Source organism: Pararge aegeria, chromosome 11, assembly GCF_905163445.1.
Source record: "Pararge aegeria chromosome 11, ilParAegt1.1, whole genome shotgun sequence".
Lineage (NCBI taxonomy): Eukaryota > Metazoa > Arthropoda > Insecta > Lepidoptera > Nymphalidae > Pararge > Pararge aegeria.
The window spans coordinates 3,814,312-3,922,891 of record NC_053190.1 but is presented as its reverse complement, the minus strand read 5'-3'; the positions used below and the strand labels follow the sequence as shown (position 1 = coordinate 3,922,891).

General features: G+C 35.7%; 5 protein-coding genes across 6 annotated transcripts; 2 read left to right on the top strand and 3 right to left on the bottom strand.

The window, feature by feature from the left end:
• The first annotated feature begins 608 nt into the window (after positions 1-608).
• Positions 609-14,933, top strand: LOC120627651 (equilibrative nucleoside transporter 3). Its single transcript, XM_039895664.1, has 7 exons — positions 609-1,011; positions 2,737-2,891; positions 3,679-3,824; positions 10,883-11,320; positions 11,730-11,815; positions 12,436-12,632; positions 13,808-14,933. Exons 1-7 carry the CDS (start codon positions 784-786, stop codon positions 13,917-13,919), a joined length of 1,362 nt encoding a protein of 453 aa, XP_039751598.1. The 5' UTR covers positions 609-783; the 3' UTR covers positions 13,920-14,933.
• A 2,920-nt stretch (positions 14,934-17,853) lies between these two features.
• Positions 17,854-25,266, bottom strand: LOC120627469 (etoposide-induced protein 2.4 homolog). The gene is made up of 7 exons (XM_039895471.1): positions 25,226-25,266; positions 24,983-25,143; positions 23,938-24,193; positions 22,501-22,620; positions 21,808-22,031; positions 20,745-20,816; positions 17,854-19,910 (listed from the first exon to the last, which is right to left on the bottom strand). The coding sequence occupies exons 1-7, from the start codon at positions 25,238-25,240 to the stop codon at positions 19,814-19,816; spliced, it is 945 nt and encodes a 314-aa protein (XP_039751405.1). The 5' UTR covers positions 25,241-25,266; the 3' UTR covers positions 17,854-19,813.
• Positions 25,267-29,314: 4,048 nt separating this feature from the next.
• LOC120627536 (ATP-binding cassette sub-family G member 4) lies at positions 29,315-96,169 on the top strand. 2 transcript variants are annotated; one of them, XM_039895541.1, is made up of 13 exons: positions 29,315-29,467; positions 32,620-32,747; positions 56,262-56,379; positions 73,673-73,862; positions 75,362-75,686; positions 79,622-79,763; positions 82,003-82,214; positions 84,630-84,784; positions 86,770-86,938; positions 87,464-87,564; positions 88,095-88,250; positions 89,466-89,651; positions 91,844-96,169. In XM_039895541.1, the coding sequence occupies exons 1-13, from the start codon at positions 29,436-29,438 to the stop codon at positions 92,000-92,002; spliced, it is 2,073 nt and encodes a 690-aa protein (XP_039751475.1). In that variant the 5' UTR covers positions 29,315-29,435; the 3' UTR covers positions 92,003-96,169. The 2 variants fall into 2 exon arrangements, with proteins under 2 accessions (XP_039751475.1, XP_039751474.1); XM_039895540.1 differs by lacking the exon at positions 29,315-29,467 and having other exon boundaries at positions 32,424-32,747.
• Positions 61,717-65,269, bottom strand: LOC120627537. Its single transcript, XM_039895542.1, has 3 exons — positions 65,025-65,269; positions 62,691-62,916; positions 61,717-62,344 (listed from the first exon to the last, which is right to left on the bottom strand). The coding sequence occupies exons 1-3, from the start codon at positions 65,267-65,269 to the stop codon at positions 61,766-61,768; spliced, it is 1,050 nt and encodes a 349-aa protein (XP_039751476.1). The 3' UTR covers positions 61,717-61,765.
• A 5,806-nt stretch (positions 96,170-101,975) lies between the features above and the next one.
• LOC120627377 lies at positions 101,976-103,568 on the bottom strand. The gene has a single exon (XM_039895370.1). It carries the CDS (start codon positions 103,566-103,568, stop codon positions 101,976-101,978), a length of 1,593 nt encoding a protein of 530 aa, XP_039751304.1.
• Positions 103,569-108,580: the final 5,012 nt, after the last annotated feature.

Here is a 108,580-nt window from a genome sequence, read left to right as displayed (position 1 = left end):
GTCGAAACACATTCTGCTTTAAGATTGTGACATTCACTGTTTATTCAACGTTATGAAAGCTTCAACTTCAGTTTAGCGGTAACAGAATATCATTCCGGTTCCTTAAACAAACTCTACGTTACAAATATTAAATAAAGAAATTAAATTAAGCATCTGGTAACTCCATTCTACTGTCAAATACAATCTTCGAATAGCCAAATGTCTAGAAAAGGGTCGGGATTTAATTTGTCATACAGTCGTGTGTTGATTTATTGAATCGTAGATTTATGGGATTTTGAAGACGCGCCTTTTCGCTTCAGGTGTTCCCGCCTTTTTTTCATTCACAAACCACCAAAGTTTATCCCGCGCACTATTCAAGAGCTTTAAAGAACACAGAAGCTACCAAAATTATATAATATAGTACATCAACAATTGTAGACCTTTGAACTACTCGAATTAGAAAAAATTCTCTACTCAAGACATGACTTTAAAGCCTTACAATCAAATAAGATAACACTGAAGACATGGCTGTACGCTGATATACCTTTGCCTGTCACTACCGTAAAGAATAAGAAAAAAAAAGCCAAATGTCAAAATTAGACATCAAAAATCAAAATATCGATGGCAAGTTTGCAGCTGGCCGTGTTAGTAAATTACTTCGTGTTTAATAATTTACAATCGGATATTTACATTGTGTTCTGAGTAAAACGGTATGGCGATCACGTCTGCTGATCGCTAAATGTCTTAAAACCCTTTTAATTCGCGAATATCATCATTCGGCGCTATACAGATTGTTTTGAAGAAATGGATGTAACAGGATCGATTAACAATGAAGATCTTGCTGAGGCTATTGAGAACGAGGAGGATGTGGACTATTCGGAGGAGAGGGAGCTAGTAGAGGACTCGTGTTCCACCAAGGTGCTGGACACGTGTGATGAACCACGGGATAGATATCGCATTGTGTACATTTTGTTTTATTTGTTCGGTATTTCGTCCCTTGTGCCTTGGAACTTCTTGATAACTGCAAATGATGTGAGTAATCTTCAATTCTGTGTGTGTGTTAGTGTTTATTTACAACTTTACATATTTGATTAAAATGGAAATTGTTTTAGCATCTGTCCTTTTTGTTTCAAAATATTAAAGACTACAAATAAAATTCTTCAATAATACATCAAATAGTTGGGATTATAACAAAACATAGTAATGCCAACGAATTTAGGAATTTTAAGCAGTGCTATGCTTACAATATCAATCACCTGACTTGTGTATTTGCGAGGGTGAACTAAAGAGGGTATTCGGGAAACCAAGCCTAGTGGAATCTTAGTTTGGATTCTCTAGTCCTAGGGGTCCTTCTCATGCTTAGTATTTTGTTTATCATTAAACTGGTAACAATCAATGACAAGGTATGCTAATGCTTATTGAAATATAAAGTATAGGCATAACATATTTGCTATTTGCTATTTGCTTGAAATTTTGCATTGTATGTGCCCTTAGCTACATCCATCACAGTTATCAAAAAAAAATACATGTATTCGTTGATTCTTAGTTTCTGCTTATGGTTTGTTGAAAGCCTTGCTTAATTAGTGAACTTACTTACTCACTAGGTAGACATTTGATATCATAACAAAAGAATCCTACTATTTCTAGGTTAACTCAATGTAATTTTATCTTTAAAACCTGTGAGAGCAAAAAAAAAAGCTGATTTGTTAATGACAAAGTTAGATGTATAGAATTCCAAAAATGGCTTACAGTGTAAATATGCATTGTTTTCCTATATAGGTTCTTTATAATGCACTCACTCATATCAAGGTCCAGCTAAAAGCACATTGTTTTTGAATTATTGTGAAAATTCACAAAAAAAAACAAAACTTATGTTTTTGTAATTTCTCAAAAATATGTCAAATATATATAATGCACCTAAGTTATAAAAAACAAATTAGATAATATTTTAACAATTCAGCAAGTAAACATTTCATACCATAATGTTTCACTAATGATTCATAATATAATCTTTGTTAGAGATGTTATGCTAACTTCTAATTGCTAAGCAAACTGAAAACGCTTATACATACATATAAAATACTTTTGCATTCATAATACGATCTATTAACTAAACCTTACAAAATATAATATTCAAAGTGAGACTAGTTAGGCATTTTTCCACCAAGCTGGCCAAGTGTGGATTGGTTGACTTCATTAGATTATTATGAAGAATTTATTATGTTTCCCTTCACCATTAAAGCAAGTAATATTGAATTGCTTAAAACTGTGCGTTTTCTTTGCTTTGGAAAATTAGGTGCATGCTGGAAAGTAAACTTTGCCCCTTGAAAGTAAAACCAAAGTCCTTACTACTAGCAAATTTGGTTCATAGGTTAGCACCGCTTCCTAGAAGATTGCACCCCACTTGTACTGACTTTACACATTCAGTTGAATGTGTGTTTGAATTATTATGCTTTTTTTCTGTTCCATAGTAAACTGTATACTATTATTATACTTTAAGTATTCCTTCAAAGATATACCATCTTAATAATTATTTTGTATTTTGTTAGCTTAGGAAAGCTGAAAAGATGTAAGATAACTTCCCTACTAAATCTCAATAAGAGTATAACGTAACACATGCTGTAAATAAAATAAATAAAATAAATATTGTATACTCTATTTTTTATAGCTTGTCTTGAAAGATTGTATACATAAGAAAACATAATTGTGGGTTGTATGAAGAGATGAGAATAATTTCGGTTTTTATTATTGTTTCAGTATTGGATGTACAAATTCCGTGATGTTAAACCCAGCAACCTCACAATGTTTGTACGGAAGACTCAGTTCCAAGCTGAGTTCACTTCCTACCTCAATGTGGCAACCGCAATACCCAACTTGATATTCCTTATATTGAACTCGCTATATGGGCATTGGTAAGTCATTCATATATATGTGAAATAGGTGCGTGATTTGTTTGGTGTTGATGCTGGTGTGGACCTGTGGTCTTATGATTGGAGCTCCCGGGTTTGATCTTCAGCTGGGGAAATAATCTATGAATTTTCTCTGGTCTGGTCTGTTGGAAGGCTTCGGCAATAAAAAGTTACCACACTACTGATAAGACTAGTAATTTAGCTTTCCAGATGATGCGGTCTAGATACCGATTAGTGGTATGGGTTTACTATAACTGCTCCGCTACCATCTTAGTCTGCACCATCACTTAACACCAGGTCAGATTGCAGTCAAGAGGAAACTTGTAGCGGAATCTTAAATATAAGCATAAGTAGGTACTTCCGCAGATGAGCTGTTACAATACCTACTCTAAAAATAACTACTACTACCAAAAAGTAGCTAGATAGTAAACTGGCTAGATAGTAATCTTATGCATAGGTGGCACTTACACGGTAGTGAGATGATGGGGATAGCCATATTCGTAAACTTAAAACTAAAGCTACGAGGGTTCCAAACCCGTCCTGGTCTAAGAAGAAGCGCACAACAAACTTAGCCGGGTATTTTTTTTTGTTATCATCATCTCTCATTGTCATTTAAAATTATTAGAAGAGCAACCTGGTTAGAGTAATAATTCGGACCCAAGCTTTATTATCGATTACGCAGTCCTTTATACTATAATAGGACTTTTCTATAAGCTTACGTTTAATACAAACTTTGAACTTTTTAAGGGAGGGGTCCCGTGAGGTAAATTAAGCATAGATTAATTTCCAGGGTATCTATGAAAAGCAGACTCCAAGGCTCCTTAGTAATTGTGACGCTATCACTTCTAGTCACCACATCATTCGTGCAAGTCGACACAGACGAGTGGCAGAACACGTTCTTCATCATAACCATAGTTACTGTGGTCATTATGACAGGTAAGGTTTTCAATATACTACCTTTTCTGTCATGATATTAGTGGCGTTGTCAGTTCTATTCACTGCAGTCACATATAAGTGGTAGAACAGGCTCTTTATCATGTTAAACTTATAGTACTTATTGCGACATGTGAAGTCTTCAACCAGGTACAGGTGTACTACCCGGGGGGGTCTACTAGTACTATTGTACTAGTGACATTTTATTACTATTCCCTACGCCTTTCGTGAAGCGGTGTAAGCCAAGAGGGTGGCTCGACTTCACTTTCGGGGGACTGTTTTTGAATCCCAGCCCGCACCTTTAACCTCTTAAGTTATGTGCGTTTTGAGTAATTAAATTATCACTCGCTTCAACGGTGAAGGAAAAGATCGTGGGGAAAGCTGCATACCTGTGAGTTCTCCATAATGTTCTCAAAGATGTGTGGAGTCCACCAATCCGCACTGGGCCAGCGTGGTGGATTACTGCCTTAACACTTCTCATTGTGGGAGGAAACAATGAGAACGGGTTAAGGCAGGAGATACGAGTATGATGATGATAACGCTATTCGTGCAAGTTAACACGGACATGTCTTATATATAAATATATATATATATATAATATATATATATATATTTATATATATTATATTTATATATATATATATATATATATTATATATATATATACTACGACAATACACAGATCGTCATCTAGTCCCACAGTAAGCGTAGCTTGTGTTATAGGTACTAAGATAACTGATGAATATTTTTTATGAATAATATACATAAATACTTATAATATATTTGTATGATGAACATGAAACATTCATGTTCATCATACAAATATTGTCCAGTTGTGGGAATCGAACCCACGGCCTTGGACTCAGAAAGCAGGGTCGCTGCCCATTGCGCCAATTGGCCGTCATCAAAATAGTTGCTGTAGCCATTAACATGGTTTCAATCTATTGTTGGTATAAATTTGTAAAATGATTCTGTCCTTTTTGAGGGCTAGTAACAAATTTGCGTGACTTTAATTCATAAGCTATGCGTTTTCTATAGGTATAAAGGAGTGAACCTAAAAGGATTTGATTTAATGAGCTTTATATTCAAATGACAAATAAAAAGCAAAATCCAGTTTACCATTTTTATCAAGCTTATCTTTAATAATGATCGGTCTCTTTTCGCAAAACTTGTTTTAATGACTTTGTTTGTCTCTCCGGGGATATGCAGTTCTCAAAACTCAGATATTCCACAACGTTAAAGAGTCTTCGAACTTAGCTGACGACTCATTGTTCTGAAATATGGTCACAAAGAGCCAATTTTCGAAAGCTTTAAAATTTGACAGACATTGGAAATAGCTAAGCTCAGTGTGTCTCAGAATATGATTGAATCAGAAATGAGATGAGAGATTCTTTTTTAATAATTAGTAGACATGTTAGATTCATTGTTTTTACGTATATAGACTAGCTTTTGACTGTGATCACACCTGATGGTAAGCGATGATGCTGCCTAAGGTGGAAGCACTTGCCAATAAGATGCCTATTCATACATGCACTTCATACATGCACTTCATACATGCACAAAAGCACTGCCTACTCTAAAACTTTTTCCATCTATTCCCATCTTTCTGCTTTATGCCTACCCTGTTTTAAAGCCCTGTGCACGCAACTGTGGGGAATCTTGTGGGTTGTCTTTCTTTTTTATTCCATTAGTGATCATGCAGTCTAAAATGGTAGCGGGCTAACCTACAGGTTAGGTAGTATGGTAACCATACCCCTAATCGGTTACCACGCGACATCGCACCGGAACACTAAATCGCTTAGCGGCACGTCTTTGCCGGTAGGGTAGTAACTAGCCACGGCAAAAGCCTCCACCAGATCAGACCAGAGAAAATTCAGAAATTATTAATTCCCAAATTGCCCTTGTCGGGAATCGAAGTCGGGATCTCCTACTAAAATTCACAGCGCTCACCGTTGCGCCAGAGAGGCTAGCTGGGTCGCGGATGTGTGCGAAAGCGTTCCCGTGGCAAAGCCACCAGTCCAGGTGTCCGTCAAAATCACCGTGCCTCCCCGTGGCGCAGTGGTATCCATGAGGATTTCCTCACGCGAAAAAAAAAAAAAAAAAAAAAAAAAAGGGAGGTTGTTCTAGGAAGCAAGATTAGGGACACCTAGATCTAACAGTCCCTGTCCGAAATATATCTTATAGAATACCGAAAGGCAGGCAACCTTGCGACGATGCTCCAAACTCTGAAGTTTTTTACTGGCCGGGTCACGTACGAGTCTTGTAGCACGGCGATCCATAGAAACATCATTTCCTGAGATGGAACAGTCAACTTTGTTTGGAAATAATTGATATACGATAGAAATGTTAGTGTGATAAATGATAATATAGGTAATTAAATGTAATCATTCCAATTGACCTTTGCATCTGGCAATATAAGTAGGGTATCGGTGCATTATCATAATAACTGCAATTAGCAAGCGTGGAGAAATATAAGTTACCGACACAGAAGAATCGGAGTTACCGACATAGCTTAACGAGTCGCGAAGCTGAAGTGGCTATGGGCGGGGCACATAGTTCAAATTCAAATTCAAAATTCATTTATTTAAAGCAGGCCTTATTTATAAGCACTTTTGAAACGTCAAGTCGGTCTATTTCTAGTGACTCTACCACCGGTTCGGAAGGCTGATTCCACTGAGAAGAGCCGGCAAGAAACTCAGCAGATTGCTCTTTTCCAACATCACTTTATAGTTTAACAATATTTAGAATTTTTCTGTTTTGTGAGAGATGAGAGCAGAGTGGCCTGCTTCACAGCAGCCGTGTAGTTCGAAGGAGGGATGGACGTTGGGGTCCCAAGGTGCTGGAATGGCAGCCGTTGTAAGGTACGGTAAGCGCAGCGTTGGTCAACCCCCGACGAGGTGGACGGGCGACATTAGGCGCGTCGCAGGTAGCCGCTGGATTCAAGCGGCACAAAACCGTGGAATTTGGAACTCCCTACATAAGACCTATGTCCAGCAGTGGACGTCTATCGGTTGATATTATGATGATGAGAGAAATAGAGACTCTATGATACCTAAATAAATAAAATACGACATTATTCACTCTATTTCTGATCAGGCCTTTAACATATGAGTGTACCTATCTGCATAAAGATTATTTAAGCAAACGTAGGTATATTATGGTAATCTGTATAATGCCTCGTGCAGTAGGCAGTTCTGACCCCTTATGCAAATCATGAAAACTTATCGCGGCGCAGCGTCAGGTCAAGCGAGATATGATCTAACATTTCTATTTATTTTGCTACGTTTGACCTTATTTAGTTACGTATTTACTGCAGTCCACTTTGTTAGGCACAAATAATATGCATATAGTTTTATCTTTTATAATTTACATGGCAGTATTTGATGGCAGATTGGCGCAGTGGGCAGCGAGCCTGCTTTCTGAGTCCAAGGGCGTGGGTTCGATTCCCGCAACTGGAAAATGTTTCGTGTTTATGAACATGAATTATTTTCAGTGTTTATATGTATATTATAAGTATTTATGTAAATTATTCATTAGATATCTTAGTACCCATCATAATAACACAAGCTAACGCTTACTGGGGCTAAATTGCAATGTGTGTATTGTCGTAGTATATTTATATTTGTTTTGTTCACTAAAGCAGAAAGGAGTAATTGATAGGAATTGCAAATCATGACGACAAGCGAAATTCACGTGTGTTAATGACTTATCTGTGTATCATACATATTATGTGACTAGCTGTCGCCCGCGATTTCAACCGCGTTTGTTTTTCATTTTAAAGTAACCCGTAGAAAGAGTTTAATTGGGAGGTGTGGCGTTCCATTTTGGTGAAGTTCTACAGATATTTTTAAGAAGTGTATTGATTTAAAAAAGAATTGGGTGTTTTAAAAAGATTTTTTTCAATTTTTATGTATTATCAGTACTTTTCTCAGCGCCCGCAAACTAATGAATTGCATAAGCAACATTTTGCTACTTTGGGTTACATTATTGCAATTCTCATAAGGATCTTGAACTTTGTTAAAAAAAAAATTATAACCTATGTTACTTTGTGATAGTTTAGCTTTCTTTTATCGAAGAAATTGGTTAAAATCGGCCCAGTACTTTCGGAGCTTATTTGGTACAGACAAACAAAAAAATCGTTTCCCTTTATAATATTAGTGATTTTGACGGCCGATTGGCGCAGTGGGCAGCTATACTGCTTTCTGAGTCCAAGGCTGTGGGTTCGATTCATGGACTAGACAACGTTTTTGTGATGTACATGAATGTTTTTCAGTGTCTGGGTGTTTACTGTTTATCTATTTGTTATAAGTATTTATGTTATTCAAAAAATTATTCATCAGTTATCTAGTACCCATAACACAAGCTACTTTGGGACTAGATGGCGATGTGTGTATTATCGTAGTATATTTATTTATTACTATTATTATTAGTATAGGTACCTAGCTTTTTAATTAGCACCGTAGTATTTTTTGTCTTATATCTTTTTCCTTTAAATTTAAATTCGATCGCGTTTGTTTAGACAGTACCTATTAAGAACTATATTTGTTGCCAGCCTAGAAAGTATCCCATCACAAATTGAATCTCCTCGTTTAAGTACCAAACAAATCATTATTTTGTGTTTTTAAAATACTGAAACTGTAACTTAGTAAGTTATTTACTCTGGTGGGAAAATTCGAAGGAAAAGAATTTCCGCCATGTTGTTCGGAATCTAAAAATTAAACCAATCTGCGAAGACAGATATTGTGGTACTGTCGTTATCTTAATCTTTATTAGCGTATAATTATTGTCCCACTTCGGCGCACAGAATGAGTCATTCATAGTACCTACTGTTGTAACCCCAATTATTGTATCTCTTAACGTAAAAGGATAAATAATTAATTAATTTCGATATAACTTATTACTTTTGTCCATTAGAATCTTCCTCATTTTAAAATGGAATTTCAAAAAGAGATTAATCAACCAGTGCTATACATTGGCTTTAAAGTCAACAAATCTTGAACCCAAATGGAATACCTACCTGGTTCGATAAGTGGCAAAAAATTACCTTGTGAAACCAACCAGAAAGGTTTGCTTATCTGAATTGTCGAAAAAATCTGAATAAAAATTCAAGTAATGTACCTAATCATTTTATTATTTCAACGCGTGTTTTGTCTTTGACGACTTTACCTATTAATCTGAACTGATTTTGACGGATATCTTTGTGCTTATTTATGCTTATATGTTATTACTATGGAGGGTAGAGGTAAGGTGGATCATCTGTGTATATGAAAAAGTGTCGTCAAAATGTATTAAATTAGGATGGCGCCACATTTGCATCAATGTAACTCTTAAAAGAAGCGCCAAATATAAATATTGTTAGAGTAGGCTTGAAAAATAAACAAGGAAGTAAGGTTATATTTACCACAATATTTTGTACAACGTAAGTTGTTGAAATTCTCAATAATTAACTACTTTAGTCGATAATGACATTAAATTTTTTAACTCGGCATACTTCAATTCATCTACGATTGCTACATTCATACCATACCCTGTGCATCCACCAGCGCCATTGTGGAGGATTTTTGAACTGTTATTTAGCGCATACAACTGGACACTTTTTCAACTTTTCTCCCATATAAGATGACTCTCCTTACCTCTACCCTCCATAGTTATTACTGTTTAAAAAAAATACTCGTTGTAAAACATTTTTAACAGACATACATACTGACGCTCGTTTTCATCAACGACAAACAAAGCTAGGAGATTCCTAGGCATTCATAATTCGTTCACCGATAGTTATCACCTAGAGTTGGTGAACGTTATTTTTCCATACACATCGCATAAATCAATAGGCATATGCGATTTAGGCGGTGGCTAGGTTTAGTGAAAACGGGCATGAAAGTAGCAACAAGATTGTCGAACAAACTTAAAAAGACTCATAAGGAAGCTTACGATCAAAAATATGATTTTATTGATTGATCTACCTACCTACTTCATTTATGAGTTTAAATTAAAAAAAAAGAAGGAAAAAGGAGTTTAAATAATACAGTAGGCATGAAACTGTATATAACTGACGCCATTAATTATGGAGCTGTATCTAAAACTGCAATTATCTATGCTAGGCACGTGTTCACAGCATCGTACGTTGAACGCTGATGATGCTAGACAATCTAATATTGGAGATAGCGTTTTAATTACTACTAAACTTGTACAGATATTACAAGTGTATAATGATTAGGGCGACGTCTGTAGAAAAGTAAAGTTTCATCAACTCTTAGACTAGACGTTACTTACATTGCCTTATTCGTTAGGGGCCATCCATAAAGTACGTCACACGTTAATGGGGAGGGAGGGTATCACCGAAGTGTGACATCGTGTGACAAGGGGCATGGGGGAGTCAATACTTTTGTGACGTCACATGTTAAAATTTAAAATACTAAAACGCAAAGTTTGGATGTGAATTAAAAATTTTGATTTTATTAGATTATTATTTAATAAAAATAAGTAAAACATGAAAATAGCTGTTTTCTCTCGATTATTTTTAAATACATACATAAATTTAAAAAATGTGTGACGTCACATCAGGAGGGGGGGTTATAAAAATGTGACAACCTGTGACAAGGACGGGGGGAGGGGTTCAAAAGTCCTAAAATTCGTGTGACGTACTTTATGGATGGCCCCTTATCAGTGAAAACGGGCAGAGGTATCCTCAATAGGGCAATCTTTGCAATCTTTGCTGTCAAACGTCTCTTATAACTTTCTTTTATACAAATCTGACGTTTGGCAGCAAAGTTCGTGCGATTTATGCCTGTCGGAGGGGGTTTTTTTTTCTTGGTGTGGTGGAAAAGCTTTATTTGCTTCCTCCGACCCTTGGGCAGGACGGAGGTTATGTGCGACTCCCGTTCTAAATTCCCACTCTTAATTTTGGAGTATACCCAAACTAAAAACCACCACCAAGAGGGACATGCCCCTCTTGTTGACTTTGCTAGACGCCCGGGAACCCGTTGTATACCTCCCGGTCGACGCGTGTCGCAAGCCTGCATCATGTGACGATCTTAAGAGGTATTTCTCTTTTGTTCCAGCCGCCAGCGCCGTATTCATAGGCGGTCTAGTGGGTATCGCGAGCAAATTCTCAGAAGAGTACATGGCTGCTGTGGTCAGCGGACAATCCTTGGGAGGAATCATCGCTGCCGTCGCCCAGATCATATCTCTAGCCTTCAAAATATCGCCATTACACAGTGCAATTATATACTTCTGTATAGCAGACGTGATGGTTATACTGTCACTCATATCGTATGCCCTGTTATATAAAATAGATTTCTTTACGTATCACATTCTAAGGGGGTCAGGTGGTATGGCGGCGAATCGGCATAGGGAGGTGTCCATGTTGGTTATACTCAAGAAGATTTGGGTGTACGCGTTCAGTATCTTCGCGGTGTTCGGGATCTCTATGGCGGTGTACCCAGCTGTCACCGTGCTGGTGGAGTCTCATCCGGTCACTGCTGGGACCGATTGGAATAGTAAGTGGGTTTTGATTGTTTTTTATATGGTTTGACTGTTTTTTTATGGTTTAACTGTTTTTTTAAAGATGTCGTCGGTACCTTATTACTAATTGCAAGCCGTCCATCCCTCTGTTTGTCAGCGGTCTAATGATGTTTGTTAAAAATTTCGTCTTGTCTAGTGGGAGGCTACGGCCGTGGCTAGTTCCCACCTTGAAGACACAGAAGCGCTGCTATTTAGCGTAACGTTGTCGTCATTTTTCGCATGTCTCATAAAGTTGAAGAATTATTCCATTTCATGCCATCTTCCTTCTTTATGTCTGTGTCTAAACAATCTGCACCCTTTACATAAACTATTATTAACTATTTATTAAAGTCCGTTTCTCTTCGCCTATTTAAATATAAGTATTTTTTTATTTATTTGTTTCAGAGATATTCTTCGTGCCGGTCGTGAATTATCTGATATTTAACTGCGGTGATTATTCTGGACGCCTGGTAGCTGGATTTCTGTTGCGGGTAAGTTTGCTTTTTAATAATTAGGTATAAATGTCGTATTGTTTGTATTTACTTCTTCTGCTTTCCGAACCGGTGGTAGAGTCACTACAAACAGATATACTTGATATTTCAAAAATGCTTATAAAGTACATGAAAAAAAAAAAAAAAATTTTAATTTGTTAATTTAATAGAAGCTGCCAAAACATATTTTGAGCAATATTTAGTTGCCATCCTAAAGACGTTCCGCTGAGCGATTTATCGTTCCGGTACGATGACGCGTAGAAATTATGAGTCATCGATTACATATATATATATATATATATTTATTTTTATTGCACTATATATTATTTTTATTGCACAGGGAGTATGGCAGTTATATTTAACCCATTATCGGTTTCAACGCGACATCATGCCGGAACGCTAAATCGCTTAACGGCACGTCTTTGTCGGTAGGGTGGTAACTAGTCACGGCCGAAGCTGGACCAGACAAAATTATGACCAGTTTGGGCTCAATAAAACTGGCACACCCCGAACAGGTTAGCCCGTTACCATCTTAGACCGCATGCTTGCCAACAGGTGATATTACAATCAAGGGCTATCCTGTACGGGATGTAAAAAAAAAAGTTTTGTGTTACTTTCAGCCAAACAACCAGTGGTTCATAGCCGCAGCCAGCGTGCTAAGGATCGCCGGGGTGCCGATGCTGATGCTGTGTAATGCGCAGCCGCGGAAACACCTGCCCGTGGTGTTCCTGTGGGACTACGAGTATATACTCATCATGATCGTGTTCGCGTTCACCAACGGGTACCTCACCAACATCGTGATGATCAACTCCACCAGGTAAAATCTCTCTTTTTTTCTTACCTGTTTTTTAATATAAACAACCTTTTAGTAACCTTTAAGTTTTTTTTTTTTTTTATAAATATAAATAAACTACGACAATACACACATCGCCACCTAGCCCCAAAGTAAGCGAAGCTTATGTTATGGGTACTAAGATGACTGTTGAATATTTTTATGAATATAATACCCATAAATACTTATAATATACAAATGAACTCCCAGACACTGAAAAACATCCATGCTCATCACACAAACAGTTTACAGTTGTGGGAATCGAACCCACGGCTGTCAAGTTGAATGGCCGATTGGCGCAGTGGGCAGCGACCCTGCTTTCTGAGTCCAAGGCTATGTTTTTCAGTGCCTGGGTGTTTATCTGTATATTATAAGTATTTATGTATATTATACATAAAAACACATAGTTCGGAGAAAGGATGGACGTTGGGGTCCCAGGGTTCTGGAATAACAGCCCCGAACTGGTAAGCGCAGCGTTGGTCGACCCCCAACGAGGTGGGCAGATGACATTAAGCAAGTCGCAGGTAGCCGCTGGATCCAAGCGGCACAGAACCGTGGAATTTGGAACTCCCTACAAAAGACCTATGTCGAACTGTGGACGTCTATCGGTTGATATGATGATGATACATAAAAATATTTATGTATCATCATTATCATATCATACAGGCATTTAAGGCATCTTTGACATCAAAATTCCGGATTAAAAACGCTTAAACCAAATTTGTGCTGCTCTCACAGACGCTGCACTAGGTCTTTTTTGTAGTGAAATTTTAAAATGTATCGAATTTCTTCATTAGATTAACTCATCTTCACGGTACGAAAATCAAATAAAAATCACACATCTTCCTAATTTGAATTTGGAATTATCTTCTTTAAAGTTTAACTTTTTATGATACCAAAACCAGCCAGATACAAATAGTATAGCCAAAGAGATTTTATTTTATTTATTTTAAGTTTATACATACTATAATGCGGAAAGACTTTTTCCCCAACCTATTAATAAAATTTGCGTTATCAAACGATATTATTGAAATATATATAACGATAATGCCCAATCCTTTATTATATTTGACGTTTACCTAAAAATAAAGTTTGAAATTTCTCATTAGAAAGCTCCAACGCGGTTTGTCAAGCTAATACAATGAATTTATGTATCCCAGGATGGTGGAGATGCACGAACGAGAAAAGGCGTCTTCAGTGATAGCTACAATGCTCAGCGTTGGGCTAACTGTGGGCGCGGCCGTGGGCATGCTGCTAGTGAGATTACTATAAACTACTGTTAGTTGACAACCTTCTAGAATAGAGCTTATCCAATGATCATATATATTTTACTGGTGCAAGTGCAAAAACAACTTTTAAAAAAATTTTAAATTGGGACTTTTATCGGTTCAGATATTCATCTCTTTTATAAACTGGTATGTCAATCAAAATATTCAAATCCATGTAATTCGTGAAATAGTGTTAAATTACGTCGATAAAAATATACTATACTAATAATAAGCATATCATATGTTGTATAATTTTATTGGTCGTTGTTAATTTGTAAGAGCGATGAATAGTGTTGTAATTCCACATATAACTTAATATTTTTAACCATATAAGCGTAATCTTTACCAGCATACGTATCTTTATATAGTATTTCAAATTTGTGTTTTGCTTGCGCCAGTGTTACGTATAATATCATGTGACTTTAATGTTATGAAATAGCATCCTTTTACGTACAAATCGTATCTAAATACGCGCGAAATGAGTGTTATTAGTTCAGTAATATTCGAAAAAGATGTTGCTTCATTATTATTTTACCTAAATAAAATGACGATTGTATTTTATCCTGTAGGAATGTTATGGGTGTCTGTAATCTGTATATATAAACTATATGTTATAGACAAAACGTTTAAAACACATTTTTATTACTAAGCTTAACGAATAAGTTTTAGTTTTATAATAAATGTTATTAAATAGTAGGTGATAAATAACAGCATTTTTTATGCTTTCAATGTCAGTTTACGCAAATTTTATTTTTATAATTTAGTCCAGTCATTTTGTAGTTTTATGGAAAAGGTTTCGAAGACAAAACGAAATTAAAATTTGATAAAATAAGCACATTGAGGTCTTAATGTTACCTCTCTAACTTGCCGAATGCGTTGTGCCCTTTTTGAGCACCAAATGACTGGGACTGTGTGTAGAATTATGGACAAAAGAGATAAAACTTGCATATAGGTTGTATACTCTTTTTTTTCTTTTGTTTCTTATAATGAAAACTTTTCTTTTTTTAATTTACAAAACATATTTGAAACTTAAAAGTAATGAAAATACCCTTATCCTAAGAAAAATTGAGTGTAGGTACCTGTAATATGAAATGAAGAAACATTCTTACACAATAAGCTTTTATATAATAAATCAGATGGTATATTAATGTTTATATCATTTAAATTTTTACTTTTAAGTAATTTTATTTTTTCATGCTCTTGTTAAATAATTCTAATTTTAATTGCCTACCATGGATTTTATTTTTCAAGCTTTGTCTTGTAGTAAATAAGAAGTAAATTGTGATATTGAAAACGATTGTTTTCGTTTTATTTTTATCGTTTAATTTAAGTGTACTGTTTAACTAAATGTACTTACTTTTTTACTTTTACTTTAATGCGAAGAGTTGGAAATTATAATGGTGCAATGGGCTTTGAATACTTTGGCTTTTTTGCTTGCCCTCCCTTTTTTTTTTAAATAGTAGTCACGCAAAGACCATGTATTGAATTAATAAATGGAATTAACTCAAACACGAATTGTATGTATAGTTAGTATGTATATGGCTATTTTTAAAAAATATTTATAAATAAAAGACAAGATAAACTAAGCTCCATACTAAAATATTCAAACTCCACAAGAACTTATGTGTATGTGAATTTTATTTACATAATTTACAACTATGTACACACATATTATAAAGTAAAAAAATATGGTTCTTCTAACATGTGTGAAATGTATCAAATAAAGGTGTACTAAGCCGAATGGTTGATAATAAAATACTTTTAGAGAAATAACTGTACAAAGTTGACATGGAAAATTACGCAGTGACAACCATAACATCAACTGTGTCAGGTGTACTCCACCTGACACAGTTGATGTTATGGTTGTTTACAGCAATGTCAATTATGTATATTGTCACCTAAAAAACTGGCTGTGTGGACGCCAGATTGTTCGAAACATGGTCCCTAGAGATATGTACGTGGAGTTTCAGTAATTTATTCGAAACATCGTTTGTCAGTGAATACATACAGTACCAATTGATCGTATGTGTCACAAAATTGTTTATTGCTAGCATTTTTTAATTTGGTTTCTTTATTTTGTTATAAGGTTGTGTTATATGTTGTATTCTTATAACCTTGTTCAACATTTTTCATTTCGTTACACAATTCTTTGATTGTTTTCTATACGACTTTTATTTGACTGGCAGTAAATATAGTAAACGAAGTTTAGATTCCGACTAATTCTTCTGCCGCTAGGCGGACTTTTAATTCATTTACTTGTTATTGTATATCTTCGTTTTATTATATTAATGACTCGTAGAAAATCCTATGAATATATAACGTAAACCCATTCCGTCTTAGTGTAGTATTAGTATTGATATGAAGATATAATTAACATAATCACCGTAGATCTCTTGTTATATTAATAACTACAGTTAGGTCAATTGTAAAATTATATTTTATTTAGATAATTTACAACTATGTACACACATATTATAAAGTAAAAAAATATGGTTTTTCTAAGATATTTTATTTATCATTTTGTCAAACTGATAAATGGTGTAAAACTTAATAGATTATTTTTTTACTTTTAGATACTCAAAGTGCAGTTTTTTTGACTCGTTAATTGTACAATAATCAAGAAAATCAAAATTATTTAAATATATGTAGTAGATTAGCTTTTATATGAAAAACAAATAGTTTATGCTTTTGAAATATAACGTTTCAACGTGAAAGTAACTTGCTAATGTTACCATTTATATAATTTAATTTAAGTATTTATAAGGTAAGAAAGTATCGTTATAAAAAAATCAAATTGCATGGATAAAATTGCCATGTATTTCAAAAAGTTATTGGTGTTATAAATAAATTAGTAATTCTAGTTTCGTATACTTTAACAAAACATTCAGTGAGATGTGTGACTTCTAGAGCTCGGTATATTCTGCAAGAGCATTTTAACTAATCCAGTCAGTTGACTCACGGGATACAAACCTGAATCTAGGATGATGAGAAAATACCATTTTAATAAATCGGAACTGTTTTTGTACGACATTGAAGTTACGAAACGCGTAAATGCGTTTTGCATTTGCCCGTTAAATTTGAAATTACATACAATGACCTCAGTAACCAGGGCCCCAAGTCTGTTATTACAAAAATTGAATATTATCGGTCGATCAATGACTAAAAAGTACATATGCAAAAAAAAAAAGATTACACGTTTCCCGTGGTGGTGGATACTTAAGTTGTATTTACTTTTTTATTACTTTGATTGTTCACTGAAACACAATTATATTTCAAGAATAACCCCAGTGTGTGATTTGAGTGTCATACCAAATCAGGACGCAGATGTTAGGGGTCTGTTCCTCTAGAGGTAGCACAGCTCACTGATATTGATGTCCAAATATTAGCGAAAGATAAATTCATGTGCGATGTATTTATATTATAATAATTGACATTTATATACTTACTGTGTAACCACGTAAAATGAATAGTCAATAAAAATGATGTTATTAAATACTTTGATTTTTTATTTAAAAGCCAGTAATACTTACGAAATACTGTTAAAGGGTGCATAAATATATTTCATAAGGAATCACCCTGTAAAAATATTAAACCAAAAGAAGCATATTTATTTTTCCATGCAAACGAATTTAAAACATTTTAAGTGTTTACTTATGACAACCCTATTGAAGATAAAAGACCGACACGCACATAGTACATACGCTACGCGACCCGTACCTAATAAAGAGAAAGGGAGTCAGATTTTAATTTTGCATGCGATGTTGGGCTGTATCTGATTTCTACAATAAGAACACCCTATGGCTGTGGTTTATTTAAAAACTATTAGATTTAATAGAAAAGTCTCTGACAAAGACAGTACATAATACAGGTACCTCTAAAGCCTGTGATGTAATATATTGGTTTTCATATACACGTTGTATAAATAAAACAAAACAAAGTGATCAGTCAATATACTTTAATAAATTATGTCATGTAAAAATAAAATCACAATTTAACGACTATTTTAAAGTGAGAATGATTTTTACATCTGTGGTTAAACCCTATAATATATAGCGATAAGTAAGTAATATATTATTATGATTACAATATTTATTTGTAAAACCGAAAAGTTAAGACACAATAAAATAATTTCTAATCCAGGCACCATTGGTGAAAAATTACTACAAATATTTATAATTGATAACTCAGTGTTGTACCAAACAGAAAGTTTCAGGAAAAGATGGCTACTGCTTACGCAATTTTAATAGTTTTATTTAGCTTTGCCTCTCGCTGCACCTTATTATAATAAGTACCTACCGAATCAGTACACTGTTCGCATTCAATTGTGTTCTATGCGAAGCATTCGGCATTAAATTAAGCCACTAAGAAATAGAGACAGTAGATTTAAAGTCATTATGAAATCGATCCAACAGTCGTGAAAAACGGAGTTTCTCAGGGGTCTGTGTTTGGTACATTTCTATTCCTCATTGTCACTGAGGATCTGATTTACAAAAATCACGAGACAATATCTCTTTCTTATGATAAATCACTCATACTTTAAGTTAATCATAAGTATGCCATTACTAAGAACATTATTGTAATAGTTTCTACTAGGACATTATTGGTAGATTACAAAATTAAAGCAAGCCACGTTTTTAATCCTCTCCCACATTTGAAGCCGGATAAAATATTGATAAGCAATTTTATTTTACAATTTTAGCACACACAACGTATATATAAGACAATAAAAGCTTCACCCTGTCCATTAAAACTTAAAGCAGCAATATCATGTTACGAATGTGTTTTGATTTTGGATGATATGTACCTACAGCATAGTGTTCACGCGGCATAAGTAGATTCTCTAAACACTTAGAGAGATACTCGTAAATGCAATTGCCAATATATTTTAATAGTTATTAAATGAGTTGAACATGATAACTAGCCAAACGCTACGATCTCCATGTCATAGATTTGGGATCAATCTTCGATTAGCTGCACAATTCATTTTCCGAGATGAGCAAGTTTTTTTTTTCACTATGCCATAAAAATAATGATAAAAAAATATATGAGAAAAATCCTTGTTGCAAAATATGACATGCAATTATTGTGCTTACTAAATTTTTACAGAAACTTCCCACCATGCCAATTTAATAATGGTATATGTTGTTTGAACCTCATTTTTGAATCAGCACTTGAGTCGAGACGTTGTTCGTTTGATATTGTGTGCGATAGAATGTAATAAAAAACCATAGGCACAAAACTTGCACACTCGCAAGCGAGGAAGTCGTTAATATCAAACTCTGTATCTCTTCAAAGTAAAATGGACCTGATTGCGCTCGATTTAGAGTCGCAAATCCTGCAGTTCTGAATCTTGTTTCACAAACGTTCTGAGAAGACCCACGAGTTAAATATCGTAGGCAAATTTGAACTTTAATGCATATCAAATAAGATCCATTTTACCCCGATTTTCAAGTATTACAATACTCGAAAACGACTCTTCGATTGCGAGCGATCACATCTTGCACCAAGACTACAGAGCGTAAAGCAAATATGGCTATAGTTCTATACGTAACATGGTTTCGTAAAATGAAATCTATTTTTGACGACCTCCGACGATATAATTAAAAATTTTAGGTCTAAATTTTCTCTGGTCTAGTCTGGTGGAAGGCTTCGGCCGTGCCCGTTACCACCCTACCGAAAAAGATGTGCCGTGCGCTTTAGTTCTCCGGTACGATGTCGCTAGAAACCGATTAGGGGCTTAATGTAACTGCCATCCCTAACATCTTACCACCAGGTGAGATTGCAGTCAAGGGCTAACTTGTAGTAGAATAAAAAAAAATGCTGTACTAAGCTTTCGCTTGAGTTAAGCGTGAACCCTAGATGTAACTACGACCCCTTACGCCGATACCACTATAGGTATCATCTGGTTTTGTCGTCTGCCGCGCTGTGTCTCACGAAGCGGAACATGCCATTGGATATCGCCACCACAGGCGAGAACAGTCTGAGGGGGTAATCACTGGAAATAATAATAAAACATTTGTTGTAGTATCTCTTAACTTTTAGAATGTAGACTAGTCAACAAGTTAAAGACCGTGTAAATTCTTGATCATCATATCAACTGTATGAGTTCATAAAAACGAAAAAAATACAGTTTTGGCTTCAGTATCGGTTATAGAGTTCCCTCTAAAAAATTCATAAAAAATCTTCAGCTTACAGATTTCGTCAAAGAAAACACAGTGCGTTTTTGGTTCCACGTTTTCGCTCTGGAAATTACGACCTGCAGAACAAGCCCCTTGGACGGCCGGAGACAAAAGTTAATAATGAAGAATTGAAGGTTATTGTGGAAGCGGATCCATCGCAAACCACGAGCTAGCATCAGGCTGCGGTGTTATTGATTTTAAATAAAGTATAAATTATTTTTAAATTCACATACGCTAAAAAGCAAAAACAATGTTTGGGTTACATTATTGTTGATTTTTTTATTACAGCTCGACTGATTTCGATAAAATTTAAATGGGACCACCTGGAAAGTATGCCCTTTAATACAAAAAAGAATTTTTCAAATCGGTTTTGGCGTCTTCAAGTAATCGGGTAACATACCTCCTCCTATTTGAAGTAGGTTAAAAAGATGGACATTTCAAGTAATGAGTTTCTATTAGATGTGGGACTTTTTTACTGGAAATTCCCTCTTCAAAATTTCTTAAATATTAATCGGTTTTGAGGATTTAACAAACAACGAAATGCTTTCTTTGTTTCCTCTTAATTTGTTAATAACAATTGTAATTTTTTATATACTTGTGATACATTTTTCTAGTCTGCAGTACTTGAGTATTACTTATGTTTTCCTTACCTTCCTGTGACAGGCGTGGCTTCGTTCCCGCTCAGTATGAACACCGGGAAGAAGATTGAAAACACACAACCACTGTAACAACAATATTACATGATGGTCAAATTTTTTATGTAACTTTCTGAGGAGTGTTTATCTGGATACCCTTAAATCCTATAACATATGTAGGGTCAAGACTTCTCGTTAATGCACCGCGATTTAGTAACATTTCATATTTATTATTCTTACAGGTAAACCACGGAAACGGCTAATTATTAAATACAGTAATTTAAAATTAAAAAACTTTAATAAAGTGTACATTATTCTACTAGTCAAGCAATTATTATGTTGATAACCATATTGTGGGAGTTGTGAAAAATATGTAATCTATTTTGACTCACTACTAATTTACGTTTCAAACAGGCATACACATACACACACACACATATATATACACACAAAAACATATATATACACACACACACACATACACATTATTTAAGCTGATAATGATTTTGTGACAAATATAATTAAGTTTTTCAGACAGAGATACTAGTAGCTCATGAAATACAGGAGTTTAAAACATCAATAGCGAACACGGAACTCAATCATGATAGATAAACTATTATTAATTACAGCAAAATACATCACTTATCTTAATTTAGTAAGTACCTACTATGATAGTGTGTAAATAATTATTCAACTAATAGTACCTAATTATGTAAATGGAATATTTGAGAACGCGATCAAGGTTAAAACGGAATTCGAGTAGTATAAATAATGAAATAAACAAGTTCCTTTATCTTAAATCATGAGATTACTATATCCATTGTTTGTCATAATATAATAAAAACAATGGATATTTGTTTGCATGTCTGTTAAAGTTATAAGTATACAGTTGAACTGCAAAACCGATATTGTAAGAGATTATTGAAAATACCTCATAAGAGTTCATAATCCGAACTCATAAGAGTTCATAATCAAAAGAAATTATGGTTTTGTATCAATACGAAACCTTAAAAAAGTCTTAGTTCTAGATGATTCTAACCTATTTTGGCGCTATATAAATAAAAAAAACTATAGTTACCTTATAATATAAGACTGCGGGATTTGAGTCAGCACGGCCAAAGGCAGACCGAAACCAAGGAAATACGGCCAATTGGTCTCTATGAAGGTCAACCTCTTGTGAAGTTCCCATCCCATGTTGAACCATTTGTACTCGAAAGAGTACAGTGAGTACAGAAGGCACATGTGCACCAGGCATAATAACTCCCCTATGTATGTTATGGGTAACATACTGACTAGCATACTCTGTGGAAGGATATACAAAATAAGATATATAAGGCTCCATTGGAGCATGGTGGTCTAAGCTATGGGTTAGGTGTCTGTTACGGCATTGTATACTGAGCTGTGAGTCAGAAAGATATAGTATGTTAAAATAAACATACAGAAAAGTATTTACATAGTTGCAAAGTGTTTAAACAGTTGTCATAGTAAGTGATGTTACTTAGCAAATGACACTTGTACGATATGCTACATACTTTTACTTGCTCGCAACCGAGGAGTATATTTCGAGTATAGAAATACTTGAACATCAGAGTAAAGTGGATCTCATTTAATTTGTTTTAAAGCTCAAATTTGCCTGCAATTCTTAAGCTAGGGCTTCTTGGGATTTGAAATAAGTTTAACTTTGATGGTATAGAGTTGTTTATGGAATACTAAAAAAATATCGTTAAAAGTGCCGATTAAGGATAAAAAAAATTAATAAAAACTAATATACCTGAACTAGAAATAACGCTTGCACCAATAAACTAAATAATGAGTCGGCAATGATTTTACTGACGCTGGACATGAACTGCGGTCGGCCTCGCCTGTGCCTGTATGCTGAGTCAGCAATATCCTGTAAAATAATATAATTTACTACCACAGAACAGAACAGCAAGAAACAAGAAAAACTAATAATAATGGCTGTACTATTGGAATAGTTATGCAGTGTTTTTTATCCTCTGCAAGGTGCTGTCAGTTGAAGTGTTACAAAACACTGCATTCCGACGTTATGCCTCGTTTATTAAATTTTACAAATGTTTTTAATTTTTTGTATTTTTGTTTTAATTTTTGTCATTTTTGCCATATGGGTATTTGGCCTGAATTAAAAGCATTTATTTTTATTATTATTATTAATAAGGCACTGGGTTCGGTGGTATTGTTATTGATATGCCAGCATGCTCAACACATTTTATATCGACTTTTTTAATACAAGTATCTAAGATGTGGAATCAGAATCTGTGTTTACTGACACATTTCCAGGAACATTAATTTATAGCTTTACTTAGATATAATTGTAATTCTATCTGAGTAAGAAAACTTAACTATCTTTTGTCTAGTATTTTAAAAGAATAAGTGTGGGTGGAGTCAAGTGACCTACTGGACCAAAAGAAAAACAACTCTCTAAATTGGCTGTGTCTTGGTTGGAGACTTGCTGCTGACTACACTAATATATATTACAATAATAAAATATTACACTAATATATGTCCATAAAAATACAAAAAAATGTAATTAGAAAATATGTAATAAGTACCAATATGAATATTAGAAGTAAAAATACTGTTGTTTCAATAATTTATTGATTCATTCAATGTAATATGTTGAACTATGTTAATATTGAATATATTGACATAGTTCAACATATTACATGGAATGAAATATTTAATTTTAATTAAAGGGATATATTTAAGTTTATAACAAATTACCGAAATAGATCTTTGAGGTGTCTGTCAATAAGTTCAAAGTTTATATCCTAACAAATATTATAAATGTGTAAGTGTGTTTGTTTTCTTTACGCCCTAACTAAGCAACCAATCGACTGCATAGAGTTAGTTGAAAGGACGGAGAGTAACACAGGCAAATTTTTATCTCATGAAAACAAATGGTACCCACTGGATTTGCAAAAAACTATATTAAACGCAGACAAATGCAGCTAGCAGCAAGTAAACATAAGCAAAAAAAATTTATTAAGGAATAATATTGCTTGATTTTGAGATGATGATAACAGAAAAAACCCACACAAGTTTGGAACTCTCGTGTCTTTAAGTTTAAGTTGGTGAACTTTACAATTTTCTATTTTTAAGTATCATCATTGTTGGAATAATTGGAAGGTTAAACTTATCATTTAAAAAAATTTCAACTACTACTACAATAATCAAATGTTGTACTTACTTGAAACCACAGACTATTAACCAGCTTACTAAGAAGAAACAGTGGAAGAACCCATATCATCCGGAAGGTCATAGACAAGAAAGGTTGCATCCATCCCCACACACTATGAGCAACTCCTGGATTGTGCCCAAATATGAGTATCACTAAGTACTTTACCGCTGGTAACAGCACATACTCAAATATAAGTATGCTAAGTAAAAATATAAACCCATTCAGAATGCATGATTGTAAAACTCTAGTAAGTACTTTTGATTCCCTGAAAAAAGGTTTGTACAGTTTAAAAGAGTAATTTACATTAGTAATTTTAAATTAGAGGTTTTTTCAATTCAGATTTAGTTGTTTATTATAAAATAGAAATAATTATTTTAAGTCTACAAATAGGCACAGGTGTACTGTCTTATAAATTAAAACTAGTTTTAATAATAAATGAGGGGGATTAGAGCCCAGACCCACCACGTTTCTTCAACGCATGCTTTGATGTTAAGAAAAAAATATCTCAATTAAGTGATAATAAACAGGGACTGACAGCTAAAAGTGCTATTGAAGGTTGAAGTGACAATTAAATAACTCATTATAGGAAATAAACATTTCTTGATAGATCTTGATATATATACATAAAGAACCAAGGTGCCATAAAATGAAAAATCCTTCGCATTTATGAGTTATACAATAATTTTAGAGCAGGCAGTGCTTTTGTGCATGTACGAAGTGCACGCCACTGTTTAGTAGAAACTCAACAGAAGATCCATGTCAAGCTGTAGGTGGAGGGTACTCTAAAGCGGCTGAATTATAAAGAACACTCATCGAACAAAGGATAACCTTTGCAAAGTAAGAATTGGTCACCCATGTTACAAGTGACACAGAAATGTCTATAAATTTGCAAGAATAATTAAAAATGCATGTAAATTAATCATCACTTAAATTGTAGGTAATTTACTTTCAAATAAATAATTAATGTGATATTGCGTAAAAACTTGACGCTTTGCCATAACTACCTACACAACAGTGCAAAGTACAATAGAGTTACAATAAACTTGATACTTACTGTTGAACTTTTGGTTGTTTTTGCTTATGTTTACTATCATCAAAATCGATGGGAGACGTCCGACTGAGAGCACGCTCGTTGATTTCTTTATCTAAATAAAGTAGCACTGTTACACCACGCAAACTGTCTATAAAACCTTTGATAAGCGATACAGAAAAATTCTGAAACAAAGAAGTTATAATTTAACAGCTGTTTTGATAGCTTCTAACTAAAACGAAAATGTTATCTTAAAGGGTAACTCACCGTAACGCTTTCCATATTGATGTCAAGAAACTTTTCACTTCCACATTGTAAATATAATGTTGTAATAATAAAATCAAGATTCACAGTCAAATTGAAATGAACAATTTTGTTTGACGTAACATTTTAAATGGAAATGATTTTGTCTTGTTTTGATGTTTTTGATAACACTTCAAATTTGACAACACTTGACAATGACAAAGGAAAACTGTCAATTGTTAAGAATGTTGCCCATTTCATAAAATTCGAAGGAAATACAAAGGTATTATACAAGGTATTATTACCTGAAGTTACAAAAAGCAGATTCTTTGTTTCAATCGCTAATTTATGAGTACTCAACGTAAATAATAAAAGAACCAAATTGAAGAGCAAGTAAGGTCGCAGCAGAGCGCAGAAAAAGGATAAATCTCAAATATTAATTTAAAATTACTAAATTAAAAAAAAAACATTTTAAAACTCATTTACTACGCTGGGCCAATATGTTTTATACGACATCTTAATTAACAACATTGGAACCATTCCGATACTAGACGTAGTCTTAGTGAATATGGAACAAATAACATATTTAGTTATACTTATTGCTATAATCCGTGCCAAATGAATTGAGACAATAGTACATTGACATGCCATGCCATGGTCGCAATTTTAAAAACAGTATCTTTCTCGGCAAAAAGTTAAGATTTGAAATAATTGGGCAAAATCAAGCAGAATAAAAAAAAATAACCAGCAGCGCCATCAATAATCTTGTTGTTCGCCAGCTCCTCACATATGAAATTTTGGAAATGTCAAAATTCTACCTATATTAACAAATTTGAGCTAGATTAATAAACCCAGTGCTTTGATGACGATTTCAATTGAGATTGTGTTACTTATATTTGTAATTAACAAGAATTAGTTTGGCCATCCAAAGGGGCAATGCCGCCAGCATCTTAGGAACTGTGCCTCGCTGCGGTGGTTTCGAGGACGTTTTAGATTTTATTTAGTTTTAAATAGATTATTTTGGGTTATATTTATATTTTAAAGAAACAATATTTCTATTAACTTTTTATTAATAACTACTTCAGTTTTATTGTTTACTCTTTTTCTAGGATTATTTTCACCGTAAGCGATCATTATGCTGATCTAGAGTCAGTCATAATACCGTTTTTCTAAAGCGCTTTAAAATAATAATAAATATACTAGGACAAGACACCCATCTCCATCTAGCCTTATCTTGTGTTATGGGTACTAAGATGAATGATGAATATTTTTATGAATAATATACATAAATACTTATAATATACATATAAACACCCAGATACTGAAAAACATTCATGTTCATCACACAAACATTTTCTAGTTGTGGAAATGGAACCCACGGCCTTGGACTTAGGAAGCAGGGTCGCTGCCCACTTCGCCAATCAACCGTCTATAAACTATAAAACATTCAGTACAGTTCAGGCAACCTAACTAGCCCGAGCTGAAGTTGAGTATCCAAGATGATCGAGCATACGCACTTACAAAGGTATTTTGTAGAAATATTAGGTGCCTTTGATTAAAATAATTGAAATTCTAAAATGTTTACCTGCGGAGTCACTTTTGACTTTCTTAGGTCACATAAAATTATTATTTATAAATTGTCTGTCAATAATTTATTAAATTCAAATTCAAATTCAAAATTTCTTTATTCATGTAGGCCTATCACAGGCACTTATGAAGCGTTCATACATGATTGTTTACATAATTGTAACGGGATGGTGATAACTTCGTTCGCCAACTTAAATCTAAAGCTACGAGGGTTCCAAACGCGCCCTGGTCTAAGAAGAGCCCACAACAAACTTAGCCGGGTAAATTTATTTTTTTGTTATCACCATCTTCCAGTAAATTTAAATTAAGCTATGAAGCTAGAGCAATTCACACCCAAGCTTTTTTATCGTTTAAATAATCCTTAATGTTATAATAGGATTTTTCTGTAAGCTTACGTTTTATATAAACTTTGAACTTATTGAGAGACAACTCAAAGATTTCATTTGGTAATTTGTTATAAAATAATATACAATTGCCCTTGAATGAATTTGCAATTTTGTGTAGCCTAGTAAACTGCACAACGAGTTTATTTTTGCTTCTAATATTTATATTGTTACAGTGCATTTTCTTTTTAAATTTTGATATATTTTTATGGACATAGATTAAATTTTCATATATGTACTGACTATGCACCGTCATTATTTTAACTTCTTTAAATTTATCCCTTAATGACTCTCTTGGGCCCATTTTATATATCGCACGAACAGCCCTTTTCTGCAGGACGAAAATAGAATCTATATCAGCAGCATTACCCCATAATAAAATGCCATAGGACATAATGCTGTGAAAATAACTAAAATAAACAAGCCTAGCAGTTTCTATGTTTGTCATATGACGAATCTTTTTTACCGCGTATGCTGCAGAACTAAGTCTGTTCGCTAATTTATTTATATGTGTGCCCCATTGAAGCTTAGCATCTAAAGTTATTCCTAAAAAGATTGTCGTATCCACCAAATCCAACTCCTCATTATTAAGTTGTACAATGGTTTTTACTTGTTTAACATTCGGTAGTGTGAATTTAATACTCTTCGTTTTTTTCCGTTAAGAGCTAAGTTATTAGCCTCAAACCATTGTACTACTTTAGCGATACATATGTTTATATCGTCAAGATTTTTTTCACGACGTTTAATTTTAAACATCAATGATGTATCATCAGCAAACAATACTATCCCGTGATTGTCCTCAGCTAGGTAAGGAAGGTCATTCATGTAAATGAGGAATAGGAAGGGTCCTAATATAGATCCCTGGGGGACACCAATTTGCACAAATGACCCGTTAGACCGCTTTCCGTTCACGTCAACTTTTTGAATTCTATCATTAAGATAGGAAATCATTAAATCTAGAGCTATGCCCCGAATTCCATAGTGGTGTAGTTTCCTGATTAATGTTTCATGTTGTACACAATCGAAAGCCTTGGACAAGTCACAGAAGACGCCAAGTGCGTCCCGTGACTTCTCCCAGGCTTCAAATATATTTTTTACTAACTCAACACCAGCATCGGTTGTTGAGCGACCCCGTGTAAAACCAAATTGCTGCCCGTGCAATAAATCGTTCTTATTAAAAAAGTGAAGTAATTGATTTAATATAAGTTTTCAAAGATTTTACTGAGAGTAGGTAGTACAGATATTGGTCTAAAGTTAGAGGGGTCGGTAGTACTACCCGATTTGAACAACGGAACTAGTTTGCTATGTTTCATTAAATCAGGAAACACACCACAGTCAATATTATATTTAATAATACAATTATTAAATATGAATGATAGGTCAGGTGCAATTATATCAATCAAAGACTTTACAACGTTAACGGAAATGCCTCACAAGTCATTTGTTTTCTTATTATTTAATAATTTAAATGCCTTAATAACGTCTGAGCTGCTAACGTGTCTGAACTTAAAAGTATCGTTACATTCAGGCACATTAAACTTCAACAAAGAGAGAGCGGTGTCCGGTGATGATTTCAATGATTTTGTTGTGGAGACAGGAATGTTGGTGAAGAACGTTTCAAAAGCAGTTGCAACCTCGAAAGCTGACGTTATTGACTTGTTATCTACATCAAGTTTGATGTCATTAGTCCGAGGTATTACTCTTCCTGTCTCCTGATTAATTATATTCCAAGTTGTTTTTATAACATTACTGCTATTTTTTATTTTATTCTGTATGAATATAGATTTAGCCAAAATGCATTCACGTTTAAATTGTTTAGAAAACAATTGCACATTTTTTTTGAACTCCTCACCGGTGTTATATTCTCGTATCGCGTACAGATCATATAACCTTTGTCTACTTTTATGCAATTCAGTCGTAGCCCACTCACTGAAAACTAGTGTATCAGTAATCATGACAGACTTACTAGTGAAAATGGAATTAAATATTGTAATAAATTTACTGAAGAAAGTAGTGTACATTGCGTTAGGGCCAATTGTAGATGACTATATACACGAAGATTATATACACGAAACACCAAAACTATGCTCTGTTCTCTGCAGACTATTGGTCTATGCTTTTATTATTAGTCTGTAATCAGCGATTTCACGAAATTCGCGAAACAATTGTTGTGTTTTGTTTTGATAGAGCACAAAACTTAAAATCTTGAAAGTTTCTATAAAAGATATGTGGTAGTGTTATGTGTTTTCGTTTCAACAATCAGAATGGATAACAAATTTCTTATTAACAATTTGGGGTAAGTGAACACAATTTCTAAAACTCTCGTGTTTAAAACTTGATTTCGCGACGTAGTCATATTTCGTTGTGACCTCTTTATCACATTTACTCAGTTGTTTTCTGAACCAACAATAAAAAAAGTATTTTCCCTTTTCAACTGTTAGTTTGAGATGCTTTGTTATTTCGATATTTGTTTATTAATCTACAATTTCTGAAAAGAGAATGGTCTAATGTTCAAAAAATAACGCAAATGGTTATTTTCATTATTCTCCGCTACGAGTCTTGCGCAATAAATTCTTAGTAGGTCTAGTAGTCAGGGGTAACTGGTAACTTGATGGTTTAACACTTTAGGTGAAGGTCCTAGGCATTAAACCATTCTTTGCTCGCTCATCTTTTATAACTGTATTATTCTCATCTTCTCTTATTTGAAATGAGTAAATTTGTTTGCCGTTGTCTGTTTGTATGTAGGGAGTATTCTGTTGAACTCATATATACTATTCCAACTTGAGAGTAATTATTTTTGAGACAATCAAAACAAAACTATAAAAATGTTTGCCTGGCTAGATAATCAAATCCAGGACTGATCTGTCGTCCAACTTTCTAACCAATATACCAATATGGCAATTTTCAGGTTCTAGTGATTTTAAGTAGACTAACCGTATTAGCAAATTATAAAAAAAAACTACTTAAAATTTCATTTTAATTGCTTAAGTAACAAAAATGCAAATTATTTACAAATTGGGAAAATCTAAATGGATTGAAAGTTATAATCAGTGGCGTGCATAGAGGGTATGCAGAGGGTATGCAGATGATATAAAATGAAGAAAATCTTCAATACGAATTATAATAAACTTGAGAATAGGCATTGTAAGAGTTACAAAAAGTCTACCCTTAAGTAAATATAACTCCTAATGGAGTTTTTATTAATTTTGTATCATCTGCATACCCTGTGCATACCCTCTATGCACGCCACTGGTTATAATATTATGATATTGTATAAGACGGCCACTACAAAGAGTATACAGTAAGAACAGAAATTCTGTGAATTTTTTCAATGAGCAGTTAGTAGGCAATACTAAAATGATAACAGAAACTTCTGTTTTCAGAAAGTTGTTGACGTACCTTACTTGATCTGTCATATGCCTCTTTGTATCAATACCCCAGAAAAAAGAAAATAGATTATTCTGACATTAATACAGAGTTAGCTATTCTGTAGAATCCCAAGACAAACAATAGGCAGAACTTTTTTACTTATTTGTGTGGTTTGGCTACAATATTGTTCAAATACTAATAGTGAGAAGTTTTAAAGATTTGACAAGATTTTATTTCACCTTTGTTGGTGGGATTTATAGCCGCACTGTGCTAAGCAAACAGACAAACAGATGGGCAAAATTATAAGGGTTTCTAGTTGACTAACAGAACCCAAAAGAGTTACTGTGAAATCACAGCAGGACACTTCATTATCATTATTTCTGCAAAACATAAGACAAATCCAATGTAGAAAAGTTGTACTTAATATCTTTAACCCTGCTACAAATCACATTGGCTCATACAAAGTCAAATATTTCTTTATTGAAATATGGGCCTATCATAGATGGCACTTTTGATGCGTAGATTACAACAAAAAGGTGCATGTGTACATGATGTGATGATGGTGATAACTAAACTTATAATGGAAGCTATGAAGGTTCTCAAAGGCGATACTCTGGTTTAAATGAAGAAGTCCACAACAAACTTAGCATAGTTAAACATTTAGAATAATATAAAGTCACTATTATAGATTCTTAAATAATTTTAAAAACTGGTTCTCCTTAACAAGTGGTTTCTAAATGTTGATAGATTCAATAATTTTTATATATATATTATTTATTTAGTACCATTACAAGTACGGGAAAGAATGAACAACTTCAATAATTCAACATTCATTCAAAAAGTTATCAAATATTTTTTTTTTCATCAATACTTTCATAATTTGTACTCAATACTTCATAACTTATTTTGCTACATAAAATTATATTAAATGCTGACAATTAAATGCCCAGTTGACATTGATAATACAATAATTAAAATTCTTGTTGTAAAAGCTTTACCATTATTAAGTATAGGTTACTTTAATTGATGCAATGCTAATTCTCTTGTTTTGATATCATTACGGAACCCTGATAAAATAATATCCGACAGCGCAAAGTTCAAAATCTCAAGCGACGTCATACGGATAAAGCTAGGTCTACACTCACTAACTCGGAAGCGACTAGACGGTAAAATCACCGGCGGCCTTTAGCGTTTTATGGTTCCGTACCCGAAGGGTAACGGGAAAATCGACCCCTGGACCACGGAAAGGTTGCAACCCTCGATTTTTTCCCCTTGTCGCATGATTTTTGTACGGCGTTGCGGGATAATGGATTAGAAGCTGTATTAAAACAGTATGAAACTAATGCCGTAGAGAATAAAATTACCAAATTTTCCCTGGAAATTGTCAGAAAATCAAAAAACCGATTACCGACTTTGTGGCGCACCATTTTTTTTACGGCACTGCACGCTTTCTTATTGATTTTCATGAATCTATCGATGGTAAAACTATCGTACAGAAATATCATTGCTCTAACGAGGGTGCTTCTTAAATTTTTTTTTTTTTTTTTATGATAATGTGACGTGGTTATAACAAAAAGAACACCCCGATAAGTTTATGTATGTTTCTCCTTCTCTCTTGTGTAGGTTTCTCCTTAGACTGTAGTTATCGCTATCATCTCACTACTAAATATCGAAAAATATGTATTTTTTATGTTATTTACGCATCAAAAGTGCAATCTATGTTCCTATTTGTATAAAAAAATATTTGACTTAGATTTATAAATCGTAGTTAAAATGAATGAAAGTCTCGCACTTGGCTCAAAGGGACTTGAGTGTAGACGCAGCCTTACGCCCAGTGGAGGTCGGACATGACTCCCGTCCCCACCACTCAGTGCGTGCGCGAGAGTGCGGTCGAGTGCGCGTGTCTTGCGCCTTCACACAACACTGTACAACGTCCTTTGTGACGTGTGAAATGAGAGTTTGACTCCGCGTCGGACGAGTCAGCTAAGTTAAGCCCCATTGTGTGTTGGAGAAGTTAAAAATGAAAGTGGACAACGAGTTGGCCGCTCCCGAGGAGACTAAACCGATGATCTCCGACAGGAAGGGCAGTCTGAAGGTGACCATCACCCCGGCCCAGCACAAGACCCTCACGCACCTGCCAAAGAGACCGCCCGTGGACCTGGCGTTCACGGACCTCACCTACAAGGTTCAGGAGGGCAGGAAAAGCAGTAAGTTTTTGTTTTTAGTATTATCTTTTAGTATCCATACCTACTTAACGCCCCAACAAAGCAAGCGATCGTCTGGATTTTTTGCGTAGATTCAGTTGAAACGCCATAGAGTAACTCAGGCTACTTTTTATCTCAGCACGGCTAGCATGGGCAGGAGACAATTATCTCCCCGGTGAAAGGATAAAAATGTATCTCCTCCCAAAGCTTTATCAATTCTTAGCGCATTGGCGCACAAGTGGAAATAATATCCAAATAATAAATGTGTAATAATAAACGGGGGGGGGTTAACTTTTCTCCCACCTATACCATGTTCCCATGCTTTAGGTGGTGGACACGCTAATTATATCCCCCGTTAGAGGGTATAATCGGGGATATAAGTTTTGTCTCCTGCCTGTGTTATTCCTGCAGCAGGGCTAGCACGGGCAGGAGATATAAATTATATCCCCCGATTATATCCTCTATCAAGGGATATAATTATCTTTTCCCCTTGCCAGAGCACGGCAACAGGGGAGAGGATAAATTTATCCCCGTTTGACATTTCTCGTGGATATATATCCCCCGCCCATAGCATGGGAAGAAATGAAAGGGGAAAGACTATCCTTTTTTGACATTTGAAAGAGACAATTTTATCCCCGTCCTTAGACGTGGGTTTAAAATTCTGTTAACGAATTAAAGTCGAAAAAAACATGTCTCGTGCTTTCTGGGGCTCTTATTATTCAAGTGAAATGGAGAAATCTGAACGAAAATTACACCGGCGATCTATACGTGACGCCAGTAATCCGTTCGAATTTCCCGATGCAGAGTTCCAACACTTGTTTCGGATGGGTAAAAATTGTGTGCTGTACTCGTGCGAGGACCTTAAAGAGGCACTAACCACTAAATGCTGTCGATGGACTACCAGTGCACATAAAAGTAAGTTGTTATTAAGTACCTAAAATCACCTTGTGCAAAGACATCATCTATATATGAACGTAGGTTTAAAAAAAAGCATGGCTAATCACTTTTTGTCTAGGTTCTCACATCTTTAAGGCTATTAGCGGACGGTAGTTATCAGCGGGGACAGGTCAAGACCATGGCTGTTGCTCAAACAACAGTCAGCAAATAACTGACCCAAATTACTGGAGCTATTGTCAGTATGTGAGTATATATAGGTACTTACTTCCTAATAATTCTCATTAGTAAATATAAATCCCATCCTGTTCAAAGTGCAGTGATGTGATAACTAGTTTTCACTTTATAGCCGAGTGCCCTTTGTACGTGTTGGTAAGATGGGAACTACAAGGTAAGGATAGAATAAGTGAAGAAGACCTAGCAAACCTCACCTTAGGGGATATTGTTAGGTTCACCACAGAGACTGGTAGGTTTCAGGGGGGACCCTGCCGGGACACCAGTAAAACCTGTGTCTCAAACATGGGGAATAGGGTGGAATGGTCCTTACATAGGCTGATCACCCGTCTGGCAATGGCAGACATCCCCTCATCAAATATAGATATACTTACTTTAATAATAAAATTATTAGTCAGTACTTAGTACTTCAGTATAAGTACATAGCAAAGATATTCAATGCTAGGTACTTTAATTATTTTTCATTTCATTTTAGACTAATGCCAAAGTAGATATTATTCCCGGGAACAGACTCTGGAGATCCACGATAGATGTTCAACTGGTAAAGACAAATTATTTAGATCTAGAGTTTAACAAAAACTTAAACAATCAAGTAAGTTAATAATTTTAAAATATATTTTACAGATTGTGGTGTGTGTCCATGACCAATTCATATTTATTAACTCTAAAGTAAAATATGAAAAGATACAGCTGTATGAAAGTAGAATCGGACAGTACTACATCTTATGTATGTTTTAAATAAAATGTGCAAACTTTCAAAACTTTACTTATTGTTGCCATTTACTAGTATAAAAGGGAAACAATGCAAATCAAAAAAGTTACACACCTACCTATATCATTATATTATACTCCTCATAATTACCTAGAAATTACATGCCTAGGATTCTGCTGCATATGTTGTATACAACTAGTCTGGTAAATTATTTATATGAATATACAAAAAACAATGTCTCATTATAATAAAATTGTTTATTTGAGGAATTAGTACAAAAACTTGGCAGTAGATACTGTATTTAGTAATGAAATATAAGAAAATACAAAAAAAAATGTCTGATAAATTATTTAACATGGGCATGGGTTAATCATCACGTCCAAATTACAATGTAGGATTGTGCATATATTTCTATTCAACATTTTATTAAAATCTTGGAGAAAATCTGAAAAAGCAAAACAAGTAGGAATTAATTTACATGTTTAAATAACAAAGTAGAATTTTATTGGGGACTCGGGCTATGCTCTAGAGCCTTGGATGATGACTCCGGATTTAGAAGCTGCACCAAATAGTTCTGCAGAGAAGTACACAAACTGGCACTGCCAAGTAAGAAACTGTGTGGAAAGGGCCAATAGGTACCTCAAAGACACATTTCGCAGCTTGGGGATTGACTGGGTGCTTCATTACAGTCCTGAAAAAGCATCTCCACTTATATATGCCTGCATAACACTTTATAATATTATGCATCATTATAGGCGTGTATTGTAAATATATACTTTAAATAATATTTAAGTTCCCATAACTTATTATTATTGGGCACATTAATGTTTGGTAATATTATAAAATTATATCTTATAATAATGGTTCCTTATAAATCATTGATCCTGCATTTTCACATACAATTTGCCCTACTAATTTGGGTCAACAGTATTGAGCATAATATAATTTGTATATTTCAGAACTCTAATGGAGCAAATGACAGTAAATTTTGTAAATACGAGCGAAGAACGACATCAGACATCAAATATGGATAAAACAAGATTGTTAACAGTTGCTCGACAAAAAAGAGAAAGATTTATAAATACATATTTTAATTAATAAAATTTCTAAATTAACCTTTTCATCCTTTTTAATTTATTTTTGTGTTATAAATGAGCATCCTGCATTCTTCCATCTATACCTACTCTGGAAAATAAATAAATTCTTCACTTGGTTGACTTTACAGCAACATGTATACTATGTATATGTTGCCTGTGGTGCTGCGTCCCCGTGCTGTTGCAGCTTTTTTAATGTCCTGCCACGTCTGCAAATAAAAGAAAAATTATGCAAGATGTTGTTGTTGGCATCAAACAAGATGCCAACAACACTAATAAATAATTTAAATTTTTTGCACTTGCTTACTTTACCGCAAAATTGACTTAACTGTTTCCACTGATTGACCGTCCCGTCTGGCCCATGCTCCTTCAGTAATGACTAAGATTTGCCACTGGGAGTCTGCCCTTTTGGCTCCTAAGAGTTCCTGTGAATTCCCCAGTGGCAAGGTGGTTGTGGGTTGGCATGAAATCTACCAACATTTGCAATTGTATTTTATTACTTCTTGATCTGAATAAACACAAATTTGTCAACTAATGGGCCATAGAAAAAGGCAAGCACAACTTTAAATAAAATAGTACAAGATCAATAATTTGATATGTAAACAGGATTGGATCTTGATGATTAACGTCTCTGTTTACTTTCACTGTAAAACATTCATTCATTAGGTACGCTTCTAAATCAATAGGTAGTCACTTTTTCAAACATTTTATAATAGAAGACTTACTTTTTAGCACTCATTTTATTTTCTCTAAAGGTAGGTTTTATACCACTTTGAAAAATCCAGAATAAATAATATAAACAAACAGCCGCAGACGAGGAACATTTATAGATAAAAAAAACAATAAAAAACTTAGACAACTAAAACAAAACAGAAAACGAAAAATTTATTTGTCAAAACCATGAGCACAGATTAGAATAATTAATTTGTGACATTTACCGGGAGTTCGTCTTTCCCCTATTATATCCACCGTGGATATATTGTCCACCCGTGTGCCCATGCTCGGGGGGTGGATATAAATGCGTGAGGGGATAAACGTTATATCCTTTCCCCGTGGAGAAGTGTCCCCCGCCCATGCTAGCCCTGCTGGATTTGTAAAAAAGCCGGACTAAGAACGCGGGCCACAACTAGTTTATAATAAAGCAGGTAGGTACATAAAAGTGAATCGAGCAGCTGTTAATTTTTTTTGTTTTACCTCTTAGCCTGTTAATGTCCAACTGCTGGGGCAAAGGCCTTCTCTCACATAGGACCCACCACACATAGGCTCCAATGCGGGCTGGTGGGCTGTATCGATTATTATGATAATTTACTTAAAAGGCAACATGTTTGAAATAATTATTTATTTAGGTATATATAGTATTTATTAGGTATATCATAGCTGCCTTGAGTAAATCAGTTCAATCTAAATCGGTACTCATGCTATAAAGGAGCTTAGATTAACTCCTCATATAGTTTCTACGTTAAAATGCAAATCCTGTCAAAATCGGTTCACCCGGTAAATATTAAGGACGCAAACATATCAAACTGACTAGGTATAAGACTAAAATATAAAGTGTGCTTAGATTATGCTAATTAGATTATGCTGGAAATAATTATAGTTATTTCTAATTAATTCATATATATCTAAGTAAATAATATTCATTTGTAAAGATTTACTTCAGAGATAAGTTCTAAACCTGTACAGTTATCACTAAACTTGATTATCCTACTGCTATTAATATAATCGTTTTCGTAGTGCCATTATCACCGCGTTGCCCTTTTTATCGTATCGCTATATTATCACAGTAAGCTGAATATACTCAGGCAGGTATTCTTGCTAAAACTACGCCAAAGTTTATTATGCCACTGCCATTCATATTTATTATTATTGACGCATTAGCGACCCACTAAGTGCTATAAATGGGAAGGGCTTAGCCAGTACACCATCACACTGGCCACACTCCCTTGAGAACATCACGGAGAGCACTCAGAAAAATGCAGGTTTTACCATTTACTTCACCGTTTAATCAAGTGATATTAATTAACTGCTTAAAACGCACATAACACTGAAAAGTTTGAGGTGATAGCCGGGCATCGAACTAGGTCCCTAAGAAAGGCAGCCGAAGCCTTACCCCTAGGCTATCACCGCTTCCATTATCAATTGTGATTTTCGTATTGGTTTTATTATGAAATATATATAATCACAATAAGTTGAATTCAGGGTATTTAATACCCTTTCAAAATGTATGTACATGTCTTGCGCAATTTTTTTTTTTTTTAAACATTTTCGAATTGACATTTTTATTGCATGCCATTTTTTATGACTTATTTTTATAATGTATTAATTTAATTAGCCTATGATACGTCTGGATACAATACCATTTTAATGCTGAATTATTGAAATGGTTCAGTGGTTTCTAAGTTTATCAATTACAGATAAACAGACAAATTTTTCCTCTGTATAATCTGGAATTCCCTTCCCGTTTCTGTTTCCCCCTCTACTATAATGGGTTCCTCTCAGGAGCAAATTGGCATCTTTTAAGTTCTAGGCAAGAGTGATTAACTTCAAATAATCTTATACTAATATATAAAGCTGAAGAGTTTGTTTGTTTACTTGAATGCGATGATCTCTCTCTCTTGATGACGGTTAAACATTTATCGAGGAATGCTATAGGCTATATATCAACACGCTAAGACCAATAGGTGCATGGCACCAACGAAGAATATTTCAAAATCGGGTTTTTTTTTTAAATTTTGAATGCTTCCGCTGCGTGCGCTGCTTAAACGGTTAAAGTTTCGATAAAATCCAAATATGTGTAAAAATAAAATGTATGTCCCCTTTAAAAGTTCTACAAAAAAGTCTAGGGTTGACATATACGCGGACTAGGTTCCTAGTATATTATATATATCAGTGTTATAACTGGCTTAAATGTTGGTTCATGGTTTGTTTAAAAAACGTTAATGTTACCTATATTATGTATAAATACATTTAATTACCTTAATGGCAATGGCTATTACTACTGAGCAGTAGATATAAATACACTATATTACCTATGTTGTTGAATGTAGTTAGGTAAGTACCTAATTACCTAAGTAGGTAGTGAGTAGATAAAAAAGTAGTATATTCAATAGGTAGATTTTACAATTATTTACTACGCGATGTGACGCAGGAGGTAGTTGATTTCATTGTTATCACAATCATCATTATTATATCCCAGCCCACTACACCGTGGCTAGCATTGGCAGGAGACAATAATCTCCCCGGGGAATAAATAAACATTTATCTTCTCCCACAGCTGTATCAACTTTCAGATCACCAGCGCACAAGTGGAAATAATAACCAAATAACATATTATGTGTATGTAATAATAAACAGGGGGTAAACTTCTCTTTTTCCATGTTCCCGTGCTTTAGCAGTTGGACACGTTTATAATATCCCGTCAGCAGTGGCGTGCATAGAGGGTAGGCACAGGGTATACAGATGATATGAAATTAAGAAAATTTATGAGAAAGAGATTTCTCCAGAACGAGTTATAAAAAACTTAAGGATATGTATTGTAAGAGTTATAAAAAGCCTACCCTTTAGTATTTATAACTCGTACTGGGGATTTTCTTCACACTATATAATCTACATACCCTCTATGCACGACACTGCCTCTCAGGGGATATAATCGGGGGATATAATTTTTTTCTCCTGCCTGTACTAGCTCTACTGGGAAAAATTAGTATCCTCTCATGCCTAAATGTTTAAGTGTATGAGTTTAAGGCGTAGTTCACCATTATGGCCACGTGCAGATTGGTTAGATTAGTTAGATGCATATGTTTTTTCAACGTTAAAATTTAACAGTGGACTGTATTTGATCCCTCCGATAGGGAGGCCGAAGTTTTTACCACTCGGCTATCATCACTCGGAAGTTTATTTACATGATTGAAAGATCCGGTATGAATAAGGCTGGCTCGAGAGTCATCGAGAGAAATGGTTTTTCAATATCTTAGTTTCTTTACAAGTGTAGAACAAAGTCTCTCCTCTGTTTGCACGCTTTGATCTTTTAAATTACGCAACAGATTTTGATGCAGTTTCTATCAATAGATAGAGTATTTCAAGTCGAAGGTTTATGTTTAGTGTAAATGCATATTTTAGCAGAGAAAAGCCAAGAAATTCAAATATTTGTAACGTGATATCCGTGCGAACACGGCGAGGATCGCTAGTTTGTTTAGTAAAATAAGGCAACAGAACTACAAGCTTATGGATTTAGCGATGACGAAATAAAAACAATGTATTTAAACAATGCAGATTTGAATGTTCATACAAAGGAGTAGGTATTTAACGTCCATCAGTGGTCTTTCTGTTTTGTCTTTATCACTAAAGCTGTAGGTCTACGTTATTTGTCTTTAATCAAAAAATACATGAACTCGATGGCAAATTAGCGCTTGACTGCTTAAAAATAGCACCGATGAAGAATGTTTCAAAATTGGGGGGTTTTATTTTTAGTTTCCGCTGCGTAAACAGTTAGAGATTCGATAAGATCTTGTATCACAAAGTTGTTTCCCATTTAAAGTTCTAAAAAAATATCTGTGAACGCTAGTTCTAATTTTAAAATGAAACAACGGAAAATCAAAATACTAAAGATTAGCACGGGTGGCTATCATCCGAATCGCGACGCTCTAATTAATACACACTGTCTCATGTGTCTTGTACGGAAAGTCTTTGAAGTAGCCGACGGCCGTTTTCAAAGCTTTCTAACTATTTGAGCGGGTAATATAAACCTTTTGTAATAATCCTTCATTGATGTCTATATGAAACTAATCCGCATTTGGCTATTATGGCCCAAAGCTTTTCATTTTACCAGGAAACCCGTGCCTCGTACAGTAATAACGCCTGTAATAACGGGTTGAAAATGATCATGATGATGAATCATGCACAAATATTTACACGGATGTTTGCGGACTGAGAGTAGACTATTGTATTTTAATTATTAAATGAATATTTAAAAAGTTTACCGTCGCAAATAATACCATCAAAGACTGGTTGCTTGGTAATAAATAGCTATAAAATTCTAATAGGTTTGATCAATTTCCTCATTAGTTTCCTATAACATCGCGATATTCTCTGGTAATGCCTACTGCCTACAAACATTTTCCTAATTTGCTTTTCTGAGACCGAAATATTAAAATAATTGGTGTTTTAATGGTTTGGTAATATTTATTATTACACTAAGCTCGTACAGCAATCAACCCATTACCGGCCCACAAAAAGTGACACAATGACAAGGGATTAAGGCCGTAGTTCACCACGCTAGCCCAGTGCGGGTTGGTGGATTGGCCGTAGTTCACCACGCTAGCCCAGTGCGGGTGGATTGGTGTTCGTAGGTCAGGTATATAATATAGAATATTCATTGCTATCGTCGATCAACCTCCTTCCTGCCTTTTTTAACTTTCGAACGCCAAGAATGCGTTCTAAGTTTGAGTTTGGACTTTTTCCTGATTAAAACGCGAGTCCCGTATTAAACACGTCCGCGTTGCTAACCTCCTCCTTTTTGAAGTCTGTTGCTACAGACCTATTTTGTTTAAAAGATGGATTCTTATTTACTAGTCTAGCCCATAGACTCAAATTGGCACTGGACTTCGCGTCGGGTAATTTGGGTTTGTTGGACTAGGAATCCCTGCCTCGGAGAGTGAGCAAGTTAAGTCGTATTCTTACTAATCTATACTGATAATAAAGTGAAAAATTGAATTTGCATATGATTATTGTGAGATTTTTAGTAGTCCTTTTTAAATTTAACTTGTTAATATTTCTTGGCCATTTTCTATTGTGAAACACGATTTACTCAGTATATGACGCTTTTAGACCGCTTCCTAGGATTTCCCAAAGATCAATCGAATGTTGAATATACTATCTTTCCTGTTGTCAAACGTCTCTGTATGAATCATTTCATTAGTATAGCAAGATCGAAACATATGAAGAGTCAGACAGCAACTCATATCACAAAATTAAAATTAGCGTAGCAAGTAAATGCGTGATGTCAGGACATATTGTTGACTTTACAAAAATTGCTAAGATTCTTAGCAATTTTTAAATTTAAATTCATTGTAAAGATCAAGGAGGAGGCAAATAATAAATCACACCGTAAAGATTCTCCCGCTTTTCGTGGAGTTTAGAAAATAAAAATTAATATTCGTGGTACTTTGGTTATGCTTATGACGTAGAATAAAGATAAACGTAGAATTCAGTAGTCACAATAATTATTATTTCCCAGCACTGAGCGCGCTTTTGCACGGGCATATCTTAAGAACAGGTATTATTTGCAAGTCGGATGACATTGAATTATTTTAAGAAATACTTCCTCTTCATGTAATTTTTATCATTTGAAGGGTACAGGGAAATGTCATGTGAAATCCAAAATAAAGTTAATTATAGAAACACTGTCAACCTGCGACTTATTTCGCGTTATATATCGTTTAAACGAAAATCCCGTATAAACGATTTCGTTTTTTAAATCACCGGGTATAAAGCTACACCTATCTCCTGAATTGAGAACTAGACGTAGAAAGTACGCATAGTAGCCATTTCAGAAAGGCGCCCTATGTCTAGCCTTCTCATTCGCACAATATATGCCTCTCTATTTACGTAAATTGTGCGAAAAAGATGATAGCAGCCGCCTTTCCCGAATCCATTCTTTAACGACGCGGGTAATACCAAAGTAAAAGTATTTTCTATAGGCCAACTTAAATAAGTAAATTTTTGTTTTTAGTTTGAGAATTAGGTCCATACTTTTGTAATACCATTTAATATGGAGACATGTACTCAGCATTAAATTACTTAATTGATATGTTGTCATACTTTTTTTATAATGGAGCATGTAATTTGTATGTAATGTCTCGTCCAAGTACATCAATTACAGAGTTCGTATAAAGACATCGGGCGTTCGATATATCGGCTATAACAATAATGATGTCCTTATTGTGAGGGTGTCTAGTATAATGGCGATGGTAAATGTGATTATTTAAGACATTTAGTAGCTTATTAGTAGATTTTTTGTAATATTTGACCAGCCAAGCAGATGGGAAGTCCAAAAAAAGCGCAGGGCATGCAAGGAAGTCTGAGTCCATTAATCTGAGGCGTAAGTGTTAACCTCTCTTGAACATAAATGGTAAACCAGGTGGGGAGGTAACTGTCGCCCATTTTGCGAAAACAATTTGGAAAAATGAATGCTGTTGTATGCTGTCTTAAAAGATTTCGTTATCATCATTTCATTTCACTATTTTATGTGAATACCGGATCGGGCCAAAAATTTTTAGGTATCATGTTTTTTTCTGTTAAAGAATTTTCAGTAGGTATAACACTTAGGAAGGAAAGGCGATAAGAAATTGGCGTTTTCTAACCTCTTGCTTCGTAGAGCATGTTAACCGATTAGTCCCGGTTATTATCATTAACATGTGACGATAGTCGTTGAAACCCACAAACCGCATTGGAGTAAGTAGCCTGTTAGGTCTATTTGAAAATCGTCTCTCCTATAAGAATGGCCCTTGTACCCAGCAGTGGGACGCAGATGTTGATGACTAGCTTTTGCTCCTTAGTTGAATTAATGCCCGGATATACAAAAATCCGGTAGCAACGAATATAATTTGCGGAAATGGTAATGAATTAATTAAAATTCAGTTCACAGTTAAACGCACCTTTAAGGATTTAATTTTGATAACCGTGGCATTTAAATCTGTGAGTAAGAAATTTATTTTTATTTTTATAAAGTTTTGAATAATCCACGTAACCTTTTTCGTACGATTGTGGAAGGATATTGAATTATGATTTAAGGTTTTTCCGAGAAGGTGCAATAAGTTGACACTTGAACATATATACCTATCTTCATTATCATAATATAGTCATCATATAAGGGCATGGTATGGCATATAAGGCATGATGCAGTCTAAGATGCTAGCGGGCTAACCTGATAGTATAAACACTATTCATCATCATCAAACTTAAGGATAGGCATTCTAAGATTTATAAAAAGCCTACCCTCAAGTATTTATAAATCGTACTGGAGATTTTCTTCATTTTATATCATCTGCATACCCTGTGCATACTCTTTATGCACGCCACTGACCATTACCGACCCACTACAGGGCACGGGTCTCCTCCCAACGAGAAGGGATTAAGGCCGTATTCCACCACGCTGGCCCGGTGCGGATTGGTGGTCTCCACATACCTTTGAGAACATTATATAGAACTCTCAGGCATGATGTTTTCCTATACCGTCGAAGCAAGTGATATTATTAATTACTTAAAACGCACATAACTTAGTGAAGTTAGAGTTGCGTTCTGGGATTCGAACTCGGCCCCCCGAAAGTGAAGTCGAGCTCCTCCCCAATGCGCCATCACCGCTTCTTTTCTCTTCTTCTTTTATGCCTACTTATATATTATCAACTTTATTTCTGTTTACATAGCATAAAACAAAGTCGCTCCCGCTGTTTGTACGCTTATATATTTTAAACCTTGCTACGGATTTTAATGTAGTTTTCAGTAAAGATAGATACAGTGATCCAAGAGCTTCCTCTTGGATACTGTATATTTTTAGTAAACATGCATAATATGGTAGAGAAAAGCAAAGAAATTAATAGATTTGTAATTTATGTCGTTGCAAACAAATTTTCGTGCGCTAAAATTGCAAACGCACGCTAAACTATACGTGATATATTAGATTAATGTATTAGTATTATCACTTCAAACTGCTTCACATAAAGAGGTATCTACATAGTGCCCGTGCTAAGTCATGGCGGGTTGCTAGTATAATATAAAGCTGAAGTGTTTGTTTGGTTGAACGCGTTAATCTCAGGAACTACTGTTTCGAATTGGAATAATCTGTTTGTGTTGGATAGCCCATTTATCGTGGAAGGCTAAAGACTAAAAACTTTAAGCTACGACGAATAAGAGCGGAGCAACAATGAAAAATATAGCAATAACAGATGTGCAGACGGTTAAAGTTACGCTAATGTTATGTACAACGGAATTGTTCCTCTTTAAAGTTTAAAAAAAAATCCGCAACACCGCGACAGCATATACCGCATTGTTGTATACGCGAGGGACCGCTAGTAACAAACATAATTGAATATTTCAATAAGAATATTAAAATACTCAACTATGTTTGCCCTAATTAAACCTATTTAATATGTACAAAAATTGTGGGGTTATCGTACACCGAAAAGTTAGCTGATGCTATTTAGTCAGAGTAGAATGTAACGAAGTCCTAAGTCTGACGAGGTATTTGTCACAATATACGAGTTTTTAATTGCCAGCCATCTTATATGCACGACAATTAATAACCGTAGTGCAATGATGAATTTAATTGTGCAGTTGGTAAGATATTGTATTTCGCCTCGTCACCGTTAGTTGTGTAACTTAACGTCGTCATAGGATCTCTGAAAGCTGTACGCTGTGAAAAAAACTAATTGGCCTTGCAAATAAACGTGACATAACGTCGGAATGAGGTTGGAATCGTTATGCATTGATTTTTCAAGCACTGACATTATTTTGAAAAGTGCCTTTTGACAAAACTATGCATTATAAAATTAAGCTTATTTCGCTATACTCCGTGAAATCTAGCAAAATCAGCTTAATTTTCATAATGTATCATGGGATTCCGCAAATTAACGCCTTTTTCTATACAATATTAGGCCACGTTTGCGAACGAAATATATAAACCAGTAGTGTACTTTAACTGCCTCGTAGGTTTAGTGGTTAGCATGTTAATCTACGGAATACCAAGGCACTGGGTTCAAATCCCCGGATATGATAACTGAAATTATAATCTTTGCTCTAATTAGTGATACTTTTGTTACTGATATTTTACTTCCGCATTTTAGGTATTCCGGAACGCAAAAAAATCAGGTTATATATCATTTCCATATCACGAATATTGATTTTTGGCAAGTATTAATAAACAGGATCGACCAGTTTACGTGCTCAGGAAGTAGGTAAACTATAAATTGTCACTTCCTGATAAAGGCGGTCCAAATATGTCCGTAACGAATCCAGACTACCGGATAAACCGCTAACGTCGTACTTGACGCCATCGACTTTTTTTTCATTCCAGTAAAAGCTCATCCTTAACTGTAATCTCACCTGGTATGGTATGATGCAGTCTAAGATGGTAGCGGGCTAACCCGGTAGTATAAACACCTGGTAGTATTCATCGTCATCAACTCAATCCATTACCGGCCCACTACAAAGCACGGGTCTTCTCCCACAATGAGAAGGGGTTTAAGTAAGAGGTTCGCGCTGGTATTTGAACTCGGCTCCCCGAAAGTGAAGTCGTAATCCTACCCACAGGGCTATCACCGCTTAATTGAAACATTACTAATTAACAACATAAACCAAGAAACCCATTATTGTAACATTTTCAACTTTTTGTTGTTTATATATTGTTTTACTTTATCTTATGGAGTCAATATAACTAAATATTCTGTGAACATTTTATCGCTCGTTTGTTCGTCCGAGTCCCAAGGGCACCTTTTGGGTACGGAACCCTAAAATCAAAGAAAACTTGGTTATAAGTTTTACAAAAATCGGTTCCGCCATTTAATCACGAAGAGGAAGGAATTGGTTCTATTTTAATATAAAGAGTGTCTATTTTTAGCAAGAGATAAACGGGATCGGCCGGATAACGTGTTGAGGAAGTAAACTTTGATATATGTTAATTATATCCTTATTTAGGCGGCCCAAATATTTCCATAGCGCATGATCCAGATTACTAAATCACGACCGCCAACGCCGCCCTTGACTTACATTATCTACCGAGACTCCGATCTCATCGGGTTAATGTAAAGCCTCAAAGGTTACGGGCTTTTTTCTGTAATGTCTGAATTAATGACGTTACTTGGCGGGTTTCGGTTTTAATTTGTTTGGATTTTGGTTTCAAGTTGGACTTAATTTGATTCCAAAGTGGTTTTTTTTACTAGGTATTATGAATTCCTTAAATGTGAATAATTAAATACTTGGACACTTGTCTCGTATTTAATTGTCCTTCTTCATCGCCCGCTGTGTCTCCTTATGAGGCTGTTAAGACTTTAGGAGTTAGACACGAGGACCCAGGTCTGCATATTTTGGTTTTTTCTTTGCTGATGTATCCATCAAATAAACAGGAGCTACGGTCACTAGCACTCAAATCCAGACGGATGAAAATAACAAAAACAGCTCCGCTCTTTATGTCGTCCTCCACATAAAGAGCTGAAGACTCGATTCGAAGAAGGAATGCCCCTTGGTCTATCAAGAACAATGACATCCGTCATCATCTGAGGATCAGATGTTAAAAAAAGAACTGCAACAAATTTTCACTACCATTCATCGTTATGGAGGTAAACATCGTGAGGAAACCGGCATGCCTGTGCGTTATCCATACTGTTCTTGAAGTCGTGTGAAGTCTACCGGCGTGGTGGAAGGCCTTTACCCTTCTCATTCTGAGAGTGATACCCGTGCCCTGTAGTGGGTGGTGGGTGGGTTAAACTACTAGCTCATACCCGCGGCTTTCGTCGCGAGGTAATTTAATAAACTTTGCCACGACGAATAAGATACATAATGTTGCACTATTTCAGGACGCTTGTTTGAAGATTTTCTGTGTATTTCCATTAAATACAATCGAGAATTTGCCCATATGAGACCTGTAAATATATAATAATAATAATAATAATAATAAATTCTTTATTGCACACACAAAAACAAAATACAAATAAACACATTTACAGAAATAATAAAAAAAAAAAAAAAAAAAAACTAGTTTAGGTGTGCAAAGGCGGTCTTATCGCTAAAGCGATCTCTCCCAGACAACCTTTGGCGATAGTAGTTATTGGAAGGAACGGGTTGGTGCGGCAATAAAAATTTCTACCTACATAAAAATATTGCAAACTAAACTACATACATGGTATAAATTCTAATACTAAACATATAATTATTATATAAAATATATAGTGTTCATACATATAAATATAATAAACTACATTCTATAACGCTACATACATAAAAAATAGTTTTTCAAACGACTTTTAAAAAGAGGCAAGGATTTTGCCTGACGTATGTCATCAGGTAGGGAATTCCAGAGTCTGACACAATTAGCTGTAAAAGAATTACTATAATATTTCGTGCGACTGTACGGAACCTGTAGTTTGCTGTCGGTGCAGGAACGTAGCCTGTTATTATCAAAAAAGGTAAAACGTTCTTTTAAATATGGCGGAGTCTGAGGAAGAAACAGGATACGATACAACAGAGACAAGGCGTGCATCTCTCTCCGCTGGCCGACCGACAACCACTTTAGTTCAGCGCGGAACTGAGATATGCGGTCGAACTTTCGCAAGCCAAAGATAAAGCTGATGCAAAGGTTCTGCAGCCTATCGAGCTTATTAAGGAGATCCTGCGATAAGTCAAGATAACATGCATCACCATAGTCAATGACAGGTAACAAAATAGAATTGGCAAGAGCGATCTTAGTTTTAATTGGAAGAAGATTCTTCCACCGCCTAAGATAGCCAATAGTGGCACAAATTTTCCGCCCTACCTCAGATACATGAGGTCCCCAAGAAAAGGAACTGTCAATCGTCAGCCCAAGGTTTCTGACCGTATTGCAGTATGGCAAAGCAACCCCATCAAAGTAAACAGATGGAAGGTTATTAAATTTAGTCAGCAAATTGCGATTACCTATGACGATTACTTGTGACTTAACAGGATTTACGGCAAGACCGTAAGATTTGCACCAGTTACAAATATTCGCCAAGTCTGTATTCAGTTTACAAATAGCAGAGGAAATTCCATCAGTGGTTTCTGAGGAGTAGATCTGTAAATCGTCAGCATAGAAATGAAATGAAGAGGAGATAACAGAAGAGACAGAGTTAATAAAAATGGAAAAGAGAAGTGGTGAAAGCAACCCACCCTGTGGAACACCTGCAGTGAGGGGGGAAAACGAGGAACATTTACCATCCAATCTGACACATTGTTGACGACCAAACAGATACGACTGAAACCAGTCAATGGCTTCAGATGATACGTTCACCTTCGACCTAAGCAACGCAAGAAGCAAGTCGTAATTCACATTATTAAAAGCATTGCTAAAGTCAAGAAGAACCAGAATAGTAACCAATTTACTGTCCATCCCTTTCCGAATATCATCACAGACTTTAATTAGTGCTGTGACCGTACTGTGTCATTGTCTAAAGCCAGATTGAAAAGGTGATAGAACGTTATTTTTAGTCAGAAAAAGAGTAAGTTGTTGATTGACAATACGTTCTAAGACTTTAGAAAGAAAAGGAAGAATTGAAATTGGTCGAAAATGTGATAGAGTTGTAGGATTAGCAATTTTAGAAAGAGGGATCACGAACGCCTTCCTCCAACTAGAAGGAAAAGTACAAGTTGATAGAGAATAGTTAAATAAGTGTAATAGAATAGGAGCTAGGCTATCAAGGACCAGGATAATCATCCTACGACCAACTCCATCACTTCCTACGGCATCAGATTTGATGGCCAAAACGTGCTTCTTGACTTCGTCCAAAGTCACTTCTCTGAATTTAAAGGTCGGAAAATCAGGCGCAGGCAGAGATCTTAGATGATTAAGAGTAACTATATATATATAACTATAGATATATCTTGGTAATTCGATGTTTTCCAGGTCCAAAAGTACTTTATACTCCTCTCCGTCCTTTTATTACTTATTAGCTTTTTAAGGGAAACAAACTGTACTTTTACACATAAGAGTACCTAATACCGTGTTTTTATATCACATAAATCAATGAAGTTACCACAACTTAGTTATACATATATGATAACATTAACCACAATTGCTCAGGGGGAAAAACAAAAACTTTAACAGCTTGCAACACTCATTTTGCCGTATTTATATTCCCAAAAGTACCAATTTTGACGTGAAAAATGTCCGTCTCTTAATAATAATCGCTATGTCAGACTTCAAATCGATTGGTTATTGTGTTATGACGCGATTGAAGGACGATTTTTCGCGCACAAATACGAATGTTCCTGTAAACTACCCACGGGAATTTGTTTTTTTTTTCATTACTAAAAAGCCTATGTTATTCTCGGTCGTTTCAACTCTATGCCAAAAAGATGTGCAAGGACAAACAAACAAACTCACTTTCGCATTTATATAATTAGTTAAGATTAGGATAACTATAGAAGTATGCACAAGTGTTATATAGATAATATTTGTGTAACGTAGTTATTGCATCGTATGGTGTAGTAGTCGTTATCAAATTAACAATATACGAGTATATGCGTTTGCGGTCATGTTCTCATATCAATGACCAAGTAACGTTTCGGTTTACAGTTCAAAGTCCCGTCACGCAATATAGGTATACTTATTATTTACAGTGCCAATTGATATTCAAACACAATGTACTAATATTATTAATGTGAAAGTGTCTTTGTTTATTACCAATTATATTTTAACATAACCAATCTCGGCAAAATTTGGTATAGAGGTTGCTTCGTGAAGACGGATAGTACTTTCTCTCTCGGGAAAACTGTAGATTCCGAATCAAAATCAGTCCTGCCATTTCGGAGATTTTCCAAACAAAAAGAGCTATATACAACAGCTCCTTTGTAAGTAGATACATTTTACATTTCTTTCTAATAAAAAGCTGTCATTTTGATATTCAATTTTATTCAACTTCATTCATCATCATGACAACCAATGGACGTCCACAGCTGGACTCGGGGTCTGGGTCTTTCGTAGGGAGCTCCAAATACCACGGTCTGGTGCCCCTTGAGTCCAGCGGCTCGCTGCGACTCGTTTGACAGATATAGATGTTACGTGCTATTTAGTACCGGTTTACGGATAAACCCGATTGGGTTATTGTTACGCTGTAATAGATGTATTATTATGTTTATTTTAAAATTGATATTTTTCTTATACTAAATAAATAGGAAATGCTGCTATAGGTGTTTTTTTGTAAAAACTATTGGGTGTTCAAGTGAACCGGTGAACCGATTACGATAATTTTTTTGTTAGAATAGTGAATAAGTCGACATTTTTGTTAGCTATATTTGATGGAAATCGGTCATATATGTGGGTTTAACCATTGATCCCTAACGATGGGCTTAACCAATTTAAATATCACTTGCTTCAACGGTAAAAAAAAACATCGTGTGTAGCTCATTGGCACTGGGCAAACGTCGTGAGGAAACCGGCATGCCTGAGAGTTCTCCATAATGTGTTCAAAGGTGTGTGAAGTCCACCAAACCGATTTTTTTTTTTCAAAACAAAATGTAGTACCCAGTAGGTACCCATATGGGAAGCAAATGAAAGGGCTTACCTAGTAGGATAATGTACACTATAATGGAACTCGGGGGGTTTTGAATTGTTATTTTATATAATTATTATTTATTTTAATAGCGGCGATATCCCGATAAGTAGGACTTCAAATTCACTTTGGTGGACTTCACTTCTAACTTTTCTAAGTTATTTGCGTTTAAACTAATTAAAATTACCCTACCCTATTGGCACTGGGCTAGCGTGGTGGACTACGGCCTTAACCCCTTCTCATTGTGGGAGACCCGTGCTCTGTAGTGGGCCAGTAATGGGTCGATATGACGATGATGGTGATTATTATTTTCTTATTGTTAAAAAGAGTTCATTATGGTAGGTTTACATACAAATATTTACATTCCTAAATCCTTTGAGTTTTTAATGAAACTTATTTACTTTGATTGTGATATCTGGCATACAAATTATCTTTGTCCTCTAGAATAAAATGATAATTGTAAACACAATTAGTCAATGGTAACGACCTTGCGCACTATAGGTAGGTAATTATATTTTTCCATATTTTTTCCGCAAGTGTCGTTAAATGCGCTGCTAAAATTCTTGATCATTTAAACTCGTTTTACCGGCTCCGATAAAGGAATATGGGTAGATTTTTAGTTATTTGAACTGTATAGATGTTATTTTAAGCAATTAAAACATCACTTGCTTCAACGGTGAAGGAAAACATCGTTGGGAAACCAGCATACCTGAGAGTTCTCTCATATTCTCAAATTCTGAAAGTTGTGGTAAGTCCACCAATCCGCACTGTGCTAGCGTGGTGGGCCACGGCCATATAATATGATGAACTGTTTAGAAAGCTTCGATATTGTGATTTAGAATAAGTTATTTCTTCTTTTTGGCTTCTTAACTTTTCCTTACCTTGAAGGAAATCAATTTGAAAATAACAAAAAAGTGGGTAGGGAACCCACTTTTTTTTCAAGTTGGTCTTCGTTTTTGGTTTTGTTAACATCTAATTATCTAACCTCATGTTTATAGTTTATGAGATGGTCTATATTACTATACTCTTTGAATATACTTGACTTTTGAAAAAGAAAAAGTAAAGTATATGTAAAAAATAGAAGCAATTATTGTTATGTGGGGTAGAACTACCTACAAGATTGTAAATTAAATTAAATTTGTCTTTTTTTAATGATTCTTTGTACTCATTCGATGTTCTTCTTTATACCTAGTTCACGATTTATATTGAAGCATCAAAACCACTCCACTTTAGTAGTATTACTCAAATAGACGGTTAGTCACTTTACTCGATTTAGCAGTTGATTTTAAGATAACGTTTTTCACAAATCCCGTCCCGTTTTCCTGGGATAAAAAGTAGCCTATGTTACTCTCCGTCCCTTCAACCAATTCTAATCATCTCTTCAACTAAATAAAAATGTCTAAATCAAGTCAAACATACAAAAATACAAACACACTTTTACGTTTATAATACCTATTACTTAAGATTTTGGTAAGATACTCTAAAAATCAACCTATCATTCGCATTTCTTATCGATAAGCGCTACTTGTTCTTATCAGGTAGATTAATAATAAAAGAATGCAATTATTATCTATCGCACATGGCAACACAATGAACAGTTCCAGTTAGCGAACACCCTGTAGCAACCGGCTGCGATTTCATAACAAAGCTCTTTGTCCATAGTACAGCAAACAGGACAAAGATAAATTATTGTTTCGACTAGATACACTATCGCACAACGTGGCATCATTTCAAGTCGTACAAAACAGATTAAAAATTGTACAAAAAAAGAATTACTTCAAAATACGTAAATTTAAAGTATAACAATATTTTTTTCTTCAAATTATATCTTCCCTAATCTAGCTTTATTGATATATTGATTATTCGTATTCTTTACTCACGCATACACAAACACACTCACTCTTATAACACACATACACAAACGCACACACACACACACGCGTATGGACGCAAACACGCGCGCGCACTCACACAAACGCAAAATTAACATTGTTTTATGTTAATTGACCTAAATTTTAGTGTATATATACTTATTTTAAAGTACAACTTACATCTTATTCACATATCATGGATACTGATACTTAATTGAAGAACGGAGTGTTCTGATACAGGTATAGTACTACTACATCTAAAAAAAGGTTCCAAACTTACATAGTTATTAAAACTGTAAAAAAATATTTAAAATGAACTATTTTTGATTTTTGAAAGGCAGCTATGGAGAGCATATTTTCATTTAAAAAGAAAACTGCCGTCACGAGATACTTGGCAGATGTTAAATATTAAACTTGATATCAGGTAGACCTAATAAAAGAAATTTCTATTGAGTTAAAATAAAAAAAACAAAGAACCTACTTTTTTTACGCTTTTTAGTGGCTAAGTTTTAAAAACCAAATGTCAACTGCTTATAACATTTTACAAAGGATTTCCTTTCCCGAATATGGGGCTTCAATGGTTGAGAAGTTCTTCCGGCACTTCACCATCAGCAACTTTATTGAGACGAGCATAAATTTCTCACAAACCATATACTCTACCATATATATATATAATCGAATCGCCCCGTGCAATACTTATTATTGTGTAGTTTCGGTGGCCATCCGTGGTCGTAATCAGCAGTTTCACTTGATCATACGGTCTTTTCCTAAAGCAAATGCTTAAGTTACTTTGAAAAATACTCATATCGCTATATAGGTGTCCTATAATTTTTGAAGAGTTCTCTCGATTTCACCAGGATCTCTTCAACAGATGAAAATGGGACCACACGGAAATTTTACATTTCAAACAAAAAATTACAAGCGAATTGAGAGCCTCCTCCTTTTTTGTAAGTCAGTTATAAAATTGAATTTCGTGAGTTTAATTCAAATGTTATTTTTTTTTATTACTTAAATTATAATAATAATCCTTGATGCAAAAGAAGCACATATGTGAAGGCGTATGAGTGCGTTATGCCGATTTCCGTGACGACATACATACAAAATCAAATTCGTGTTAAAAATGGTCTAAGAAATGGTCAAAGTATAATGGCCACTGAACAGCGGTAAAATCTGTATGTAAATTAGATACAAGAAATCTATAGTCAACTGAGAACCTTATCGATCATTTTTGGAAAAAACAGTCAATTGCGATCGCAATCTAAACTGCCTCGTTGGTTCGGTGGCTAGCACGATCAACTACAGAACACGAGGTTCTTGGTTTGAGTGCCGGGTCTTGCAAAACTTTTCCTTTGAAAAATTGAATGCAAGTCCGAAGTCAGTTAATTGTCTGTGTCCACCCCCGTGACTTGGAGAGCACGTTTAGCCTTCGGTGCAATAATAATCGATAAACCTCACCAAACCGCCGCCTGACAAAAGAAGCCTGGTGGTCCCAAAAGCCTCTCTCCTATGTGAAAGGTGTCCAGCAGTGGAAGGTTGATAGGCTATATGATGAGGCAACATTTTTATATTAATACTCCGTACGTGCAAACTGTATAAAACTGATCGAAATATAAGTTTACCTTGAAATAATTCCACACTGGATTATAAATTAATGATTTCGAATTTATTCAGTCACCAACCAGACATACATTAGTGCCATGAAAATTTGGTTTGGAAAACAGTACTTTTTTTGTTAACTTTTAAGCAGTATTATATATTACCTATACATGTTATAAGTTTTAGTACTTAATATTAACTTCAACTTGATATTTGACGACCTGGTGCAACAGTGAGCGCTGTGAATTTAAGTAGGAGTTTCCGGGCTCGATTCCTAGCAGGGGCAATTTGGGAATTTATAATTTCTAATTTTTCCCTGTTTTGGTCTGCTGGGAGGTTTTGGACGTGGCTACCACCCTACCGACAAAGACGTGCCGCTAAGCGATTTAGTGGTCCGGTGCGATGTCGCGTAGAATCCGATTAGGGGTACGACTACCATACTCATACTCTCATACTCATACTCATTTACATAAAGGAAATTGCATACAATTCTACAATAAACTACCAATTGATATCTTGGAGATGTCTCTTAAAAAGTTCAAAGTTTGTATTAAACGTAAGCTTATAGAAAAGTCCTATTATAGTATAAAGGACTACGTAAACGATAAAAAAGCTTGGGTGTAAATTATTGCTCTAACCAGGTTGCTCTTCTAATAATTTAAAATGATATTGTGAGATGGTGATAACAAAAAAAAATCACACGGCTAAGTTTGTTGTGGGCTTCTTCTTAGACCAGGACGCGATTGGAACCCTCGTAGCTTTAGTTTTAAGTTTACGAATGTGGTTATCGCCATCATCTCACTACCGTGTGGTTCTTATGTACGCATCAAAAGTGCCACCTGTTAACTTGAATAAAGATATTTTTGACTTTGACTTTGACTTTACTCCCTAACAGGTAAGATTGCAGTCAAAGGCTAACGTGTAGTGGACCGTATTTTCTTGGAAGAATGGCATTGATACAATGATAGGCATACCGACAGACGAACAACAAACTGTTAAAAAATAAACCAGAAAAAATGCTATGTATAAGGACTCTCTGTTATCTTATCAGTAATCAAGTATCAGAGTCACGTGTGTTACTTACAGTGATCATGTTAGTCACTGTATTACGTACCGACAGTTGTACGTAAACTGGAATTTGCCCTATGAGTAAACATTGTACTTATGCCGAGTTGCATGGCCTACACAGACAAAAATAAAAACATTATTTTTCATTAAAAATATTAAAAAAGGATCACAAATAAAACATTCATCATCATTACAGGGTACAGGTTTTAGAGCATAGATCCACCACGCTGCTCGAATGTGGGTTGGTGGGCTTTGACGACTATCTAGACCTATGTCTATTGTTGGTTATTTTGTGAATAGCACGACAAATGGGTGCGTCGACGGCCTCTCTTATCTGGTCTGACCAACATCCTGGGTTCCGGCCGCGGGGTCTCTTTCCTTCGATCTTACCAGTGATCCATAAGCTTTTGAAAACTGCTGTAATTTTGGCAATGTGACCGCAGTAATCGAGTATCCGCCGCAGATACTCGGGACTCTGCCCGACGCTAAAACGACAGAGTCCCGACGCTAAAACGACAGAGTCATAGAAGTTCGACGTGTCTTGAAGTGACGGGGTGTTGACGTTTGGCGTGCGTTCGTGCCTTTGTGTGTTTGATGAAAATCGGTGCAAGGAATTGTCTAAAAATGGCGGATTTCATATTTTTGCACAACCACTCAAATATGGGTATCAAATTAAAGGGAGTGAATAATGTACACTATATTGAATCTGGAAGGTTTTGTTATCCTCCCTATCAATATATAATATAAATAATAAATAATGTTTTTTCCTACAGATGTGAAGACAATCCTCAAATCGGTGTCAGGGAGGCTGCGCTCCGGCGAGCTGACGGCCATCATGGGTCCATCGGGTGCCGGGAAGTCCACACTGCTCAACATCCTTACTGGATACAAGTAAGTATAGATTTAACTTTAACCGTGCATGACCGGATTCGATTTCAGTATGCGTTACAATTTGCATTTTTTTTGCAATGTCATTTATTCCACGGGCAGATCAGAATACACTTGCTTCCACCCCACTTCTACTCGCGGGTGTCGTACGAGGCGACTAAGAAAATATCACAGAGAACGGGCAGCCGCGTCCTCTGTGCTACTGCAGGGCTAGCACAGGAAGGAGAAAAAAATTATGTCCCCCGATTATATCCCCTGACAGGGGATATAAATAACGTGTCCACTTCCTAAAGCACGAAAAAGAAGCAGAAGTTTTTTTTATGAAAATTGAGCTTAATTTGTTCTAAAGAATCTATATGGTGTTATTTATCATTTCTTCAATCCTTATACTCCACACCAAACAGATTTACAGAAATCTACCCTCTACGCACGTTTCGCTACGAAACCGGAGCATCCTCAGGAGATGTTTACTTTACAATTAATAATTATTAAGTCAGCATCTCCTATCCGATATATATATTATATTTGGATATTATTTTAACTTGTACGCCAATGAGAGTTGATTAAGCCGTGGGAGAAGACATTTTTTTATGTCGTCCACGGGGAGATAATTTTCTCCTGCCCATAGCCGTGCTGCCACCACTGCGATCACCAATCCGTCTATTCAATGTTGTGATTATGGGCAAAACCCTCCCGTTGGGAGAGGCCATTAATCCGGCAATGGACTGTAACGGCTATTGATTATTTTATATGCCCAACTGATATACTCGTACGTCAAGAACGGTATTGTAGCGGCCGGATTACAGTATAGTATTCGCTTGCGTGAAGCGGTGATAGCCAAGTGCTGAAAAACGCAGAAACCTTATGGCGTTTAAGTATCCAATGCTTCAGCATGCAAGCTATCTCTGCATCAAAGTGTGTAATTTCCGACTAAACAATGATTAGTCTAAAAGTCCACCAACAGATTAACGTCGAACCTAGCCAAAGGTCCAAGCCCTCGCAGGAGGCACCCTCGGATCGAAGTCTCCCACTTCCTCCCCCCGATGTCGTCGAGCTCTGGGGCTCTTCTCATGGCGAGCTTTCGCGCTCGTCCCACTCCCCCGATGACGCTGTCGAAACCCCTCAGGTGTTTATTGGCAAGTGTCCATCGGAAAATCGAACCAAACCTTGTGTCATGGTCGGTGCAGCGGTACAGCCAGACGTAGTTAGTATGCATAATATGTTAACAAAATTAATGGCACTGGCAACAGTTTTTATATTATGAGACTTTTGTTTTAGACAAGGCATTGTGAGACTCTTGTGCCTACATTTTTTACTGCGAGTCGCTCGAACGGTGCAAAGTTCACTTTTGTACTCGTATTTTATTTAATTATAAGAATTAATACAAATATCATTCTAGATATATAACTTAAAATACAAGTAATTGAAGGGTGGGATGGGTGTGTAGTCTACCAATCCGCACCTGGCCAGCGTGCTAGACTACGGGCTAAACCCATCATTCTGAGAGTTGACCCGTGCCCTGTAGTGGACCGGTAATCGGGTTGACGATGATGATGATGATGAAATACTTTGTATGGTTTTGATTTTCATGAGCAGCAATATTATCATACGAGATATGGAAATTAGAGCATTGACCCACTATGCTGCTTAATTTTTCTTTTATTTCAAAAAATCTCTTTGCACACAACTACAAGTTGAGGAAATAAAAGAAATATAGAAACACAAAGACAGAAACAGAATACAAAAAACGAAAAAGCTTATATATAATTTACTACATACCATAGATACATAAATTTAGTAAAGTAAAAATTAGTAAAGGTATGTTACAAGTTGGCACTGGAAAATATAGTGAGACTTAACATATTGTTTAAATATAGACTTACGTATATTTATTGGGAATAGGCATGATGATTTATTTTGAGAAACCATAACCATAATACAATTAGAGTCTAAGCTTAATCAGAAGCAGTTCATCCGGAGCCCATTAATGTCCCACTGCTCAGTACAGTTCTTGCCTCTCATAGAAGATACGGTTTTAGAGCATAGTCGATATAGCATAGGGTAATTTAAATTGTAAGTGTTCTGTTATTATTGCAAGCAAAAGAATTTCAACATCAGAATATACTTGAAATGATCAATTTCAAAGAGAAAACAGCATGTCGGTATTGTAAGCAAGGTTTGTTTTGTAGATAGTGATGTGATGTCCCCGGTGAATGGAGTACTGTAGGTAGCTATTTAGATAAGGCGTCGCACAAACGTAGACACTTGCTGTTACCGAAGCTGGAAACCATGACCGATAGCAGTCATAGGGAACTGCGCGCTAAGCTACTGCGCTATGATATTGTATCCGCATCGGACATCATCATCATCATCTTTACTATTACGATATTTCTATCGTAATAGTAAAGATGATGATGATGATGAATAAATAAATAGGGGCAAAAATAAAACAATTCTTAGTCGTCCACTCTAAGCTTAGTGGCCGTGGTTATAGGTAGATATTATAGCAGCTCTTGCGATCTACCTCCAGCGATTTCTAATGTTATATCTTCATGATCTGTTGTAATACTAGACCAAGAAGGCAATTTTTATTTGTTAATAACGAATCTGGGAGTCCAACCAATTCAAATTTCTCTTTTAACTATAGAGGACTAGAGGGATAAAAAAACACAGTACAGATAAGAAATGTACAAATTCGGGTGAAGTTTGATAGGTAACCGCTTGAGACGGTAAATATCGAGTGTGGAACCTCTCGTTTTAAATACAAACATGAAATATTCACGATTTAGTGTGAGTAGCTGTGTCCCGTGTAGTTAGTAAAAATGAATGTAGTTAGTAAGAAGCTTCTACGCGTGTACAGCGCCTAAATGTACGTTTTCACCTCTTTGCCGCTGTGACACAATTCGCATCACTTTCTTTTCATGCCGCAAAAACAGCCTAATGCATGAGTTTACCGTATTTCTTCATGTATCCTAACTTATATTATAAATTGGAAAGTGTGCTTGTTTGTTTATTTTTACTTCCTTCACTCCCTAACTAAGCAATCAATGAATGGTCGGAGAGTAACATAGTTTGATTCTTATCCCAGAAAAACAAACGGTTCTCGCGGGATTTGTAAAGAACCGTTAATAACGCGGACGAAGAACGCGGGCAATAGCGTGCTTTATAAGTAGCGAAAAACGGTGATAGCCCAGTGGTGAGGACTCCGGCTTCATTTCCGAGGGGTCGAGTTCTCAACGACTTAGGGATAGAGTCTTTAGAAAAGAGGCAGTTGAAACCGTGCTGGATCCTGAGGAATGTTTTGGGCCTGAAGCTTCCAATAATGAGGATCCAGACAATTTAAATTTAGAGGAGTTGACAGCTGCTGCGGGGCGCAGAGCGGCTGCGATTATTCATGTTGCTACTTAATCTGGTCATTTGAATGGCATCTTTGGTTAATGCCCTAAAGAATCGGCTTCGGCGTTGCAGAATTTTGTCGATACGCTTGGTAACAGAACGGAGTCTGAGAAAGTCATAATACTTTATTACATAATATTTACTGTCTATAAAAGTAGAAAATATATAAATACAATTTTTTTTCCTTTTGACTGATAACAAAACCCTGTTACCGAATCGAATTTGTTGAACATTATATTGCACTAATCTGAAAGTATATCTATACTTTTTAAATTAAAATAAAAAAGATAGTTTATGGAGAATTACTGAGTTCCGAGGTTAATTATGAGCCTCCTCCACCAATACGGACTGGGCCAGCGTGGTGGACTGCGGCCTTTCTCATTGTGGGAGGGGACCCGTGGCCTGTAGTAGGCCGGTAATGGGTTGATATGACGTAGAGCCTTCTCCAATTTAGAAGTTGGTTAAAATTGGTGTAAAACGGAAAAGCGCACCGCTCGGTGCTCTCAAACGGCCCGTTTCCTTGAGATAGTTACGCAAATTGCTAACCTACGTTAACATTGCACACTGCGTAATGTGTGTATAGCAAGCACCACTCTCGTTTGAAGTTACTTTTATGCGTGTGCAATACGCTTCTGGAGCGTTCTGTGTGACGTACGAATAATGTAAAGACGTACGAATAATGCGAAACTTCATAACCCAAATAAATCATAATTATCTTATTAAAAACACATTAGCGGACACGTGTCTCCTCTCACAATGAGATAGGTTTTAGAGCGTAGTCCATCGCATTGGCCAAGTACGGATCAAGTTTTAGAACACTATCTATCTCCGTAAGGAAAAAAGGAGAATCAGATCAAATTATGAACTGGAGAAAAAGTTCTGCAATCTTTAAGGAATATATCAGTTGCGTCCTTTTGCATTTTATTCTCGATTACCGAATATAACAATGAATAAAATTGAAATAAAGTCGAATCAGAAATATATTCTTGTCCCCTTATAAGGCAGTTTATTTTTTCATAATTTTAGGGGTATAGTGATATTTTAAAAGGTGAGGGAAAATATCGTGAGGAAACCTGTATGCCTGAGAGCGTTCATAGCGTTCCCAAAGGCGTGTGAAGTCCTTGACTGTCACTAATACACTCCCACTTTGGGAGGCTTTGGCCGTGGCTGGTTTTGATAGCCGGTTGGCGCAGTGGGCAGCGACCATGCTTTCTGCTACCAAGACCGTGGGTTCGATTCCCACAACGGGAAAAAAGTTTGAACATAAATGTTCATCAGTGTCTGGGTGTTTATCTGCATATTATAAGTATTGATGTGTATTATATTCATAAAAATATTCATCAGTCATCTTAGTACCCATAACACAAGCTACGCTTACTTTGGGGCTAGATGGCTATGTGTGCATTGTCATAGTATATTTATATTTATTTAATTAGTATCGAGACGTGACACCAAGCTACTTATTATGTATTGATGAAAGAGTTAAATGTTCCTGGGACTCCGCCATTTCATATATAATTTCAAATATAATATAAAATTAAGTAGTGAATATTAATATATTCACTACTTAATTTTATATTATATTTAAAATTCATTAATATCACTTTCAAATTTTATTGTGATGTAAGTTATGTACGTTACTTCCTTCAGAAAAAAATCCGAGTAACTTCCTAGTCGCGCCTAAAGAAGTTTTACTTCAATAAACGTGACACAAAGTAGAAATACTTAGATACTGCGTTACTTCAGACTCTATCTTCCGAATCCGGTAGGTAGACATCCTTTATTTTCCCGCGGTAAAAAGAATATGTACTCTCTCCGTCTCCAGGATGAGTCAAGAACGCTGCAGCGGTTAGGAGCCGATAATAGGTTGCACATAAACAGACGCCCTTATAATATTAGCACATAATTATGGATTGAAAGCAAAAATATATAATATTTTTTTAAACATTCTTTATTAAAAACATAATTTCATAAAAAAAAAAAACTTCTGTTCTCAATCTCCGAACTCAGTTTCTCGCCTGTGCGTATCATTTTCGAGATTGCAATGCAAAAAGGTGATGGGAAATTTACAGTCCACATCTGAAGTTGAATCATTGGTTTTGACTGAAATCGGATCCGATTTCTGTATTGACGAACTTGGGGGATCCGCCAAATCTTCAGCACCGGACATTTCGTCGGGTGACGTTCGGATGTAATACGAGCTGGCCTCGTTGATGCGCACGGAATGTTTATGTAGGCTGCCCAGTTCAGCTTCAAAAAGCACGTCATTGATAGCCTTCTTCGCATACAACCTTTGAAGAGGATCCAGCCTTGCCAATGTTTGGGACCATTCTAACGCTAGTGGGTTCGAGATTTTGGGGCACTGGTGCTGGTTTTGGTAGGGATTGGGTGAATAGTGGCTGGGACGGAACTTCTCTTGATATAATTTCTTCCTCATTTTTAGCGTCGGGACCGGTGACCTCGATTTGGGCTCCGAACATAGTGATTGTAGTATACTCTTTGGCTTCGATGATCTGTTTTCCTGGATACTTTGCGTGCTCTCAGTTTTCTCAACTCTTTGCATCCTTTCATCCTGTAATTTTATATATATATATATTTAGCTATCAGAAAATTTGACTTTTTCCATTCATAGTTGTTATTCTGTCGTCCTCTCTGGCGCATTGGTGGGCGTCGTCGTCTTATTAATGGGAGGTACTGAGTACGATCTCCGCCAGGTGCTATTTTAGAATTTATAATTTCCGTATTGTCGGAGTATACTAGGTCGGCACGTTCCAGACAAGACTACATAAAATTCAGAAGATAACTCCCAAATTGGCTTTGACGGGACTCGAACCCAGGACCTGTGAGTAGGTATAACAAGCTCATTTCTCACGAGTGCGCCAGGGGAGCTTGCCAAATTTAATGTTGAAAGGAATTACCTGGTCATCGTCGTTTTCCAATTTTCTTAAAAAGTTTAAATACGGGAAATACCATACTTTAGGATAATATACAATGCTCCCTCCCGTCTTCATCGATGCGATGTATTTTTTCAACTCCCTTCGGTAATTGGACCGTAGGGAGTTTATTTTCTTTTTAATGTCTTCTATTGTGGCGTAAGGTTTAACCTTTTGATATATCGGCAGCAGTTGTCCTAAAGCTCGGTATCTGAAAAGAATTTCCGTATAAGCTTGCTCTCTGGACACGGGGCATAAGAGGAAAACTTCTTTATCTAACAGGAAATCAGAAATAGTACACGGACGTCGCCAAGTTTCAATAAAATTACAACTTGAGCATTTGTTCGCAATCGTAATCTATACTTAAAATGTGTCGTAACAGTTTTGTAAGTAACATATCACGTTGCGTGGTTATGGTTTGATATAATTATATTTTCATCATTTTTTGACGACCTCCCTGGTGCAGCGGTGAGTGCTGTGGGTCTGAGTTTGAGGTCCCGGGTTCGATCCCCGACAGGATCTTTTAGGGAATTTATAATTTCTGAATTTTCTCTAGTTGGATAATTTCTGAATTTTCTCTGGTTGGATCATTTCTGAATTTTCTCTGGTTGGATCATTTCTGAATTTTCTCTGGTTGGATAATTTCTGAATTTTCTCTGGTTGGAGGCTTCAGCCGTGGTTAGGTCTAACTCTACCGACAAGGTCGTGCCGCCGAGCGATTTAGTGTTCCGGTACGATGGCGTTGAAATCGATTAGGGATGTAGGTTTAATATAACTACCGTACCCCTAACAGATTAGCCTGCTACCATCTTTTACCGTATCATCACATACCGTAAGATGAGATTGCAGACGTACCGGAACGCCAAATCGCATAGCGGCACGTCTTTGTCGGTAGGGTCGTAACTAGCCCCTGCCGAAGCCTTGTACCAGATCAATTTCAGAAATTGAAAAATCCTAAATTGCTTCTGCCGGGAATCGAACCCGGACCTCCAATTTAACGTGTTGGGATCTTAGGGTTGCCTTTAACGTCTGATGGGCAGACAACTCCAATTTACAAAATCCGGACGAATACTGCGAATTTCTTGCCAGAAAAACTCAAAACCTAATAATTACATTTAGTTCGAATCTGGGTAAACTTAAAACATTCTAATCGAAACACAAATAAACTGGAACGGACGGTAAACTATTTCAAATGATAAAATAAACGGTTCGACGGAGATATGAAGATATAGATAAGCTATAATATCGCCAAATAAAAAATTACGCCGTTTTGATAACCTCCTTCGGTATCCTATTGATAATTTAAAGTGCAACTCGAGTAATTCAATGACACACTCTGTTCTGTGATGGCAATGGCGAATGACCACAGAGTAGGGCTAGCTACTCTGTTTTCGTCCCGGCGACTTCGCCTTTCTTCGTTTCGTTTTCCCGCGGAACCACGCTTAGGTATCCTACGTTCATCAATAGGTTTTAAGGTATATTAAGTGCTAAATTTCCAAGATCGTTGCATTGGTTGAGAATACATGAAAAACATAAAAACTAGTTGTATTTCGAGCGAAATGTGACAAAAAATAGATATAGTTTATGCAGTAGGCGTCATCTTCATTTGCAATGTATGTTTTTGTCTTTTTTTAATTCCACTGCAAAGAATACCCTTATTTAAAAAATAACATATTTGTCTAAACTGACATGAATAAAAAAGGAAATTACCCATACTTCCTTCGTATTCTTTTGATTTTTTATTTTTTTTTATTATAAAAAAACTGGTGAACTGTTTCTTCTAATAATCTTATCTTATATTAAGTAAGAAGCTTTATAAAAATACTAGATGTGCCCTGCGGCTTTGCCCGCGTAATTTTGGGAGACAGCGTACTGCTTCATAGTCTACACCTATAGTCATATATGAGATTTATTCACAAACATTTTTTTAAATTACGTAATTTTTTTCCAATGAAAAGTATACTATGTTATTTCTAATACCTCCAAGAATATGTATTAAAAGTTTCATGAAGATCGGTTCAGTAGTTTAGTGAAAGCGTAACAAAGAAACTTGCATTCACATTTATAATATTAGTAGGGATCGTTTCAAATGTTTGCGAAAACACATACATTTAAATATGTAGGTATGTTTCTTTCGGAGCTTTCCAGACTGTACTATACTAATCGAACGTAAAATGGACAATCGACCCTTTATTGCTACAATATATGAAGACGAGTGGCGACCGATACGTAGCAGGGCCCCCCTCCAAACGTCAAGCGCCCCGCAGCAATGAAGCTCGCGCGATTGACTAACAAACGTAGGCAATATGAAACTGGTACCTTTCAAATCTATTGCTGTAGCGGATATCCGACGTGTCCCACAACTGTGGCAACGATTCGTACTTTAATATGAACTCCTTCTCGGGCTCCGCGTTGTAGTGCGGCGGAGTCTGCGGGTCGGCATGCTCCGCTCCGGGCGACGACGCGGACGCGCTGTCGTAACACTCGTCCGCCTCCATCGCCGGCCGGGCGCTGACTGACGGAATGTAGGATGATTGAACGCGCTCCGCCATTACGCGTGACATTGATTGATTGACTGCGTCGCTGGCCTTCGTTCGTAATAAGCCGCTGATCGGAAGAGGTAGTGAGCGCAGTTTTATGGAACTTGATAGCTGTATGTTGTTTTCAAGACCTGGACCTGGACCTTGAGAGGTCCGGGTTCGTTCCCCGGAAATTTGGGAATGAATAATTTCTGAAATTTCTCTGGTATGGCTTTGGCCATGGCTGTTTCAGCGTTCCGGTACAATGTCGCGTAGAAACCGATATGGGTTTAATATCACTGCCATACCCCCTAACAGGTTAAGCTCATTTACATTCTAGAATCATCACATACCATCAGGTGTGACTGCAGTCAAGGGCTAACTTGTAGTGGAAGAAACGATTTCCAACAAACTAAAGCTAATCGCATTTTATGGGAACAGCACAGTCCTCTCTGTCTGTGCTAATAACTACCATCTACTGCGATCACCAACTCTTCTGTCCAGCGTGATGATTATCGCCAAACCTAGGACGAACCCTGGGAGATAGAAGTCTTTAGTCTTAAGTGGATGAGAATAAATCGAAGCTGTCCTAATCCTCTTCACCTCAGAGCGGGAGCCCCGGCTCTCAGCTGGGGTAATCAGTTGACATCCGGGAATAAATAAATAGAATATATATATATATATATATATATATATATATATATATATATATATACACACATCGCCATCTAGCCCGAAAGTAAGCGTAGCTTGAGTTATTTATGAATTATATACATAAATACTTATAGTATACAAATAAAAACACAGACACTGAAAAACATTTATCACACAAATATTTACCAGTGGTAAGCGTCGCTGCCCGCTGCGCCAATCGGCAGCAGGGAAGTATACCCTGGCTACCCTGGGCGTCTAGGGACATTTACTATTTAGCGGTGTTTTTTAAGTTTGGGTATAACCCCCTCCAGGCTTCCATAAGGGGAAAGTCCCGCATCACCTCTGTCCTGCTCAAAGGACAAAAGTGGCAATAGAGCTTCCACCACGCCAAAAAGGGGTAAAGGCCGTAGTCGACCACGCTGGCCCAGTGCGGGTTGGTGGACTCCACATACCTTTGAGAACATTATGGAGCAATCTCCGGTATGCAGGTTTCCTCACGATGTTTTCCTTCACCGATGAATCAATTAGAGATATTTAAATCGCTAAAAACGCACATAGCTTGGAAAAGTTAGAGGTGCGCGCCGGGATTCGAACTCGCTTCCCCAAAAGTGAAGTCAAAGTCCTACCCACTAGGCTATCACCGCTTCTATCTTTCTTCTATAACTGCTAATGTTCACCGCGTCTCTTAGGGATATGTCAGTTTTATTAATCACAAACTCCTAAATTTTTTTCGGCTAAGTTTGTTGTGGGCTCTTCTTAGACCAGGGCGCGTTTAGAACCCTCGTAGCTTTACGTTTAATTTGTCGAACGATGTGATCACTATTAGACAATAGTTATCCAAACATATATGTATGTTTGACCCAGTGCAGATTGGCGGACTCCACACGCCTTTGGGAAAATTATGGAGAACTCTCTGGCATGCAGGTTTCCTCTCGATGTTTTCCTCCACCACTGAAGCAAGTGGTATTTTAATTGCTTTAAACGCATATAACTGGAAAAGTTATTGGTGCGTGCTGGGATTTGAACTCTGCCCCCCCAAAAGTGTAGTTAAAGTCCTAACCACTAAGCTATCCCCGCTTCCCCCGAAGACACTATCTATCCGTATAGTAATGTTTCCAAGAGTATTCGAAAACAGACAAGTCTGTGTAGCAAGTGTAGTGGAACCCGGATCCTTATCATCAGTGAGTTAGCAACAATTGGGTCAAACGGTCAATTGGTACCTACTGTAAGTTCTGCGCAATTTAATAGACTCGCTGATGATATCGCGGCGCTAGCATCCTCTGAAATAGGTATTATGCATCGCTGCACGCGCCGGTACAGTAGTGCACAAAATTGAAATAGGCATACTTACGAATATATAGATTGATAAAAATATTTTTATTTTTATCTATCTATATATTAATACGTGATACAAAAACTTTGTACCTACCTTTTTTACAAAAATTGTGCGGACGGTAGAAATTTGAAATTTGTGGGAAAAAAAAACTTTAAAGTTATACTTCTTTTGGTGCGTTCGGGAAAAATGTTGAGAGTAAATTTTTACGATGCGCTCGCACACCGTCACAGAAAACCGAGACCATGAAGTACCATAGTCAACATTTTAGTTTTTCTAAAACGTTTTGACAATAACGTTTTGTAATTCAAACAATACCTTTTTTTCTATTGTTAGAAACGTAGAATACGGCGTAAGGCGAAGAATAAGGCGAGGAATAAGGCAAAAGATAAAATTTATGAAAAGATTTTTATCTTGTTACGCCAAAGAAGTATTACTTCTAACGCGTGTACATAAGTACACACACGTTATTTATTTAAATTATGCATTAAACATACATTTAATCAACACACATTCATTGATTAAGTATGTTGCAACAACAAAAAAACAAGCAAATTGGCAGTGTAGCATTGGCGAAGTCTGTGATCTAAGAAGTTATACTCTTTGATAATAGAATAATATAATCTATAATTTAAATTAATTATGGTCAAATTTAGACTAGTGGTCGACCGCAATAAATGGACTGCGACTGCCTAAACCGTTTTCATTCTGAGAGTAATGTTATGGGGTTGATGTTGATGTTTAGCGTTGCTTTGCGTCTTTAAGTTAAAAGCACGTTCTAAGCGTTTATAAGCTATTCAGCCAGAGGATCCTATCGCTTCCAGACTCCAGTCCAACATAGACAAAAAGTTATACTTAATTTCTCTGATTGGAGACAAAAACAATGTGTCAGCAGCCTGCCCTGTAAAGTTAAGAGCTCATCATCACCATCCGCAGCCTAGTTACGTTCCACAACTGGGCACAGACTTCATTTCTTATAGGAGAAAATGTTTTGGCGCATAGACCCACCACGCTGCTTTCAATGCGGGTTGGTAGGCTGCAATGACAAGAGTGTTAGTGATTAATAACCTGGACCGATAGTTTAACGTGCTGTCCGACGCACAGGGGTTGACACTGTCAATTTCTCACACCGGGCTGGTACTGAAAATTCTTAAATAGAAAAAACGCAATACCATTTATTTGTCCGAACTGGGATTCTAAACCGGGATTCGCCCTCATGATCCGTTGTTAATCATGTTAACCACAAGACCAACGAGGCAGTCAAACTGCAGATATACTTGACTATAAAATCATATTGCAGAGAATGTCTGTGACCTAGTCCGTATAACGGCAACTTGGTGGATACACAAAACAATCTTCATTCACCGCGAGTTGCAAACCTCTCACTGCACTTCATGCTTTTTCTGCATTACAACATTTTTCATACATTATCAACATGAGCGAGTATAGCGTTATCAAAGTCAAAGTCAAAGTCAAAGTTAAATATTTCTTTATTCAAATAGGCATATACATGGCACTTTTGATGCGTACATTACATGTGAAATATAACATAGAAGTGAGTTTGATGGCTATAACTAAATTCGTCAACTAAAAACTAAAGCTACGAGGGTTCCAAACGCGACCTGGTCTAAGAAGAAGCCCACAACAAACTTAGCCGGATGTTTTTTTTTTGTTGTCAGCGTTGCCAGGCGTCCGGATAAAGCTGAATATAGTTAGGCTTTTAGATTGCGTGTCCGGCCTAAACAATCGGTGTCCGGCTTTTGCTTTTGGTACTAGGGTTATTGGGTTATAAATTGCATTATATTTTAAAAATTAATAAAAGAAACTTCAATATACATTTAATTTTGCATGCTTATATGAATCATTCTTAACAATTTCGACAACTCTTGTATCATCATTATTATCATTAAAATTATTACTATCTAAAATAGAAACTATAGGTTCATGGCAACCAAAATAGGAAATAAATTTATAATAATAATAAATATACTACGACAATACACACATCGCCATCTAGCCCCAAAGTAAGCGTAGCTTGTGTTATGGGTACTGAGATAGCTGATGAATATTTTTTTATGAATATAATACACATAAATACTTATAATATACAGATAAACAACCAGACACTGAAAAACATTCATGTTCATCACACCAACATTTTTCTAGTTGTGGGAATCGAACACACGGCCTTGGACTCAGAAAGCAGGGTCGCTGCCCACTGCGCCACTCGGCCGTCAATTTGATTCGACGTTATTTAAATATCTCGTGAATACCGCATCAGTTGTACTTTTCTATCTTGCGTTAATTGGTATAGTTAAATCAAATTCGGTGTCGCAAGTCCAGAGATTTTATCTCATCTAAAAATATGCGAACCGCGCTAAAAGACGTTTTACACTTAAATAACAACTCTTTCTAACCACCATGAGATACAGCATTATGAAAGCCAGATAGCGTAGGCGTAGTTATAGGGTTCTGTGGGCGCCCTTAAGGTACGGTACTCTAAAAACATGATACAAGTAAGCAATAATTAGCAGGAGTGGATATGTAGTGCAGAAAACGCGATTTTCTGCACTATAAAACGTCTTCTCGTTTACCGGTCTTAATTGTGTCTATAGCTATTGCTGCAGTTAATAAATCATAATGACTTCTTGGACTCTACCTAATGACGGCAATTTACATCTATACCTCGCCTGGCGAGTTTCCTTGATCGCTAATGGCGTAAAAAAATGCCTCGAGGCATCGCTTTAATGATACTCAGTCAAAACTGTTTTTTCGGATTAGGTAACTTAAGTTACATTATGATACTTGTAAATATACTCTTCTCTGTTTTGCATTGCTGAATGCATAATAAAAATAGTATATTGCTAGCTGGGGGGAAGAAAGTCATCTATCTATATATATAAAAGGCAAAGGTACAAAGTTTGACTGACTGACTGACTGATCTATCAACGCACAGCTCTAAACACTTGACGGATCACGGTTGAAATTTTGCTTACAGATAGTAATTACAATATAGGCATCCGCTAAGCAAGGCTATGAAAATTTCAACCCTAAGAAGGTTAAATGGGGTGATGATAGTTTGTATAAAATCCTTCATTTATCAATTTATTTTTCAAGGTAATTCTATGAAACTTTGATTTTCGGTTTTCGATTGAAAATAAAGAAATACGAGTTTCACTTATTTTAAAAATTCCAACTCCAAAGGCGTCAAATAGGGTTGAAAATTTATATGAAAGTTTCTGATTTTTTATGCAATTTACGTTCATATTTTTCTATTAGCTGTAATTATAATTTACCAAATCAAAAATTGAACTTAACGTGAGCGAAGCCGCGGGCGATAGCTAGTGGATTATGTTGGTGTAGTTTGAGCTCTGAGGCGTAGCAACTGCTAGACTACTGGGTATTTTTCTGCCCGGTTAACACGTTAATAATGTTTCATGCACTTTTCCCGCCGATGAAAGTAAGCAAAGGTAGGTACTTTATGAGCCAGTGTAGTATAAAATGTAAACAATGACGTGTACATTATTTTAGGTACTAGCCCGCCTACCTGCACTGAAGCAGCATGGTGGGGATTTCTAAATACACCCTTCCTATGAACGAAGCCTCTGCCCAATATAGGGCAATTATGGGCTGAGAATATTTTACTAGTATATTTTAAGACTATTTTATTTTTAGGTATACCCTGTGCCATTAAATAATAGATTTATATAAGGTGGTGGACGTCGTGCTATCTCTTTCGCACAATATTCGCGTATGCTTATATTGTGCGAATGAGACAAAACAGCATCGGAAGCGTCATATAAATCTATTCTTTAATTGCGCGGGTTATACAAAACTGTTTTTTGTTTCATTTAAAAATTATCTATCAAATATGTAATTAAATTATTATTTACAAGGTTTTTTATAATTATACCCGACAAATGGTCACTAGGGGGGGCTACAATAAGGATCTCCTCAATATATTCTTGTAAGTAGTGAAACCTTACCTTACGTCATTTAACCTACCTACCTATGTTTAGAACACCCACATTTAATAATGTTTATGGAAAGAGGGTATGGGAGTACCTCCTGCCTAGTGTTTTAGAAAAATTACCTAGACCTTTAGTAGAAGAAATTGAAAATAAAAACCTGAAGCAAATCAAAAACAAATTGAAACGTTATTACATTCAGGGTACGTGCAAAAACTACTAGGCGGAAGTTCATCCAGACCATTCCTACAAATTCCATTAATTATCACTATAGAAATGTTTTTTTTTTTTTTTTTTTTTTCTTTACATTATACATTAACTAATATATACTAATCAATATATATTTGTGCAACCCTCTCAAGCACAAAAATCTTCCATAATGAAGATTAGCGTAATGTAATTGAGATCTAAACAACCATGTATTTTTTATTTATAATAAACAGATTTAAATTTTAATTTTTTAATTTTTCTTTAAGTATGCAGGACGTTACATTACCTTTACAACGATATTTACGAATAAGTACTTAGATAGGTACCTCAGATATGTTTTAGTAGTTAGGACAAGTGATTGCCTGTCACCAACGCCTATTTTGTATCTCGGTTGAGAGTAAACTATGTTAGAAACTGTTTAAAAACTACTATAAAATACCCACTATCCACTTTTTTATCTGCTTCGCACGCTCAGGTTGCCTTCAAAATATCACTTTTAGTGATAAGGCCGCCTTTGCACCCTAGCACTAAGTACTATTACTGTTTGCCTTGTGTCTTTCCTATTGTGTTGTGTTGCAATAAAGTTTTTATATTCTATTCTAAAGTTACGTCAGTTGCGAATAAAAGTACAATGCCTGTGTGTCGTCGTGGTTTGCGGCTACAGGGTGCTAAGTCAGGGTATGTCAGTCGTTTAATGGAAAAATTATACAGTTAGTAACGTAATTTGGTATCCAGTGAAATACAAAATAGACCTACTGGCGTTATAAGGTAAACCAACATAACAGTTTTATTCACAAACCTATCCTTACCTTTTGAAGAAGATGATGACGACAAATTAGCGCCATCTATCGAGTAATGTTGCAACTTCTGGACGTATAAACACTTCCCTTCCCCAGTAACTGCAGAAATAACTCGATATATGAACATAGCCGGTTTTATGGTTATCACATAGTTAAATGTAAATAATGTGGCAATTATGTACACATATAACATAGATATACGTCTGCAATGATCTTGCCACTTTCTTGCAAATATGCATGTAATCGATAAAGCCTTGACCCCGCCAGCTTGACCTGGGAGCCCGCTCTTGACTTTAATACGAATGATCCATTACCTTTGATTCCTTTATACAACAATGGACAAACTATACGGTGCATATACCTACATACTTGCATAAATAACTAAGTTTTCTAGACGTCAACTAAGTATGCGGTATGATTTTGTGTCTCGCCTTTTTATCCATATGAAAATAGTATTGAATGGTAATGCACAACTACTTTACGAAACATTATGACCCATTACGATATTCGACTGCGTGATTTTTCCATTAGGTTTCAACTTTAAATCCTCAAAGGGAAGTAAAAAAAAACAGAATACATTACACCCCCTAAAATCTATCCGGTCTATCTGAGAGCAATATTCAGTATTGTGTACAGTGTTAGAGGTACGACCTCGTACTGGTATACGCCGTGTTGGTATACCACCCACTAGGTGAACAGACGACATCAAACGCACGGAGTCGCTAGACACAAGCAGTGCAAGACTGTGGAGTGCGGACGGTTGGCATTCTTATAAAATTATAAATAAGCAACCAAGCCAGAAGTATTAGTATTATTTTGAGTTTTTGTGGCAGAATGAAATTATATCTGCTGCTGTCCCGGTCTGAAAGGCGTTGTTGCCGGTGTAATTGAAGGCACACAAGGCTCAACACATACGCCTCAGATTGATTGACATGGGGCGGCACTTTGCAGGGTGCGTTCCCCGCATACCCTGAGAAGGGTTGCTCTGTTCATAGGCGATGGGTTTTTGCTTGGTCTGCCAACTATACAAAGGTCACTGACCTATAAACATGACTGTAATTAGCTGGAGTGGATGCTCGTCCAACTGACAGCCTAAATTTTGTCTTCATGCGAATTGCCAAATTAGACAGGACTGTTGGCACTTTGCTTTTGGAAGTATCTAATTGATTGACGCCATTTTGGCGCTGTAAGTTGTGAAACATTAATATTTAGTGTGTCTCTAGTTGTCAAATTTTAGTTCCTTGTACACTCTCATTACAGCTTCATAATTTACAGCGCTAAAATGGCATCAATACATTTTAAACTCTAACCATATTATTATAATTATGACAAATATATTATAGCCACTAAATTGTGATGCTGATGATATGTATAAATAAAAATAAGATGACTAACTTTACAATAATGACACCTTACAAATATGTTATCAGAAAAATATGTCCCAAGAAGACACTTGTTAATCTTGTCTTAATCTTGTTACCAGGACATCAGGAATGGAGGGTAGTATCACAGTGAACGGAATGGAGCGTAACCTGTCCAGCTTCCGCAAGCTGTCCTGCTACATCATGCAAGATAACCAGCTTCACGGGAACCTCACGGTCGAAGAGGCAATGGCAGTAGCCACTGCGCTGAAATTACCCAGCGCCACGAACAGAGCTGACAAGGAGGAAGTGGTAAGAGATTTTTTTGGGTTCGATTTTCACAACTCGAAAATGTTTGTGTAAGGAACATAAATATTTATGTATATTATTCATAAAAATATGTATCAGTCGTCTAAGTACCCATAACATAAGCTATGGGGTAGCGTAGTGTATTAAAAAAATAATAATAAATCTTTAACTTAAACTATTTTTAGGCCCCGAATTCTAAACTGGTCGGGCATACTCCGACGAAAATCCATGTCTGTCCAGCAGTTATTACTATGGAAAAGGATTCAGTCTCACTCAATAATACTCTTATGCCCATTTTCAATAAAGCTAGAAAAGGCTTTAATCTGGTGCCTTATGGTGCGTAGGTAGAAAAAAAAACGTTTAACAAACTCTTAGATGATGAAGTCAGGCGGCATCAAAACTTACGACACCGATTCCACGGCGCTTAATGTTTATGCAACTCTAAACTGACACTAAAAAAATATAAATTGTTTTTTTTTAATAACCAATACTAATAATCCATACTAAAAATGAAAAATATGATAATAAAAACATAAAATACACACCTTGTGGCAAGAATCATAGATAAGTTAGGTTATATGAGTATGCCTTGTGAAAATCAATTGGTTAAAGGTAAATAATGTATTTGTATATAATTGAAAACGGGCACTAGATTTGTTTATAGATCGGATAGCAATATTTGGATTTTTAATAATACTCACTTTTATGTATACATTTTGTTCGTACACATATTAAAAGTCTGGGGTTAACGTCCACTCTGTTTCTATGTCCGTCAGATTTCAGATTAAAATAAAAAACATAAATAATTCAATGGCTTTGAGGGTAATAAGAGATTTTTTGTTTGCTTTTCCGACACGTGTAGTATGTAAGAGGAAGGGACGTGCGTTTAGTTTTTATTTTTCGTACGTGCTATAGCTCAACAAGAGATTATTTCTGATGAAGTATATAGGTACATAATGCACAATGTTATGTCTACTTTAATATGCGTATCTGTGTAACAGACATTAATAATGCGATAAAAAAATGCGTTGCTTCGTATCAACATTGCCTTTATTAATATCATAACTAAGTATGTCAATAGTTCTCATCAATTATGCGAGTAGGCATTGCCCGACTTTTCGGACTCCTTTCCAAAACATAAAATATGTTTTAAAGCATTTTATGTTGAAGAAAAGTGGTAGTAGCCAATTGGTGAGGATTTTAGCCTACCTTTCGTGGGTACCGAGTTCGATCTCCGGCACGCACAGCTATCTTTTCTATGGTTTCGTGCGTTTTAACATATTACTTGATTTAACCTTGAAGGGGAACCTGCATTGCGGAGAGTTCTTCAGAATTTGTTTACAAACGATTGTGATGTTTAGCAATCCGCATTTGGCCAGATGATGTTAAAATAGTGCTTTCAGTGAAGTATCTTACTTTTTATTTTGTTGTACCATACACTTATAGTATTATGTATTCTGAAAGTATCCATCTTTTTTATTTCTGAAAATATCTGTTAACAGATTCAAGAAATCCTCGAAACACTAGGACTGTCAGAACACCACAAAACTATGACGTCAAATCTGTCTGGAGGGCAAAAGAAACGTCTCTCCATTGCCCTGGAGTTAGTCAACAATCCACCCATCATGTTCTTCGACGAGCCCACATCTGGATTGGACAGTTCCTCCTGCTTCCAATGTATATCACTGCTGAAGACCCTGGCCAGAGGTGGCCGGACCATCATCTGCACCATTCATCAGCCCTCGGCGAGATTGTTCGAGATGTTTGACCACTTGTACACGTTGGCAGATGGGCAATGTGTTTACCAAGGCAGCACTGGACGATTGGGTAAGTTGACATCATCGATTTTTCAACCAAAGTCAAAGTCAAAAATATCTTTATTCAAGTAGGCCCATTGGTGGCACTTTTGATGCGTGCATAAGAATTACACGGTAGTGAGATGATGGCGATAACCACATTCGTAACCTTAAAACTAAAGCTACGAGGGTTCCAAACGCGTCCTGGTGTAAGAAGAAGCCCACAACATACTTAGCCAGGTGTTTTTTTTTGTTATCACCATCTCACAATGTCATTTTAAATTATTTGAAGAGCGATAATTTACACCCAAGCTTTTTTATCGATTACATAGTCCTTTATGCTATAATAGGACTTTTTTATAAGCTTACGTTTAATAGAAACTTTGAACTTTTTAAGAGACATCTCCAAGATGTCAATTGGTAGTTTGTTGTAGAATTGTGTGCAATTTCTTTTAAACGAATTATGAATTTTATGTAACCTAGTATATTGCACTGTAAGTTTATTCTTACTTCTAATGTTTAAATTATTGCAGTCACATTTTTTCTTAAATTTAGAAATGTTTTTATAAGGGTACATTAAATTTTCAGATATGTACTGACTATACACTGTCATTATTTTAAAATCTTTAAATTTATCTCTCAATGACTCTCTCGGACCCATTTTGTAGATCGAACGAACAGCCCTCTTCTGCAGCACGAAAATTGTGCTACTACACAATATCAGCAGCATTACCCCATAGTAAAATTCCATATGACATAATGCTGTGAAAGTAACTAAAATATACCAGTCTAGCAGTTCCTACGTCAGTCATATGGCGTATCTTCTTTCCGCATAGGCAGCAGAAGTAAGCCTGTTCGATAAATTATTTACATGAGGGCCCCATTGAAGTTTAGAATCTAACGTTATTCCTAGAAAAACTGTCGTATCCTCCAGTTTCAGTTCCTCATTATTAAGTAGTACAGTGGTTTTCACGTGTTTAACATTAGATAAAGTGAATTTTATACACTTGGTTTTTTTTCCGTTCAGAACCAAATTATTAGCTTCAAACCACTTTAGCGATTATTTCTGTACCTTGCTACCGGAATCTATATATATATAATGAAAATGGTCTTCGTTTGAGGCTCAATCACGCCTAAACCACTGATCGTATCGACATGAAACTACCACCATTCGATGCGAAATTTTTCCTAGATGGTTTATGGCTATCTATTTTTTGAATTCCAACATTCCTTCATTTTTTTATTGCTGTTTTACTTTTATGAACATTTATCCCGCTAATAAAAACAAAAGATAAGCATTTTCTCTTGATTCTTTTGTTTTCATGGATTTCAACAGAGTGTATTAAACGGATTATGGTTTTTTACATTCAGCTAAGAATCTACTCACGGTAGTGGAGAACGGCTGGACCAATTGGGCTTTTTTTTTATCTTCAGAATTGTCAGGAGAAAGTTTTGTATGTAAGAAAATTTTAAAAAAGCCCGATAGAAAGTTAAAAATTTCGATGATAATCGAAGAATTCCCATCTATATAGTCACTCACCACGAAATCTCGGGAACCATAAGACTTAGAAACGTGAAACTTGGTAGGAATATTACTTTTGCTATGTAGAGGTCAGCTATGAATAGATTTTAAGAAATTCATTCCCCAAAGGGGATTGCGGGGGCGTTAACAATGAACAATTCCCGTTTTTAAACTATAGCTCCTATAGACTTCAAATTTTGTAGGAATCTTCTGTAAGAGGTGTAGAAATAGGCTATGAACGAATTTTACGATAGCTCACCCCACAGGGGGTTGCGGGGGTGGGTATTAACAATTAATATTTTTAATTTTCCAGCTAAAGCTCCTACAAGCTCCAAATTTTGTAGGAATTTTCTATAAGTGATGTAAAAATGATTTATGAACAAATTTTACGATATCCCACCCAAAAGAAGATTGCGGGGGCGTTAACAATGAAAATTTTCATTTTCCAAGCGATAGCTCCTATAGACTCCAAATTTAGTGAGAGTATTCTATATGTAATATAAAAATGATCTTCGAGCGGATTTTACAATACGCGGGGTGGGTGTTAACAATAAAAAATTTCAATTTCGAAATATAGCTTCTAAAAATTCTAAATATGGTAGGAACATCTCAAAATGGATTTCAATAAAGTCTACTTCCGACAGGAATTGCGGGGGTGGGTGTTAAAATCTAAAAATTTTATTTCTAACCTGTAACTTCTACAGACTCCAAATTTGGTGGGGATCTTCGTGTATGTAGGGATATTCGTGTATTTCCTTACAACAATCGTCTTTTTGGCAGCGGAGAAAAAGTCATTGAGAGGTTTCAAAAACTTAACTTTACATGTAGCTATCCAATCAACGGACTAAGAATTTTACATTCATTTTACTTTTGCAGACTACATAACCGACGAATTCTTTTATTGCGGGATCGCGGAAATGTAACAGATTAAAATGAATGCATTTTCCAAGCACATGAGATGTGGAAAAGAAATTTAGTTACTTATTCCAATAGATTTCATAAAAAACATGAACAATTAATTTTCTATAAAAAATTGATGTCACGGAGAAAATTTTAGTTAACAGAAAATTCGTCGCACTTGAACCTAGACAGATTTCAACTTCACATATGAGACTTGCAATGACTTTAACTTAAACTTTCAATACTCATTTCAAATTTTTTTCTTCATTTTATTTTAATTTTATTATTAATTTTTGGAAGAAAGGCACGGAAATGTTATAATGATTGCACATTGAAAGTTACAATGAATATTAGTGAGAAAAATCACCTGGATGAAAGATACAGGCTAAATCGATGGAATTTGGAATTTGAGTAAGTCTAAACAATATCGATGCTTACATTTCTATCCGCGGGGCCTATTTATGTTCATACAAAAATAAAAAAAAAGGAGAATAATAAAAATATGAAAAAAATAAATAAAAATGAAACATAAAATGTAATTTATTTCCTTTTTCAATTCGCCCAGCGAAGCGGGCTGGAAACGGCTAGTTTTAATATAAGGTAAGGTATTGAAATGAAAATAACTTAAGACCGTTCATGTGCAGGATAACGTGCCTTCAAACAAATCCTAGCACCAGTTTAAGTAACGGTCTAAGAATACAGAAACCAGCAATCTGTCTAAAATATACTGGACATTCGAAAGAATAAGACAAGACATTGCGATACTATACAACGTGTAACCGAATTACGAAATATTGAGGAACGATGCGTATGTATATTTCATAACGAATCGCCCTTTAAGAATATAAAATCAAAAGAAGAAGATTATTTTTTTCATCATACAATCGCATTCATAGCATTCTAAGCGTTTAGTTATGACAACCCTATTGAAGATAAAACACTGACACGCGCATAGAACCTACGCTACGCGACGCTACGCTAATAAAGCTACCCTAATAAAGTGACGGGAGCCACTTGATTTTAATTTAGCATGTGGTGTAAGTGCTGTATCTGATTTCTTTATTCAAAAACTATTTTGATTTTTGACGGCCGATTGGCGCAGTGGACAGCGACCCTGCTTTCTGAGTCAAAGGCCGTGGGTTCGATTCCAACAACTGGAAAATATTTGTGTGATGAGCATGAATGTTTTCCAGTGTCTGGGTGTTTATATGTATTTTCTAAGTATTCATGTATATTATTCATCATATTATTATGATATTCATCAGTCATCTTAGTACCCATAACACAAGCTACGCTTACTTTGGGGCTAGATGGCGATGTGTGTAATGTCACAGTATATTTATATTTATATTATATTATTTATTAGCGATTCGGTCTCACAGATAAGTCATGCCAGTGAAGTTATATTTCGGTTTTCATGTACACGTTGTATAGACGCCTTGGATCGTTTATTAGGGATGGATATAGTTCTTCTATTACTGTGGTAGTTTGACCACAAAATGGCACCTTATGCGCCAGTCAGTAAAGTGTTGATTCGTCCGCAGTGGAGTGGCTCGGCAGCCTGAGTCTTCAGTGCCCTTCGTACCATAACCCCGCGTCCTTCATTATCGAAGTGTCCTGCGGCGAGTACGGCGACAATACCGGCAAGTTGGTGAGGGCTATCGACAACGGCAAGAACGATATCAGGTAAGATACTGAGCTTGCGGTAGTTTTTTTATTTTTTTTTATTACAGTAGGTACAAGTTAGACCTCTACTGCAACCTCAGCGATGATGCACTTGGCAGGGATATTGCAGTGATATTAAATCTATACCCCTGATCGGTTCCTATGCGGTATCCACAGAATTAAGAACACACAGTAACCGCGTACACGACTAATATTGAAGTATCATAGATCAGTAGTGTTTCTCGAACAGGCGGTAAGTCACTTTATTCCATATAGCAGCAGTAATTATTTTACCCCTAATGTTCTAAACGTTTACGTCAAATGGCAATAATGAGAAAAAGTTTGGGAGCTATTACGCGGGAGTGAAGTCAGACGTGCGCGGGGCGTTTTCACTGTTTTTGCACACAATGCACTTCAAGCAATTATGGCTGAATGAGGGTTCTGTACGTTCTTAATTCTATGGCGGCAACATAACTACACGCTAACTCTTCGGCACGTCTTTGACAGACGCACCAAAGTATCTATTCAGAGAAATAATTATAATTCGCTTAAAGCGAACATAACTTCGAATAGGTGTTGGAAATCGAATGCGATCCCCCCGGAAGTGAGGCTGAAGTCCTAACCATTGGGACATAACCGCTTCATTAAGGCTCCGTTACATAACATTTAACTATGATATTATGATTTTAATTAAACATTATCGGAATGCAGCGGAAATTCATATATTTACTTCGTCGGTGAATTGTTTAATTAAAAATGTTTACAATTGCAGTTGCGTTTTCCGTTGTGTGCGTGAAATTTGTGATTAAAAGTAATGCGCATTCATTAACACTGGAAGACCTATATGACATCATTGTTCTGTGAATAAACCACGTGGAGAATCAGTTTAATATCGTATTAGTTGTTGCATGCGACATCGTCCGCCCGTAAAATCCCACGGGAACTATTAGTTTTCCTATTGGGATATTGGATGTGCTTGTGCAGGATACAAGTTAACTTCATGCAAAACTTCGCTAATATTGGTTTAGCTGTGAAGCCGTGCATAGATAGTTGGGAATTGCTTGCCACATAAATGCTTACGTATTCATCATAAATCCATTATAGGTTACGGAGCTACTCTCAGAATGAGAAGGGCTTAGGCCGTAGTCTAACAATACGCCGGCCTATAGTTCGGTTGTTAGATTTGACATGGCCTTGAGAGCATTATGGAAAACTCAGGCGTGCAGGTTTCCTCACGATGTTTTCCTCCGCCGTTAAAACAAGTGATATTTTCGATGGAATGAAAAACGAACGAACTTGGATTCGAATGCTTACATAGGTACATATACAGAAGTATAACCGACCTGGGCCCAGATTCATTATGATATCGGAGTTGTATGTATACTGTGTGCACTCTGCGTCAAACACGACACCTATATCACAGCGATGTGGGCTACGTAGACTGACAGGTAGGCACGGTAAGCATGTGGACAAATAGGGCCCTGCCTGAACAAAAATCCATAGCAAGATGCATATATAACAAATACCATTTTAATGTTTCGAGAACGTTACCCTGGGCTTTTCCGGGACTATCCGACACCGAATTTTTGGTCTCTCGCGATAATATCCGGCTTATAAAATGTTGATGTTAGAAAAGGGGAACTGCCGAATTTTTGCCGCCTTTTTCACGGTAGACTATGGCCTCCGAACCGGTGGTAGAGTAACTTTAAACAGATATACGTACTTGATGTTACAGTGGTGCTTATACAACGTGTAAATGAAAACTGAAATAATACTCCAGTGGCTTTATCTGAGACTTATCTGTAAAACCGATACCCTAATAGTTTTTGAGTAATACATTGCCATAGTTTTTACTGAAAGGATATCAAAACATCACATGCAAAAGTAAAATAAAATGACTCCTGGCACTAAATTAGGTACGCATTGCGTAGCGGAGGTACTATGCACGTGACGGTCTTTTATCTTCAATAGGGTTGTCATAAGAAAACAATTTGAATTAGTTTGTCTGGAAAAATAAATGTGCTTCTTTTGATTTAATATTTTAGCAGCATGATTCCTTATGAAATATACTTATGCACCCTTCAACAACATTAAGTAATTTCGTTACACGTTGTATAAAATTATCATATGACCGTAATCCAAGTTATGTGTGTGCTAAATGTCATCAAGATCTGGTGCAGAGGTTTTGCCAAATATTCGTAAACAAACAAACATACTATCGCATGGAGTGTTTATCCAAATACTTTCGTATCATTCACAGAACTGGCATGCCACTGCCAAAACTGGCAGAATACAACAACAAGAAGGACATGGATCAGTCCTTGAAGGCCAACGAATGGAACAAAAACGACGCTTCCCAAGTCCAGGACAAAGTGGTGGACGTACTGAACGGCGCCAACGGTACAAACGGTGCCAATAACCTTCACAATGGGCTCTTGCAGCTCGCGGCGAATGAAATTGCTAAAGGCAAAGGTGAGTTTTTTTTTTTTTCAAATCTTTATTTTAAGCGATGACGACGCTTGGTGAATATGCCTTTCTGTAATGTTACATTTTTCACATTCAAAATCAAAATTAATTTGTTTCAAATAGGCCTAATATAAGCACTTTTGAAACGTCAAGCCTGTCTGTTTGTAGTGACTCTACCAACGGTTCGGAAGGCGGAATCTACCGAGAGGAAGCCGGCAAGAAACTCAGCAGTTGTTCTTTTCCCAATATATATCAACAATTTACATTTTAACATTAATTTTTCTATCTTGTGGGAGATGAAAGCGGAGCCTGATTCTTCCAAGCAACCTTGTCATTAAGAAATTCATCATACAGTAGCTTGGACTGGAATCGATGTAATTTTTAACAAAAGGATAAATATTTTTAAAAATCAAATTATTAAGCACTATTCCACATAATCTTTAGGGAAATAATATATATATTATTATTTAAGTGTTTCTTTTTTGTTTCTATGTTTGTTTAGGGTTAGGGTTTGCCTGTGTTTGTTTTATATTTTCAACTTCACAATCGTCTTTGCTGCCATGGTTAACACATTTGCCAACTGTCTAAAGGACAGATAGAATAACTTTATTGCAACAAAACACAAAGAACGACGACCTGCCTGGCGCTGTGAATTTAAGAGGGAGGTTCCGGGTTCGATTCCCGGCAGGGGAATATTTATAATTTCTGAATTGCGTCTAGTCTGGTCTGGTGGGAGCTTCGGCCGTGGCTAGTTACAACCCTAGTAAAACTCTGAAGTAAGTTTAAAAATATAAAAAAATTAAGTAAGATAAAATAAATAAAACCAAACATTGAAATAGTTTTTCTTTATGTAAGTATGATTTTTTTTTAATTTCTGAACAATTAAATAATAAACGTCACACTAACAGGCAACAAAATGAATAAAAGGTAACATTAGAAGACAAGTAAAGAAATAATTATCATATTAGTTTTTCTTGGTCTATTTCTTATATCACATTATTTAATTAACAAAAATAAGTTTAAGGTAAAAAATATAATATATATATATCCAACCTTAAACTTATTTTTGTTCAACTAATTCAACTAGTTAAACTGTTTTTAAATGTAATCAACTAGCTGTTGCCCGCAACTTCGCCCCCGTTTGTTTTTATTTTAAAGTATCCCGTATTAACAATTCATTTGAGAAATGTGTAGCAGCAGCACCCACATTAGTCGGTTGCGCTAGGCTATAGGTAAATAAATTTTAGCCTATGTAACTTCCTGATAATTTAGCTTTCTAGTGGTGAAGAAATGGTTAAAAGAGCCTATGCGATACAAAAAACAAACAAACAGAAAAACTCTCTTTATAATATTAGTATAGATTTTTTTTTATACATATACTCCAACAATACACATAACGCCATCTAGCCCCAAAGTAAGCAATATAAAGAATATTTTTATGAATATAATACACATGAATACTTATAATATAAAGATGTACACCCAGACACTGAAAATACATTCATGTTCATCACACAAACATTTTTCCAATTGTGGGAATCGAACCCACGGCCTTGGACGCAGACAGCAGGGTCGCTGCCCACTGCGCCAACCGGCTGTCAAAAGATAGTATAGATGTAGACATAGACATTACTCTATTGAATAATAGCCCTTATAGCAATGTTGGTTAGATCTAATTGCTTGTGTACAACTAAACATCATGACTGATAGCACGGCCAAAGGTAACTGATAAGCTTCCTGTTTGTGCGCTCTCAGGGGTTACAGATGTGGTCATAATGCCAATTAAATTAGCGATAGTTGTTATATTTTGGTTGCTAATTAATTTGGTTGCCTTATGAGTTTCTTTTTTGAATGACAAAATTTTATCATGTCTGCGAAGCTTCTGACTTCGAAGTTTAAGTATGTCTGTATTTGTTAACTTTATTCTTTGAATGACAAAATTGGGTTTTATAATTTTAACCTTGCTGCGAAGCTTCTGAAGGGTAAGACTTCAAAGCCTGAGTATGTCTGTATTTGTCTGTAAGTGATTAACAATAGCGACGTTTTTGAACACATTCTTTTGCATTACAAAGGTATCTATCTCTAGGTATGTCCTTTTTCTTGCTTGTCGTTATATTAAAAGCGCAATTAAATATCACTTGCTTTAACGTTGAGGGCAAATACTGCGAGGAAACCTGCACGTCGGAGAAATCTCCAACAAAATCTTCTCAAAGGCGTGTGAAGTCTACCACCACAAAAAACAGACACAGAGGCAATGTTTTACAAATATTAAAAACATATACATAAACAAAATCACTTTTTTTTAAACATTTATACACTTTACACTAAAAAGTAATAAAAAGGTTGTTGACTATAGTATGCATAGCGTTGCAGAAAGAAGTTTAAATATGCGTATCAAAAAATATATGTTTTGTTGTCCAGGCGATCAAGTAGTACAAGTGGAAACTGAAAAGCAGGACAACGCAGAAGTCGCCCTTCTCGGCACAGATGGTTCTCCACGGCGTTACGCAACTTCTGAACTGACGCAGTTCTGGGTTGTGCTCAAACGTACCTTGCTCTTCAGTAGGAGAGACTGGGTGAGTTTGAATTTAGCTGTATAATCATCTATCATCAATATCATAATTTTTTCAAGTTAGACAGCCTTCCGCAGTGTGTTCCCGAAGTTGTATTTAATATGTGCTTAGAATTTCCCATCATCCACAGTAGTCCAAAGAGTTCTGTCAATCAAATTCTAAAAAAGCAGAAGTAGGTTACTTAAGTGACAATTCTCGCAATGTAGGCTCTCGCCAGTAGCTTTCAACGTTTTAAATGAGGGGTGGAATGTTTCATGTTTAGGTGGAAAAATAGGGGTTTTTATTCACTAAGAGTTACAGTGGGTAAACTCCCATAAAATACGATTTCTTCTCCAGGACAAAAGGTTGGGACTTGGGGGATGTAGAAAGATTATCTATCCATAAAGAAACAAAAAAGTTATATCTAGGAGAATGCGTTTTTATGGCAGGCCCTCTAGTAGGGTCGTCAATAAAGCCAATTTAACATGACCTCGTAATCCCCGCTTCCGCTATCGTACTATCTCATTCGCACAATATTCTCACGCCCGTATATTGTGCGAAAGGGATATCACGATATCGACCGTGTTTTATAAAAAAAAATTATAGTAAGTGTGGATCTCCCCAAGGGGTCTTCCACCAAAATACATTTAAACCTATTCTTACATAACTCCAAGGCGAATAAAGCCTCAGAGATAAAAATATTCTACCTTATTCTCATGAATATGTATTAATATATGATTCTGGGCATAACATTTACTTATTGTTACAACTAAAACGAGTTTTCCGTAAGACTTGACTAACTATGAGACAAAACTCGTATGTACAATAATTAGCGTCATGGACGAGTCGTTTACCCTTCGATGTAAAATGTTCTTGTATTTATTTTTTTATTCTCAAACTCGTTTAGCATTCTATCGTTTGTCTCTACGCAAAATAACAATTTATTAGTAATTAGCAGTTACCCGCTAGTTTATTCGCACAGATCTTGTGCTGCTTTTCCGGTTAAGTGCGATAAAGTACTGTAAGGTTTTAACCTTGCGAAGTCCCAGCAAACACCAAATCTACACAAACGGGAAAATATGTTTTGTGGGACAAAAATGATAATTTTTGTTAAAAATTTAAGGCAACTTACAAAAGTAATATATGTATTTTCGGTGTTGCTTATAAGAAATGTCGGCATAAAGCGTTATCTAGCTAAGTTTAGGATGTAGAACAATTTATTAATTGTGACCGAATGATCAGATAAAAATAATAACTTATTTTTGGAGATCTGTCGTCCCATTCATTTCTGATAACGTCCCAAATTAATTATTATTATCTGTACAATGTACATTAAGCTTAATTTACTATAATCCGCGGATTATAAAAGCAGTAAAATCTGTACGGTGCAATTTATCAGGTTAAAGAAGGATCATTTGTTTCTCTTAAAGAATAATTTTACATCTTCACTTACTGAGAAATCATATTGATCTTATATTATTGGATAAGTTTTATTATATTAGATAAATATTTATATTTATATTCAACTTATTATTAGGTATATATATAAAATATTAAAAATCTACCCGTACAATCCATCTTCCGTTGCGAAATGGGAAGTCGTTGCCATAGTGTAACTATAAACGGTATGAATTAATTGAGTTAATATGCGATTTTTGAGTTTGCGTTTTAAAATTTTAAACGACTTCGCATTTTTCACTTCCATGGGTAATATGTTGTAGAGTTGCACTTCTCCAAAAATGACATATCTTCGCCGAAGGCATTTCTAATTTCTTCAATCTTTATACTTTAAACCACGTCACAGATCTTCTAAAACGTTCTCTCTACGCACGTTTCGCTCCGACACCCAAGTGAGCATCTATTGAGACTTTGCAAAGAATTATTGTTAAAATAACATAGTTTTGGAAGATCTATTGGGTGCAGTTTTAACTGTTATACAGCTCTGGATATACCACGCATTTAACTTTTCACGGGATAAGATAAGATGTCTTTAATAAATTCCTTCGCAGACGCTGATGTACCTACGTCTGTTCGCGCACATCCTGGTCGGGTTCTTGATCGGCGCTCTGTACTACGACATCGGAAATGACGGCTCAAAGGTGCTGTCCAACCTCGGCTTCCTCTTCTTCAACATGCTGTTCCTCATGTACACCTCGATGACCATCACCATCCTAAGTTGTGAGTAGCTCTACTGTATGATTCGTTAACTTCGCAGAAGTCGAATTGTTTAGCGCAGGCGTCAGTGTTGTGGCCCGATAGGTCGGAGGTTTCAAGGTCAACCGGAAATTGGGATTCGCGTCTGGCGTGAGCCTTCTGCCGTGGCTTGTTACCACTGTACGGACAAAGACGTACCGCCACTTGGCGGTATTTAGTACACCTGGCCGATGCCGCGTATAAACCCAATCGGGTTTAATATAACTGCGGAACCCCTTTAATTTTTGCATTTTTTTAGTTCGGTTATTTAACTTAATTTAGATTTGGTTAATGTGATTTTTTTTTATTTAATTTTTTTTATAATTTATTTATTTTTCACATATCTTTCTAAATTTATTTATTCATTTTAATTGCATTTCATTTAATTTGTAAATTATTTACTGAAATAAATGATTATTATAATAATTATTAAGAACTGAACATAACAATTTTTTGTAAGACGTGTTTTATTTAATAACATGGTCACTTAAACTGTTATATTACTTTCAGTCCCCCTGGAGATGCCGGTGCTGATAAAAGAGCATTTTAACAGGTGGTATTCGCTGCGTTCCTACTACCTTGCCATCACGGTCTCGGATATACCATTCCAAGTAAGCCCATGTATATGTTATATGTTCAGCATTTCATGTCAACTTTTTCAATTGTATAATTTTTTTTACTGATATTACAGGGTTAAATAGCATATAGCAGAAAGCTCTCAGCTTGTAGTTGCTTACATTAAAACTAACAACTTTTTTACGACTTTTCTTTTAGATCGATAGTTTATGAAATATTCATTATTTTACAAAGATACTCTACTGGTAAACTCTACTCTGTAAAATCGGCAACAGTTTCTACTGATCCGACTACGCGACGTTGTCGTATCAAATAAATTTTGTTTCGCAATGTAATGCCACGTTAAGGAAATAACAATATTTATTATTATTTTTTGTATGAAATAAATTGATATTGAATTTTTAAAAGTCGTATAACAAAAGTTGTCAATCTGAAGATAATAACTAAAATGCCGAATTCTTTGTGGTACTTTTTATTTTACCCTGTATAAAAAAAAAATTGATTGGTGTAGCCAGTTACGGAAATGAATCCAACCATTGTGTTCAACAAACCATTTTGTTTCCAGGCGATATTCTGCATAATCTACGTGGTGATCGTGTACCTGCTGACGTCACAGCCGCTGGAGTGGTTCCGCTTTTCTATGTTCCTCTCATCTTGCTTGCTGATCGCCTTCGTGGCTCAGAGCGTGGGGCTAGTGGTCGGAGCAGCCATGAACGTGCAGGTAACCCATTTCCATTTTTTTTTTGCAAAAGGTGGCCTCAGTCTTACATATAAAGACGGCCGATTGGAGCAGTGGGCAGCGACCCTGCTTTCCGAGTCCAAGGCTGTGGGTTCGATTCCCGCATCTGGAAAATGTATGTATGACGAGCATGAATGTTTTTCAGTGTCTGGATGTTTGACTGTATTTTATATGTATTTATGTATTTTATTCTTAAAATTATTCATCAGTCATTTTAGTACCCATAAAACAAGCTACGCTTACTTTGGGGCTTAAATGACGATGTGTACATTGTCGTAGTATATTTATATTTATTTATTTATTTCATAGGCAAATTTACAACACACATATTTTTTATATCAAAAATGATCACAGATAATACCATGTATGTCAATAACGAGTGGACACGACATGACCTAAAACCAAGAGAATCAGAAAAATCCCATTATAATATACTCAGGATTACATGAACGATGAACAGGTAATCAATTAATTGACTGTCAGATGGTGATAACAAAAAAAACCTGGCTAAGTTTTTCAACCCTACTAACTTCTGTTTTAAGCTAACGCGTAAGGTTGTATGAACGCTTCATAAGTGCCTGTGATAGGCCATGGATAAAGAATATAGCATACATGTATATTATAAAAGAGAAAAGCCAAGAAATTCAAAGATTTGTAATTTTAACAAACCTATTTTTGTGCGCCTTCATTACAACGAAGTTTTTATTTGTAAATACATTGTTTTATTGTACCTCGTTAATTCATTCTGTGGAATTGTAAAAAGATGAATGAAAAAGTCCGCGATGGTATATCATGTTTGTCTCCAAAGGATACCCCACAGTAAACATTTTTATCTTTTACATTTCTTTTTATCTTTAAAAAATTATGGGCTATATAATCAAGCCATTTTAAACAATAGGGTATACTTTATTTTTTTATCTTCTTTAAATACATTAGTTGTGCATTTTTTTTTTATTATTCTACTACAAGTTAACCCTTGACTGCCATCGCACCTGATGGTAAGTTATGATGCAACCCGTATAATCGGTTTCTAGGCGACATCGCACCTAAAAACTAACTAGCCGCGGCCAAAGCGTCCCACCAGACCACAAAATGCATTCCATGTAGACCAAAATTTTGAGTTTATTTCAAAGAGTTCTACAAATGGATGTGATCAACTCAAACCGCAACAATTGTTAACGTACACTCTTGTTCCAGAACGGGGTATTCCTTGCGCCAGTGATGTCGGTGCCGTTCCTGCTGTTCAGCGGGTTCTTCGTATCGTTCAACGCAATACCGGTGTACCTGCGCTGGATAACTTACGTGTCATACATCCGCTACGGGTTCGAGGGCACGGCGCTCGCCACCTACGCGTTCAACAGAACCAAACTGCAGTGCCACCAGGTAAAAGCAATTGTGACAGTTTTGCATGTTTCACACCCAAGAATCAGTGGCGTGCACTTGTGTTTTGACCAGGGTATGCATAAAGGGGTCCAAGCTGTCCTGATTCCCTCCTCGCTAGCGCGGGAGCCCCAACATTCGGTTGGGGTGTTTGGTAGACGTCCGGGAGGTATGCAACGGGTTCCCCGGGCTTCTAACGAAGCCAACAAGAGGGTCGTGGTGGTTTTTAGTTCGGGTATACCGAGTCCCACATAACCTCCGTCAACAAGGGTCGGAGGTAGCAATAAAGCTTTTCCACCACGACAAAAATAAAATAAAAAAGGTATGCATAAAGAAGGAAGATGGCATAACATCCTTCTCCTTTATGAGTTATAAAAAAAGTTTTAGGGTATGCAGTGCTTTTGTGCATCTATGAAGTGCACGCCATTGCCGAGAGTGCGTTCGGAAACGCTTAAGTCTAGGATGCAAATATTTTGATATCATCATCATAACCGTAGTTTCACATATTTTTTATATCAAAAACCATCACAGACAATACCATGAACTGATTTGTATGACAATAACGAGCATGGCACAACATGACCTAAAACCAAGAGAATCAAAAAAATCGTATATTATGATACGATTTTTTTGATATAATACTAAGGATACTAAGGATTTTGTAAACGATGAACAGCTAATCAATTAATTGACTGTCAGATGGTGGTAACAAAAAAATCCTGGCAAATATTTTGATATCACCTACGCCTCAAATTGATGGACACTGGGCGGCATGGTGCAGGACGTGCTCCATGCGTGTTCCGTTTTGAATAATAAATTAACTGAGTCAAAATTAAATAAGAATACATATTTATGATATAGGTATGTAATAATATACCGCTTCATTACACTTTCACATGTGATCTCGCGGAGATGTCTCTTAAAAAGTTCAAACTTTGTATTAAACGTAAGCTTATAGAAAAGTCCTATTATAGTATAAAGGACTACGTAAACGATAAAAAAGCTTGGGTGTAAATTATTGCTCTAACCAGGTTGCTCTTCTAATAATTTAAAATGGCATTGTGAGATGGTGATAACAAAAAAAAAATCACCCGGCTAAGTTTGTTGTGGGCTTCTTCTTTGACCAGGACGCGTTTGGAACCCTCGTAGCTTTAGTTTTAAGTTTACGAATGTGGTTATCGCCATCATCTCTACCGTGTAATTCTTATGTGCGTATCAAAAGTGCCACCTATGGGCCTACTTGAATAAAGATATTTGTGACTTTGACATTGACATTGATCTTGTCGCGACCGGATTCGATTTCGGAATTAATAATTTCTAGGAGTCATAAATTCCGTATAAATGAGGAATTAAAAAAAAATACGTAATCAGTAAAACCTACAAAAGTAGTATTTTATTTATTTATTTATTTAAACATCTCTATTGCGTAGTAAAGGAGAAATTAAAAATATACTTTAAAAAAATGAGAAGCAAAAGGCGACCTTATCACTAAAAGTGATCTCTGCCAGGTAACCTTAACGATAGTACACAATAATACGAATTTTTATTTTTTTTACGAATTATTTTATAAATAACCAAGGAAACTGTATTTCAAATTTTCGTTAGAAGTTACTTTGCCATTTGTAATTATGTATTTATCAATAAATTCTCTTCTTATAATTCTAGATTGTGTAAAGCGTATAACCGAAAGTCAGAAATATGGTCAAGAAAAATATATATTTCTATCGTTGTGAAGAATCTTATATAGTTGTAAAAGTTGTGCTAACTTTAACCGCAGTTTAGTTAGCTGTCAAAAACCTGTATGATCCGACTGGTAAAGTCGGTTACCAGCCTCGCTTAATTATGAATAAACTATTTGCAGTATGATTAGTAGTAAAAATTAACTTTTAAAGTTCAAAGTTTATTATATAAAACATTAGCTTATAGAAAAATCCTATTATAATATTGAGAATTACTTAATTGCTCTTACTTCATAGCTAAATATAAATCCGACTGTGAGATGGTGATAACAAAAACTGTGACAAGTATGTTGTGGGTTCTTTTGTCCAGGGCGCGTTTGGAAGCCTCCTAACTTTAGTTTTAAGTTAACGAATATAGTTATCACCATCACCTAACATCAGTGGTAATATGGTATAAAATGTATGAACGCTTCAAAGTGCCTGTGAATTTTGAGTTTTCAATTTAAAAATTTGCAGGTGTACTGCCACTTCAAGCATCCAGACATCACTCTCGAAGAGCTGGATATGCAGAACGCAGACTTCACGCTGGATATTGCGGCACTGTGTCTTATATTCGTCATCTTGCGTATATCCGCCTTCCTATTCCTGCGCTGGAAGCTAAGATCCACTAGATAAGCTCGTTCTAAGTTTGTACAGTTCGCACAATCTCACTTGGCCGGTCTGAGGGCTCTCCGAAACATTTGCGCATGCGCCTGCGCAACAAATACTGTATTTACGCGACCACTTGAAATTTACGTCAGTCAGGTCAACTTAAATCGCGCGTACAGTTCGCACAATCTTACTTTGCCGAGCTAAGTTGTACGTTGTGTAACGTTACCACCGAAGTCAGACTACAGTTTAATTCTTGGAACTGATTTTCTACCTACGTTAACTTATTCGATCGCTTTAAAGTTAACTATTCATATGGTATCGAAGAGACGCCATCTAGTGACGATACTGTTTCCCAGTATTGTGGCTAGATGCCGCTGCTACGATACCATATAAATCGTGGATAACTATCAAGCGATGTAATAAGTACATTTAATTGTAAAATAATAAAAAAAAAATCAAATAATTTGTAATTTTTTATTTATTCATCAAATAAAACATGCAAACAAAATGGTTCGTACAAAAGGACAGAAAAACTGCATAGGTTTGTCCTTCTCTGGTGTTCCTATCTGCAACGACTATTATTAGGTATATGCTTAAAGAAATTCCAGCTGTCAGTGAGTCAGAAAAAACCTGCTACTTAGGAACTTATTATGCGTGTTACTTAAAAATTATAATACTGTTTAAATTTTTTATGAATGTTGTTACAATGATTTGTGTATCTTATGAATAAATAAGTAAGTTAAGTTAGGTAGAAAATCTTGCACTTGACCCTCAGTTCGATCAATCTCACTTTGTTAAGCTAAGTTAAGCTAAGTTGGCTTTGAAGACAAATGACACCACAGAAGTCTGACTACTGTTGAATAAACCTAACTGTATCCGCGCAACCACTTGTGACTTACTTCAGTCTGGCCATCTTAGATCGCGCTTTCTGTGAGGTGAGCTTTAGGGTGGGATCACTATTGAGTACTGATGTTTTCCGTACTAGTTTCGATAGCAAGTTGTTCTGCTATGCTTTGCGTACAGGCACAGCGACAAATAAGTGATTTAGCGTTCTGGTACGATGCCGCGTTTAAACCGTTTAGGTGTAAGGGTTCTATATAACCAATATACCAGATAACAGGTTAGACCGTAAAGATGACATTGATGTCAAGGGCTAACTTGCACAAATTTAATACATTTGGTTATATAACATATTGGTTAGCCCGTACAGGTGACATTGATGTCAAGGGCACAAATTTAATACATAGATGTCTAAATAAAAACCGCCTTGGTCGATACAATTATAAGAAGTATTTGGCTAGAATTTCTAAATTTACGTAGACGCTTAAATAAATTCTGCTAAATTTCGATTAATTGCTGGACAAATCTATCCCAAGATTTAAGGTATTTTTTATTATTTAAAATTAACCATTATTTAAAAAAAAACTCGCAAACACTTTGTTTTCTAAGGCCAAAAGTTATATGCAACTACCAAAGGTATCCCTGAAAAAGCTCATCTGTATATTCAGAGTACAGGGGCAAAAGGTGTAATGTTATCAGAACAAAATCTTGTGTGATTCCATATATAATGCTTAAGACTGATATGATAAATTAATAACATGGACTTTTTACTCAAGCTTTTCTTTATCTCATAATACTTTCATTACTTAAAGTATGACCCCCGCTATTAAAGAATGAAATATAAAAAGCTGCCTATGTCTAGATACAAGAACGTAGATAATAATGGCCGCTTCATTAAAATCTATTATTTAATGGCGCGGATTATGTACCTATGTTTTAGAAATAAAATAAAAAAAGAACGTTAATAACGCACTTAAATAAAAACTAAAAAATTGTTTACATTATAAGACTGGTATGCAAAAATGGACAATAATTTATCCAGTCGTGCTTCTCTTCTGCAGTCTAATAGAAGTGTATGTAGTTATGGTAGTATTAACCTATCCAGTTTTCATGTACAAGGTTTTGAAATTTATAAAAGGAATTACTTAAACACAACACACTCATTTTAAAAACACTTATTTTTACTCGATTTCCATATTTTTTTTTCGGTAAATATGCACCTTTTTTGTGATTTTCATGTGACATCACTTCTTTGGCTCCTGTACCCTTTTTTAATCTGTTAATAATATTAAAGTTTAGTTTTAACTTTTACATAAGTTCAATGTTGGGAGTAATGGGGTCTGATTTTCTATGATATTGGAATCGTAACTATAGTCCAGCCGTTAATGCGACAGGGCGTTGAAGCTGCGGATCGTGATGTAAATATTTGTATGAATTATTATTATCACTAAAAACTATTTCATTTCACCAACATACAATCTTTTAAAAACTATATATTTATAAAATATTTGTAAAATTCAAACTGCTTACACGCTTATGTCAACTGTCACTGTCAACTGACAGAAATCTGGAAAGCAGCGGCTGGATTAAAAATGCAATAAACTTTCAATTTTGACACCTCTTAGTACAAATAAAATGTCATAAATTGTAGTTACAAGTTACAATTTGTATGTCATAGCGAATGCGGGCTCCGAAAGAGTTTTTATAAGAGTTCTAAAATGAAACTTGAACGCAGTTATTGTGATAATAGGTGGTTTTTCGAATATACGTAAATGTTGATAGTGTTTTGTGTTAAGGGCGAATACGGTATTTGTGAGAATAGCTAATCATAAATGTAGAAATTCCATAAGGCTTATTTTAGCATACTGAAAAAAAAAAGTTATAAACAAAAAAAAAAACAAGCTTCTCTCATACCAGGATATGGGGGGAGGTGAGCATTTAAAAAAAAAGATGCCATTCATAGGTTTTTCGCTTCTTTTAGGCAGTTTGTAACACTAACTAACCTACCCGTTAGTAACGTTGAAAAAAAAAGGATAATTCCAGTATGGATACAAGATCGGTCGTGCTGAAATTGCTAGGTGTACGCTATTACACACACTTGAGGTATCAAAAAAAATATACAGTCGAATTGAGAACATCCTCCTGAAATGTGGCCTACTTGAAATATACGAAGTAGGAAACTGGCCCAGTCGAGCACAAACCTGGGTTCTGAAGGACGTCTTTGCATCACGGCTTTTTTGCCGCTTGTTTCCAGCTAGCTCACTCTTGGGGGTCTACCAACACTGCGCTTTTCAATGTACTGTCGCCACAAACCTTGGGAACCCGATGCCCATTAGCAAGTATAGTTTTCGCCCCTCTCACAAGACAGCGAGATGATAGGGTTTTTGAGAATGTTTAAAAAATTATAGTATGAGAAACAAATAATTATGACGCGGCTTATTAATTACGTAGGTGGCTGGTAGGAGCATGACAATTATTTATGATTACAGTAGCTATGTACAAAGTGCCTTCTATTTTATGCTTATGAAATTATGTTTAGATTATATTATGCAGTTTTACATAGATGTTTAAGAGTGTTTAAGGATTTAAAACTATCGGGAGTGGTATTTGTTATTGATAAATAAGTTGGTTTCACTCACGCGTGTTTTGTCGGTGTATGCCCGACTGAGAGATACGTTATGTTTACTTATACGTTATTGTCGGTATAGTACTGATGGTCAAATAAATCTGGTAGGGTCAAATGTGTTTTGGTCGGCGTACATCCGACTAAAACCATAAATACAGTTCACTCAGGCAAGTTGCAAAAAAATTGGCAGCTAAAAAAAGAAATAATCTTTAATAGTCTTCTATTTCTTGTGATCTTATTATGATAAAATAATAGATGCGTCAGGAAAACGTTATACATCTGACATAACGAAACAAAATTGACTTAGCATTGTCCAGCATGCCTGTCCAAGAATGAGATGATAACTTGTGAGCTGGGCTCATATGTTTGTGGAACTGTAGTTTCTCTAGAGTTCAGCAAACACAACCAGTCGGGCGTACACCGACCAAAACACGCTTGAGTAAAGCCTTTTAAAAAAATATATATTTAGACTGATTAGAAAATTGTCAAAAAATACAGACTGGTTTTTGAACTGGTGTATGAACCTGGAAAATTACTATTAACAATAGACGTAATCCGATGCTGTGAGAGGCGTGTAGAGTCTAATTAAATTTAATTTTTTTGGATTTACGAAGCGTGTTGGAAGCTCGCTTATTAATTGCGTCCTGTTTTAATAGTATGTTTCTATCTTTCATAATGTCACAAATGCCTATAAATATGTAATTAAATATATTGATGTTATAACATTTGATTGTACAATTATTTATTAAGAAATGCCTTAAATATTTAATATGTATCATGTATGAAATATTAAAATCGACAGCAAGACTTAAAATAATCTTTTTCTCAGAGCTGTGTAGTTTGAGAAGAGTTGATTTATAATAGAATATTATTAAAAAAAAAAACATAAATGCCTCAAGGAAACCTGAACCTGGAGAGGTCTTATTGCGATGTACGGACCGTTGAAATGGTTTCCCTGACCGTGCAATTCACAGTTCGCTCAAATAGTTGCACTCCATCAACACGCTACTTTACAAATTATGTGAGTATAAATATATTTAAAAAATAATTTATATACAGGAAACATAGCATTTTTATATCGACGACCAAACGCTATGAATTGACACGTCCATGCAAATTTATGAAGAATAGGCCTGCGCAGACCATATCGACTCAACACTGACTACTCAAATTAATGCATTTAAATGTGACCTTTATATCATGGGACTTTTTATCGACCCCCTGGTGGAGCACTGTGGCCTTATCAGTGGGAGGGGCAATTATGTTATTATTTATTTCAGTTTTCTCTAGACTAGTCTAGTGGAGGCTTCGGCCGTCGTTAGTCACCACCCTAAAGGCAAAAACCTGCTGCCAAGCGATAACGCGTTTCGGTACGATGCGGCGTAGAAACCGATTAGGGTTAGTCAGTTATAACCTAAGACTGTAATACAACAAATGTAACAAAGTAAATTGGTAAAAGAAATTAAAGATTTTGAACTAAGTTATTTTCGTTGTTAATCAACATTTCTTCGAACCGAGGCATGCATCGTGGTCACGACGTTGAATATATATTTAAGAAATGTTTTAAGAAAATGTATTTTTATTTAATTCCACGAACAACACTCCATAAAAAACAGCAATTTACTTTTTCACACGATATATAGCTCCCATTCTAGTCGAGTCGGTGTTGAGATGATATGATGTGCGAAGGCCATAACCTAATTCCTTGCTGTACAAATGCTTGTTAATTTACACAAAGCTTAAACTATGGGTGTAAAGTAAACAAGCATAAATCTGACATTTTAATGTTAATCAGAAATACTTATGTAACAATTAACATGTTATATTTGTTGGTTATCCTATAATTAAGCAAGTTATCACATATGGTTTAAAAACATTAATGGGCATAGCATACAATTTTTAAATAGGATTAAAAAGGCTATTGGAATATTTGAAATGAAATATTTATTTACAGGATTTATTTTTTATAGTAGGAAACCAAAGCTGCCTGTCTGTGTATTTGCTTAGTGCTTCTTAAATACCTACTCGAGGCATGTTAATGTGCTTTTGACCGTCACTAAAAATAATTTCTTCAGAAAAGATTATGGTTATACTAATATATAAGTTATATAAACTTATGAAATAATACACTCGCTGACACGCCCTTTCCTTGCTCGTAATATTAAATGGATATTTTAATGCACATATATCGCTCATTGGACTTTTGGTGGTGATAAGGATTGATATCGTAAGGTACTGTAGCCGTCTTTTCCTACTTAAGGCAGTTTTACATACGCAAGCGTATGGTCATGTTATTGCTATCGAGTCAATACGGCAGAGTTAAATAAAACTTATCGATCTTGTGCTCAAGTGTAAAATAAAATCGATAGTGCAGAAATTGCGACCGTCACACCATTAACATTAGGTTAATTTTACTTTGACAATATAGTGTTTTGATACTCAGACAGTACTACACGATTGCCAGCGTGCAATTTATTACAGGCCGATCACAAGTCATGCTCAAATGAGTGTGGCCTCTGCTTAAAACTCTAAGTTTAGGGGCGTGTCACCTAGTTAATTTGTATATTTTAAATTATATAACAAATGTTAAATGGTTCAAACTACCCGACAAATATTAATTTTGCTCATTTAGTGTTTTAAGTGGCTTGCCTTAAAATTTTCTTGCCTAGTTAAGGCGTGTTTAAGGAATATGGTAGTGTAATAAATCACACAAATCTCTTAACTTAATAGCTCTAAAAGTAACACACACAGTGTGTTAATAAATTTAAACCTCAATTACACTCTTTCATATTTATTTTGGTAACTTGTAACGGTTGATTTTCTTGGTCCACCATTATTATTTATTTCAATATTATTTGAAGTTTTATAAGCATTCGTTCACTGTCAAAGCTACTGAATTGTGGAATGCACTCCCATTGAACATAAGACAGACGAAGTCACTGGGCATATTTAAAATGCTGTTAAGGCTCATTATCTCGCTCAGTAAAGACGACTATTATTATTATTTTTATCAACTCAAACTCATATTAAAGTATTTATGATATTTTAAAATATGTATTAGTTTATTTATTTTATAGTATATTTTTTATATTTATTGTATATATATTTTTTTTAAATGAATATAAAACTTTAAAATGATGTTGGAAAAGAGCAATCTGCCGAGTTTCTTGCCGGATCTTCTGAGTCTGAGTGAGGAATCTGCCTTCCGAACCGGTGGTAGAGTCACTACAAACAGACTGACTTGACGTTCAAAAGTGCTTATTAATTAGGCCTACTTGAAATAAATGATTTTTGAACATTGAATTTTATATTTATCGATAGTATTGTTATATTTGTGTAGTCTGGTTTATGTATTAGTATGTAGATATTCGTATGTATGTACTAAATAGTGTACCTCAACATTCTTTTTTCTTTTTAGTTTTCTTAATCCTAAGGTTGCCTGGCAGAGATCGTTACTTAGCGATAAGGCCGCCTTTTGTATCCTGCTTCATTCTTCATGTGTTTGTTCTTTTTTTTTCTTGTTTTTCTGAGTGGTGTACAAATAAATAAATTATAGCTGGGTGAAAAAAATAATAACTTTCAATTATTCTACTGAAAAATCTGTTCTGTTTGGTAAGAAAGCAGTATACTTTCTGCCTTAACACAATATATTTTCTTTGTCTTTGACATGGTTTTCTTACAATTTTTTACATTACCATATTGCTATTATATTAATTTAAGTGTTAAGACTTGGATGGTGTCCAATTAGGGCGAATTTTGCCCCTCTGGCCAATGCCTTAGGGATCGTGGTATATTGTATTTGTACTTAGTTTTGTAAACGCATAGACAAATTATGGTCCAATAATGTTACGGTTAGTTATGGTTTTTAGTATGTAAAAAGTTTCTATATTTTTTTTTAATAAATGGTTTATTATAATATAACGTTCTTTGCCTTATTTCGATACCTCTTACTTGGTCCCGGCTTTGGAAATAGCGTTCCGGTACGCACAACTTTGTCTCAGATCAATACTTTTAGAGAAATAGCCTTCCTACAAAGAATTGTGCGGTGACAACCATTTATACAGCTGTTCTTACGTTGATGGTCAAGTTGGATCAACGATTACTATGGTCCTCTATAGATGAAGTTTAAGCAATAATAAATAGGAACGCTTTCATGTAGCTACATGGTATATAAAGGCTTTACAATAACATAGGAATGTCAATTTATTTTTTAGGTTATTGAAGTGATAACTTCATACGGGAGGGTAAACCGCTTCGTTACCTGACGCGTCACGGCGCCAGTCTGTCTGACGATTAAAAATAATTATGATACTAATAATGTAAATATAGAAAATTCTATGTATACTAATAATATAATTATATAATATAATAAAAAATGTACATTAAAGAATTGTAACTAAGAATAAAAAATATATATTTATTATCAACAAATTAATAAATAACCCTTTCTTACATTATCATATTAATATACACAAAATTTCAGTAATAACCTAAGCTTTTCTCAAGTAACACAATTTTAATATTAAATAGTTCAATTTACATTAGATTATATTTAGTTTAAGTTATCACTTCTGCCGGGCGCGGCGTCGCGAGAAAGGCGCGTTTTAAAAAAAAAAAAACTGATAGCCTTTAACAGCCTATTGCAGGACTAAAGACCCCTCGCAATTGAAGGGTTTTTCCATAATCACCACGCTAGGCAGATGTATTGGTGATCGTACTAGCGTCGAGGACGCTATTGCCAGTTCTCCTCTGTACATTAAAAGTATCACTAGTGGTGCTTTACGGGTCTCATCCCACAATGAGAAGGGGTTAAGGCCGTAGTCCTCCACGCTGGTCCAGTGCGGATTGTTGGACTCCACACACCTTTGAAAGCATTATGTAGAACTCTTAGGCATGCAGGTTTCCTCACGATGTTTTCCTTCACCGTTGTATCGGTGATTCTCCAATAGGTAGGAGCTCGACTTCATTTTCGGAGGGCCGAGTTCGAATCCCAGCACACTATCTCTCACTTTTTAGGTTATGTGCGTTTTAAGTTATTTTTAGTAATTAAATAATTGAATACGTAATAATTTAAAATTAATAGCCATGTGGTGATAGCAGATCAGAACACAGTTGTAACCACCCCTCCTCTTACCGCCGGTGTCGTACGAGAATAACGGAATATAACATAAAATGGGCAGCAGCGTCCTTTAAAGTCAAAGTCAAAAATATCTTTATTCAAGTAGGCCCATAGGTGGCACTTTTGATGCGTACATAAGTATTACAAGGTAGTGAGATGATGGCGATAACCACATTCGTAAACTTAAAACTAAAGCTACGAGGGTTCCAAACGCGCCCTGGTCTAAGAAGAAGCCCACAACAAACTTAGCCGGGTGTTTTTTTTTGTTATCACCATCTCACAATGTCATTTTAAATTATTAGTACTTTATGCTACCATCTTGTGATCACCAACCCGTATGCCCAGCGTAGTGATTATAAGCAAACCCTCCCGTTAGGAGAGACCTTTAATCAGCAGTCGTCTGTTATAGGCTTTTGGTGATTTTCGTTGTTTTGGTACCAAATAGTCAATAGTTCTTTGCTGCTCTGCATTTAAAAGAAGATCCAACATCGCGAAACGTTTTTTACCATTAATAAAAAAATCATCATCACTTTCAATCATCGGTGTTTTATACAAGTCGTTAAAATATCCATCTTGCCTTCGCTGCTTAATAACGCAGTCGCGAAATGAAGTTAATTAATCTAATGTTCTGTTGTGAACTCTTCCAACGTGACTTAAATTAAAAACTGCTTCTGGGTGTAACCATGATTCTATATTTGTCCTTTGATATTCCAGAGAATAAGTATTGTACAATTAGCCATAATGTTTGTCTTAGTAAAATATCCAGTCACGAATTGCAAAATCTAGGTTAGATTTATAGAAATGATAAGTGTCCTGATGTAAAGTTAATGAAGTTGTTTACATTGAAATTTGTTTATTGTTATGCTTCATTAAAATTAAATCTTCAATTTTATCACAAGATTTAAGATAACATGCAATGTCTATGTCTATAATTAAAATAGGTAGTAGTAGAGTTTTTAGTGACAGAGCTCGTTTATACTCTCGAAACATTTGTTGTGAAAGAGCAACGTACCTACAGTGGAGGTCGGAAAATACTTAGTCGAGTTCCGCTTTTCATACATCCCTTTTTTAGATTCCCTTCCGACTTTCAACCGGCCACGAGAGATTGTGCACCAACTCGAAGTCAGTGTCAAACAATTGGCGCGCTTTCAAAGCGGCTGGCAGTTCATGCCTGAATAGGCGTCGGCTACTTCAAACACTGCACATATTACTGTACACCCGCAATCTGTATGCCTGAGTATCTAGCAAATAATTAGTTAGTATTTTATTATTTCATTATTTTTTTTAAATTAAAGTAAATGAAACAAGACGGCACTTATGATCTGTTTATTTAATATCAGATTGTTTAAAGATAATATTTCAATGATAGGTACGTGACATAGTTACCAAATAATTAATGAGTGCAGTGCAAACTATTTGATCGCAGGAACTATATCTAAGCGAAAACTTTTATTATTTTTAAACTTTTTAATAATTAATTCCATTATGAAAACTACCGCCGATAATATATATCCAAAGAGTAATATGTACCATGGTACATTGACATGATAACGTTCCTTTTTGGTCTTAAAGTGGTATTTATCACGACGTTCATGATAAAGAAGATATAAAAACCTTTCGATGAGTCCGTTTTCTCTCATTCGCAGCGTTTGCATGTTCAACTGTTCGAGCATCGGAAAACCTTTGTACAAATAAATGGCATATATTGTTTTAGTGAGAGGCTTGTGGAATGTATATATCTCATGGTCACCCCATTCGTCACAGAAATTGAATTTGTTATATTTGTACAACGAACGTATCACCACTGTATACAAATCGTCAGATTGGCGGACGGTATTAATACTTTCTAATAGATTGTCACAACCATCTCGCTGATGCTTCCAAATAGAATCATTGATTTTCACGGATGACAAGTAACCTTTAATAACGGGACTCACACATGGTTGCATATTGAACTTTGCCAAGTCTTCTTCCTCAGATACCTGATAGTTGCTTAATGGATTGGTCGTCAAGCTTACCAGATTAGACACGTAGTAAACGTTTATGATGTAAGCGAACAAAACCCAGTGAATAAAAAGGTACCTTGTAAAGAAGTTGCCCCTAATTATATTTCCGGCGAGGAATAGGTACCCTACCATCTTTAACATAATCCGGCCCTTGTCCCTCGGGCGAACTAAGATGATGAAAATCAGGAAGTAAACGAGAAAGGCGAAAATGAATACTGTCCAAACCGTCCCGTCGAATTCTAAGTACGTATTTTTCCAAGATGCGACCGCCGTAGCTGTCTTGACCTGGTATGCAATTTCGTCGGTATACGCTAGATGCTCACAGATGTAGTGAAATGCTTTGGCTCTCTGATGGGTCAATATCATACCCCCCAGCATCATATCTGCTTTTCGCTTTTGAAGGAAATACAAAGGACCAACAGCGTTCACGCCGTTTTCTATCATAGAAAATTCTTCGCCATCGTCAGAATAAGTAAAATTTATTTGAAAGTGTTCTAATTTTCCGATTTCACTTAACAGTGCCTCTTCGATTCCTGGCAATTTAGAGCCATCGCTTTTTGCGGGATTAATAGAGTATGGAGGCCAGTGGGGGAGGATGGCTTTGAAGGTGCAGTTTCTAAGTCCCGTTACCAATTTTGGCGGGTATAAGTTCTCTTGTGACTTTGAACATTTGCCGTACTCGATTATCCTGTCGTAGCGCTGTCCACATCCGTAGTTCTCGAACGGATTGTACGTATACAGAACGGGGTCTTCACTCCCGTCCATGACCAGAACATTGCTAACGTGATATTCCAATAGAAGGTCAAATACTTTTCCTAAATTCATTTTTGTTAAATCACTAACCACGATTATGAATCGTGCATTTGGATTCCAAAAGATTTCGTTTACTAGATCGGGGAAATTTTTTTTGAAATCAGTGTAGCTACCTGAAGATATAAAATATCCTTGATTTTCAATTTTAATCCTCGATTTTGACTGTCTCAAGACTATTGTAACCATTTTATCGTTATTCAAAGTCTTAACGAATTCTTTATTCTTATTATTCATTTCCACGATTGTTAATTTTTTGCCTTTTTGAAAATAGTTTTTTATGATATCACTTAAGCATTGATGAAAATCTGTAGTAGAATTGGAATGGTTGTATGAAAATTGGGCTTCGTATAAGGCAAGAATGTTAAAGACAAACGCAAGATAGACGACCAACATTTTAGAAAGTTCTAACACACTGGGTAATATGGGTCTTCCCTTACATGAACATTAAGTTTTTGTTTTTATTTAACATTTTCATTACAGATTTGTTACTGTTATAGTCTAAGAGGCATCCTAAATTCAGGCGAGTAATATCTTTTTAATGACATTGTCACATTTGCTAGTTCGGAGTCGCCAATGTAGATTGGCTTACAGTAATTATATATTACTAGATGTTGCCACGACTTCGTCGGCGTCATTTCGGTTTTTCATTAATCCTGCGGGAACCGAACATTTTTCGGGGATACAAAGTAGCGTAATTGTTATATTGGCTCAGTTGTTTTTTGCGTGAAAGAGTAACTCACATCCATCCTTACAATCTTTTATAATTATAACATGAATAGGATAGTCGCAAGTTTAGGATCTCTAAACTTGCGACCTTCCTAGCGCATAAGTAAGGTCGTAAAGAGAGCGAGACGTTTTATCCAAGGTAATTTGGGAATGTGTCATTTCTGATTTTTTCTTGCCTGGTATGGTGGGAGGCTTGGGCCATGGTTTGTTGCGATTTAGCATCCTGGTACCACGCGACGTATTTTAGAAACCAATTAGAGGTATGGGTATACCTGACATACGCCTAACAGGTTAGCCTGTTAGCATCTTGGACTGCATCATCATCGCAGGTGGGATTCATTAGGTTTTCTTCTGGAATAAAAAAAAACTTTGAGGCCGCTCTACGTCCAAGCTTACTTCAGGGCGGTCACTAAGTTACGACACTTCTGTATTTCGTCATGTAGCAAAGGTTCTGATATTTTACACAGTTAATTGAATCATAAATACACATGTTCCTTACATAATTATTTGCAGAACAATAAGTTCTTAAATGTATGTATATATTTTTATGTACATTTTTAGTTAATTTAAAATTTGAAATCTACAGGCGTTCTACAACCTTTTGGACTATCATAATAGGTGCCTTCTACTATCATAATGTTGTGACAGGAGCTTTATTGCTGTAAACGTAGATATTAAAATTGCTTTTAGTAATAAATCAATGTAATTACATTGATTAATTAACCTAAACATTTTGTGATTGGTAAATAATGTACCCACGATGGTAGGTGACAGATTAAATACCATTAAAATGTTACTAAATTCCTCAACACAATCTGACTCGCTAAGTGCCTACATACATTTAATAGCCCGTCAACCTGCATAGGATCAGCCTGGTTGGTTATGATGACAAACCAAGCAGATGGCCCATCTGATGTTAAGTGGAAAACTAAGCAGTACTACACACAAAAGTTTAAAATTCAAATTCAAAAATGTTTTATTCATGTAGACCCTTATAAAGCGTTCATACATTTTATTTTGTAACACTAATGTTAGTGATGGTGATAACTGCATTCGCTAACTAAAAACCAAATCTAGGAGGATTCCAAACTCAGCCAGGTTTGCACACAGTAAGCAAGGTATGCAATATTATTTTTATTGCCTAGTATTATATTAGTATTGCCTAGTTTATAGGCCATGGCGAGGCAGTAGTTGACCGATTATGGGTTGATATTATGATGATGACACCATCGAAGCTGTTAGAAGTACTTATAGACACAAAAAAAAGTGTGTGCGTGTAACCTTTACGCGCGATTGAAGTAAAACTTTTTTGAATTTTCCTCTTAATAATGTTCCCGGGACTGCGCCATTTCATTTAATATTCACCATTTCATTTTATATTCACTATCACATTTTATAATTATTGTCATTTGTTAGGAATAATTGAGAGTAGAAAATTAAAGGTTAGATCAGCACATGTCAATATAACCTTATAATTGAATATTATAGAATGTCACAATCGTCAGAAAATTTATTAATAATTTATTATAAAAATAAAAAAAAAAAAATTTGATATTTGGGTTTATTTGGGTAAATATTACTGTAAACGCTAATGGCTGGAGCCTTCTTTTAAGGGTAGTATTACTACCCCTGTGTCAGAAAACACCGCTCTTCCATAATAAGAAATAAACATAAAAACGAAAAAAATACTTGTGTATTAATTTATTACAAGAGATATAAATAAACAAGTATATTAAGAGATTTTCTAAAAACTTTGCATTTTCAAATATTTCTTTTAAAACTGTTGAATTTTTATTCACTTTGCTATTCACAATTGATCCGTTTGAAAATATTGAAAATAAATAATCCTAATTGATTATGATATTTGCCACTAGCTGGCGTATAAGTCAAGAATCGTGGAGTATATGATATAAACTTAAGACCACTCTAAATTATTATTTTTAAACTAGCGGACCCTCGCGACTTCTGCCGCGTATGAGTCAATCGAGAAGCTAGAATAGATGTGATGCTAACATCATAATCATCGTGGGTAGCTATTATTATTTTACGTGGTATACTGAGTTAGTAAATTGTCATTATTTAAGTTGATACATACATACATCCATACATCCACCCTCACAAACTTTCGCATTTATAATATAATGTGGTACGCATGTATTCGATCGTTGTCCCTTATGCCTACCTGCTGTTATTTGTGAAGAGTTATGTCCTTTATCTCCGACAATATTTATCAGATCTTCATTAAAATTAGACACTACATGTTTTATAATATATACTTAAAAATAATTAATTAAATCAGTTCAAATTTAACGGAGCTATGAAGTATAATTGATAAAAAATTTCATCCCGTTTCCCGGAGGAAACTTATTGTTTATTGGGATAAAAAGTAGCCTATATGTTGACCCGGAATATCAGCTACCACTATACATAATTTTATTTAAATCCGTTCAGTAGTTTTTGCTTGATGCCCGGACAGACATACAGACAGACAAAAATTAAATAAAAAATTTTTTTGGACTCACTATCGATAATAAAGCATCCCCCGGTCAAAATTTTCAAAATATATTAAATGTTCAGAAATCTTCCAGTTACAGTTTTATTATAAGTATAGATACGTGACGACGCGCCTGACGACGCGACGACGACGTCTGAGACGTTACTTCCGTCAGAAAAAAATCTGAGTTATTCCCTAGTCGCGCAAGAAGTTTTACTTCAACTAGATATGCGGACGAATCATAACATAACCTATCGCGAGAATTATTTCGTAATACCTTAAAGGCAAATAATCAAAAGACTGATGTCATTGAGCCTTGGTGCTAACCTAGATATCCAGGCAATCGACTCGCCTGTACTGGCATACGTAATTGGACAAAATGGCTGAAAGATTGCCTATAATTTTCCCCTTGGTCGATTACCGGCTCATTGCTAGGTAATTCATACGTACTGAATGCCTACTTCTTTTCCATCCTAGATTTTTTCTGAATTGCTTGCATGTTTATAGACGAGCGCTTGACTTGCGCAATCACACCTGATGGTAATCGATGATGCAGCCCAAGGTGGAGCGCGCTTGCATAGAAGATGCCTTTTCACTCTTGATTTGAACGTACTTATATTGTAGGTACCGGGGAAAATGGAAGCTGGAAGGGCATTCCAGATCCTAGCGGTGCGGATCAGAAACGAAGATGCGAAGCGCTAGGGTTTCCTATGAAAGCTGAAGGGCCGATTTCACCCACCAATGTTTGTTACTTTAGCGACGACTCTACTCGAAGATATCGCTATGTAGCGATAAAGCACGAAATTGTAACACTACGCTGTGTTGTAATTGTTTTTCTATTTTTATGTATCTACTCTTTGTGATGTAAAATAATAGTATATTTATTCATTCGTTATTTCTTGTCAAATGGATACATAATTATTGTATTTGTACCTAGGTATGTATGCAGTGGCGTGCACTTCATACATGCACAAAAGCATTCCCTATTCTAAAATTGATATGTAGCTCGTATAGCAGGAGGATTTTTGCCATTTTATGCAATTTTTCTGCTGTATGCATACCCTGGTAAGAAACCCCTTGCACGCCATTGTATGTATGCACAGTAAGTAAATGCAGTGAGCTTACAAAGATAGTAACATATTAAATTAATGTGTAAATGTATATTGTTTATACCTAAATTCTTTATACGCGGAAATTATTGTTTAGTGTCAAAAGATCAAGGATTGACCTTCTAGCTATTTTGCGACGGGAAATAATATATTATGTTACATCCGACTAATGAAAATGGTCACCGAATCTAAAAGTTTAAATGTGTGTTTGTTTGTATGTCTGACGACCTCCGTAAAGCGCAGTATGTGGTTTATAAGTGGGAGGTCCCAGATTCGATTCCCAGTGGAGGCAATATGGAAATTCATAAATTCTGAATTTTCTTCTTTCGCCTTGTTTTGTGGGAGGCTTCGGACGTGGCTAGCTACCAAGCGACCTAGAATTGACATACGATGCCGTGTAGAAACCGACTATCTAGAAGTATGGACTTAATATAACCTCTAAGATTCTAATCTTTTACCATCTTAGACTCGGTAGCAATCTCAGTGATTATTGAAGAATTTGAAGGTTAATACACCGCCTATTTGCCCGAGTTTACTTTGACATAACAGTGTTTCGATTTACGAGAACGACCCTACTTTTCTTGCATATCGTATGCGTGCAAATTTTATACTAAGGGTAATGAACGAAAGTATACTTCCTCATTTCTAATACGCACCGCAAAGATCTTGCGGCTTCCGTTTCCTCACCACATATAACACCCACTGTACATTTAAGGCGCCCTTAGGCCGATCTCCCTGGCGCAGTTAACAGCGTCTAGTCCCATAAGTAGGTCGTTATTTGGGAATTTGTAATTGTACTCCCGCTATATGAAAGTCAAGGAATTTTCGAAATTAAAAATGACTGTGTTTTTCTCACATTGCACTTATAG

Coding starts and splice junctions, on each gene's coding strand:
- LOC120627537 (XM_039895542.1), bottom strand. CDS start 65,269: ATGTCACGCGTAATGGCGGAGCGCGTTCAATCATCCTACATTCCGTCA. Junction 62,917..65,024: donor TACAGCAATAGATTTGAAAG/GTACCAGTTTCA, acceptor AATTCTTTTCAG/ATACCGAGCTTTAGGACAAC. Junction 62,345..62,690: donor TGGAAAACGACGATGACCAG/GTAATTCCTTTC, acceptor ATAAAATTACAG/GATGAAAGGATGCAAAGAGT.
- LOC120627469 (XM_039895471.1), bottom strand. Junction 20,817..21,807: donor CCGCAGTCTTATATTATAAG/GTAACTATAGTT, acceptor TTGTTGTTACAG/TGGTTGTGTGTTTTCAATCT. Junction 19,911..20,744: donor GCCACGCCTGTCACAGGAAG/GTAAGGAAAACA, acceptor TATTATTTCCAG/TGATTACCCCCTCAGACTGT.
- LOC120627536 (XM_039895540.1), top strand. CDS start 32,561: ATGAAAGTGGACAACGAGTTGGCCGCTCCCGAGGAGACTAAACCGATG. Junction 56,380..73,672: donor AACATCCTTACTGGATACAA/GTAAGTATAGAT, acceptor TCTTGTTACCAG/GACATCAGGAATGGAGGGTA. Junction 89,652..91,843: donor CCAAACTGCAGTGCCACCAG/GTAAAAGCAATT, acceptor AAAAATTTGCAG/GTGTACTGCCACTTCAAGCA.
- LOC120627377 (XM_039895370.1), bottom strand. CDS start 103,568: ATGGTTACAATAGTCTTGAGACAGTCAAAATCGAGGATTAAAATTGAA.
- LOC120627651 (XM_039895664.1), top strand. CDS start 784: ATGGATGTAACAGGATCGATTAACAATGAAGATCTTGCTGAGGCTATT. Junction 3,825..10,882: donor TACTGTGGTCATTATGACAG/GTAAGGTTTTCA, acceptor CTTTTGTTCCAG/CCGCCAGCGCCGTATTCATA. Junction 11,816..12,435: donor TAGCTGGATTTCTGTTGCGG/GTAAGTTTGCTT, acceptor TGTTACTTTCAG/CCAAACAACCAGTGGTTCAT.